Raw genomic sequence first — 144179 nt, 5'->3', positions numbered from 1 at the left:
ACACGTTTCCATTCCTTGCATTTTCATCCTGTCTCTTAAAATGCCAATCTTTCTGTTGAGGGATGTAATTTGAGGTAAGGTACTTGCTTTGTGTGCATAAAGCACTGGGTTTGATTCTCAGTAACACCAAAATAAAATACGACTTTAAAGTCTCCATTATGTTGTAGAGAAAACAGGTGTTTCTTGGTTTTGGCCATTGTTGGTAGTCTATCAAGATTCACTTCTTGAGGTAGAAACAATTTCCAAACATTGCAAGAATAATTCGAGTCTCATATACTCTTCTAGAACTGCCCACTGAACCACAGAGAAGTGTCATTTATATTTCCTGTCTGTGAAACTGGGTGGGCCCTTGTGGCTGCCTCCACAACTGAAATGTGAAGGGAGGGAAGTGGAGTTAGGCAGGGTACCCAGCACCCAGAATTTGGATTTGGAGCCAAGCCCTGGTCTACCCAGTTAGAAGTGCAGTGACTTTGAAGTCACCCTGCTAGAGTGACCATAGACCCTTCAGAGGTAGAGGGAGCAGCCTGAGGGGCACAAGGACCCACGCAGACCCCTCTTCAAGCTGACACCAGGGTTGGCAGAGATGAGTTGGCCCTGTCCTAAAGCTATACCAGTTTGTTGTGAGATTTAGGTCACCAACGCATTTTGCAGTTTGTAATGCTACTAAGTAAATAGGCTTTATTTTTCTTCCTAACCGAAACAATTTCAATTTTGTTCAAGCAGCCTCCATCCTCTGGTCACCTAGGTGTCTGTTTGTTTATTTTAAGTGGAATTCTGTCTGCTTTCCATTGTTTATTTCTGGATTCGATTCAGACTCAAGCATAGATGGAGATGTTTATTGTAGACATCATTCATTGTTGCTGGGGAATGAACCAGAACCTTACACATGTTAGGCAAGCATTCTGCTACCAAGCTATGGCCCCGGTCTTTGTTTTACATTTCATTTTTGAGACAGAGTCTCACTAAGTTTCCCAGACTAGGCTTGAACTCATGCACAGGCAGGTCTTGAACTTGATCCTCCTGGCTCAGCTTCTGGGTGGCCGGGATTATCATTCTGTTTTCTAGGCCCGGCTTTGTTCAGGACTGCTTAGTAAGTTCTTCTTTTCTCTTCTGGGAAATCAGCTGGAAGCCGCTTTCCACTCTGCTTTTGGCTTTGCCACATGAAGACGTTAAGGTCCCCATCTGTACCTATGATGTCGCCACCGAGAAATGATTCTTACACATGATGGACATGGGCCAGGAATATTACAGCAGCATGGCACTGACCACAGTAGGAACAAAGGTCTTGTCTACTTTGGGGTCCCCGGGGTCCTAGGATTCTTCTAGATCATTTGTGTCTCTAAGACAGAGCCTTTGTTCTCCAGTTCTTCAGTAGTGGTACCTGCCAGGTACCACTTCCTACAAGGAGGAAGGGACAAGAAAAAGATGAAGTAAATGCCCTGTTGTTTCTTGAGAAAAATTCTTCGAGGCTGCCCAGCACGTTTCTGCTCACATCTTGTGGCGCTTAGTGCAAGGGAGGCCGGGTAAAATAACTCTTGGTGGCCAAATGCTCAGGCTGCAGCAAGCTGTATGGTTGTGGCCCATCAGGAGACAGCAATGGCTCTGACACAGTGAGATGATGGATTTCTTTACCATTTAAAATCAGTTTATATTGGCTCTTCTGTCCACGTGTAGCCCAAGAGGTCCAGACTGAGTTCCCTCTGTATACCACCTCACCTAGAACGCCTCCTTCCACCAGCCTTTTGTCATAGGAGTTCAAGTTCTGGAGATCTGGAATTAGCTGGTGAACACCTGTGTCCATTTTCCCTCCTCGTTTTACCTCTTCAGAGTGCCCAGCTATGGCCAGGTCATGCATATCTTAGTCAGAAATGGAAACAACTTTTGTGTCAAATGACAGCCTCATTGCAGAACTGAAAACTTTACACCCCTGCTCCCTGCCTTTTCAGCTCATTTGTCTATTGTCTGGCACATATTACAAAGCCTGGTACATGGTAGGGACTTGATTTATAATTGCTGAATGAGCGAGTGACTGGATGAATTTGGATAGAGTGATGCAGGTGGCCTAGATAGCTATACTGAGGGATTCCATAATTTCATCTTGGCTGATCTGTGATCCATTATTGATGTCTGCTGGGTGTTCAGTATTGGAAATACAGGATTATTTGCTGTTCTGGTAATTGATGGAGAAAGCACCAGATGATACTTTTCATTAAATATCCATTCTTACCTGTTTTGCACATCCTGTAAAGATGTGTATTTCAGTCAATCACCATCACGTCCCATAAAATTACATTTTACACATTAAAAAAACTATGACAGTAATGTGTGTAGGTAAGGATCAATCAGCATTTGCCGAGTCTCCATTATGTCTCCCAAAACAGTGCACTTCTCTCTGTGAGCAACCCATTAAATGCCCAGATACGTTTTAATTTAAAAATTTTACATACATCTTCATGTACATTTAATTCAATTGCCACCTTTTAACTCAAACAAGAGAAACCTATCCAGTCTACTATATTTTGTTGGTGCTGCTTAAGTTAAGCAACGGCAAATAGCCGGGGGACGATTTCAACCAACAGAAAGCCTGTATGGCGAAGGGTCTTGTTGTTTCTGAGGAAAATAACTCTAAGTATAACTATCATCTAGGAGAAACGACAACAGCAGGAATGTCTGAGTAGTCATGGTGATAACGGGAAGCTAATGAGAGCCATGTGTGCAGCGGGATCCCCCGGTGGGAAAGGACATGGCTATTTTCGGTGGAATGTCTCATACAGAAGGGAAGGACTGGCCTCCACTAAGAACCTTTTAGATGCTACCATATGTAAGGAGGCAGGGTCACCAGGAGAGTGAACATGGGAGTGAACACGGTCCAAGTGCACTGAATACATGTATGAAAATGTCCTAGTGAAACCCATTGTTGTATACAACTAACACATGCTAATGAAACATTTGGAAATAGGAATTTAAGAAGAGCCAGTGCCAAATTACTTTCTTTTTGTGAGTCATGTTCCATTTTTTTTTCTGAATTCCTTAGGTCACCAGGATCCCAGCTTTATCTGCCAACTCTGTAAACTCCAGATGGCTAGCTTTTACTTCGTTTTTCACAAGTTGAGTGGAAAATGGAGCAAAAGCATCCGTTCGCTTCCGTCTCCCCCTGTCATACTGAACATCTTGGGCAAGCCCCTAAGCCTACGCTGTCCTCCTCATTCACCCTTCCTTCGTGGAATTTTGTCTGTATTTGTTTTTTAAGACAGGCTCTCACTATATAGCCCAGGCTGATCAGACCATCAAATCTCCCTGTAACACGAAATGCTAAACAGTCTTATTAATAAAAAATCCGAAGCCAAATATTGGGGTGCAAGCTGAAAGATCAGAAGCAGAGAGTAAGCCACTAGTTCTTACCCCTATGAAATCCTCAGTCTCTAGAGAGTGACTTCCTGTTTCCTCAGGCCTTATATACCTTTCTGCTTCTTGCCATCTTACTTCCCGGGATTAAAGGCATGTGTGCTTCCCAAGCAAGTGTTGGGATTGAGGTGGTGGGATTAAAGGTGTGTGCCACCATGCCTGGCTCTGTTTCTAGTGTGGCCTTGAACTCACAGAGATCCGGATGGATATCTGTCTCTCAAGTGATAGGATTAAGGGTGTGTGTGCCACCACTGTCTGGCTTCTATGTGTAATCTGACGGCTGGCTCTGTTCTCTGATCCCCAGATAAGTTTTATTGGGGTACACAATATATCACCACACCCCCCCTAACTTGACCTCCCAAGTTCTGGGATTATAGACATGCATCACACTTCCCCACTCTTATTTAATTTTATCCTTTAAATACTAAATCTTCTGTGTGCATGAATAAGTACATGATGCGTGTATGTATTTGTGAGTGTAGGCATGCACATGCCAGTGTGTGTGTTTGTGTATGTGTGTTTGTGAGTGTGTGTAAGGGCATGCACATGTCACAGTGTGTGTTTGTATATGTGTGTTTGTGAGTGTGTGTGAGCATGCACATGCCACAGTGTGTGTGTTTTATATGTGTGAGTGTGTGTGTGAGCATGCACATGCCACAATGTGTGTTGTGTATATGTGTTTGTGAGTGTGTATATGTGTGAGAGCATGCACATGCCACAGTATGTGTGTTGTGTTTGTGTGTTTGTGAGTGTGTTTATGTGTGAGGGCATGCACATGCCACAGTGTGTGTTGTGTTAGTGTTTGTGAGAGTATGCACATGCCACAGTGTGTGTTTTATATGTGTGAGTGTGTGTGTGAGCATGCACATGCCACAGTGTGTTGTGTATATGTGTGTTTGTGAGTGTGTGTATGTGTGAGAGCATGCACATGCCACAGTGTGTGTGTTGAGGTGAGAAGACAGTCTTGGCTATTGTCTGAGACAGGATCTTCTTGCTGCTTTGCACACCAGGCTGGCCGACCCTGTGCTCCTGGGATTCTCTTGTCTTCTGTGACTCCCGACTCATCACAGCACTGGGATTACAGGTACAGCTCTAGAGATTTGAACTCAGAGCCTCACACTGCTGTAGCAAATCCACTGGGCTGTCTCCCAGCCCCTTCTGTCCCATTCGTAAAGGAAAACACCATACAGGTTGCCTTCCTTTCATGTCCTAACGGGGCCCTAGGGGTTGTAGGAAAACTAGAAAGAGACCTTTGTTTGAATTCTTAAAGAGAGAACAGCTCAATTATTAATAGTAAAATAAAATGTAATTTGTGACCTCTCCATTTCCATTCCTTTTTTTCCTGTTGTATCTACCATTAGAAGCGCGTGCGTGCGTGCGTGCGTGCGTGCGTGTGTGTGTGTGTGTGTGTGTGTGTGTGTGTGTGTGTGTGTGGTGTATATGGGCACGGCATACATGCGGAGGTCAGAGGACAACATGCAGCTGTCTCCTCTCTCTCTCTCTCTACCATGTGGGCTCTGAGATCAAATTCAGCTTGTCAGTTTAGCTGATAAGCCATCTTGCTGGCCTGTAACTCTGGATTTGACTTTAAATGACACCAGCTTTCTCTCCCTCTATTCTATAATTCCTTCCCTGGAGGACTTAGAGTATAGTGCTCTGAACAGGGGTGGGGGTGGGAATATATCGCACAGGTACACTACTGCCGTCATTTATACCTTTATGGTTTTGTGGCCTATTTGTTACTGAGATTGAATGCCATGGGAGAGTTGGATGGCACTTAATCTCGGTGATCTTGATAAAGGGCAGATAGGCAGCAGGGAGGCCCTCTCATCGACCTGCTCCTTACTAGTGGTTTTCATCACCAGCCTCCTGTGACTGATCACCTTTCTGCCTGCAAACTCCCCGGGGAACTCAGGCTAGACTATGAGCAAATATACTTGACCCGACTCTTCAGAGTACCCCTTCTGAATAGCCTGGAAAATGTTCAAGACGATGACGCAGATGAAGGCAAGACTTAAAGGGATTGTGCTCTTGAGTTTGAAGCATGATTAAATGTGGAATCGAGTTTGCCCCGAAGGCCCCGTTGTTTCTTTCCACAGAATCTCTGGGCTCCTTGGCAATCATGCCTATGAGTCCTTTGGTGGCATCTCATTCGGTGCCGCCTGCGGGACTGTAGATTGTGGAGCACACACTAAAGACCAATTTCCTCTCTGTCTCTGTCTCTCAGTATAGTCTCAGAGCCAAGTGTAGCCCTAGAGTTGCTATGGTAGCTGAGGATGGCTTTGAAGTTCTGGTCCTCCTGCCTTTGCCTCCCAGGTGTTAGGATGACGGCAGGACATGAGCATCCTCTGTCTATGCAGTGCTGAAGACTGAGTGATGAAGGCTTTGACGTCTTCCTAAGCATCCAGTGCCGATTCTCAAAGTGTAATGCTCTTGGGATAAGGGTGAAGAGCAGAAGGATGGCCAAGAGACTGGGTTTTGGCAATAGAAGAGCTTCTACTTCCTGATGTATCTTTCTCTGAAGATATTTCATATATCAGCAGAACTTGTTTATGGCTTACATATTTCAGCAGAATTTGCTTATGGCTTGGACACTGGGGGGAAAAGGAAATCTTAAGGTTGCTGGGTTTTGTCCTGGGTCCTGCTTCTTCGTTCTTTGTGTATCATCAGAACCAATGGAGCACAGGTACTTTAATATCAGCAGCACAAGGCATGTCTAAAGTGGACTCCGGTGCCATGCACCAAAGCTCCCAGCAGAACAAATGCTGCTGCAGCATCTTGCAGCTGGAGTGAGAACAATGCAGTCAGATGTTCCTGATCTGCTGCATCCTGGTTTGTCTCTGGTGTGACCATGGTCCTTAACTCATGAAATCAGGAAACTATTCTCTCATTTTACTTTTAGGTAAGAAGGAAGCAGATTTCATCCTGGACCAACATCTTCTGCAGGTTTCCAGGCCAAAACTTCACACTGATTCCATGGCACAGGTAGAGAGGCCAGACTTGGGGGTGAGGACAAGAGTAACAGCCTTGACGCCAGCGTTCCTCTCCTGTCCTCATGCAAGGACCTGGGACTGTGGAAGCAAACCACTGTGGCTCCCCTAAATGGAGGCGATGACTCGGTGGCTTCTTCTATATCTCTGTCAACTGAGCATTTGTTTGAAAATGCTTATTATCATCAAAATAATAAAAAGATTTCTGTTTCCTTTGTCTTCTTTCTTCTGTGCTCACTCTCTTTTTTCTTTTCTCTCTATTTCTTTTCTTTCTTCTCTTAAGGTATTTGTTAATATCTACAAGGCAGGAAAAGTGATTTCTTCATTGTGTGTGAGGGGCCTGCACAAATGACCCCCTTGTATTTCCAGTGCTCTAACATAGTGTATCTACTTTGCTTCTTTTTTTTTCTGGTCACATCAAGGTTTATGGCTCCAACAAATTAGAAAATTGTCTTTTTAATTTTATTCACATCTTTTACTCTATTCACATTTGATAGGCAAGAAACATAATTTGAAAAGATGATGTACTGTATTAGGCATATGAAACTAAATAAATATAGCAAGTGGTGGTGTACCTGTAATCCCAGGATTTTGGGAGGCTGAGGCAGGAGGATTGTGAGCTCAAGGACAGCCTCAGCTACATAGTAAAGAAAAATATTAAAAATGAACTTAACCTCTCAAGGTGACCAGAAGTTCTGCTTGTGGAAGCAGGTGGCTTGCTTCATACATCCTGATGCCTCCAAATGCCTGGCCCTGTCTCTCACATGCCTAAGGAACAAACTTGACCACAGACACGAAAGTTACTAATACGAAGTTACCATAATTTTATTATGATCTACCAGAAGAAGAAATTATATTTACATGGTTACTGTAAACTTCTGGGGAGTCCCATCTGGACTTCCACACATTACTGGGGGCATTTGGATCTCCTCTCAGGGTCCTTTCTTAAAAATAAATTTTGAGATTGCCATGTAATTACATCATTTTCCCTTTCCCTTTCTTCCCACCACTGCTCCTTGTACTCTCTCTTTGCTCTCGTTCAAATTCATGGCCTAATTTTCTTGTTAATTGTTCTTACACACACACACACACACACACACACACACACACACACACACACACACACACACCTAGTTATATACATACAGCCTGCTCAGCCGGTCTAGTGTTATTTGTCTGTGTGTTTCCGAGGTTGACCATTTGATATTGGATAACCAGCCAGTTGGTGTGCTCTTATTATGCTTATTGGTGTCATGTTTGGTCAGGTGATGTTTAGGCAGCCATGTTGTTGACGCTTCACAGAGATAGCTTCTGACATTTCTAGGAGACACAATCTCACAGCAAACTCCCTGATCCTCTGGCTCTTAAAATATTTCTGCCTCGTCTTCCACGGTGACCCCTGAGCCTTAGGTGAGCGAGTTGTGTTCTAGATGTATCAGTTGGGATTAGGCTCCACGACTCTGCATTTTGGTCAGCTGTAGTTTTCTGTAATGGTCCCTGTCGCAAAGAGAAATTTCCTTGATGAGGGGTGAGGACCACTGTGGGTGTAAGGGCAAATATTTAGACTGATATTATGCTGTTTTAGTAAAGTGGTTGTAGGTTCTCCTCCAAGATCTGTGACTTCCCTAGTTCTGGGTAGTTTGCAAGGTTTCCAGTACCAGACACGATTTCCCTCTTGTCGAGTGGGTCTTAAGTCAAATCAGAGAGCTCTTGGTTGCCACTGAGGCATGTGCGCCACTGCTACACCCTTAGGGTAGTTGTGCTATCCTGGTCATTGTTGTGGTCCATGGACATCATAACAGTACTGAGGTTCATAGGTATCACAGCTGTGTAGGACTGTTGGTTGCTTCCCTCCTTTAGAAGCTTGTGTGGCACCTCCTGGTACCATGAAAGCTGGTGCTTTGGCAGGAGGATTTCAGGTCAGTTCTAGCTTGGGGGCCTCTAAACTGTTGTCTAAAATGCATGGTGTCTTCAGCAATAGGGACTTACAGTGATAGCCTGTACCGTTTTGGGAGTCTCTTGGACAACTCTGACCAACAACTCAAAAGAGGTGTTGAGGATTTTGTTAGATAGTCTGTGGCTCTTAGGTTATAAACACACACACACATACACACACACACACACACACACACACACACACACACATACACACAAACTCGGAAAAGTAGACAGACCTTAGCAGAATCATATGGCTATGGCTTTATAAGCAGCTAAACCATGGCTGTATTTTGTGGGGAGGAAAAGTACATTATCCCATTTAAGGGATAATTATCCCTCCCATCCCTTTGGCATGTCTTCTTAAGGTGAATCAGACTTCCTGAGCGGTGGTCTCTCCCTGGCAATGGACAGGTCTAGCTGGATTAGCGTTTATATTTTGGATAGTTCGACATCGACATGTTAGGTCTCTACCCAAGGCCAGAGGTATATTCCATTTTTTGGCCAGAAGGATATAGCTTTTTCTTGATGGTCCCCAATAGGACCCAGATCAAGGCTCCTTTAAGGCCATCCTCATCACTATTACCACCACCATCATTAATCAAAGGAACGAAAACAAAAATATTAATCACACCCCTTCCTACCTAAACAGAAATCTTAAGTCTCACACTAGGAATTACGTAACAGAATAACTAAACTATTGCACATGGTTTATGCTCTGTAAGTAATGAGAGGGTTGGGTTTTAGGTGAATAAATCTCTCTTGGATTAATTTAAGTTTACCTAGGCAGAGCATCAAAGTCAGGCAATATATTTATTCTGCTAAATTTTAAAACAAAAACCAAAAAGAATCCTCATAGTACTCGGCTCTAGCCATCTAACCACCAGCTTGGGCAATGTTTTTAGCTGCATTATCAAGCTTTAGAGTCCCCTGGTCATTATTAGTTTTTCTTCGTAGAATGCTCTGGAAATCTTTCTGGTGAGAATACTCACTGAGTGAGTCTCAGGCGTGTGGTCCTGCATCAGAAACACAGGAATGAACTGCAGGAAGAGCCTGGGAAGGCAAGGAGACCTCCGAGGGGCAAGGGCTTCGGGAGCTCGCCTTTCCTATTGGGCGAAGAAACAATGCCGGCCAACACCTGCCTCTCAGCACCTCCGTTATTTATGGATATTCATGCTTAGCCCTTCAGCAGCCCCCGAGAAGCTGCGGGAAAGCCACGAGAATCATTTGACACTCTGAAGCAATGAAAGGAATTATGGTTTCATAAGTGGAGCTGGTATCTGCGGCTTCGTTTGCACATTGGATTTTGCGCACATCCTCACCGAGCATGTGTTTCTTTGGTTAGGGTGGGTCACCTTTGGCCTCGGCCTTCACGCGTCACATTCTTCCACACAGAGTGACTACTACAGATATCAGGATTTTCTAACAGCTCCTGGCCGTCCAGCAGCTTTCAGCAGGTGCGTTTTGTATTTATATTTAGTCTCTTAGACACAGCAGCAGGCTTTTCGCACCATGAGGTGAATGAGGGTAGGATGGCCTGCTTGAAATCACTTTCTTGACCACATTCCCAGGGAGTTGCTTCCCAAGGAGAGGGATCAGGCAGCTTGGGGTAGCACTCTCTACCAAGAAATTAGTGTAGGTAAAAGCCAACTGATCTTAGCTGGTTCCTCGGCAGACTGGCATCCCAGTCAGAGGGAGAAGAGCTGAGACAGAGAGAGGAAGCTAGCTTCCTGAAGGCATGGGGCTCTTGTGGCAGACAGGAACAGAAACTCCCACAGGCCACCTCCTTGGAGACAGCCTTCTGCTTCAAGGAGGGTACAGTAAGGCTAATTTTGACTCAGGTTGAGTCCTCTGTCCCACTTTGTACAATGAGAGGAAGCACTCCCCACTTCAGCCTGCTTCCTGGTAGTCCCCCGAGAACCCTCCCTGCGTGAGTCTTCTTGTGTAGGCATTGGATGGGTGAGCTGTGTGCCAGGCCGGAGTGGTTTCGAGAGGGTTGCTCTGCTCTCTGACCTTACGCTGCCTGCTCTGTGAAACTGAACTTCTCTAAGAGTTCAGTGCTAAGGACAGGACAGGGTTCCTCCTAAATGGGATAGTACTACAGAAAGTGTAGTACAGAAATGGTAAGACCAAATCAAAACATCGTAGACTAGGGAGGTGATTCGGTAGGTAAGAGCACTTACTGTGCAGGCCTGCAGGCCGGGGTTCAGTTTCCCAGCACACACATGAAACGCAGGGAATGGTTCTGTTTGTCTGTAACCATAGTGATGGGGTGGGGCAGGGCAGGCGAGAGGCAGGGGGACCACTAAGGCTTGTGGGCTATCAGCCTAGCCAAAACCCAGCAAGACCTAGTTTCAGTGAGAGACCCCATCTCAAAGGAAGAAACCACAGAGTGATAGCTAGTACCTGATATGTTCCTCTGGCTTCCATGTACACACACTCAGGCATGCACACTTGTACACATATCTGTCCAAATAGTACACACATAATCTGCACACACAAACACACCCCTCCACCTGTGTTTGTAAGGTGGAAAATGATATGCAAACAAGATGAACAGAGTGGATGATCAGCCCCCATTTCTTTACTAGGTCTCTAAGAATTTTTTTTTTAATTGTTTTTTTGTTTTTCGAGACAGGGTTTCTCTGTGTTGTTTTGGTGCCTGTCCTGGATCTCACTCTATAGACCAGGCTGGCCTCGAACTCACAAAGTTCCACCTGGCTCTGCCTTCTAAGCGCTGGGATTAAAGGCATGTGGCACCCTCCCTCCCTTTTTAAAGCAATTATTCATTTCCTTTGGAATTTGTTGAGACTAAGATTCTTTCTGCATCCTCCTTGGCCTCCCTCAATCTCTTCGTAAAAACATTGTTATGGTTACATGCAATGGCTTTCTCTTCATGTTCATCCTTCAGGAAGAATGTGGACTCTGATACTTTCTATCTTTTTTTTATTAGGATTATAGATCTGGATTGCTTCAAAAATAAATAAAAACCACATACACTATATATGCAGTGTCAGATCAAACTATTTCCCAAAATGCATAAAAAGTCGATTAAGTTGTCTTTACTTCTGATAGCACCCCAGTCATCCAAGCTAACAGATGTGTGTTTTTCATGCTTCTCTTTGTGCTTACACAAGTATGGTTAACTGTTCATGCATAAACATGAGTCCTCTTTCTTGCCTTTTACAGGAAAAAATGAATGTAAATACAAGTAAATATTACTTTGCAATTGGCGTTTTGCTTTAAAATTACAGTCCATCCCTCAGGATAAAACACATATATTATTTTTAACAGGTACACACTACTTCACAGTATGGATATCCTGTGGCTTATTCAGTCATTTTCTTACCTGTATCCAAAGTTTTCAAAGTCTTTTTCCTCTTAACACAAATATTTTGAAGTACATTGCAGCCTTTATTTCTATGTGATGGACTTTCAAGGTCGTGATGTCATTGGACCAAGGCTGTGTGTATTTTAAAATGTATTATATATCCACATATGACTGCTAAAAAAGATGGCTGCCACTCTGTCTGCGCTCTCACGGGCAGTGTATGAAAGAGCCTCTCTCCCATGTTCCAGACACCATGGGTGAGATCAATATTGCTGACAGGTCTTAAATTTTATTTTCTTAATTAGTGGAACACACACACACACACACACACACACACACACACACACACACGTGGAGGTCAGAGGACAACCTCAGCTGTCAGTCCTTATCTACCTTTTTGAGGCAGCATCTTCTGTTTGACTGCTACATAAAATGTATATAATTTTGTATGTGGATGTGTACATATATGTACTTGTTCGTGTGTGCATGTGCATGAGTGGGTGCATGTGGATGTGTGTACATGTGGAGGTCAGAGATTGACTTTGGATGTCTTATTTACTCATTTTCCATCTTGTATTTTCATAGAGGGTCTCTCAATGAACCTGGTCATCAATTTGCCAGGGGGGATTCTGCTTGCCTCTGACTCCATTACAAGGGCACCCTGTCACACCCAGCTTTTACATGGGTGCTGAGGATTGAACCTAGGTTCTTATGGCAAACACTTTATCAACCAGGCCATGGCAGATGTCTGTCTCTATCCCTGTGTGTACATGTGTGTGTGCACGTACATGTAGTCAAGAGGACAGCCATGGGTACCAGGTCTCAGCTTCCCTCAGACAGTGTCTCTTGCTTCAGTGCCGTGTTCCACAGGCTGCCTGGCCCGTGGTAACCTCCTGGCAATCTTCCCATTGCTGCCTTCCATCTTGCTGCTACCACCCCCAGCCAGGTTTACACGGGTTCTGGGGATCTGAACTCAGGTCCCCATTCTTGGTCAGCAAGTCCTTTACCACCAGGCCACGTCCCCAGCCTCTATGGCGTATTTCTGTCATATTGATATGAGTTAATCTGACATTTGTAGTTCGCATGTGCTGTGGGCTGGATGTCTGTGTCCTTGTAAAATTCCTAGGTTGAAAGGTAACCCTGAAGCAACTGTATGCAGAGGTAGGAGGGCACAGGAGATGGCTGGTCAAAGCGCTGCACCTTCATGAATGAGATCTGCCCATTCTAAGAGGCTTTGGAGAGCTTATTCACCCACTCCCCAGACACCAAGTGTGGGACCTGGGCCTTTCCAGCCTCCTGAACCATGAGCACTGAAGGTCTGAGATTTCTAAATTGCTCCATCTAAGGCCTTTCTCTATAATAGCCCGAGTGGATGAAGGCAGGTGTTTCTCTTGGTCTACTGATTGTCTTCTGCTTTTATGATGGCATCTCTAACGCCTGGACTTTTGAAGTCGCCTACGTGCTTTTCTGAAACTTCACCGCTGCCAGGTGCTGCAGAGTACCCCCTTTCTTTCTCCTCCCTACATCACTCTCCTTCCGTCTCTCAACAGCTTGATGCCTAGTTCTTCTGTCCTGTGTTTTACCCACGCAGCTGCGAGCTGTGCCCCTGGCCTTTGGTTTTCCTCTCTTAAAGCTTAGAGCACTGGTCAGCTGACTGTCGTCGTCACTTGTGTCTGTTGCTCAGACTCTGGCATCGCCCTGCAGCTGGAGGAGCTCCGCTGTAGTCAGCCACTGGACTTGGGTTTTCTCCCTCACCTCTAGGACAACACAGGCAAAACAGTTCTTCACTTTCGCCCCTCCAGTCGGTTCTCCCCACCAATTTCTCTGACCTTCTCAAATGCGTAGCTGTCTCTCACCTGCCTTGGATGTCTTGTGTCGTCTCTACTCATAACACCAGCCACCCATCTGAGCCCTGTCAAGGCCCGACCTTGCCTCTTGATCCCCAATGCGTGGATCTGCCATCCACCTCCTTGTGAGGAATGGCTCCCATTTTTGAAACTGTAACCCCCTTTATTTTCATCTATTCTTAATATTTTAAAGCTAGGGTCCATGTATGAGAGAAACATTGACTATTTTTATCTCTGAGTCTGGCTTGTTTCATGTCCTACAATCGATGCGATTCCACTCTTCTTCATGAATGGATAAAACTCCACTGTGTCTCTCGACCCTTCTTATTTATTTATCCATTTATAGGCAGCTGGGCTATTGTGAAAGTTACCAGGATGAACATGGGTGTGCGGGTATCCCTATTGTTTCCTGAGGGCGTGTTTTAAAGATGGTTTTAACAGATAGGTCAGGCGGGAAAGTGAGGATCTCAGATGGTAGGTGTAGAGCTCTTAGTTCTGAGGACATCACAAGGAACAAGCAGATTCCACAAGGAGTAGAGACATGTGTTTTGTAAGCTAGGCTGGTTTTCCGAGCACTCTTCCTGGTTCCCACCTGATGGACGGAAAGACTTAATTCAAGTGTTGACTTTGTTACTTCTGTGAAGAGGGCAGAGCTGGTCATCCCTGGAAACAGCAGATCCTGTCCCTGGTGGTGACAGAAAGAACGCAGATGACTGAGCTCTGAGGGCAGGACCAGGGTTCGGGGAGGACCCGGGCGGGAGGCCATGTAGGGAGGTGATGGAAGAGGCAGGCTGTACAGACTTCCACAACTTGCCAGCTGAGTAACTTAGGACATCATTGGATATCTGCTTGTCCAGTTCGTCATCTGTAGAGGGCAGTGCGAATGACATCCATTTCGTATGGTTCTGGGGAAGTCCAATGAGTTGTGGGAAGCACAGTGGGTTGAAATGTAGCAGAGTGCTAGCATGTAGTAAACGTTAGCCAGCATCACGTCCGTGTGGCCTCTCCTCTATAACAGGATGCTGCTTTTGGAGGCTCCTCCTTTTACTTTGTTTAGGAGATAGCATCTTCTTATCGTCCTCACTCTAAAAACTATGCTAACCTCCCAGGCGTCTCCCTCACCTAGATTCTCGTAACCATGTGATGCCTCCTATCACCACAGGCTCTTCCTGTTTTCATCTCGACTCTGGATCCATTCTGCCTGTAGGTATCACATTTTAGCCCCCAGTTTGTTTCTCTCAGGCTGGTCCCCGTAGTGTCCTCGGAACTGCTTTGACTTCCTTGAGAACAGAAGAACAGGGCTGGGAAGAGGGTTCAGCGGTTCCGACTTGCTGAGTAAACCCATGACCTAAGTTAGGCTTCCCAGAACCCATACAGAAGTCCGACACAGTAAGGCATGGGTCTGCAGTCCCCACATTTCTATGGGAATATGGGAAATGGAGACAGGAGCATTCCTGGAATTCAGGGTGGTTAGCCTGGTGGTGAACAAGAGAAACTATGACTCAAAAACTGTGGAAGTCAAGGGCCAACACCCGAGGGAGTCTTCAGTTGTCTACACACACGTGGTGGCATGCTGCCTCTCCCCCTCACACAAGGACGTGAAGGGCCAGGGCTATAGCACAGTGGTAAGGTATTTGCCTAGTGTGTGTGAGGCTCTGGATTTCACCCCCAGTACAGTAAACAGGAAAGGAACCGGAGAAATGAAATGATTTAGAGCCAGGCATGGTGATGCGTACATCTAATTCCGGCATTCTGAAGTCGGAGTCTAGCTAGTTCCATGCTAATCTGGGGACCGTAATGAGACCCTGTTTTAAGACAAACAAGGAAGTGTATTCTGTAGCACGCCCTCCACTCCCAGTGGTCCCCTCATTTCCCGTCCTGTGCTTCCTCGGGTGCCATTACTGTTAGATCCAGATTAATGCAGACATTTCCAGAAAGCACTTTCTGACTTCCTGAGATTTCTGCAAGTGGGTCACCTCTACTAGATGTTTTACATGTGTTGAATTCAGCACAGTTGAAGCTGAGCTGCTGAATCGCTCATGTTCATCTTTGTACAGCTCCTCTTAATGAATGTCAGCAGCAGAGCATGGGGAACACATCCTGCCAGCGCCTGTACGAATTAAGCACACCCAATAAGAAATAATTGACCTCAACACATTTCTTTATCTCTAATACTTATCACTCACTGCATTTCTCAGCTCCGTATTTATGTATTAAATATGTCTTTATCCACCTCCTTTTTATGCTATTGGCTGTTGTTTTAACTGTAACTATGTTCTACTATGAATTATTCTCAACAATTGGAATATATTTTCTATTGCACATGTGTGACTGTCCTAATCTTCTCTGATATGTCCAGTGCTCCGCTGTGTAAAGCACAAGCCCTTCTTAGGATGACAAAACCCTCAGTTTCTGCCCCCTGCTGTTCCCACCACCTCCCATTGCTTGACTCAGCTTGGGTGTGACTGACATCCAGGCCTGTTCCTGTCTCAGAGCTGTGCTTGTTAAATTCCTTCTACCTGGAAGACCCTTCATCCAGGAGTCTAGCTGGAAGACACTTTTGAGATATTCCTCTGCAGGAAGCTAATGAAATCCCGAGGCAAGGAGTATTGTTGACATGGTTATTGCCCTGTCAAGAACCTGATGCCTCCGCCCTATTGGAGTGGAAAGGCCTTCCTGCCCCCCCAGAGTGAAGCTCAGAAGGATGGCCAGGCCTTTCTCAGGTCTGAGTGTGAATGTTAACAGAAAATGCTCACCATAGCCCCTCCCCGTGTTTATGGTCTGAAGATGGCTCCGCTAGAGACTGTCCCTACGATATTAGCTAAGTCTGCTTCCTTGTTCAGTCCTAAGCAATAACACTTCCTCCCTGTTCGATTGTATATGATAAATTCAGTGAGCTTCTAGGGTGCTTCAGTTCCTCCATTAGAGAGTATAGTCCACCCGACTCTAGCTTTTCTGTGTCTGTGTGTCTGTCCTTGCTGCATGCCCTCACAGTCCCAGTTATGTCCATTCCTGAAGCCAAGCAAGGACATGGAATATTGCAAATCTTTCTTTCTTTCTTTCTTTCTTTCTTTCTTTCTTTCTTTCTTTCTTTCTTTCTTTCTTTCTTTCTTTCTTTCTTTCTCTCTCTCTCTCTCTCTCTCTCTCTCTCTCTCTCTCTCCCTCTCTCTTTACAACAACAATAAAGAGTGTGTGTTGTGAATATGTGGAAATCAGAGGATCATTTTGCAGAGTGCATTTTCTCCTTTCACCATTTAGGTTCTGAAGCTCAAACTCAGGTTTGGCAGTGAGTGACTTTATTATCCCCTGAGGCATTTTGCTAGCCCATAAATGGCACCTTTTCTTTTCTTTTTTTTTTAATTTTTATTATTAAGAAATTTTCTATTCATTTTATATACCAATCACAGTTCTCCCCTCTTCTTTCCACCCCCCAGCCTCTCCCCACCTCCATCACCCCCCCCATTCCCACCTCGTCCAAGGCAAGGCAAGGAGAGTCAGCAGAGCCTGGTATATTCAGTTGAGGCAGGTCCAAGCCCCTCCTCCCTGCACCAAGGCTGTGCAAGGTGTCCCACCATAGGCAGTGGGCTCCAAAAAGCCAGCTCAGGCACCAGGGATGGATCCTGATCCTCCTGCTGTGGACCCCCAAATAGTTCAAGCTAAACAACTGTCTTGCGTATCCAGAGGGCCTAGTCCAGTCCCATGGGAGCTCCACAGCTATTGGTCCACAGTTCATGGGCTTCCACTAGTGTGGCTGGCTGTCTCTGTATGTTTCCCCATCATGATCTCAATGTCCCTTGCTCATAGAATCCCTCCTCTTTCTCATCGATTGGACTCCTGGAGCTCGGCCTGGCACCTGGCCATGGATCTCTGTATCTGCTTCTATCAGTCATTGGATGAAGGCTCTATGATGACAGTTAGGGTATTCAGCTATCTGACTGCCAGAGTAGGCCAGTTCAGGCACCCTCTCGACTATTGCCAGTAGTCTAAGGTGGGGTCATCCTTGTGGATTCCTGGGATCTTCCCTAGCACCCTGTTTCTCCCTATTCCCATGGGGTCTTCATTTATCATGGGATCTCTTTCCTTGTTCTCCCACTCTGTCTCTGTTCCAGCTCGAACCTCCCATTCCCGTATGTTCTCATTCCCCCATCCCTTGCCCTCTATTACCCCCCTCACCCCCAGTTTGCTCATGTAGGTCTCATCTATTTCTCCTTCACTGGGCGATCTATGTGTCCCTCTTAGAGTCCTCCTTGTTAGCTAGCCTCCCTGGAGCTGCGGGTTGTAATCTGGTTATCCTTTGCTTTACATCTAGTATCCACTCATGAGTGAGTACACACCATGTTTGTCTTTCTGAGTCTGGGTTGCCTCACTCAGGATGATGTTTTCTAGATCCATCCATTAAGTGGCACCTTTCCATTGTGCTTCTCGCTATCATTATATCCACACTGGAGACTCCGCTGTGTATTACTGCGCTCACATTAGAGACTCCAATATCTCCCTATCTGCCTGTCTGTCTGTCTATCTATCTAACTATTAATCAATCATCTATCACCTATCTATCTAAGAATGAATTTTGGTTAATCTTAACTGTCAGCTCAACAAGGCCGGGACTCACCTAAGAGGCGTGCCTCCAGATGGGTGTCTATGGGTGCTTTCAGGAAGGATTAGCTAAGGGAAGAGCATCCTTTCCCAGAGTGGGTGGTGCCCTCTGGTGGGATCCCAGATGCAGAGACGATTGGGGCTGGAGGGAGCGGTTCTGGTTCATGCGCCTGCCTTGCACCTCTCTGGGGAGGGGGCTTAGACCATCCTTGCTGCTGCCGTCACCATCCTTGGCTGACTCAGAATCAGCTCCTTCAGCCTTGCAGTACGGCCGAAGACCAGTGGTTTTCTGAGGAGCTTTTAGGTCTTTAACACCAGACCGGAAGTACCATTCAGCTTTGTGGTCTGAGCAAGCGGGGTCCTCAGACTCAACAGCCGTTGTGGGTAATGTTTGCAAGACGTTCTAGCAAATACCTTTTATTAGCACTGATCCCGGTTATGTTCCTCCAGAGAATGCTAATATCTATCTATCTTCTCATTATCTGCCCATCTGCTAGCTATTTTACTCATCTATCTTCAATGTAGTAAAACACAGCACAGCACATATGAGCGCGCGTGGATGAGCGCGCGCGCGCATGCGCGCACGCACACACACACACACACACACACACACACACACACACACACACGACAGTTAAAAACAAATGACTGTCCACAGGTCTGCCAGGCATTATGGCTTATTAATATCTCTGTCATTTAACATAATGGAAGTGGCTCATTAAAAGTAACTGAGAAGACTAATAAATCACAGCTCCCCTCCCCCGCCTTTCTGAGAGGAGACAGGGTGTTACCATGTGGCCCATGGTGGTCTGGAAGTCAAGATTCTGCTTCAATTTCCTAGTCTGGGATTGCAGGTGTATGCCACCAAGCTCAGCACCTCAGTACCCTTCATAGACACCCTTGTAACCCGTCCATGTTTGGGACTTGGTGACCAGGGACTATTCAGTGAACACTGCCACAGCAACAGTCTGTCTCACACCACTGTCCATATTTTAAAAATAATCCTGAGTTGGGCGGGGGTGGCACACACCTTTAATTCCAGCACTCGGGTGGCAGAGCCAGGCAGATCTCTGTGAGTTCGAGGCCAGCCTGGTCTGCACAGCGAGATCCAGAACTGGCACCAAAACTACACAGAGAAACCCTGTCTTGAAAAAAAAAAAAAAAACCAAAACCCAACTTCAGGTCCTCGGGAGAAGGACTCTGTGTTCTATGTCGCGTTCCTTGCAGTGTCTCGTGTGTGCTGTTTAGTGAATAGCTGTTGATTGAATAACCAGGAAGCAAAGTTGGATCATTTCCTTCCAATTTCTATGCCATTTTGCTTCCTGGAACAGTGTCTGGCCCCTCCCACACGATTTTTGTAGTAAGGGTGTCGTCACTGAGGCTCTGGGGCCCTCTTCTCTGGCCTGACCAGGGCTTTCAGCCCCGTCCCCGTGTCCTAGTGGTCTGTCTGGAATCGCATCCTTAGGTGTCTTGAATGACTCGCTCTGGAAGGCACCTGGTCATCGGATTTTGTCGAGAAATGGCTCTGTGCCAGGGTCTGCTCCCTCTGGCTCGCAGCGAGTGAGGACTGCTGCTCTGCCAGCCAGCCGTGAGCAACGCCGTCTTCCTGACTGGCAAGGAAAAAAAACGGTAATTGTCCCTCGTTTGTCTGAATAACCTAAGATGAGGCTAAACAAGGCTATTCAGCAGGAAGGAAGCCGCGGTTGGAAGTGCCCAAACAGCATTAATGCCGGAAAGGAACCGGAAGACTCCTCTGCACCCATTATGAGTACCTGTTGGGACCTCTAGGCGAGCGATGGAAATGACGAATGACCAGGAGGCAGAGATTTGTTCCATCAGAGAAGTCTAATTGCAGAACTCTGAACACGAGCGCATTCCGCTTTGGTGGATTTTAATCCCACTATAAGACTTATCATCTTTGAGGACTGTGTGTTTATTAGTGATGTGGAAGGAGTGAATAAAGCTTTGCTTATGAGGCCTCTATTTCCTAACAGCGTAGTCTCCGCGAAGATTCCCGTGCAGAACGATGCTTTGGGCAGAGGAGCCCTCATCAACCGTGGTCACACACTGCCCCCTGGTGGCTGAAAGGGAAGTGCCGGAGAAAGATGGACCAAATCTCTCCCCGTATCTGTTGTAACTTTCTCCTCTTCCCTCTGCACTGTTTTACACCATCCGATGTGCCACGTGACTACTCATCATTCTTCTGAGGCTCTATTCTATCGAATGGCTAAGGAAACTCAGTGAGTCCCTACTGTGTGTAGGGCATTGTGCCACCAAGTCAGAGGGAACTTTCAGAACATTTGTCAGAATTGCTCTCTCCATTTTCTAACAGGCTCTGACTCTCATCATTTGAGTGATTATGTATTTATTTATCGACGGTTTCCCCTCATAAACCCAGAGAGTGACGCCTGTGAAGATAAGGTCATTTCCATGTGGTTACTGCTCTCTGTTTAGTACCCATGCGAGCATTTGGCACTTAACGCCCCCGCAGGAAGGCTCATGGAGTGAGTTTGTGATCTGATTCAGTGTGGTAGCTGTGGATAGTGACACACCGGGGTCTTAGATAGAGAAGAGAGCTGCCGAGTCTGACCCGTTCAGGGGCTGGAGCTGTGTTCGACCAAGGTTCCCAAAGGAGGCCATCCGAAAAGCAGGAGGAAGTGGGGAAGTTAGTCCAGGTGGTTGAAGGGTCTTCGAGCCAGGAAAACAGAATGGGCACGGGTACGAGAAAGACCTGGTTATGGAGAGCTGTGACCTCTGTGTGGTCAGCCATGCTGGAGGGAGACGCCAAAGATGTCTCAGGTGGGAAGTGCCACTGGGAAGGAGAATACAGGTCTTTGGAAGGTCTAGGTGCCACCGTTTTACTATCTGTGTTAGGGAAGGAAGTAGGTACCTTTGCTTCTTAGAGTTCTGTTTTCAGAGGACCGCCTGCTAGCCTCAAAGCTAAAGGTACATGCACCTATGCACAGCATGCGGCATCTACACACACACACACTCACACACACACACACACACAAAAGCACAAGTCACAAAGACACGAAGAATGGGAATGAAATAAAGATGGTCACGGGCACAGCTGAGGGCATGAGGATGGACGGGAAGAGAATAGCTATCGCCCTGTGTTCCGAAAAACAGAGAGCAGAGAGCAAATGAGCGGCTTTCTCCGCTTGTGTGAGCACTGTGGCGAACAGTGCTGGATGCTTGCTGAGTGCTTCAGTGAACCATAGGGCTGGCTAGCTGCTGGGCTGAAATTGCTGCAGTCGAATTCTACAGTTTTCCTCGTCTGGGCTCTGTGCAAGTTGCATTCATTGCGTTCTGTCTGCACAGTTTATCCCTCAGTACCTCATGGCTTACGTCATCGAAAGACCCCTATTGAGCTGCTTAGATTTAGCCTGCAATTGGGATGGTTTAAGTACGAAGCAAGAGAAGAAAATCCTCTGAATTATCAACTATATTTTAAAATTTTTATTTATTATATTTTTTTTGTGATTTTTTAAAAAATGAAGTCTCATGTAGCCCGGGCTGGCTTTAAACTTGCTCAATAGCCGGGCGGTGGTGGTGCACGCCTTTAATCCCAGCACTCGGGAGGCAGAGCCAGGCGGATCTCTGTGAGTTCGAGGCCAGCCTGGGCTACCAAGTGAGTTCCAGGAAAGGCGCAAAGCTACACGGAGAAACCCTGTCTCAAAAAAAACAAAAAAACAAAAAAACAAAAAACAACAACAAAAAAAACTTGCTCAATAGCCTAGACTGGCTTGGAACTAATCACACTCCGCGACTGAAAGTCAAGTTGTTAAACCTTTCAGATTTCTTATTTGGTATTTATTGGCTTTAAAAAATATTTTTATACAATAGATTTTAATCATATTCCTTCTGCTCCCCCAGCTCCTCCCAGGTCTTCCCTATCTCTCTACCCACCGACTTCATTTTCTTTCTCTCTCTCAAAAAACAAAAACCCAAGAATCAATCAATCAAACAAACAAACAAACAAAAAACTAAAAAGACAAAAACTACAAAACTTAAAACCAAAACCAAACCAAACCAACACAAAAAGCATACAAAAAAAATGAATGGAGTCCATTTTCTGCTAACCAGCTACTCCTGAGCAAGGGGCCTGCTCTGGAATACGGTTGATATATGTGTCACTCCATTGGAGAAGACCGCTTTTCCTCTCCCAGCAGGCATCAGTTGCAAACAGCTTCTTGGTTAGAGGTGAGGCTTTGTGCCTATGTTCCCTTCTGTGCTGGGATTTGACTGACTTGACCTGGTGCGGGTCTTACGCATGCTGCTGCAGTCTCTGTGAGTTCATATGTACACCAACCCTGTTGAGTCTGGAAGACACGGTTTCCTTGGAGTCAGAGTCAACTCTGTGTAGTTGGTTTTTCCACTCTTTGCTTTGTGGGGACCCGCCACCCAGCTCCCAAATAAATACACAGAGACTTATTCTTATTTATGAAGGCCTGGCCTTAGCTTGGCTTATTTCTAGCCAGTTTTTCTTAACTTAAATTATCCCATCTACATTTTGCCTCTGGGCTTTTACCTTTCTCTCTTCCATATACCTTTCTTTCCTTTTTATTCCATGGCTGGCTGTGTAGCTGTGTGGCTGTGTGGCTGTGTGGCTGTGTGGCTGTGTGGCTGTGTGGCTGTGTGGCTGTGTGGCTGTGTGGCTGTGTGGCTGTGTGGCTGTGTGGCTGTGTGGCTGGCCCCTAGTGTTCTCTCTCCTTCTCCTTTTCTCACTCCTCTTTTTCATTCTTCTATTTTTTCTCTCTGCCTGCCAGCCCTGCCTATTTCTCTCTCCTGCCTTGCTATTGGCCGTTCAGCTCTTTATTAGACCAATCAGGTGTTTTAGAAAGACAAAGTAACACAGCTTCACAGAGTTAAACAAATGCAACATAAAAGAATGCAAAACATCTTTGCATCATTAAACAAATATTCCACCCCATAAACAAATGTAACACATCTTCAACTGATATTCAACAATACCCGTGGTTCTTAAAATCTTTCTGCCTCCTTGTCCTAATAGTCTCTGAGCCCTAAGGGGAGGGATTTGATAGAGACTACCATTTGAGACTGAGCACTCCAGTCTCTCACCGTGTACATTGCCCAGTTGTGTGTCTGTGCTGGTTTCACCTACTTCAAGAAGCTTCTCTGACAAGGGTTGAGTGATGACCCCATCTGTGGATGTATTATTATGTCATTAAGAGTGATTTTATTTCTATGTTTTAGAAGAATAATTGTAGTAGGTTTTCATCTAGGGCCCTGTGACCTATCGAGTCTAGGTTCTTGACCAGTTTAGCAGTGTCAGGTATGGGTTCCATCTGAAATAACATGTAAAAAATTAAATTATATGTATGTGTGTGTCTAAGTGTGGACCTATGCATGTGAGTGCAGTGTCTGTGGCAGCCAGGGAGAGCTTGATACTCTCTAGAACTGAAACTAGGTGGTTGTAAGCTGCCTGATGTGGGTTCTGGAAACCAAACAGATCTTCTGCAAGAGCAGTTCATACTCTTATTCACACACATACACACACACACACACACACACACACACACACACACACACACACACACACTTGAAAATTAAATGGACTTCCCATTTAGAGAAGAGTACTCTGCAGTCTTTCATTCTCTGGAGATTGTGTCTGGGTCTCTGTGTTAATTTCTGGTGGTTTGCCATCTACCCTAAGAAGGAGTTTCTCTGATGAGGGCTAAATGGTGCAGTAACTTGTGGATACAGAGTTAAGTCAGTAGGAGTAGGTTTATTATATTCATTAGCAGAATATAGTAGCGAGTTTCCCCTAGGGCTTGTATGGCCACGGGTTCTTTGTCTCAATTCTTTTGGAGTGGGCCTTAGATCCAATCAGAAAGTCGTTGGTTACTCTCATAACATTCACACCACTGTTGTTGTAGCGACATGTCTCGTTAGGTTGATCGTTATTGCAGCTCACAGCTGGGTCAGACTAATGGTTACTCTTCTCCTCCAGGAGAGTGCACAGCACCTTATATCACCACGAAAGCTAGCCAGCAGGGATGAAGCTTCCAGGTGAGTACCAGCTGGAATTCTGTCTTCTGTAACTTCAGCAGTAGGGTCTTTCCATCAAGTTCTGGAGAGTAACCGAGAACAGAGGCAGTAGCCTATAATGTTTTGGGTCTATGGCACCCCAATGACCAAAAAACTCCAAAGGAGGCAACCCATTCCTGGCACCTTTTATTTGATAGCTTATGGTGAGTAGGATGGGTAGTGTTCCTCTACTATCAGATAATTCTATTCTCTATTTATAGGGAGCTTCTGTGGTAGCAGGTTTCCATATGGCTTTCTCAAGGCTCAGAGGTCATCATGGCAGAGGGGCAAAAGAATCGTAAGAGCCAGAGGTGGTAGGTGGTTGTAACATCCCCTGACCACACAGCAGGGCAGTTGCACTTATGAATTGCAGCCGTTGTTACAGCACGTGTGATATCACTGCAAGCTCAAGCCCAACAAAATTCAAGCATGGAGGGGGAGGTCATCAGGAAGCCCATCCCCAGCTGAGGAGCCACGGCAACTGATAACTTTTAGGAGAGGGAGAGTATGTTTCTATAAGGGTGTGACCCCTGGTAGGTCAACCACACTCAGATAGGTGACTCTACACCCTGCAGTATATGGATGGCACAAAATTGGAATGTATGGGTAATAAACAGAGGAATATGGGGGCTGGGTGGGGAGTTAGGGGTGGGTTTAGAAGGGATGGGGGAAGAGTGGAGGGTGACTGTTATTGAAATCTATTGTATGAAATTCTCAAAGGATTAATTTTAAAAATGAAAAGGAATGAAATCTGAAAACAATAAGAAGGTTTATGTGTTGTCCTTTTCATTCATTCATTCATTCATTCATTCATTCATTCATTCATTCATTCCACCACTATTTATTAGGCTTCTGCCATGAACCTGGCATGTTGTTAGATGTTGTGACTGGTGAATCACAGAGCTTTCCAGAAACTCAAGGATGTGATGGTGCTCTACCGATCTACAAGACTGTAATTTGGGAATACAGACTCTCTCCAGGGGAAGGAAGAATGACGAAAATATTTTAAGTGAGGACAGGACACAAGCAGATTCCCACACTAGAATCCCACCTTACCTGGAGTGTGTGGAACGGATGGCCATGGGGAATTTCTTGGCAAGAGACTACCCTGTTCTTTGCAAGGTCTTCCCTGTTCTCCTGCATTTGGTGTTTGCTTCATTCCACAAAAGTGAACCCCCAGCCAAGCAAGCACAAGCTGGTTACATTTAGAGATCTCACCTGATGCTGTAGTAGACATTCTAAGTGTGTAGATCGGCTCACATGCTGTAGACTTTCCCCCTTCTCCTTCTGGGTTTTTGTTAATTCCCTTCGTGACTGTGTGCTATTTGCTTTGCATTACAAATGATGCTCCCTTCTTCTGTAACCATCAATTTCAAACCGAATGTGTGAACAGTTACGGTTTTCTAGGTAGGTAACCAAGACATTAAAAGCTGGGGAAATTCTTGAGGTGCTCTGTTTTTCCTCATTGTTTCCTTTATAGTGTATTGTTCATCTCCCAGGGACAATGAAAAAGCCTAGAAGCAAAATATTGTTGCTGAGTGAATGCTTGTTAATGAGTAGATGAATGGATCACACATGGAAAACTGCCCACAGCTGTTTGAATTTGTAACCAACTCTTATTGTTGCATTTTGCAACATGTTCCCTCGCCAGAGTAAATAGATGTGATTTACAGAGTAAATGTAGTATATTTAGGCTTCAAAATGATCAGTGGAAATAAATTTATTTATATTCTGTTCTAAAATTGATGATATATGGGTTCTCATTATAGGGTAGTCATGTTGTGTGTGTATGGAAGTGTGTAAATATAGTTTCTCATGCAGACACAAACTTAAAAATTAAATTTCTAATAAAGCTTACAAAAGAACCTTAGTAATGTTGTTATGACACAAAACAATCTTTCAGAAAGCTTTTTGAGATGAATTTAACATAAAGTTCATGAGAGAAAAGCATTCACCTCCATTCCTTCTAGATAAATATGAGAAAAGTAACTAATCCTTTACATTAAAGGAGCATGTATTGCTTACTAGAGATCAGGGTTAGTTGCTAGTACTTGGAGTCACTAGTTCATTTCTTTCTTTCTTTCTTTCTTTCTTTCTTTCTTTCTTTCTTTCTTTCTTTCTTTCCTTCCTTCCTTCCTTCCTTCCTTCCTTCCTTCCTTCCTTCCTTCCCTCCCTCCCTTCTCTTTCCTTTTTAGACAAGGTCTCACTCATCTCAGACTGTCCTTGAACTTGCTACGTAGCTAAGGATGGTCTTGAATTTCTCATCCTCTTTCCTCCACCTCCAAAGTGCTAGGACCACAGGCACATGCCTCCATCTCCTAAGCACTAGGACCACAGGCATGTGCCTCCACCTCCTAAGCACTAGGACCACAGGCATGTGTCTTTATCTCCTAAGTGCTAGGACCACAGGCTTGTGCCACCAGCCTGGCTAATGCAGCTCTTGGGATTGCACCTAGGACTCCGTGTGTGCTAGGTAAGCACACTACCAACTAAGCAATATTCTTAGCACCTCATTTAATTTTCATTACAATTTAATAAAGCGAGTATTGTTTCTACCCTGCAGTTTGTAACTGAGGAAATAGGCAAGAAAGGGCTAAATAATCTGTTTATTGCTACAGAACTGATAAGTGGCCTCAACTGGGTTTGAACCAAGCCCTTTGGCTCAGAATCCTTACTCTTGCCCAGTATACCCCACTGCTTTTCTAGAAGCCAGAAGCTGTCTCCAGAACACAGATCCTACAGTGGAAGACTAGGCCCAGATGACAGGCTTTGAGAATAACCTAATTGCCTGGTATTTGTCCAAAGAGCACAAGACAAACCTAAGATGATGACAAGCATTTTGACTGCGCAGTTAGACCAATGAAAACAAGAGGGGCCGGGAAGCGAGGCAGGTTTGGGAAGGAATGTTGGGAGTTGTGTATGTGATGTCTTACTTTGAGATTTTCGTTACAGAGAGATACTGAGCCACCACTGGACACAGGAGACTACAGATCAGGGGACAGATTGGGAGACAGATTTAGAACTGCTAGCATATGGACACCGCTTGAGTTGTAGGCTTGGCACAGTGCTCCGAGGGAGTGACAGTAGACAGAGGGAGGAAGACGCCTGAGGACTGAGTCCTGGGGGGGGGGGCTCCAACATGTGCACATCAGCTTGAAGAAAGGGATCCAAGAAAGGAGACAGCAACACTATGAGGAGAGGACGCCGGGAAAGTGGGGGTTAGAGAGAGGTAAGGGAGGAAAGATAACCAGGAGTGCATCGTCATTATCATCGTCATCATCATCATCATTGTCACCATCGTCATCATCATCATCATCGGTGAAGCCAAACCACAGGGCAGGAGGAATGAGTGTGGCGAATCCCGACTCTGCACCACGGGGGTCACTGGTGACCTGACCAGAACTGCACAGCTTTGTAGAATGGAGGTAAAAGCCTTACTGTAGGGGATGAGGAGAAAAGGGACCGGAAGAGATATCTGTCAGAGTGTGAGTGGAGACAGTGTTGCAAAGTGGAAGAAAAAAATAACATGGCGAACTTCCGGGAAGAAGAGAGTCCCTGGAGCAGCCTATCTGAGATGCTGAGGGGAGCCGGCTGCTGGAGAATGGAGGAAAAACCTGCTTTGCCTAGCCGGTCTGCCGCAGTCAGCCTGCAGTAGTGCATATGAGTGGAAGATGGTCAATGGGTGGTGTTGTGCTTTAGATATGGTTTAAAATGTCAAAGATGTCCCCTCAGGGTTCAAAATCTGGAAACTTGGTCCCCTATGACGTCGTATAAAGTGGCTAGAGTGGAAGAGGTGGAAGATGGTTAGGTCATGGGAGTACCACCCTTGGAAGGGGTTGGCAGCAAGCTCAGGGAGCAGGTCGGGATTCGTGGAATTGGATTGTATCCCCAGAGGGTGTGCTGTTATAAGCTGGGGCCAATCCATGTGCTTGATCCCCTCTGCACAGGGCCAGTTCCCTGGGTGCTTCTCTGCCATACTGTGATGCAGCCTGCAGGCCAACACCAAGTTGTTTAGATCCTCCAGCCACAATGTTCATGGGCCAAATAAACTCCTTGGGAAGTCACCCAGTCTTGAGTATTCTGTTACAGCAACACAAAATGGACTAAGATAGGAGTCTTAGAAACTCTTGCTTCATTTTTTTCAGTGAATAAAAGCGTCATCAGGTGATACTAATCCTTCAGCAACAATGGTGGCAGATGTGAGTACCAACAGGTTCCGGCAGCCCTGCCCCTACAGTCTAATGGATGCAGCCCTCATGGTGTCTCTGGTCTCTCTGTTGGACTGGTCCTTCTCACTGCCTGCAGCTTTACTCATCAGACATTCTGTTTTCCATGTTCCTGGCATCTCTTTGTTCCTCAGGTCTCCAAGGCGTCTTTCAGGGCTTCATGCATCACTGCCTTAGGGGGATGTTTATGGAATCTGACTCTGCTCCATGTTATTTGGCCTCTCGGGCTTTCCTTAGAAAGCTGATGTGGATGATGTCATGGGCTGCAGCTGGGTTGGCAGGTAGGTGGTCCAACATCTCATCTCTAACAGCTTCTGAGTGCCTGGGTGGCTGAACCTGGGAGAACACTTTTCCAGATGACTCCATGTGAGCAGAGCTCCCTCCTTCCCACAGGTGCTAATACTTGAAGGAAAGTCTTTCGATTGAGTTTACAATACTTCCTTCAGCACTTCCCAATATAGTGCTATCAGATAGACCAAAGCCTCAACATATGAGCCCGTAGAAGACTTTCCACATGCATAATAGCGATGAATATGCACAGTACATCTCCTGGAGATACCTGCAGACTGTGTGTAGAGGAAGCAGCGTCTACGGGAGAGAGAGGATTAGATGTTTAAAGGAAGACACCACACAGGGCTAGTACAAAATACTAGGGCTATGTCGCCAAACCCTGTGGCCAGCATGGATGCACACTTACCCATCCGAAGATGGCTTAGTTCAGCTAGATGCTGCTTTGTCAGGAGCAAGTGGGAACTCGAGTTTCAGAGAGCTCTTTAGCTGCTGCCTTGTGTAACATGATATGCAGACAGCCAGCTGCCCAGGAAGATGGGCTCAGTGGGGGCCAGCATTGGCTTGGTGGTGTAGATAGAAGTTCGGCATTACATTTCTTGCTAAGGAGTTGTGTACGGCTAGGTGGTAGAGATTTTTATTTTTCATAGAGACTTATTTTTCTTGTTATTTAGAATAGTCCTTTGTGGGATGGAGAGTTGGCTCAGTGGTTAAGAGCCTCTGTTCTTGCAGAGAACCCAGGTTTGATTCCAGCACCCACATGATGTCTTACAACTATTCATAACTCCAGTTCCAAGGGATCTGATGCCATCCTGTGACTTCTACAGGCGCCAAACATGGATGTGGTGCATAGACACGCATGCATGCAGAACAGTCACATGCATAAAGTAAAACAAAATAAATAAATCTAAAAAAAGTAGTAATTTGTATGATACAAAGCTTAACTTGGAGGTCAAGCAGTGTAAAAGCAAGCATACATTATCAGACTACAGAGGAATGAAAAAAGACAGAAACTCATGACTAATTATCTGTGGTCAAGCATTACCCAGAGTATTTTTCTCATTTGAATACATTAATTCATTTTCTTCCTTCGCTCAGCTATTCCATATGGAATGTCTGTATATACTGAACACTTGTTAAAAGGTAGGAACTCAGCAAAAAGCTAGAGACTGTGTATCACAGGAGATTAAATGAATAAAAACAGCTCAGCACAAGGGGCATCAAGATCATGATGGGGGAAAGTACAGAGACAACCAAACCAAACTAGTGGGAATTCATGAACTGTGGACCAATAGCTGTGGAGCCTCCATGGGACTGGACTAGGCCCTCTGCATAGGTGAGACAGTTGTGTAGCTTGATCTGCTGAAGGGGCACCTGGCAGTGGGATCAGGATCTGTCCCTGGTGCATGTGTGGGCTTTTTTGAGCCCAGTGCCTATGGTGGGACACCTTACACAGCCTTGGTGCAGGGGGAGGGGCTTGGACCTGCCTCAACTGAATGTACCAGGCTCTGCTGACTCCTCATGGGAGGCCTTGCCTTGGAGGAGGTAGGAATGGGAGGTCAGTTGAGGAGGAAGCTGGGGGGGGGAGGAGGAGGGAGGAGAGGGGTATCTGTGGTTGGTATGTAAAATGAATAGAAAATTTCTTAGTAATAATAAAAAAAGAAAAAAACAGCTCAGCAAACAAAAACAGTGTAAAGCATATTAATAAGTAACAGTTACCAAATGTTTCTTATGTACTGGGTCCTGCCCAAGCCCTTTCCCATCAGCTCACTTAATTGCTTTTGCAGTCTATCAATATTATATGAATCATCTCAACAGATATTTACTTTCTAGAATATTTTCTTTATAGGCTGTTGGTCAGCTGGGCTTAGCTCCAGGCTTTTGTTGGGTTCAAATCTGCTCCACATGTCTCTACTTTCTATTTGTTCCAGAAGCTTCCTCAGGACACACTGTCATGGTAGATCAAGCTACTGGACATTTACAGTTCTAGCCCAAACATCAGCTCCACCGTTCCTGCACTGGTCAGAGGATGAATGACGCATGGCTGTCAGTAAGATGGAGAAACACACTGTTCCTTCTTCAGTGGGAGGTGCTGCAAGCTCATGGATCCATGGAACAAGTCAAAAACTGAGTACAGTGACTCAAAGAGACAGAGTTGCTCTTCTGTCATCATTTAAAAAGGGAGAGAATGGGATTGGTACAGCTAGAACCTAAACCTGGAAGCTGGAGACACCTGATTGTCAAACTGTTTTTGCACAGGATGCTTTGGGGGCAGGTAGGGATGTGGGTTAAGAAGGGCTGTATAGGGAAGGTCGTGTTTGGGGTTAAGCCTGAGCACTGTTGGGTCTGATTTGAAGCCTAACTGTGGAAAACAACTGAGGTCATTAACACTTGTGAGAACAGTTTCATTGGGGGAGGTGAGAACAGAGGCAGATGGTGGTAGATTAAGAGTGAGTGGGAAGTGAAGGAATGGAGCCAGCTTCCAGAGCCTGGCTAAGATGAGCAGGAGAAATCTGGCAATAGGATTGAAATAGGGAGGGATGTCACCTTTTTTTTTTTCTTAAAAGTCATGAGTACTTTATATATTTTCTCATCTACTAGCTTGGGTCTAGCTTGGGTCTAGCTTGTTGTTTCCTGAGACTTTGAGGTGGGTCTTTAGGTTAGGAGCATTATTCTCCCCGGGTTTTAGGTGTGGGCTCTCATGGTTACACTTCCCTCTGAGAACAGCCTTGGCTGTGATTAATAGCTTGTTTCTTAGTTTTCACTGGCTTCTAGGAACTTTCTAATTTTCTCCCGGAGTTGGGTGGTGTCATCTCTTGCTGTTGATTTCTAGTTCTATTCCATTATTATCTGAAAGGGTATAAGAAGCAGTTTGATTTTTTTTTAATGTTTGTTGGACCTTCCTTCCATGCCCTACAATGAGATCTCTTTCAGAGAAAACTCTATTGGCTGCTAAGGATGTATATTCTGTTGCTGTTGGATGGAATATTCTGTGGATATCTATTTGTGTTGGTTTGAGGTAGGGTCTCATGTAGCCTAGAGTGGCCTCAAACATGTTGTATAGCCAGAGATGACCTTGAACTCCTCCTGTGCCCACTCTCTTGGTGCTGAGCTTATATAAAACTTAAATAAATGTGCATCACTATGGCAACTTGTAGATGTCTATCAAGTCCATTTGATGTGTGGTATAGTTTAACTCCGAGGTTCCTTTGTTGGTATTTTTGTCTGTATCGTCTCTTTATTCAGGATAGTAGGGTATGGGGAAACCTGCTGTCATTGTACCTGGACCAATCTTCCCTTTACATCCAGCCAGTAGTGTTTGTTTTATGAAACTGGGCACACCAATATTTGTTGTATAAATATTTGCTGTCTTATCTTTGTGGTGCACTGATCTCTTGATTGAGATGGAATGATTTTCTGTATCTCTTCCTACTAATTTTTTGCCTAGTTTTCCAGATGTAAGAGTGACCATTACTGCTTGTTTTCTGATTCACTTGATTGCTGTACAGTTTTCCATTTATAATCTCTGTGAGTGGTCTGCCGGTGAGATGTGTCTCTGCTGGCACATCCATGTTTCCTTAGTTATTTTTGACAATGAATTAATATTTTGTGTACACCACAAACTCCGCTCAGATGGAGTAACAACATGTTTTTTACTTTATTATTATTATTATTTTCGAGACAGGGTTTCTCTGTGTAGCTTTGCGCCTCTCCTGGAACTCACTTGGTAGCCCAGGCTGGCCTCGAACTCACAAAGATCTGCCTGCCTCTGCCTCCCGAGTGCTGGGATTAAAGGCGTGTGCCACCACCGCCCGGCTAATTACTTTATTATTATTATTGGTTTTTGGTATTTTGAGACAGGATTTCTCTGTGTAGCCTTGGCTGCCCTGAAACTAGCTCTGTAGATCAGGCTGGTTTTGAACTTGTAGAGATCTGTCTGCCTCTGACTCCTGAGTTCTGGGGTTAAAGGTATGGTTCACCACACTTGGCTACTTTCTTATTTTTTAAGTTTTATATGCACTGCCTATAATTGCAGTTTGAATGAAATCCTCCTATTTGAACACTGTTTCTGGAAATACAGTTCCATTTTTCAAGTGTTCAATTTTTTTGTTACTAAATTCTTGTGATAATTACTATGTAGAACGCTTCAATCCAACCAATACATATCCATGCTTTTTGCCTTGTGGTCAGAAGTTATAGATCAGGCAGGTGTCATCAACAGATGGATGAAGACAATGTGCTACCTACAAGGGACTTCTATTCAGCTCTTAGGAAGAAAAAAATGTTATTTGTACAAAAATGAGTGGAACTGTATTTCATCATGTGGAGTTCAATAAGCCATGTCCAGAAAGACAAATGTCCCCTTTTCTCTCATATGGAGACTACAGACTAGAAGGGAAACAAGACTTGAAAATGAAGAATTATTTGGGATGGGGAGTGGACCGGAAGAGAGTGAAGGAGGACACAAAAGTCAAAGTATACCTGTGTCATGGTGGTGCATGCCTTTAGTCCCAGCACTCGGGAGGCAGAGGCAGGTGGATCTCTGTGAGTTTGAGGCCAGCCTGGTCTACAGAGTGAGTTCCAGGACAGGCAGGGCCGCTACACAAAGAAACCCTATCTCAGAAAAAAAAAGTACACGATAGACTTACATGAGACTTACTTAATTAAACCCACCTTTTTTTTAAAATAACAAGTGTATGCTAAAGAAGGAAAGGAAATGAACAAAACACAAAAGCAAACCCAGAGTCCCCAGTGTTCAGTGGAGAGGTGCTCTTCTGATTGGTTGTGGTCTCCATCCCCTCCCTCAGATCCTCGTCTCTTGGTACAAATGGACTAAACTAGATAGTGAGGGGTGATAAAGAGTGAAGAGTTGGATAGGACGCCAAAGGAGGGAGAAGTGATCATTGTAAAGTGTGTGACATTGAATACACGTGGTCTGGCTTCACCTCTGTCACTGAGTTGATTATTTAAATGATATTTAGACAATGAGGTGAGCTTTATCATGAAGAAGCTTGAAAGACTTCTTGGAGGTTACTTACAAACTTAAACGGGCTCTTCCCTGGCGTGCACCACCACAGCCACCTGGCTTATCTGCTTGTATTCTGTTGGTGAAAAAGAGTCACAAATCACACCTTGCTCCAGTGCAGGACAAGTACAGTCTGAAGAGGACTGACCCCGGAGATATCCGTCCGCAGCAGTGATGGCAGCCCCGTGGAAAAAGATCAGTTGTCATTTGTGCTGGCAGCTGAAAAAGGCCGTGGTCTGCTCTGTGGGAAGCTTACTCTGGCCCTCCTGTGTTCTCTTCCTTTCCTCATCAGGCTCAACTTCAGAAGCTGAGTGAGCTCTGCACACAGCACCCACAGGTTCTCTCTCTCTCTCTCTCTCTCTCTCTCTCTCTCTCTCTCTCTCTCTCTCTCTCTCTCTCTCTCTCTCTCTCTCTCCCTCTCACTGGCAGAACAGGCAGCCATGGGGAACAATGGACTCGGGGCAGGAGCTCTGCTCTGGGAATGAGATAAGGACAGAATCAAAGAATGTTCTTTATTCCAGTGCTCACGGGGTCTGCCCAGTGGGGATGCCAGGATTTCTGTGGCGACTGGATGCTGCGAATCTCTTACCTTTAGAGATAAGCTGTGTACGTATCCTGTTCAATTTCACCCATTTCACCAGAGTGTAACATGTGGGGGATGGCCATTTGCCTTTTAAATTTACTTCTGGTCCAGAGAACTCTGTTAGTTACTTTTTCTCATTTCTGGGGCAGAACACCTGAACTAAGCAACTTAGGGATGGGTTTGTTTTGGTTCATGGCTCGAGGGTCCGGTCCTGATGGGGGAAAGGCGTGGAGGGAGGAGCGGGGGACAGCTGGTTGTGCTGCGCCTGCAGCCAGTCGGGAAGCAGGCTGATGACCGGTGCTCGGTTCGCTTTCTTTAGTCCCCATTTCCATTCAGTCTGGGAAGCCAAGCCCAGGCATGGATGTCGGTGATTCTAGACAAGTCCACTTGAAGATGAAGACTGCTGTCCGTCGGACTCATGGATAGACGGAGGTGGGAAGGGAGGGATGGGGCTGTGAGGTCTCAGCATCGGTCTTGATGCATGACTAAATGAGACTTGGTGCTTTTCTACGTGGAGGACAGACAGTGTGGACACTGGGGTAAAAACCATGAGCTGAACATTTGGTGACCAGCAGGTGGCGGTCATCGGTGCAGCTCACTAAGCATTCCTGTTTTTTTTTTCCTGTGATTAGGATGGGGGTGAACCTTCTTGTGTACTTGGTAGAAGGGGCCCCTACCGCTTGCTTTGGTGTGGTGCATGCTACTGTGGGGGGAAGCTTGGAATAGGCAGCGCCTGACAAGTCATGCTTGCAATTTCCCTTCTCCACAGTGACCAGCAAAGTCAGCTCCATTGGCCTTTGGCTCCAGAGTGAGAAAGGGCACAGACATAAGTCCACAGTGCAGCAGGAGTAGCAAATACAATATTGCAGTTTTAATTCATTATGATTATAAAACATATTTTAAGATCACAGCTGGACCTAGACTTTCACCATGACTTGAGCTGTAGTGAACATAATTCTATGCAGAGCATGGCATGGGTGTGGAGGTCTGAAAAACCACACCCTGTGTGTCAGAGTGCAAGGGGAGTGGCATTCCGGAGGAAAGAGGGTCACATGGGACACTTTAGTGTCATCCTGTGCATGTATGGGAGGGTAGTGAGGTGGCAAAAAGACCCGATCAATGTGCAGAGGTGGACGCAGACTGGAGCAGAGATGTGCCACGAGGTGGCAGGAGATGCCCAAGGGGACCCAATGGTGGCTGTAGTTATGGAATGAAGAGGAACGCAGGATAAGGTATGATGTGGAGGGCTATCTGATGCTACTTGCTGGGCACTTGGAGATGACGGTGGGCACAGGGAGGAATCCAAGGTAGCTCTGAGGTTTGCCAATGGTTGTTTCAGGCTCTGCATTTGCCTCAGCAGTTTTCAGCAAATGGCCTGATAAGAGGCCAGGAGTGGTTGTGCTGGTTGTTAAAGCCAAGGACTCCACGTCTCTCTCTTCAGGTCCTGTCCCTCAGTAGAAGAGTGGATGAACTGTTGGCACAGTTTCAACTTTGTTTTCCACGCTGACTAGTGGAGTGGGCTGGTGAGGAGTCCATAGGCAGATAATTAAGTTTGAGTCTGGAATGTTTCCCGAAGTTTCTTGTGTTAAAATCTTGGTCCCAACATAAATGGGCCCTAGTGGGATCTCTCTCTCTCTCTCTCTCTCTCTCTCTCTCTCTCTCTCTCTCTCTCTCTCTCCCTCCCTCCCTCCCTCCCTCCCTAGGTGAGCAATTCTGCTCTGTCTCTGGCAGCCATCATTATATGCTGCTTTTCGATGGGCCCCAGCATAAGGGAATCAACCAATCATGGGCTGAAACCTTCAAGATTTGTGAGCTAAACAAAACTTCCTTCTTGACTGATTGTCCTGGGTATTTGTGCAGTTCTGGTAGATATTTTGACAGAGCAGGCTTTTGAGGAAAGGACAGTATTTTTTGATACATGGTTGCTCCATAAATTTTTGGGTATAGAAGATGCAGGAGAGATGAGTGACTCATCAGATCAATGGGATCTTGGGAATTTTCACAGAACATTTCAGTGGCATTTACATAATTTAAACATAACACTCACCAGACCACAAGCGCGTTAAAAAATGTCTATGAGTGGATTCAGGCTATGAACTGGTACTTCTCTAAATGGCATCATTCCCACAAAGAGCTCTTAGTTCATTTGTGAAGGGACTGGAGAAGCCTCAGATGTTGTTAGCCTTCCTGAAACAATGTGTGTGTGTGAGATGCAAGCCATTGTCTTTGACCTCTCCTGTTTTCTTGCCATAACCTTGCCTAGGCACATCTTTCATTACCACGTAAGCAGCACTCCATTTCCTCCTGCTTGGATGTCTTTCCATCCCACCCCGACCTTTTGAACAGGGTTACATGAGTTTCCCTTCATCCCCTGGTCATCATGGAACGTCCCACCACTGAAACAGGTATCCTTTATGCATCAGCCGCTAGGCCTCCTCCACCCAGCTGGAGCAGTGTTCACAGTGAGGCTTGGGAGAGACAAGATGGAATGGCATCCCCGAGGGAACGTGGCAGCAGCAAACGGACGCTTTGGCTTCAAGGTACAGAGCTCAGGGAAAGGAATCCTCCAGCGGGGGTCAGCAACCTGGTTTTTGTTTCTCTTTACTTTCCAGTGCTGAAGATCAACCCCAGGGCCTCATGCATGCCAGGCAAGTGAACAACCGGCTATTACCAAACTCTCAAGACACTTTGAGAACGGCTGGTCTAAGTAACTTCACAGACACAATCTGTCTTCCCCAGAGAAATGAGGTTTGGGAAGTGTTTGCTGTAACTGTGAGTCATGGGAGGCAGGCATCGCACTGGAGGCCCAGCACTCACTTCTCTGTGGCCTGTATTATTATTATTTTTAACATTAGGCTAATTCCTGTTTAGGGAGGGACACACTCTAGCGTGAGTATGAGGGGGCATCCACTATCTAATACCCAGAGCCTCACGGGAATGAGCTGTTTCCCTTCAGCGTGCCAAGTGGACTAACACCACTACTTACTGTTTTGGGGTCCAATTCAGCTTTGGGTTTGTGTTCTTAGGGGCCAGTGAAAAACCTCTGAGGTCACATTTTCCTACTGACTTGTGTAAGTTAGTATGAAAACAGAGCCTGCCCTGTGTTAATCAGGAGTCCGATGTCTAAAAGCACGCAGATTGGGTTGAGAAATGCTCAAGTACTTAGCACTGGCTGCTCTCTCAGAGAACCGGGCTTTGCTTCTCAGCCTAGACAAGGTGGCTCACAGCCATCTGTACCTCCAGACCCAGATCCGACACCCTCTTCTGGCTTCCTTGGGTACTGCACACAAGTGGTGCCCAGACATACAGGCAAGCAACATACACACACACACACACACACACACACACACACACACACATAAATAAAATAAAATAAAAAGCGTGTGTATCTTTTTTTAAAAGACATGTTCTCACGGTGTAGGCTTGCACTCCTGGTACATGGGAGGCAGAAGCAGATAGTGAGTTTGAGGCCAGCCTGATCTACATAGAGAGTTCTAGTACGGCCAAGGCTACATCAGAGAACCTGTCTTGAAGAAAAGGTACACGTATCATTGATTACAGTGTTATACAGTCTTATTATCCCACAAATAATAAAGGACAGTAAAGATAAGACACAAGGTGACCTCAACCTTAAACTTAGCCAGTGTTCTTGTGGGTGACAGCCCCATTTACTTATTCATAAATCTGCATTGTTTCCATTATTTATGATTTCTGCTCAAACTGGATGCTGTTCGTCTGGTCCTGTAATATCCATCTGGGCCTCTGGCAGGACCCCGCTGTGTCCATGTGGCCAGCGTGCTCACTGGCAGGACACCGTTGGGCAGGGTGGCAGGGAAGTCACATTTTAACAGACGGCCCAGGCTGGGGGTGTCCTGTGGGCAGCAAGAGCGGACCTGAGGTGGTGCCAGGCACCTCGCAATGCCTGGAATGAGGCTCGATTCCTCAGCACGACTAGCCTGGACCGCCAGCTCCTCCTCCACTCTGCCTGTCGCTAAGGGGAACAGCTGAAGGCCTTTCCCACTGTGTCTGCCTGTCCAAGGGAGGGGAAAAGAAGTGGCCCGCTGTTTTGCAAGGGAAGTCAACCAGCAGGCCATGGGCTTCCTCCAAACTAATTACTGCCTGTTTGCTTGTGAGATGGCCCAGTTCAGCAGCCACCCTATTACAATCTGAACACCAGGGTCAGAACATCCAGGGCCAAGAGACCAGACCAAACGGTTATTAGTTCACAGAACTCCAATTCTTTATTCATCACAGCTTGCTCACAATGACATACAGGAAAATAGCACTAATGAAGAGTAAATATGCAGGCAGCAACCTTCGGGAGTTGGGAGTTGGGGGAGAAAGGACTTCAAAACTGCAGTAGGTACTTATGCTGGGTATCTGCTGATTCTTTTAGTTGGCACAAATGCCCTGCCTAGCCCCCCTAACTGCGTCAGCGTCACAGATGGAGTGATTTGGTTTTGTTTATAGGCAGGATTGCCCTACACTGGGGAGGAAAGACCAGCTTGAGTGAAAAGTCCACAGTGTTTGTGATTTTGTTTGTGTTTTTAACGCAACAACCAGCTCACAGTCTCCAAGTGGAAAAATATCCAGCAGCATCATGTGCTTGTACTACAGGCAAAAGCTTAAAATGAACATCATCACCCATGGCATCCACAAATAAGCCACCCGACACGCTAATTAATTCATTCCATCAAAATAACTGAAACAGGAGAAGTAAGCCCACTTCATGAAGAGCGATTTCAGGGCTCCTCGAACCCTTCCTTCAGCCTTGCCTTGGTGTTCAGCACTGGAGGAGGTTCAGCCTTTTGCTTCTGCCCTGACTGAGCTCAGGTCTGTCTTCCCACCCTTCCCTTTCTAAAACCCAGACACATTTGTAGCACACAGTGCACAAGAAGCAGAAGGAGTGCTATGCTCGGTGGTTTTCCTTAGCCTGGCGTTGGGGTTTCTAGGCAGGAAGCAGATTATGAGCAGACAAATGGAGGCTCACATGGAGAGACACACTACCTGGGATCTAGGTCATGGTCAAGCTCAGATTCTGAAGTCATCTAGGTCATTAGGCAATGGTGGGTTTCTAGCACCATAGACTGTCTACTGACCTCCTTTTTCTGTTGGAATGAAAAGGGCAGGGACTAGAATTCCACATGGGGAGCTTCGAAAAGAACAGACCTCGCAAATTCATGGGAGTGGAAAGACACAACATCAAAAGCCTGTTACAGGACATGTAAGATTATGAAATAACTTGCATAATGCAATACTTGTATTTTTTAACAAAAATGTAAATATTTACAAAATAAGATCCAAGGTACTTTTTTAAACATCAAGCAAAACATTCTGCAAAGAGACCGCATTGATTTTATTTTATTTTTGATTCTGTTTTTTGTTTTGTTTTTAATAATGAGTTCTTTTTAAACCATGTCATACATTTCCCATACTGATAGCTCATGATCCATTATAATATAGGCAGGGGGATTTACTATGGGAGGGACGTGCCATACCCGCCACTGCCTCAGCCAGACAGTTCAACCTGGAGCTCCTTGTTCCTGCGCACCTCCGCAGCATGCCTCTCCTAGAAAACATCAGAGGCAGAAGAGGTCAGTCCATGTGGTCCAGGGAAAGAGGAGGGCCACCCTAGCCTCTGCCGGACATGTTTGGTTAGAAATAACCCAGTGCGGTATCTGTCTAAAGAGGAATTTCTAATGGGATCATCTTCACTTCACAAGGAAAATGTGGGCCCAAGAAATGTCACAGTAGAGAAGATTACAAGTATCTTTATTATTCTAGATGACCCCTCCTCATGCGCTGCCCTCTCTTGCTGCTGATCAAACTCTGCAACCAAATGCCTTGTAAATGATAGGTAAGCCTTTACAGAGGAACTGTACCTGAACCCTGGACTTCTAATACTAACAACAACAACAACAGCAACAACACTGTTCTTTGTTTAAATTATGATCAAAAGGTCAAATGACTAATAAAGAAATCTGGAATATATTCACTGCTGTATAAATTCCGAGATTGGCAATAAAGTATAACATTGTTGGTTTCTCCATCCTTTTAATTCTTTAGTTCCCTTTTCAGGCTATTTTAAGGAGGTTGTGCTTGCCCACAGGCACATTGGGAAACCGAGGTCCAGAGAGGCGGCTTTGGTACCAAACCTAAAACCTTGTTTGTGATGGCCCTTCCAAACTCGAGCCGAGCCGTGTTTCCAGTGCTGCCCTGCACAAACTGGCATAGTCAGTCTGGGCCAATCATCTTTCCATGACACTTCGAATGTCCTTGCATCACCGCTGGTTAAGACCGTAATCATATGCCCTAAGGATGTCACAGCCATCTTTTCCTCATAAAGGCTTTTCATGAGAACAAAAACCAATGCAATTGCACTGTGCATATGAACACTTGCATAAATAAAATCTTCCCTTTTAAGGGGCAGTCACATTAACGAAGGCTTTTAAGGACCAGACTTAAAACCTTCTTTTAGGGTTCAAAAGAGACACTACAGTAAGTGAGGAAAAACCAAATGTCTGCTGGTGAAGGAATGAATCTGTTCACACCACACTTTGTTTTATGTCTCTTTATTCTTCTGCTGTTCTCCTAATTTTCTTGGCCTAATTGTCTATAATTTCTTAGCTCTAATTCTCTGTTCTCATCTTCCTGATTCTTCTCATCGAGCCTAATAATTCCTCCTTCACAGGAGGCTTGAAGCAATAGAAAAAGTTACAAGAGTTACCTCTCATCGGTCAAAAGCACATTCCTAGGGTAAGCGATAAGGAGCGGAGCCACTTACCATGGTAACACATTTTCAAGGTTTCAGGACTAAGAGGGAGGGCCATAGTGCCCAAATGAGACAGACTTTGAGACATGGATCTATTGTCAGCAAACTTGGCAAGTGAAGAATTGGCAGGCTTTCCTTAGGCTGCTTTGTGTTAGTAATCTTGGTAGACACTTGTGACTCTGACCTTGTGCATAACTGTAAAGTTTTAAACTTACTGTCTATTTCCAAAGGCCTTTAGTCTAGTTTGAACTTGCTCTGAGGTAAGTATGAGCTAAATGTGTGCAGTTTGTGTTAGATTCAAGTGAGACTGTTATTGTTGTTAGTCTGAGTAAAAGGAACAAATCAGGCTTTAAACGTCTATAGTCCACGTGGGACAATAGATCTGGCTGTGAAGCATCTCCTAATACACTTTCTATATATCAAAACTGTACAGCTGCTGAGCGGTGGTGGTGCAAGCCTTTAATCCCAACACTCGGGAGACAGAGCCAGGCAGATCTCTGTGAGTTCGAGGCCGGCTTGGTCTATAGAGTGAGATCCAGGACAGGCACCAAAACTGCACAGAGAAACCCTGTCTTGAAACCCCTCCCCCCAAAAAATTGTACAGCTAATGAAAAGTCATCTTCCTGACCATCCATGGATATATGTATGCCCATGAAAATACATGGTAATGGGGAGAAAGCATAGCTGTTATTGCAGAGGAAATTACAGATGAAAGCAACAGTATTCAGTGTTAACGGCCTGCAAGCCTTGCTTGAATAGGGTACCCCATCTGAGAAACATTCCTCTGGTGGGTTGACATCTCAATTATCTATTGCTACAAGCTGTATTTGCTACAATAGCTCATGACAATGGCTCCTGACATCACATGGTTCCAAGCAGGAGAATTCATTTCCTTGGCTGGGTTGGGCTATAAGGTCTTGATGGTGTCTTTTATAGCAGGCCACATTGCATGAGGTTGGTGGATATTTATTTGCACAAGGAACCCTACTATGAAAAGCACTAGCCTTGGGCTGGGAAGTGAACTTTCTAAGGAGGGAACTGATGAAGAAAAGGTGGATCTAGAGTTTTTTTAGTTTGTGCTTCTACACTGGATGACCATAGGCACGTAGTTTTGCCTAACGGTATGAAATGGCGGTTGAATTGAACTTTGAAATGCTAATTATTAGTAATATTATTTATTTTCCATTTAGAAAATTTTAAAATTGCCTTTCTCCTTATATAGTTTCTGGGATTCATTCACAATCATCTTATTACTAAACCCTATTAATGCTAAGTGTCTGTGCTTACAGGGTTCTGGATTCATTCACAATCATCTTATTATTAAAGCCTATTAACGCTAAGTGTCTGTGCTTACAGGGTTCTGGACTCATTCACAATCATCTTATTATTAAAGCCTATTAACGCTAAGTGTCTGTGCTTACAGGGTTCTGGACTCATTCACAATCATCTTATTATTAAAGCCTATTAATGCTAAGTGTCTGTGCTTACAGGGCTCTTTACACTACAACACTGAGCATGTGTTTGTCACCTAACGTGACAACTGCATCCATATAGATTTGGCTTAGTTTGATTTCCTTAATCTTCAAAATATTGTAGTAGAGATTCTGTTAGTCGCATTTTACAGAGAGGAAACCAAGGCACAGGAAGGCTAAATTTCCAAGTTGATATAACTAGCAGGTGGTTAGCTTCATCATTAGTTATATATGAACGTGACATGTTCTTTTTCCCTTCAAGTTTAGGCTGTAGGTGGGGGGAAAAAGTGTCACATACCCTGTACTTCCTCAAAAGTTAAAAATTGGTGGAAGCAGAAAGTTGACTCTAGGGAAAGATTTTCAAAGTAACGTGATTTAATTGGTTTAAATGAGCCCTTCATATACATTGAAAAGTCACAAAGAGAATGAAAAAAGGCACATGCAGAGAAATGAAATTGTTTGGAAATGTGGGGAAATCAGTGCAGATGCAGTGGATTCTATTTTTGCTCAGTTATTATGAGGCAAAGCTGTAGCACTGTCTTTTTCTCATGAAGATAGTGCCAGCTGGACTCCCGTGAAAACTCAGAAGATGCCGAGACCTTTCTTGTGCTGGAAGACAACAGAGCTTCCAGTGTGAAAAGCACTTCACAAGAGTAAACGCTAGAGTTAGCTTTATTAGTTGGCTTTGGATTTTACTTCTTACCCAAATTAGTAAAGCAACGGGTTTGCTGGAGGCAATCAAAGACTTAATTTGAGTTTGAGATAGCTTTAAAAGGAAATTTAGATAACTCTTCTGAGTTTCTAAGAAAATATTTTCAGGAATTTTAGTTGGCCTGCTATTTGGGAACTTTATACCAAATTATGAGATGCATACTCCTGTTGTGTTGATGTGATTTTAAATGAAAATGTTGGAGAAGCCAGTGTAGGCCTGCACAGGCAGTGAGTGATGTCATCAGCCTGTGGTCCTGATTGACAATCAGAAAACTCCAGCTAGGAGCTCCTAAGGCAGCTGTGAGGCTCTGTCTATCCATGAAGTTCACTAAGGATGCTGTTTGTGGAGTTCACTAAGGATGCTGTCTATGGAGTTCACTAAGGATGCTGTCTATGGACTTCACTAAGAATGCTATCTATGGAGTTCACTCAGGATGCTGTCTATGGACTTCACTATGGGTGTTGTCTATGGAGTTCACTATGGATATTGTCTATGGAGTTCACTAAGGACTTTCTTCTTTAGTAATATCTACTTTGTTATGCATTTCATATTACTTTGCTAGGTGTACTTAGAGGTCCTGGACAGGCTAGGCCCAAGCACATCTCAATTTACAAAATATTTTCTCTGCAATTCCCCCTCCCCCAACTCTGCTTCAAGGCAAGTGTAGTAGTATTTTGGCACTGTAAACATTACTTTTAAATGAAGACATGTATGAAAGGTGGCTTTAAGAAAACTTCTGGTCCTCTGAAAAATATGACTTAGAGATTTCTTATTGGAAGTCAAGAAATGTGAAGTCAGTTTCTTTCCCTTCCTTTATTTCTTAATGCTTCTTTAATGTCTGTAAGTATCAAATATAATAAGAACTTGAACTAGATGATCTCAGATAATAATTATATGAAATTCCATTATCTAAGCTTATTTAAATGCAAGATGATGTCAGCATAATCAGGTTCCTTTCTTTTTATTAATGGTTATGAGTCTGTGGCATAAAAGATAGATTAGAATTAAGCTGGGAGATCTTGTAAAAGTCCTGTTGTCATATATCAAGATGCTGGTGGTCATGGGATCAAGGGTAGTCATGGAGATCACTTCTAATGCTTCTGTTGAGACTGTTTGTCAATGTCTATGATGCAGTAGTCAATGACTAATAAAGACTAACAACTTCAGCTGAGAACATAGTTTGGTCTGGGAAAGGCTTGCACTCATTCCCACACTCTTGGCCAAAAGTAGTAGACTTTCTAAGGAACAGGTTCTTTAGATGTGGAATGAAATAACAATATTTCTTGGTAGCATTGCTGTTTGGATTAAATGTGATCATACATGTGAAAGTTCCTTTGCTTATATTGAGTAATCAATAATGGCTGGTCACAATCCCTTTCCCCTTCATCAGTTTTTCATCAGACATGTTCAGTAGTTAATTGGTCATGCCAGTGGTACTTGTGAATCAGAACAACAAGAAAATGAATGTAAGTCAGATGAGAAGAATGTAAGGGAACAATACATGTGACGATAAGGATTGAGATCTACACTTATATATCATCAAAGTCACCTCACGGGAAAAATAATCACAAATCTTATTCTTTTAAGAAAAAAAATTATTTTAAGCTATGGCATGTTATATACTGCTGTTGTCACTAAAATCATGGCTACAAATGCATCAAATGTCGCTGGTTGGATAATTAGATGTAAAATTGCTAACTGTGCAGAGATCGCGTCTCTTCCTTGTGGAGTTCTACACTTGTAGTTGGTGAGGGTAAATCTGGTTGTGTGAACCCTGCGGGGAACTCCTCTGAGTTTTCTTTTGTTGTAATAAGGCAGGCTGGCAGTGGGGTGGGTGGAAGGTTCCTCGGGTGGCTCGGGGGTGCAGTAGAGCAGGGAGGGGCCCATCAGACTAGGAAGAAAGCATCTCTTTAATTATTTCTGCTGGGCAAGAGAGGGTGTTTTCTTTAGTATGGGGATGTTGGTGTGTATTGATTTCTACTGACAATAGATAATGGGCAATTCTCTCTCATTATTTATTTATTTATTTATTTATTAATTTATTATTTTTTAAGACAAGGTCTCACTTATTATGTAGCCCAGTCTGACTTCAAATCCATGGTCCTCCTGCTCGGTCTCCTGAGTGCTGGGATTATAAGTGAGGTCTACTGTGTCTGGCTAGTGAGCATCTTTTCCTACCACTTCCCCTTCCAGGCTTCTGAGCACACAACAGAGACCCTGTAAATGCTTGCTGAGTGATTAACTCATTAATATGTAATTCCTGAAGTAATCGCCTTTCCAGATGTCAAGTTTCATAAGGGCTTCTGTTACAGGGGTGGCATGTACTCTCAGCATTACACAACTATCACTTTTTTGACTCCATTTAACCAAAAGGCTATATATAGATCGTAGCAAATTTGCTTTGCCCTATTTTAGGAAAGAAGTAGTTTTAATGTTCACAGACATGGACACAACAGAAGATGACTCTTTTTACACCACATCTCTAATTCGTTCAAAATATAGCACATAGAAGGAAATTTGGTACTTCCTAGGAGGTCTCCCCATTTCACTGAGGAGATAAAAGATGTTGGCTGTCAGTGGCCAAAGGTTCTATATGATTTGAAAAATATCCATTTAGCTATGGAATGCCAAAGAAAACCTGGTTCTATCAATAACATTTCCTGCCCCATATGATATGAGCTAGAGTAGAATCCTGTCAGCTGAAATTTGAATTGGAATAGGTTGTAGAGTAGTTCTCAAATCTGGGTATATGCTGGAACGGTACAGAAACTGGTGTGGTGGTTTGAATAAAAATGGCCCTATAGGCTCATGAGTCTGAATACTTTGTCTCTAGTTGGTGGAACTATTTGGGAAGGATTAGGAGGTGTGGCCTTGTTGGAGGAGGTGTGTCACTGGGGGTGGACTGTGAGTTTTCAAGAGCCCATGCTATTCTCCTATGTCACACTGTCTGCCTCATGATCATGGATCCAGATGTAGGCTCAAGATACTGTTTCAGTGCCATATCTGCCTGCCCACTGCCATGCTCCTCAATGGGATGCTCATGGAGTCATGGACTCTAACCATTTGGAACATGAGTCCAAAACTGACTTTCTTTTGCCAGTTGTCTTGGTTCATGGTGTTTCATCGTGATGACAGAAAAATAACTGAGATGGCTAGGTATCTCCTGGGGTGCTGTAGCTTGATCCCATGAATTAAAAACCCTTCACAGGCTGAATATTTTCAGGGGAATATCAGTTAGAAATGTATGCATGCATGTATGTATGTAAGGGGGCAAGGTCCAACTATGAGAAAAAGGTGCAAAGGATGGGTAAAGATAAAAATACAGAGAGCCAGGTGGTGGTGGTGGCGCACACCTTTTATCCCAGCACTCGGGAGGCAGAGACAGGTGGATCTCTGTGAGTTTGAGGTCAGCCTGGTCTACAGAATGAGTCCCAGGACAGCCAGAGTGGTTACACAGAGAAACCCTGTCTCAAAAACCCAAAAACCCAGCCTACCCCAAATAAACAAAAAAATCCCAAACAACCCCCAAACAAAAAACAAACAAATAATAACAACAAAACCACACAGAAAAAACTATTTGTTTGTTAAAAGCAACACTTCTAGAAATGCTAGTTGAAGTATGTAAATTTTATGAACTAGTTTACAAATAAAATCAAGAGGGATAAGCTGAAGGTTTGCATGCATGTTAATTCAAAACCAATAGTGCTCCTGGATTGGGAGCGATGCAGACTTCGACGTGCACACTGAAGGTGAGGTTGAGTTAGAGAGTGAGACCAGCATATTGCATCCCTGGTAACTACACTGGAATATTTTTAGGGCCTAGGATGTGAAGAGAAGGCTGGTACATTGTTCCAGACTGAATGCATGGCCCTCTGTTCTCTGTGGTACCACTGCTGGTAGGGTAAGCAGGGAGATCCTCTGAAGAGAAGGGTAAATTGAGGAAAACGTGGCTGGGTCAAGATTAGGAAAACAGAGACAACAAAGGGAACTTTGCTGTCCTGGATCTCAGGAAGCACATGCTTAGGTGCCACCACATGTGACCTGTGGTGAGCCAAAGTCCAACTTGAGACATTGGGAGAGGCATGGGAGAGAGAGGGTGCTGTTTGAGGGACATGGACTCAATTGCTTATAAATGTGAAAAAGCTGATCTAAAGTTGACCCTCCTGGCTTCCGCCCAGATCCCTAGGACTCGTCCACACATCTTCCAGAGCCCCAGTGTCATACTTCTGTGCTGGAGCCTGCACTCTTTCCCGGGCAGCACTCTCAAAAATCCATGAAGAGCACGTCTGACTAAAACGACCTCTGGGAAATAATACTTTTAAAAGACTTTAGCTGTGTACAGTAGCACATGTCTGCAATTTGAGCTCCGAGTCTGAGGCAGGAGGATTATGAGTTTGAGTGTAAACACTCAACGCTTAGAGGACAATGACAGTGTCTCTCTGAAGTTGCAGGGCCTGACCTAATGTAGTTGTGAGAACGGGCTGGAGGGTGGGAATTACAGATGCATCTCAGGGTTGCTATTTTTCAAGCTTAATTCAGTTTCTGGAAATGGACAAAGCAAAACTGTTCATAGCTCCATTGTGTATTTTTTCAAAGGCAAACTTTTGGGAGATGGAGTGTGTGTGTGTGTGTGTGTGTGTGTGTGTGTGTGGTGTGTGTGTTTATGTTTGCACATGGGCAGGGGGATATGGAAAAAGGCCTGAGGACACTAGAACATGATGAAATAGTCCCTCTGCTGTGCTCCATGCTCCAAATTTCCTTACAGATTTTCTTACATGGAGAGAATGGGCTTATGACAAATATTTATGTTGTATTAAATATATATTATTTTAATGAAATATTATTTGTTAATTTTATATTAACATTAAATATTATGGCATTAATATAATAAGGCTAAATATTAAATATATGCAACTTGGCATTTTTCCAAGACACTGGTTTGTATAGAAGTCACACACATTTGAAGCCAGCCTTCCTGAGTCCACTGTCTGGTGGAACATTTTGACAAGGGCTCCAGTGAGGATGTAGAATTCCTTTCTCCACCCAAGGGTCAGGCCACAGTCAAACTACATGATGAGAGCAGCCTGAGGCTGACTGTCCTGCCTTGTTCACAGCACACGGCATGCTCCAGGTGTGCTGCACAGGTGTCCCCCCCCAGCTGTGCTGCACAGGCATGTTTCCCCCCCACCACCACCACACTCAGCATTCTGGTGCCCTTACCTTTTCCTGCAGACGTTCAATGATAGCAGCTAGATTAGCCTCACGGTTTTCCTTAATTTGTTCCATTTTCAGGATCAGCTTCTCCTCCGCCATCTTGCTGAAGTTGTTGTTCTCTTCCAAAGCCTTCTGGAGGACTTCTCGCTCGTGCTCCCTCTTCTCTGCCAATTGTTTCAGCACCTGAGCCTCCTGAGACTGGGGAGGAAACACGTCCATTTATAGTTAGCTGAGTGTTGGCTGGCGCTGCAGCCGTGAGCATCGCTGTCCAGCCTGTCCTTGTCTGTAGACTCCAGCACTTTCTACAATGTGTTGGCGTGGAATGTGGCTCCCTGAGTTTTCAGCTGTCAAGGTTTTGGACAGAGTGTCTTAGAAATAGCACTAACTCTCATTGAGGACTTTCTTTCCCTTCCTTCCTTCCTTCCTTCCTTCCTTCCTTCCTTCCTTCCTTCCTTCCTTCCTTCCTTCCTTCTTTCTTTCTTTCTTTCTTTTTTTTTATAAGAGGCTGCTAATTAGCATTTCTGCGACAGGAAGTGCTACAAGGCGCCACTGGACCACAACATTCCGTGGGAACCTGAAGAAACTGGGAAAGGCCTGGGCCTGGATTTCCTTTTCCTTCTGCCCCTTTCTCTACCCCCCCCCCACTGTTTTCTGATCAACCATAGGGTGGGCCCTACAGGAGCCTTTCAACTTTGGTCAGTCAAATTCACTTTCTCTTTCTACTTCACACCATTCCTTCCCCTCCCACCAGCTATTAATAAATTCTCTCGGGTGCTGGAGATATGACTCAGTGGCAAAGGACACCTTGTGCTTTTGAAGAAGACCAGGGTTCAATACCTAGAACCCACATAGCAGCAAGCAGCTGTCTTCAACTCCAGTTCTAGGGAATCCAATGCTCTCTTTTGGCTCCTTGGACACTAAGCAAGTACATGGTACATAGACATATATGTGGACAAAACATGCGTACACATAAAATACTCCATAGAGACTTGGAACCATTCATATAAATTTAGTGTTTAGTGTCCTTTGGGCCCAAACCAGAAGAAAGCCCTGGTTCTGGTGTCACTCTTCATCTGGACACCCAGAGGAGTTGCTGGGACCTTCAGGAGCGGGAGCAGAGCTATTGGAGTTAGCTGGGTCTTGTTCGTGTTCTCTCTCCTTAGCATCAGCAGGATCTATGGCTCTCTGCAGATGTACCCACTGGAGGCTTGATGATGACAGAGAACCCAGTATCTACCTGCTGAGATCTATTTCCAAGGTTCTTTAGTGAGGCCGAGGAATTTATGCTTTTGATTAACAATCCCAGTGATTCCATTGCTGGTAGGCCACAGTCTACCGTTTGTAAGACACACTGGCCATCTTCCCATTTCAGCCTCTGAGTGCCAGGATTAAAGGAATGAGCCTCCATACCTTACAGTATTAAGTTGTGTGTGTGTGTGTGTGTGTGTGTGTGTGTGTGTGTGTGTGTGTGCCTGCAATCATGTGTGCAAGTGTCCTCTCCTATGCAGGCTTACTTGGAGGTCAGAGTTTGGTATTAGGAGGTAATCCTCAATGATTTCTTCATTTTTAGCCATTCACTTATTTTTGAGATGTGGTCTCTTGCTGAAGCCGGAGCCTGCCATTTTGTAGACTAGCTGACCACTGAGCTCAGGATCCAGCCACCTGTCTCTGACCCCAGAGTACTGGGGCTCTAGACAAGTGCCTGTATGTAAGCATGGATGCTGGGTAGCTGAACTCAAGTCCTTCAGCTTGTGAAATAAGCATTTTACCCACGGACCAATCTTCCCAGCCCTGGCACTTGCTGTTTAGACAAATCCTTCACTAGATCATAGCTTAGGGGCTCGGTTTCCTAGTGGCTGTACCCAGCAGGACTGGATAAGAGGTTGATTGTAACTAGCAAGGGGCAGGTCTTTTGCTCCACCCCTTGGCATTGTTATAAATAGACCTTTGGAATAAAGTTCTGGGCCTGTGAATAAGGATCCAGGCCCACCTAAGTCTATCCTGTTTTTTCTCTCTTTCTCTCCCTCTCTATTTCTAACTAAGTCTCTTATCCTTCATTCCTCAAGAGTTCCTGGGGTAAATAAGTGTGGGGGCTGGTCCCCCACAGGAGCTCTCCATAATTCTACCAGTGCTGAAAGTCAGACTTAGGACTCTGTTATTGCAGTGTGCTATCAGCTCTTTCTGCCTATAACATCCCTGGCTTTATTCCTTGGAGAAATCAACCCTGAATATGGCTCAGTCTTGCAGTTGAACCATCAAGGAAGAAGATGGGCTTTGGTTCCAGTATTTGAGCAAATAAGCAGCAACTTCAGAAAATTATATAAAGACGTGACCTAAAATGAGGGAGAAGCTGAACAACGGCAACATAGGATCTAAAAAAGTGGAAACATGTTCCTACCTGTGTGTGGGAGTCAAGTTCTCACTGTATGCTCAAACAGATGTTCCTACTCTGTGCTGTGTTTGGGCAGACTAGCAGGAAGTCTGGTAGGCTGTGTGGGTTTAGAGAGAGGTGGAGATATGGACCCTGGCAAATGTTGTTGCATATGAGTGTTTGAAGACAAGTAATGGCCTTGGAGGATCATGGCTGAGAGAGTGTTTCTGACACAGAAGCTCTCTGAGCACTGAAATGGAGAACTGGGTGAGATGGCGGGCAGCTGGCACAAGGCAGCAGTAAGATACGGCAAATACAGAGCCGAGTCATTCAAATGTGCCATCCGGGGAGACGGGAGAACCCTGTCTACCTCACTGTTTGGGAAACTGAGGCAGATTGCTGGTGAGCACCTTTTGTGCACGCCGTCACATAGAACTCAGGATCACTGGAATAATGATGCGAGAGGTACATGATGCACAGTAATGAAACAGAGAGAAGAGTTATTGTCCATTTAGGAACACTTGAACATTTTGCAAAGAGGTTAATTAGCATCTCTTATACTACTGAGTCTAAGAGTTTAATTACTACACAAATGAACTGGATGATAAATCTGAGTTAACTGGTCTATAAAACTCACTTTACACACACAGAAGAGATTTAAGACTGCACTGTAGATGCCACTGGTTTCCCATTTACTTATGAAGCACACATACTCCTGCTACTCAGTCTTCTCGTCCCCTTTCATCATTTGTAGGATATATTACTTGACACCCAGGCCATTCATCAAACATCAAATGCTTTAGTTCAAAAGTACCTTTCCACTAGCAGGCCGAACGCTGCCCTCTAAGCATCGGACTTTCTGCTAATACTGAAAGAACATTGTTGTCATGGCTAAGGGCAAAAAAACAAACAAACAAACAAACAAACAAACAAACAAAACCAAAACACGTGCTCAAAGATGACAGTTGAGTGTAGTTGTGTGAAACAAAGAGCACAGTGTTCACCTCACCCTGAAAAGCCAGAAGTACAGAGAGGAACTTAAAGCGATGAAAACCTGGAGTTTCATAATGAGCTCTTCTCGTTCTGAAGATGGGGTTGCTGGGGACCCCGCACAGGAAAAAGTCTGTGTGTTCTTGCTTGTCAAGAAGACCACATACGAAGATTTTAAGACAGTGAGGCATGCTGGCGTCCTGAATACTGAGCTGTGACTATATGAAAACTACTCCCTTTAGGAAATGCCATTTACCAACTTAAGAGGCCAGCTGCAGATTACAATTCCCAAAAGAATACAAACTTGCCTGGTTGGTCCGAATAGACTGATTAGGAGGAACTCCAATGTGAATGAAGTGTTGGAGTATTGCAGAGCTAGGTCGTAATTACAAGTTGTTATCCTCCTTTGTGTCTGACCTAATGTCCTTGAAAGTAGCACTTGGAACCCTTTGAAACGCACTGGCCTAAACAGACCATGAGGTTTCACCAACCCCAAAGCCTCAGACAGGAGTGAGACCTACAGCAGAGGTTTCTCCGCTGTGCTCTGACCGGCCTGCTGCATCTTTTCCCTGTGTATTTGAAAAGTGTCTTGATTTATAATTCCATTTGTTTTGCTCCTATAAATTTTAATGAAACTGCTACCATGTTGTGACTTGGTGTTTGGGGAAACCGGAAACTGTGTTCCTGGGCCATAGTCATTCCTAGCTGACTCAAGAATAAACTCTCTATTACCCTTTATCTAAAGTGAGAGTTATGTTTTGTGTGGCTACAGCACATCGTTGGAGGAGATGGTCACATGTCCTGGAGTTATTGCAGAGTTCGAGGCTCCTCCCCATAAAGACCGAGAGCTGGCGCTGAGGGTTGGCAACCGCGTAAACCGCACCTGGTTCTGACCTCACGGACGTCGTGGTCTGGTAATTTTGTAAGTGAGAAAGAGGGACCTATTCTAAAACTTTAGGGCTACAAATGAAGAAGTTGAGGCTACCTGGTTTGGCTACTAATGGTTCCTTTCACACCAGTTCATTTAGAGCAAGGAACTCACTTCTCTTTCAGAGGTTTGTAGGTCATTAGAATTCACTTTGCAGTAATGTTATTACACGAATTAACTCTTACTGGACAGATTTAAGTTGGGAGCCTTTTAATTTAATCTATTTTAGTGTACAGTTTTATTATGATCATAAGTATCATCACATTTTCATCTTTTTTTCATAGTATTAATGTTTTTCAAGCCAGTTTTAGTTGGCCTGATCTACTTACATATCTATTATTTATCACCTGGATTATATTATGTATTATGGTAAAGACTATTTTATATTTAAAATATTTATGAAATGTACTATGTGGCAGCAGTACTAACCAGGACCACTTTCCTTTGTAAAATCATTTGCTGGACCATAATCTTTGCAAAGGCAGAACTTGGTGCCCTTTATCCAGGACTAGGCGACCGACCCCTCATGGTACTCCTTATATGTGTGCAGAGTAACTTCCTCCTCCTCCTCCTCCTCACATTACTGAGTGACAGGGGACCTGTTATAAATCCTTTCCACAGAGGAGAGTGCTGGTTAGTTTGAGCCACCTGGGAAGAAGGACTCTCAGTCGAGGAGTTACCTCCATCAGATTGGCTGTGGCATGTCTGTGGGGACATTTTCTTGATGAATACCTCCATCAGATTGGCTGTGGACATGTCTGTGTGGCATTTTCTTGATGAATGATTGATGCGGGAGGGTCAGCTCCCAGTGGGTGACACCACCCCTGGGCAGGTGGGCTGGGTTGTATAAGAAAGCAAACTGAGCAAGCCTTTAGGCAGATTCCCTGTGGTCTCTGCTCCAGCTGCTTGAGTTCCTGGCCTGAATTCTCTCAGTGATGGACTGTGACCTGGAAGTGTAAGTCAAATGGCCCCTTCCTCCCTAGACTGCTTTTGGTCATGGCTTTATCACACCAGAGAAAACAAACTGGGATGATGGGTAAGAGGATAGAGTTTAGATGACTTGCCCAAGGGCAGCAATTATTGGGTGGAAAGATAGATTCAACTGCAGATATTCTGGTAACCACATGTTCTTGGGATGATTGGAAAGACACCTTTAAACACTGTAGACACTGAAGATAATCAGACCATAAGTCACCTGCACTGGGACACGTGGGAAAGAGAAATCTCTAACAATGATACTGGAACAGCAGAGTGTGTCGGATCACCCACTTGGGATGTATGGAAGCCTAGATCTGCTGCCTCTTGCTATGTGAATGTTGAATGATTGGGCACAGTGCCTGGATGGCCAAAATGTTAGCATCCATCGCCAAAAGTGGTCAGTTGCAATCTGAAGCCTTTAATTTAAAAAGAAAATGGACACTGATTGCCAGAGGTACTTCAATAACGGAGAAAAAGCAAGAAAAATTGCATTCTTTTTAGAGTAAGCTTTTCTATCAGCCAAGTCATGGAGCATTAGTTCTGGCTGGAAGGAGCTTGTGCGGCTCCATCCAAGCTTGTCACCATATGGTCAGGGCTGTGACTGTGCGCAAGTGGCCTAGGGACTTGGGGAAACTGCCAGGGTGTTTAATACACAGTACATCTGGTCCCCTGTGGAGACCCTTGGGTAGCAGCGTTCCAGCCCTGACTTTAGAGAACCCCATCTGCACAACTCGGGCCCCAGGCCCACAGAGGGCTCCTGGAGTCTCGGGACAGGCCTTAAACATCCTAATACGTGGTTTTGTGTTTAGAACGTCCTAATAACAATCACTTCTCATTCCTCTGCCCATGTCTACTCCTGTACTTACTTGGAGCTAGGATTATGTCAATTTAGTGAGAAAATGCTTACTATCTTAAGATAACTGGGGATAGTGATTGGCGGTAACAACTGACTGTTTATAACAACAGAAAAGTTCTATTAATACACATGTAAATGCCATGTGATTGTTGGGAAGAATTTTTAAAATTTGCCATCCATGGGAAAGGAAATAGGCCCAGGATAACGTGACTATGTCTGAATTCTGTTTCTCAGTTTTTAGCAGCATTTTAATATTCATTTAAGCTTTTAATATTTATTTATTTGTTTTGCAAGACAGTGTTTATCTGTGTAGCCCTGGCTGTCCTGGAACTCACTCTGTAGACCAGGCTGGCCTTGGACTCAGAGATCCACCTACCTTGGCCTCCCAAGTGCTGGAATTAAAGGAGTGTGCTACTATTACCTGGCTAGTTTTTATTATCCACATCTAGAGGCATATGTTTTATGCAAAAAATTTCATATCTCTTTATGGCTTACACAGTGGGGTCTCACCTGGTGTTCCCTCCCAACTTGCCTGTCCACTAGTCTGAACAACTGCCTTCGAAACATGTTCTTTGTGCTTGCCTCTGTGTGTCCTTAGTTATAAAACTGTTTTTTGTTTGTTTTCTAGTCTATAACCTGAGAAGTTACAAGGATTAGACAGTATGTGAACAGAGAACTACTGGAAGCCAGGAAGAAAATGTGGGGCCCTGGGTTCTAGATGTTCCTGTGCTGGCCTTGATAACACAGTGGAGACATCCAAGCATGGGGCGCTCTCCACTTTCTAAGTTTCTATGCCAAGGTAAATTCTAGAGAATTTTAAAATGTCAAATATGGGTCATTATTTGGTATCATTTGGAAAAGCAGATGTTAAGTTTTCCCACTGCTTATAGAAGTTGTTAGATCTACTAGTGTGTGGGGCTGTTCACTGGAGTGGCTACGGGCCACAAATGACTAGTATGATTGGATCTCACTGCAGGGGTAAACCACACTCTCGACTTAAAATAGTATGACAAGAAGAAATGTCTCACTAGTATTTCTCCATGGATCACCCATTGATATGTTTTGAGTATGACTAATTTAAAATATTAACAAAATTAATACATGTCTCTGTTTTTTATCTGACCACTAAGAATTTTAAGTGTGTATGTGATTTACTGCATTTCTAATTGGTAACACAGTTTTATGTAGCAGCATGCACACACAGCTCTTTACTTTCTATTTATATAAAAACAACCACATAGAATGTCAGCAGGCAAAAGAACTACACATTCCATTGCACATGAGCTAAATAATTGTCCGTGTTTTTACAGTAACACTATAGGTTTGCAGACAACTATGGATACCTGCGGGTTTGTGTCTCTAAGCTCCACCCGCATCCTTTCCTGGTGAGGTCTTCGTTTTCTTTTGCCTCACCTCCAGATTTTGCCTAGCCATCTCTCCAGGGCAGTGGTGGGTGAATGGCCTAAGTTTGAGCGTCAGTATCACACTCCTGGATCTCCTCAGCCATGGTGAAACCCCGGCTGCAACCTGGTTGCAAGAAAGAGAAGTCCTGTTTCTGCCTGGGTTGCTGTGTTGTTGGAAAGTGACTGGGGACTGAGGGTAACCCAACTTCCCTGGCAGTGCAGCCAAGTAGAAAACACAAGAAGAAATGGCGGCCTGAAAACAGAGTTCGGATGATAACTCAGCATCATCTCAATTCAGGGATCCTTATTTCTGCAGTCACTCCTGGACTTTCCAGTCTCACACCCACTGTCTCCTTCAGCTAGCGCAGTTGGATTTGGGCTCTTTGTGTGGCCTCACCTGGATACACTGCGATGTATGCATTTGCTGAGGACTCTTTAGAGAGAATTAGCAGTTTTTCACATGAGTGCTAATTAAATCAGTACAATCCAACAGAAAACCAAAATCAATGGATGAATGTTTAAGTTGGTACTTTTTCTTAATTAGCTGCACTTCCTCCTAATTAAAAGTCTCCTACTAGAACATAATCCACATGGTGATTTCTTCACTGAAAAAATTCCAAATTGCACAAGAAATGTAATAGTATACACCATTTAAAAAAAATTTCAATTTTATTTTTTCCTAAACATCAAAATTCTGGCTGAGTCCATTTGTCAATGTTCATTAGCTACATGGTCAATTTCTAGTTTGATTTAATTGTTTAAATAACTGTTAATAGTTTGCTGTTGTCAAGATGTAGGAGTTTTACCAGAACCATTAATTAGTTACTTCAGGGAGTTTTATAAGTTTTATAAATTAACGCCCAGTTAATTTTTATTATCTCTGTGTTCTTTTTCCTTCAGCCATTTTCTGTGAATTAAGAACAGTGGCTGCAAATGCCATAGTGTACAAACCCATGAAACTGAACTTTGCTTTCTGAATTTTAATTCTGGACCAGTCACTTATTTTATATTCTGAGCTCTGTGCCAACTTTGGATATGTATATGTGTGTGTGTTCCATGTATATGTCTTCCTGTACCGTGCTGTGTCCATTATACAGAAGATGTCTCTGCTGAGTGAGAACTTAAATTGTTCCAACTACAACAGGCACTACAGAGCTTTAGACAAGACAGCTAGTTACACCTACAAGTCACAGCAAAAGAGGTTGCAAAAAGTTCAGTCTTGTGCATTCATTTGGGTAAGGAGCTCAGTTTCTGCATTTAAAATATAAATTTATAACAATATTAATAGTTTATAGTATTTAATATATTGGCAGATTTTTTGTAGACAACACAAAAAGTATTAAAATGCAGAGTTTCATTTATATAATAAAACGGTGTATGCAGGATACTCTTAGTGACCACAGGAGTCTAAAATACACCCTGACAAAGCAGATGGGAAATACAGTACAAGGATGAGTTTTGTGAAAGAAGACTTGATGGGAAGAAATGCCTCCATTGGGACAGATGTGTTCAGCCAGACTTTCTCAGTGCATAGATTTGCTAGGCTGTCTTAATGCCCTCAGATCATTCAAAATATTTATTTTTAATTATACATGTGTGTGGTGGGGTGAAGGTGGTATGTGCAATCGAGTGTAGAGGCCTGTGGAAGCCAGAGACAATAGATTGCCCTGGATCTGGAGTTGCAAGGTACCATGAGTCCGTGGAATGGAACTGGGGTCTTCTATAAGAGTAGTAAGTACTCTTAACTACTCAGCCATCTCTCCAGCCCTTGCCCTCAAATCTTAATGCTCACAGTTTTCTTAGTATCTTACTGTAGAAAATTAAAGGTGTTGGGGTAGTGCAGGTTCATTCAGGTATCATCGTCTCTGGGAATTTCTGCTTGCAGTCTCTCTCTGTGTGTATGTACATGTGTGGAAGTGGAGGGGAAGAAGGAAAAAAGGAGAGACCTTAGAAACTTCTGTGAGTTCAAGGCCAGCCTGGTCTACAGAGCAAGTTCCAGGACAGCCAAGGCTACACTGAGAAACCCTGTCTCTGGAAAACAAAACAAACAAACAAAACAAAACAAAAACTCATGGAGAAAGTTACCTTTCTTCTTTCCTCGGCAGCCTCCAGCTTTTTCTGGATCTCCTCCAGGGACAGGTCTTTCTTCTTTGGAGAAGCTAAGGTTCGTGGAGCTTCTGAGATGGGGGATGGTGGCTTTAAGATCAGCTCAAAAGCCTGGCCGGAGGCACGTTTGTTGATTTGCTTCACCTCCATGTCTATGGAAGGGACATTGGAGAACGGTAAGTAGGCAGTTGAATTAAGTGACTTCTTTAATGACTTGAGTCCAGCACTTGCACTTATTCTGGGAAATGGAAACCAAGTGCTGCACAAAAGATGATCAGCTCTGTCTTGTTTTCAACATACATGAATTCCCACAGCTCAACTGTTAGATGTTTTTGTTGACAAATTTAGTACATTCTGTCATTTGCAACAACAACATGGACAAACCTAGAGTGCATTGTATAAGAGAAAGCTAGGCACAGCATGACAAGATTGCCTGTCCTCCAAAGTACAGAATGTAATGTGCCTGCCAAAGCTGATGGATACTGGGGAGATGTTGGTTAAATAGTACGAAATTTCAGCTAGACAATTAAAATATGTTCATGAGTGTCCTAGTGTGCTTTCTGTCACTGTGACAAAACACCATGACCCAAAACAACTTTGGAGGAAAGGGTATATTTGGCTTACAATTCCACATCACCATCTGTCCCTGAGGAAAGCTAGGGCAGGGACTTAAGCAGAAACTTGGAGGCTGCAGCTGAAGCAGAGACCATAGAGGGACACTGCTCACCAGCTTCCTTTCTATGGATTGCCCAGCTTGTTTTTTCATACAATCCAAGACCATGGTCACACTACCTACCCATAGCTGGCTGGACCCTCCTACATCAATCAAGAAAATTCCACATAGACATGTGCACATGACAATGTGATGGAGTCAATCTCCAATTGAGCTTCCCTCTTCCTAGGTGACTCCGGATTGTGTCAAGCTGACAAAAACCTCAACCAGTACAATGTGATCTACAGTGATAATAGTGACGTATTGTGTTATTTTTACATTTAAAAATTATTAGTGTATGTTCATTGTACAGAATTATGTGTGTGATTATGACTTTATCAAATTTTCTCATCATGCACTTTGTTTATATTTGTCCCCCTATGGCCCTCTCTTGTCTTTCTCTGTCTCCCTCTGGTTGGTCTCCTTCTTCCCAAATATCCCTGATGGGAATGTCTTTCTGTATGCTGTGAATGTGTTGCTCTGATTTGGTTGATAAATGAAACACTGATTGGCCAGTAGCCAGGCAGGAAGTATAACATAGGCGGGGTAAGCACAGAGGAGAATTCTGGGAAGAGGAAGACTGAGTCAGGAGTCTCCAGCTAGACACAGAGGAAGCAAGATGACAAGGCAGAACTGAGAAAAGGTACCAAGCCATGTGGCTAAACATAAATAAGAATCGTGGGTTAATTTAAATGTAAGAGCTAGTCAATAGTTAGCCTGAGCTAATGGCCGAGCAGTTTTAATTAATATAAGCCTCTGTGTGTTTACTTGGGTCCAAGCTGCCTCAGGGCCATGGGAGCCAGGCAGGACCAGGAAAACTTCAGCAACACATCCCTCTTCCTACTTTCACACCATATATGTATATACATGCAGACATATGAAAGAAAATGAGATATGTGCGTTTCTGAATATGATTTTTTTGCTAATAAAATGATCCCCAGTTCCATCTATTCTTGCAAATGACAATTTTATTTTATTTTTATGATGGAATAAAACTCCATTTTGTCAGAGTCTAAGCATTTTTAAGCTACTCTCTCTGATTGGGTTCTTGCCAGAAATACATGATAACAAATGAGATAAGCATATGTTAACTAACTTGGTTTAGCCTTTATGCAGTGCATATTGTATTTGAAAAAATGGGCACTGTAGGGCTGGAGAGGTGGCTCAGTGGTTAATAGCACTGGCTGCTCTTTCAGAGGTCCTGAGTTCAATTCCTAGCAACTACATGTTGGCTTAGAACCATCTACAATGGGATCTGATGCCCTCTTCGTACAGACCTACACGAAGACAGAGTACTCATATACATAAATAAATAAATCCTTTAAAAATGAGCACTGTAAACACATACAGTTTTAATTGTTAATTAAACAAAAGAGAACAGAAAATTGCCAGCCACGCTTATCATTGCCATGTGTACTAACAACAAGTAGATTACCAGACTTTCAAGGTTTTTTTTTTTTTTGGTTTTTTGAGACAAAGTTTCTCTGTGTAGCTTTGTGACTTTCCTGGATCTCGCTCTGTAGACCAAGCTGGCCTCAAACTCACAGAGATCTGCCTGCTTCTGCCTCCCGAGTGCTGGGATTAAAGGCGTGCGCCACCACTGCCCGACCAGACTTTCAAGTTTTAATCATAATATGATTGATAGGCTTATTATCAGACTTTTATATATTAATCCTATACTATCATTTATAATCTAAAATAATTTATAACATAAAACAGCAATAGGTAGTATCTTCTAGGACATTTATAACTTCATAGCTCCCAATGTAGAAAAATCTACTAATTTCTTTAAGACTTCCTCTGTTGGTTTTCAGTTTTAGATGAGTACTTTTATTGAGTCCCACACTACCACCCTTTAGTCTCAGTACACTGATCTTTGTTTGCAACCAGAAACTTCTTGGGATTAGGCCAATGCTATGTGTCACTAATATTTCAAATGTAGGTGTCTCTTGAAGACCCCCAGGGGATTCCCAAACACTCAATGGATGAATCTCTTACTGTAATACATGACAGAGTACTTTCATTTGAGCTCAAGAAAGAGCAGTTTGCATGATCTCTACCTTGCTCAGGTAATTACTGTCAAGGCGAAAGATAAGGCCAAGTAATCACTTTGGAAATATGAAAGTTGCTACTGAGTTTTTTTTGAAATGGTGCATCATGAGTGATGTGGAGTTGTCTCTTCAACTTCAAACAGCTCACACAGCTTTGCTTTCCTGCCTCTTACTCCCAAAGCAGTAGAAACCATCCCAGCCCTTGTGTTCCAACAAATTGGAGCTCTTCTTGTACCTTTTAAGACTCGTCTACAGAGCTCCGAATTCCAGGAAGGCAAGGACCATGATGAATTCATCACTGGATCTCAGTGACAGCACAGATTTTACAGTCTCTTAAGAAGCACAACTGGATTCCTACTAACAGCAACATCTGACAGATAGTACTGACCTATGTAGTTGATTTGTTGACTCAGTGGACTTACAGGTACTGGGCATGCTGCATGCGTTCTAGTGGAAGTTTTGGTTGGAGATGGATTGGTTACGTGCACACAGAGATAGCTGCTTCTAGAAACTTAGTTAGCCCTTCTAATGTGTGTGTCATCTGAACAGCACCAGAAGAAGAATGGATCTGAGTTCTCAAATAGACTTTCAGGCACTTAAGACTGGAAGCCTGCCCTTTACCTTCTTTATAATGATCTTTACATATGCGGAAAGGCAGAATAACTGTGGGCCTCTCAGACATCAAAATGCCTCAGGTAGATCTGGTACAGATAGCTGCCCTATTTTGATTACACTGACCGGATTAGGTGAGGTTGATACTAATAGTGTTGATAAGGACAGAACAGTTCCTGGGTACCTCTTAGGCATTAAGGTAAGATATGTAATACCCTCTGCCCAACATTCCTAGGAGGAGAGAGTAAATGATGTTCCAAGAGTCTAAGCATCCTCTTGCCTGGGGCCACACACACATTGGAAGATCCAGAGATGAAACCAAACTATCCTAATCACCATGAATTGGCACAAAGCAAACTTAAGAGGTTGCACTTCAATAAGTCAATTGGCAGCCTGGCACAATGGTGCACGCCTTTAATCCTGGCACTTGAGAGTCAAAGGCAAGGGGATCTCTTGACTTTGAGGCCAGCCTTTTCTGTACAGCAAGTCCCAGGATAGCCAGATCTATATAGAGAGACCCTTTCTCAAATAGTGAAACAGCAACAACAAAAAAGTCACAAACAAAACAAACACACAAACAGAAAATGAAGTCATCAGTCACGCCAACTGTAGAGTGTCATTTAGCTTTCTTCAACAGGGTCTTACGTTCTCTAGGTTAACTTTGAACTTGCAATCTTCTGGCTTCCATCTTCTGAGTGCTGGAATTTTAATGCCATTACGGTGGCATGAAGTTATTTTCTACTTAATCCCTCTTTGCTTGTGACTTTAGTTATAAGTCAATTTTATGTATGAGTTTGATCATCATTATTAGCTTGTTCTCATTTACTCATAAAAATTACTCACAAAATAGTGATGATGGTAGATTTTCTACTTCTTGAATGATCTATGTAGAAAATGGTTTGTTACAAATTAAGATCTAATGTAATTGTAGTTTAGTGCGTTTCATTATTTGAAAGGACGCCTTGTGGATTGTGACTTGCTGATGAGAATGCTGATGAGGATGTTGATAACAACAAGCCAGCCATGCTTCTTAAGAGACATTAATGTGCTGTTATTAGCACCGACTTCAAAGTGTTGCGAGCAATAAGCAATCAATGAGACCTAATGGCCAGACACAACAAATCAACACCGAGATCTATAAAATGCTCATCTAATTATGTTAGGAGCTCCAAGAGAGAAGTACATATATTCCGACTCCAGCCAATTAATTATGCAGCTAGAGGTGTCTCTGCTGCAGGCTGCTCACCATCGTAAGTGTAGATGTTGATGTTGCGAGGTTCCGGGTAGAAGCATGAGCAGATCAGTGACAGCATGGACAGCTCCTTCATTTTCTCCTTGTAGGCTGAAAGAGAAAATTCAAGGTTAGAATGCTCCATTTTCTGAATTTCCTCTCAATGCCTCTCTAAATTTGAACAATAATTGCAGCCTTCTGCAAGAGGCAGGCTGCTTGGCTTGCTTTCCCAATGAATGAGGGATGTAAACAACTCTGATGCATATATTCATCCCTATAGAGGATGAGGAGTGCATATTATAGTAGGTTAGATAAAAAGTGAAAGTGACTTAGATTTAAAAAAAAAAAAAGAGGATCTGAGATCCAGCAGAAAGGCAGACAGTGAAAACAGTGAAAAAGGAAAGAGACGAAATTAGCAGAGATAGGCGCATTCTAATTAACGTATGTGTGAGTCTTCTTCACACCAGTTAAGATTCTCAGGGGTTCGGCCTGCATCACCACTACTCATTTGGGGATAGTCATAGAACTCAGCAGGAGAGTTGTTAAGCAGCTGTGCCCTCCAGGGAACTCTGTTGCTGTTTTCTCTTAATCCCCAAATGCATTTTCTTATCTCACCTTCCATGCGCTGAGATCTGATCAGGATCTCCCTCCCACCGCAACACAGTCTGGGTACCAGCCTCACAGAGAAGCTGTGGATTAGACGGTGCTGGTCTCCCTCCTCCCTCCCCCTCCTCCTCTTCACTGCATGTCCTCCTTTCTTCTCTAATACTCCTGCCCTGGTAGACCTGGTGAGCAGCATCTCATGGCTACCACCAGGACAAGTGTCTCCAGACGGCAGAATTGGAACAAGAGGATGGGACACTGTCACTTTTGGTGGTTATTTAATTAGTGATATTAATTAAAGAAAATGGCAGAAAAACGAGTGTATTATACTGTATAAGTAGCTTGTGATAAGGAAATGGATGTCTATGGCCTCGCAAAGAAATCTGACATGTAACATCTGTGTGCTGGTGGGATCTTTTAATCATCACCGGGGACTTTTAATCATCTAAAGGACAGTGTCTAGACCTAAAGGGGAAGAAGGAATTTCTGAAAGATGAATTTAGACATTATTGGCAGATACATCTTCTGTTGATGAGCAGGAAGCAGATCCGACAGATGTTTTACCATGTCTAACGCACAGACTGTGACCACATGTAACTGAGGAGAGGTATGAATGTAACCTAGCACATAATAGTAAATGTACCTAAAACCACATCAGATTTCTCTTTTTCTGTAACTCAACTGTGTGATCCCCAAGCCTGACTCCTGCAGATGACATGTCACAGTCAAGAATGATAACTAAGAAGTTTCTAAGAGATTTTTAAGTCTACAGTCCACCTATTCAACTACTCATTTTGTAAGTGAGGACACCAAGTCTCACAGAGGCCTAAGCCACATATGACTGATAAGATGGAGTCTCTGGATCAAAGGCAGTAGAACAATCTCTATCAGGGCTGCCAAGGAGTCATCCAGGCCTACATCTAGAATACGTCCAGGGACCACAGGGATGTGTGTCTGAGACTAAGATCCCACCACATGCAAGGATCAACACAGTCAGTTTCATACAGTTCCACTTAGCATGTCCAGATGACCTGCTGAAGGAAGGAATCTCTGCTAGCTTACTTCCTAAAAATGAAAACACAGTTTATTCTGTGCCACAGACATTTTGACAATGCCCATTATGAGATACTTTATTACTTTTTTTTTAGTTTTAGAAGGTTGAACCACACACCTTTGTCTTGTTTCTTTTTGATTAGTCACTTACACCTATCTAAGGTTTTCACATAGATATTCAGTGTGTATCTACCAGAGGATAGCATATTTGACATTCCATAAACTGACTGAAAACAGTATAGCCAGGCTTTGTATGCTAGGAATGTTACCTTTTTTTTTTTTTTTTGGTAAGTGAATACAATATGGTACTCAAAACATTTTATAAAATGAAGTATACAGTTAGTCCTCCACATCTTTGGGTTCTGTACCTATGAATTCAACTGACCTTATATTGAATATATTTGAAATAAAATCTATTTCTGAATGGCTTCTGAAATGGCATGCACTAACCATGAAATCAACCTTAGACTAGTACCATTCAAAGCTTCTTTGTGTGGAATATATATACAGATGTTTCTCTTACTCCTTAAACATACAGTATAATGGCCATTTACATAATGTCTACATTGTATTGGGTAATCAATAGATGGCTTAAGATATAGGAGAGGACATGCATGAGTTCTAGACAAATACTATATCCTTTTAAATAAGGGACTTGAACATCTGCAAATTTTGTATTCCCAGTGGGCCCTGGAAGTAATTTCCATGTACACTGAAGGATGACTGTATATGCACATTATAGATTCAAATTTTACTAAGTAGTCTAAACACAAAACTAGAAACTAACCCATAAAGAAGTATCAAGTTGAAGCTACAAACGAACATACATTTATACTAATTGCTCTTCATGTTTGTCATTAGTAATTTGGTATTGAACTTCAATAGTTCTCAGTAAGATCTCCCAGCTAGTGAGGAGAAGGGTGCACAGACTGCCTGTGGCTGACACACTGGGAGCCCTGTGTATAATGAACAATAATCTACACTAATAATGGAATGATTTTTACCCTCTGTCCCCAAGGCCAGAGGAGAACTTTAACTCTTAACTTGGTGATATTTAGACGCGAGGCCTTTGAGGATCAGACAGAGGATCAGACAGTAAAGTCCAGGTCTTCATGAATGGCTCTTGTAAGGGCCGGAGAGGTGGAGTCATCTCTTTCTGTTGTGAAAACTCAGAAAAGAAACATTGTCTGCACCTTGGAGTAGAACCCATGCTGCTGGTCAGCTCACAGACCTCTAGTCCCCAGAACTTTATTAAATCATATCTATTGTGTTGGCCAGAGCTAAAACCCTGACTGAAAGAAATATTGATTCTGTTATGTCCTTGGCGATCTGGGGAACAGGAGCTGACCCTCTGTGGGTGATTTCTTTAACAGCATCCTTACTCTTCAGTACATTAATATTTTAAAAACAAAGTCTCACTATGTAGCTTTGAACAGCCTGGAATGCACTGTGTAGAGTAGGCTGGCCTTGAACTCATAGGTCACCAGCCTCTGCCTCTGGGATTCAATGGCCAGTTTCAGTACTAATTTTATCAGTGGCTCTGGCTGGCCAGTGAGAGTCACTGTGTAGATTTTCACTTATGTGGGTTCCCTGAATCCCAGGGAACTCCACAGAACAAGTTGCAGCCACAAGGTGAGTTCTGGCTGTCTCCTTGTGGTAAATATACACCTGATGTTCAAGGGCCCCCTTTCACAGTGCCTCAGCCAGAACTTTCTACCAGGTAGCACTGCCCCCTGAATTCTATTTGCTCACTCAAATTCTTCCCAAAGGTGGTCCTAATTCAGATCCCCTCTCCTAAGTACCCCTTCTCTTACGATGTTTCTCATTATTCTCAGTGGTCTTATAATATCCCACTTACATACTGTCTAGGGTCTTTTGAGACTGTTTTTTAAATATATAATTCTTGTTAGTTGAACTATACATCCTTTGAAGGTACACACTGTCTTACTCATCGACAAAACGATTTAGAGAACAGTTCTGGAGAGATCAGAAAGGGGTTGCTCAATAAATTATAGCTGTCTTGGTCTGTGACTTTAAATCAATTCCCATTAACAAGTACTTAGGTTCGCCATCTATGGGCAGATGTTTCTGTGAAGCAGTCTAAAAGTACCCAAACATAGGAGAACACTGCTGTTTGAGTCAGGGAGGCAGGGCGTGGATATAAAGCAGACCAAGACAGATGGAAATGGGAAAGATCACCCGGATGCAGATGTGATGTAGAAAAGCTTTGAAGAGCCTGCAGCCTGCTGAAGTGAAGTGAGGGATAAAGAAGGACTTTGTAGTCAGGATTTCCAAACTAGCCGATGAAAATATGGGCCACTCAGTTAAGGTTTAAACAAGACATTGCCCAGGATGGACTAAACATCACCTGGCTTTTTTTTTTTTCCCTGAAATTCCACTTTGAGCGTGTGTGTTAATCACCGAGGCAATGTTCCAGCCCTTTTGAAAGATTTTGAGAAGTGTATGAGGTGACAACATGTCTGTTGGCCACAAGTCCTGGTTTGTCTCCACAGTTCCAGTTTATGTCCCCTGGTAATGGTCCCTTTCAGTGCTAAAAGCCTCTGGGTTAGATTTCAGTATCAGTTTAGAAGTAGAAAGCCACTAAACACATTGAAAGAAGTTATCCCCTCCCTTCCCTCCCTCCCTCCCTCCCCCCCTCCCTCCCTCCCTCCCTCCCTCCCTCCCTCCCTCCCTCTTCCCGTTTCTTTATGTATTTGTTTTGTGTGAATGCCAGTGTGTGCACTGTGGTGGGCCTGTGTATGTCAGAAGACCACCTCTATCCATGGTTGGTCCTCATCCTTCACTTTGTTTGAGACAGGATTTCCTGTTCATTTTTTCACTAACTATGCCAGGCTCGCTGGCCTCCGAATTTCTGGGGAAGCTCTGGTGTCAATCTCCTGTCTCCCCGCAGGAGAACTGGGATTATAGATCCATGCTAGTGCCACGGTGTCTGGATTTTACAGGGGTTATGGGGATTTGAACTTAGGTCCTTGCGCTTGCACAGCAAACACTTTTACCTACTAAGCCGTCTCTCCCGGTCCCCTCCTCCACCCCCGCTTTTTAAGAAAGACTTCTTTATTGCTCTTGTGCAGGAGACACACGAGGAAATAACGGAAGTTCAGGAGGTGATGTGGTGTGGCGAAGCTTAGGAAATGTGCAGTACAGAGGGAACAAAGAAGGACCCCACAACTTCATGAAAACATTGCTAGGAAATAACTGAGTTTGGGACAAAGATCTACAATCTACAATCTTCAGAAGGAAGGGCACATAGGGATCAAGGGAGACTTTCCACGCAAAATGTAACTAAGCTAAAGCTCACAACTGAATGGGTTTGCTTGGAGAGAAATTGTGTGTGGGTTGATGTACTGAAATATAAATAATTCAAATGATTTTTAAAGCAACAACAAGGACTCCCCAGCAAATACAAAGTTCTATGAGAAGCATGCTTATGATTTCGCTATTGGGATTGCATCCATTAAATTGACAATAACATTTTCTTTTCTTGAATTTTGGAGTCAATGTAGGTAAATACTTTTACCATACCTCAAGGCCAGGTAGAATTGAACACATCTTTGCAGAATGAGGGAGTTAATAGGTAATTCCATATATCCCTTTTCAGCGGTGAGTTGGTGGATTTAGCTATTGACTATTAATGTTTACAAATAAGTTCATTTGTCTAGTGAATTCATTTAAAGTTCAGCCCACACAAAGTATAATAATTATATAGTAATAGTCTCTTAGCCTAATGATGCATGAACGCTAATTGTACTTTTTCCATTCTTCCAAATGGCCACAATGAACCATGAGTAATGGTAACAGTTGCTCTTTGTTGAGCACAAACAATGAACTGAGGCATCGAAGACACTTTCCTGTTTAACCATTTTGGCAATGCCAAAAAAGGTCCGGTAAACAGTCCAGTTTATCGGTGAAGAGAGGTTCAGAGATGCGGGATAAGCTGTGAGTTCTGATGGATTCTAAAGGGCGATGCTTAGTTTTCATATTGGTCTGTCTGACTCTTTCCCGTCTTAAATGTTGCTTGGTGTTGTTCATCTCCCTCTCAATTGTTTTCCAGTTCTCTCTTTCTCCCCCTCCCTCCCTCCCTCCCTCCCTCCCTCCCTCCCTCCCTCCCTCCCTCAGTCTCTCCCTCCCTCCCTCCCTCCCTCCCTCCCTCCCCCACTTCCTTTGGTGCTGGTATTGAATCAGAGCCTTGTGTGTGCTAGGCAAGTGCTTCACGGTGAGTTTCACACCCAGTCTCACTTTTCCAGCAGTTTGCTCAGGTGATTGGCTCTCATTTCCACTGTCTACCTGTTTCCAATGAGAAACTAATGAATAAAAGGCACAAACCTTTTCTCATGGGCATTTCCTCCCTTACTCCCCACACATAAGCCACTGATTACCCAGCTAGAAACACAGCCGGCCTCTGTACCCACGGAGGACTGGTTTGGGGATCCTTTGCAGACACCAGAATCTGTGGATTCTCAAGCCCTTTAAAGAAGGGGTGGAGTATTTGCCAACTACCTCCCGGATGATTTCTAAAATGTATTTTACTTTTGAGATCATAATATCATCACAACATTTCTCTCTTCCCTGCAAACCCTCCCCCGATACCCATTCGTGCTCTTTTTCAATTCATGCCCTCTTTTTCACTAACTGTTATTGCACGCACATATGTATATACAGCCTGTATAATGTTATATGTCTGTGCATTTTTGTATGGTTTAAACCATCTCTCAATTATTTGCATATCTAATAATTTAACAATTGTGATATGGTAGTAAATATTTGTTATGTGCTATGGCCCAGAGAATAATGATATGAAGTATTAGTGTACATGTGTTTAATACAGAGACCTGTTTTTGAATGTTTTTAATTTGTAATTGACTCTATTGAAGCCAAGTCAGAGGGATCACTGGATATTTTTACAGAAAGACAATGCAGCACTTTTTGAAGTATGGCTTGTCTATGGGTAATAAATATTGGTATAGAAATAGCTGGAAACGCCAGTAACAATTTCACAAAAGAATACATGGATTTAGTAATCAGCTACAATTTTGTTTTAGATTAAAGCACCATGGAGGTTATTTTACTTTAGAAAACACAACATGAGCATATAAAGATTTCTCCCATCCATCTAAACCTATATACCACAAACTCCAGGCTTTACTCATGCTTTCAAATACATCTTAACTGGGTATGTGTCTTACTTTAAGTGGAAAATAATATACATAATTCATGATGTTATACTCCACTATTTTTTTAAAGACCCAAACAATTAGAAGTAAATGGCTTAAAAATTTTCAATTTTCCACTTCATTTGGCTTATGTGGGAGTAGCCATTAATGTGACATTTAATTCATATCATTTTGTTGTTATGTAATTTGGAATTGGCAGCATTATAGAAATTCCTTTTAGATATTCATCCTGCAAAATTTTATCTGAGTCCTTACTTTTGGCTAATATTCAATGAGAAAAAGGAATAATGTGCTTAGATTTCCTGCTAACATATGAAAGATGGTATAGAAAGTTCTGGGAATGTCATGTGTTAACATGCTACTTTCATAGGCAATATCTCCTTTAAAAACATTTCTTCTTAAAGCATGGTGCATATATAGTTAAGATGTATTTGAAAGCCTGAGTTGAGAGCTCAGAGTTTGTGATAAATGTCTAGAAGAATGAGAGAAATACTTCTTTGTGTGGGCTTACCGGGTGCTTGTCTGTGTCCGGGCATACTGGCATTTCATCTCCTCCCTGTCATTTTATTGGTCTTGTGTGGTAAATTATTTTGCAATGATTTCAATCACTGCCCCACCAGATATATGAATATCCAGCATTTTATTTTTAATGATGGCTTGCCTTGTAAGAATTCAGTTCACAAAACCATAATACCTAGGGGTCATTTAATAAGAGCTCTAAGCATAACTTAGTAAGAACCTTTTCCTCTTCCTCTATCACATTATAGACAGAGAGGAAAGCACGATCTCCCTATTTTTAAGGGTGTTGAAGTGAGATCCAGAAAGGAAACTGAGCTTTAGGGAGAGCCAGAGATCAGAACCCAGAAGTCCCCAATCTCTACTCTTTGTTCTTGATGGCAGTAAGGGCACAGTTACTCAGCAGACTCCATGGCTGGCCCTGGCTCCAGGCTGGCTGAAGAGACAAGGGTCAGCCTGCACACTTCCTGGTTCTTTCCTTGTGCTTGTTCTGGGGGTGTCATGTCAGTCTAGAAGCAAGGGTCTCTTGGAAGTCCTAAACAGTCCATTTGGATTCAACCCGAATTTGGATTCCAGCTTCTTTAGGAAGCTCTCCGGGGACAAAGGACAAAACGAGATGCTACAGAATGTACAATCAAGGACTCTTGCACCGTGTTTTATAGCAATTGGATGTCCTGGTTTCTTTCTAATAGAAAGAACACAAATTCTTTGACTGAGACTTACTAATTTATATAAGTAGTTGACAAAACACTGCTTTTTAAAAGAATGATAATGTCACCTCCATGCAAAGAGTCTTTAGGTACTCTACTAGGGACCCAGGTTCCCCTTACAGTCTCTACAGCTTGTTCCAAATATTTACTTTATTTATTTACTTTTTTCCCTTTGAGGTGGGGTCTCACTTTGTAGGTCAGGCTGGCCTGAAATTCACTATGTAGATCAGGTTGGTCTCAGAGATCCTCCTGCCTCGGCCTCCAGAGTGCTGGGATTAAAGGTGAGCAGTGCCATGTTTGACTCAAGAGGACAGATAATGAGAAAAACACTGCCCTCTGCTGGCTGTTTCTGAAAAGACTCGAGACTCAGCTCTAACTGTTACAAGCAGCCACACTCCTGTTTCCGACAGCCTATTTCTTCCCCTTACTCAGGTCTTCTCATAGGTAGAAATCAGCCACCTGCTAGCAGTTTTCTTCGACTATTTTAAAATTCTTACATTTTGCACATTTCAGCTCCTGCTGCTTATTTTAACTAGATTGGGTCCAGGCTGTGTTCAGCAGTTTGTGCTGTGGTCCCCTAAGTCAAGGTTGAATTATTTACTGTTCACTCAGATGTACCATTTCATTAAAGAATATGTGTTATCTGCTTATTTATTTTTAAGATGGAGTCTCATGTATCCTCAGGCATTCCTTGAACTCACTTTGCAGGCAAGGATGATCTTGAGCCTCTGCTCCTCTTGCTCCTGTCTTTCAAATGCCAGGATTATGGGCATGCGCCCCCATGTCTAGTTTATGTGGTATTGGGGCTCCGATCCAAAGCTTAGTTCAGGCTAAGCAAGGACGGTACCAACTGAGCTACACACCCAGGCCTTTATTTAAGAAGATTTAGAAGCTCCCTGCGTTGGGATGGGGCTTGAGAGGGCATCTACTCTGTAAGCCTGAGGACGCTAGCTAGTTCAGATCCCCAGTTTACACCTGTAACTCTAACACTCAGGGGTGTGTGTGTGTGCCGGGGTGGGAGGGTGGGGCAAAGACAGCTGGATCCCTGAAGGCCATTCAGCCAGGCAGACGAGCCCAGCTGACGAGCTTCAGACTCACTGAGAAACTCTGTCTCAGACACTGACCCTTGGTCTACACAAGCATGTCTGCCCATGTGCATACATACATACCTACATGCACAGGAGCACTAACTATTCTAACAGGTACATATACCACACTATCCCATGCATGCACAGAAACAGACTAGTATGAATTTGCTTAAGATACTTCTGACAGACAGCATTAACTTAAATTGGGAGCATTAAAATAGTTTTATCGATGAATATGTAACTGAAGATGTAACCCTGAAAAAGAAAAACAAATAATCCCCAAATTTAAAGGCCAATTTTTAACATCTTAGAAAAACATTGATATGAGGTAATGTTTCTAGATATTTCTGCTGGGATGATGTAATGTTAATTAGTTTAGTGTAAAATTAGATTCGGCTCACATTCATTGTACCCATCTCTACCCCCAGGAATTATGGTCTCCAAAGCCAGAGAGGTTTTGAAAGACCTCATATTTTGACCAGCAAGGCCTTGCAGTTCTCTTTGCAGATTAAAGTTCTCTTGTCTCTTTTAAGAGAGTCAAAGCAGTGTAACCCATCACTGGGAATTAAAAAAGCGCCTCAAGCTCTTAAATTTCAATTCACTGGATTCTTGGCACCAGCAATAGTGACAAGGGAAAGAAAGAAACGGCCTGAGCTGAATCAGTTCTTACCCACAGGGCAACAGAAGCAGTAAACGCTATCACTTGGGAACCTCACAGTTCTCTTGGCTCATTACAGCTCCTGCAGGGGTTCATGAAAACTTTGTACATGGGGGGGAGAGTTGGCCCTTAAACCTCCCCCAATGAAAGACCTTAAGATCCATGGAGGCTAAGCCACACTGTGACTTAAAGAAATCTTAGAAGCACTTTATTCTGCTTGTGTGCCAAGATTTTATCACCAAGCCTAATTGTGAGCACTGAAGGATTCCTTCCACCTTAATCCTTAGATGCTGCTAGGAAGTAGTGACTGGGCTTGGATAAAGAGAGATGCGAATCCATGTAGAACACTGGGAAGATACACAGTCAAATGAAGGAGGGCTATACAGCTGCTTGCATGGCAAGCTCTAGCAGTTGCATTCCGATTTATTTCCTGTTAGTTTGAACATTTCCTGAAAGTGCAATGCGTATTTCTAGAAGTGCTTGCACGTAAGTCTCTACTTGAACTGGTATGAAGTATCAATACATTTGAATGGCTTCATGTCACTGTTTCAGTTCTGAGTATATCTTTAAAAAAATCTATGCCTTGAGATAGGCTTTCACAAAGATACCAAGGGAAAGACAGAGAAAAGTGTATCTGCTAAAGATAGACTAGCATTTATGTATTTTTTTCCTTGGTAAAAATTCACTTTGTGATTTATTTCCTCAGGATTGGGCATGCAATATGCAGATTTTATAGGTGTTTGTATTTGAAATCCCTATTTGGGAAGGAAAATCTATGCTATAGACAGGTGTGGTGGTAAATCTCTTTGATCCTGATACTCTGTGAGTTTGAGGCCAGCCTGGTCTACACAGAGATTCCAGACCAGTCAGGGCAACATCGTGAGATCTGTCTCAACATCAAAAAAGATCCATGCCATGTATACTAGTGTTATTATCAACTGTAAATTAAAAATATTTTAATTTGGTATTATTGCCAGATAATACTTGTGATGTTTCCACCAAATAGAATTCTTGTCTGGGTAGTGGTATTTTAATTGTAGTTACAGCAGTTTTGTTTACTTGTGATTAATAAAAAGTAACTATTTCAGGTATAAGCCACAGAAACTTTCTGTGGGAACCTCATTTTGCCTGTTTCTCCAAACATAAGAGAAACACTATGGTCTCTGTTGACACAGAACTTACTCAACAGTGTCCTAGCAGCCGGATCTCCAAGTCATACTCATTACAGTTTATGCTAGTCAGTCATTGAAGAAGTGTGCGTTAAGTGTTTACACATGTATGCTATATTTATGTAAACAAAGTGCAACAGTCAGGGAAGATTTTTCTGAATGAAAGCAGGTCCTATGAGTCTGGCAATCACAGTGATGTCTACACTTCATGACTATTCTGTGTTCAAAGAGTACACAATGATTGCACATATGAACAAATCAAGCAGGAAATACGAATGCTGTCAAGCTTATAACTATCTTGTTCTACAAATGACTTCAGGAATTTTATGATAAAGTATTATATACTTGGCAAAAGTAAATGTTCTCAGCACACTCAAAGGTAAGCGTGGTCAGGGAGTTATGTTAGATTTTTTTCCTTTTCCCAGTGTACATATATGTTAAAATATCCCATTGAATCACATATATACACATACATTTTATGTGTTAATTCTGTCTTAATGAAGTTGAGAAAAAAATACAATTGAAATTTAAAGACAGGGCCAGTTTGGCCAGCAGCTAGATTTTGTTCGCTGGCACTATGACAAATGTAGGGTTTCTATTCTTCCGATGCCAACTCTCACCATCACGCCTTCGGTTGTAAATGATGCTCATGACACAGAGAAGATAGCGCTGCTGAGGACTGGACTTGGTTTACTTCAAGTGATCAGCTGATTATTCTTGAAACAAGGCAGGAAAACTGAAAAGACTTAGGAACAACCGTGCTTTTCTGCAGGTGGCTTCCTAAGTGCAGTTTACCTGAGAGGTAACAGTAAGGAGCCCGGTGAGGTCAGGTTCTTTTTGTTTGACTTATTTTGGTTATTGCATTTTCATTTTTTCCCCTTTTTAACAACTGGTTGACTCAGGTTGGTAAGTATTCGCTCTAAAGAGTTATTTTAAACACTTTATATAGAGAAGCACAGATTATTGACAAGTCCGGACTTGGTTTCATGCAGTTAAAATCACCAGTCATAACAGTCTGGACTTGACGCAACAAAGAAAATTACCTAATGATTATCTCATACTATAGATAAAGAAATCAGACCCCACAGCATTTGCGGCTCACCCTGGGCTCCTCCCTCACTTTGGGTGTGGTGGTTAGTGTGTTGTGTGGAGGGTGTAGTAGCAGGAACAGGGTGGGAAACAAATGGGAGAGAGATGTGATGGCTACAGAAAGGTAGACCTCTAAAAGAAATCCGTGATTTGACATCTGACTCTCCTGTTTTTAAATCTGCTCGTGTGTTTTTGGTGTTGAATAATAAAAATGATTTCCTTTCTTAGTGGCACACCTTTGTAGACAATAATGTCCTCCAGAGAACTTGGGGAAAACTTTCAAAGGATTCACGTGCTGCAGTCTTTCCTGAAAAGTGAATGTCATTTCTGACAACGATGAAGACTAGCGCCTTCGTGGACGTGGTGCTCAGTGCTGCTTCTGGCCATCGCAATGTCCATGCACGTTTGCTATTTCCACAGTCTCCACTTACAAAGCTTTCATGAAAAAGGCATTCCTTTTTAGTTTTATACCTGTATGGAATGTGTTCCCACTCTTTCAAGTGAAATTATGCTGCTCATATAGGTCTGGATTGATTTTTTTTTGTTACAGATAGGAAGATAAACTGTGAGATGCTATGTGTATTAAATGAGCTTTAAGAAATTTTCAGACTTCAAATTCCTTATCTCCCCCCCCCCTTTTTTTTGTTCTTGGGACCAAGCTCTACATCTATAGCCTCGAATGTCTGCATACCTTGGACATATCACGCACCTTTCTGTATCCTGTGGCTGTCATATGTAGGTGGTTTTTAAATACTCAATGGATTTTAAGATGAGGTAACTTTCCCATTACATACACCTTGTTTTCTGAAGTAAAGACATCCTTACGTTAGACAAATTATTTTATGACATCTCATATTAAAGAAATAACAAGTATAACCTTCATATTTCTGTCTTATAATGTTTCTTTTTTTTTTGATCTTTATGTTTCATAATAGCTGTGTGTGTGTGATAGTGTGAGTATTATCTAATTCAACAAATGCTTCAGGAAGCAAGCTAGGCCTCTGATTGCAAATCGTTCAATCCTCAGAGCAAATTCCACTTTTCCCCATGCTCCATGAAAGGTCTATTTTTGGCTTCATATCTTCTTCCTCACAGGCAGAAAGTGATACATAAAATATAAGCCTTTTGCATGCCATCTGGATTCCTCTCTGAGAGTCGTTCTTACACTGTGACGATTCCATGCTGGCATAATTGGATGGCAAGATTAGGATGGCCTATGGATTTTACTTTCTTTGTGGCAGCAAATACTACGTTCATTGGTTATAAACACAATAAAAATAGAATTAAGCATTTGATCTGCATAGATAAATATGAATTGGAATTTGGCATGGTAATGTGCTATTATAAAAATGCCACCAGTTGGTGATGCGTGAAGCCAAAGACACAATGTTTGTTCTTCTTTAGGTTCTATTCACTCTGGATTTATTTATGCTATTTTTTTCACAAAAGCAGGGTTTTCATTGGCATACAGCTCACATTTTTGAAATTCAGCCAAATTATAATAGGTTGAGTGGGCAGAAGGTCTACCAAGTAGGATGTGGTGAGCATTTGTAAATGTCATGTAGCTCCCAAAGCTAAGCATGTATGTATTTCCCTAAAACCAGAATCACACTTCAAGGTTCCTACTGCAAAGGCTTTGGGGGTGCCTTTGGCTTTTCAAGGAAACAGCCCCTTTCCTGGCTTGCTCCCCGCCAAGTTGGCTCTGTTTTCCTCTATTGCTTCATTTACTACCCATTTATTCTCAACCATGCATTTTTCGAGAGTGAGGGAGGACGTCTCTCCTAATGTCTTCTGCATCCCCTGGCATGTATGCATGTTCTGTGTTAACGGATGTTCCACACATGCTCGTCCTTTAGCTGCTGAGCAGGGAGGGGCTGTCACTCATGGGCAAACAACAACTGTGGAGTTTGCCAGTCGACTCTGTCTTAGAGACTGAGTTTGGCTGGAGGTAGGAGCATGATGGAGCTCACGTCTTCCCTTGAAATTTACTTGCTTTGCATCATGCCGCAGGATGCAGTTTCTGGAATCTTTGGTGTGGCCTCCTCTTAAAGAAGACAACTGATGGTCCCAGGGGAGAAAGGAGACATTGCTTCTGTGTTTATTTGTATGTGCTGTTGCCTCCACCCTCAACTAGAGGTGAGTAAACAGGCCCCTAGAGTAACGGGGAAACTAAGGGTTGGAATTCAAGCCTTGTGTTCCAGTTCTGGGTCTAAGCAATCTTAGACAGCATAATATACCTTCTGAACATGAGTTTGTTCATCTTAGATAGCATACCTTCTGGACATGAGTTTGTCTACAAATAGGGATAGGATATTATTGTAGTGCCTGAGGTGGTGTGTTGAGAAAGTGAAGTGTTGACATATTACTAATGAAGATTAATCATCGCCAAGTTGATCCTTGGTTTTTGACCCTTTAAAGGGATATAGCTAAATGTGATGGCTGGTTTTATGCCAACCTGACACAAGAGGGAGTCATGTGGAAAGAGGGAACTTCAACTGAGAAAATGTCTCCACCAGATTGGCCTGTAGGCTTGCCTGTGGGAGCATCTTCTTGATTAATGATTGACGTGGGTAGGCCCATTTCACTGGGGGTGGTACCACCCCTGGGTGGGTGGTGCCACAGGGTATAAGAACGCAGGCTGAGCAAGCCCTGAGGAGCCAGCCAGTGGCACTCTTTCACTGCCTTGCATCAGCTCCTGCTTCCCAGGTTCCTTCCCTGACTTCCGTCCTGATGGCTTGTGATGTTGAACTGTAAGCTAAACAAAGCCTTTCCTCTCCACATTGCTTTCATTATGATGCTTTACCACAGCAATAGAAAAAAGATACTAGGTGTGTGGAACTTTGATTCTTATCATTCCGATTCTTTAAAAAATATCCTTTCACTACTTTATTATATACGTGTGTGTGTGTGTGTGTGTGTGTGTGTGTGTGTGTGTGTGTGTGTGTACTTTGATCATATCCTCCCCCATTATTGTCTTACTGAACTACTCAATGAGCTACTTATCAATGAGACCCCCTCTCATTTTCATCACTCTTTTTGTTTGTTTGTGGCTCACCACATGTTTCCATTACTCACTTCACCCCCAAACCATCAACCACAACCAGAACCCCTATTCTGTTCAAGAAGACTGGAGGTTGAGGTTAACTAAATGAGCTCTGGATCAAGGTAATTTATCTCCAGTTCACAATTTCTCCTCTTTTCTCACCTGTGAAAATGTGGATGATGATCCCTGTCATGTTCTTGGTACAGTCACAGTAACAGTCACAGTGTTAGTCACAGTCAGTGTAAGTTAGCCCAAAGCTGTCCTTCAAGGAACGTACCTGCTACAGTAAAGACAAGGTAAGAGATGGTGTCTGGCTCCAGACGAGACCCAGGGACAGCAGAGAAGAAGAGAAAGAAGTGTCTCATGTTGACACACACACACACACACACACACACACACACACACACACACACTCACTCACAAAGGCATTTCGTGGTGCAGAGCAAGCAAGGCAGAGGGAAGCTGTTGGCTGGTGAAAAATAAATGATAGGAAATATGAAAAGAAAAAAAATTGCCTATAATGAAACTATATGGCTAACTGGCAAGTTTGTCATGAGACAATCTTGAGGAGTTAACAGGAAGGAAAGTTCAAGGAACGCTGGTTTGAGATCAACGTGGAAAGCGGCCGCAGTTTGTTCAGGGACAGCCTACAGCAACGGTGAGAAATCTTTTTTGATTTCTTAGCTAATTATCCTCAGGTAGAGTCTTCTTGGTTATAAAATTTACCAAAAGGGATAAATGTGTAACGATCTAGATAGAACAGCTTCATATCTATGGACTTCCTCAGGAGCAATGCTCCAATTTGATCTAGTTAAATGGGTAGCTTTGAAATTCTTTGCAGCCATGAGAGGCAGATACAAAAGCCTAGTGCTCCTTCTCAAGTGGCATGCATGCATGCAAGTATCAGACTCTGTGTGTGTGTGCATGCAAGTATGAGACAGTGTGTGTGTGTGTGTATTAGTGAGTGTGTGCATGAGTGAGTACTGTGCATGCATGCAAGTATGAGACTGCGTGTGTGTGTGTGTGTGTGTGTGTGTGTGTGTGTGCATGCAAGTATGAGACAGTGTGTTGTATGAGTGAGCGTATGCATGCATGCAAATATGAGAGGGTGTGTGTGTATGGGGGAGTGTATGCATGCATGCAAGTATGAGTGTGTGTGTGTGTGCATGCAAGTATGAGAGTGTGTGCATGAATGTGTGCATGCACCCAAGTATGAGAGTGTGTGTGCATGCACACAAGTATGAGAGTGTGTGTGCATGAGTGAGTATGTGCATACATGTAAGTATGAGAATGTGTGTGTGTGTGCATGCATGCAAGTATGAGTGTGTGTGTGTGTGTCTGAGTGAGTATGTGCATACATACATGTGCATGTGTGTGTGTCTCTGTGTGTCAATTTGTCTTTGGTAATCTGTAATACAGCTTATAAACATCACACACTGCAATTGTGTATGCTTCTTATTTTTATATCTCATTTTCAGAAAACTTTCAGCAAATGTAATCCAGTTTTTTTCAGAGCTGCTTAATCCCTCAATGTCAGTCCTCAACTCAAAAAAAAAAAAAATTCATCTGAAATACTGATTTTCATCTATTTGTTTAACTACTAAACTTCAAAACTCAGGGCTGGTAGAAAAAAATACTCCCCTCTCTGCCTGTTTGCCATGTGAAGAACTTCAGACTCCCCTGGAGGATTTTGAAGTGAGGAGAGTGGCTACATTTTCTCAAAGCAAAGCACATCTCTTACAATGTGGTATGACCTTGTGAGGCTTTAAATAATATTGGTGCTTCCACTCGAGACTCCTCCTTTTCATTCTTCCATGTTTATGAGAACATGGAAGTACACCATCTGAATTCTATAGCCTACGAAGTTGACAAAATATTGAGGGTTTTATAAGTAGATTAGTGTAGGCCATATCTAATCAGAAACATACTTGTAAATATGAGCACTGATTTTTCTCAAGGTATCTATAGTTACATCATAAATATAACCCCTTGTTTATATACCATGTGTTTTTATTAATTGCTCTTTTGAATAGCAAGGATGTTGGAAATTGAAGTGGGAGAGCAGAGCAAACAGCAAGGAGATTGGAGGGTGGGGAGACTGAGCAGAAGGCAAGAGAGCTGGGGTCTGGGGAAACAGATGGGTCAATAGCATTTTAGGAAGGGTGTGTGTATGTGTGTGTGTGTGTGTGTGTGTGTGTGTGTGTGTGTGTGTGTGTGTGTATGTGTGCCCGTGTGCATGTGAGCTCAAGCTTGTGTATTGAAATTGTCCATTTCCTTACTCTTCAAGAGGCCTAAGTGTAGACTTGTATGTCTGGAGTCATTTTTAATTTCTATTGACTTAACTGATATCCTATGTTGATGAACCTTCCAGGATAGGCAAGAAGACTCAATTTTACTGATGTTACCTACATTGGTAAAGTACGATGAGGTATTAATGTCAGGGAAACGTGACAGAAATAAATATAAGAAAATCCACTCTGACTTTCATTACCTTCCTTGCTTATGGGATTTTGACCCGGATGAAATGGATTAACTATTAAATTCTGGCCTTGCTCAGAATGGATTTGTCTTGGAGATTTACTACATGGGCAGCTGTGTAGGACATCAGCCTTCCTTCTGCTACCAAGAATTATTGAGTAGTGACCGTTTCTACAGTTGCAAGTACTTTCCAATGGTTGCCATTATGTGTAGAAATTAACATTAGAATCAAGATGTTTAATCTTAAAATTATTTTTCCTTAGTGTTTTCATGATTGGCTCAGGGAACCAGAGAAGGTGATCAATTTTTTTTAAATTGTCAAATGCTTAGTATTCAGTTGCTTGCCTAGTTCTCTCAGGGAGCAGCACATAATTAGGCATTATTTCCCTATTTTGTAACGATGAGAACTGTATTAATACTGTAGAATCCATGAGCAGTTTGCTCAGGGCTTCTCGGGCTGTGAGCAGAGCAGGGTCAAAGCCACAACCATCTAACCCATGCATCTTCGCACTTCTGCAGCTCTCTCCCTCCCACCCGGAACAGGCAGGTCCAGCCCCAGCGTTTTTTGGGGAACTGAGGTGCTGCCTTTTCATTTGCATGGGGCTTGGCATCTGGGGTGTTCCACATTCTCTCATTTCAGGGAGCTTCGTCTTTCTAATGCATCTCTCCAAAGCAGCTTTTGGCACTCTTGGGCTTTGGGCCTGGGCGTTTTCTCTGATTAGGATTTGTCTGTCTCAATGAGGCTGACTCGGAGGTGGAGGGTCAAGATGAGCTTGCGGGGGTAACTGGAGGTGAAGGCTAAGCAATTTGAGTTCTCCCTGTCTCTCATCAGCCCTTTCGTGTTTTCTGTGTCTGTCTCTTGGGGCACCTGTGCTGGGCCCAAGGGTTCTCTCAGATGGGTGATTGCTGTCTTGGGACACTACCCATCATCTTCCACTGAAGAAGCTTAGGCTGGGAAAGCTGAGCAGGGACACTGGTGGAATTCTGGGTGACTTCATTGCTACTTCTCAGGAAGAAGGCTCAAGGCTGCTCAACAGGGTTCTGATATCCAGCCCCTCAAAGTAGAACATGCTGCTGTTGCCTGAGGGATTCAATCATCATTTCAATTTGCTTTTCGTTATTTTGAATGCATCTTTCAAAAGCAAATGATTTCAGATTCAGACTGTGCTTCTCGTTCTCTTCTTTACTCATTCTAAATATACGCTCATTGGTATTTACATAGGATACCCTGGCCCTGCAAATCAGTGTGTGGTGGTGCACACATGTAATCCCAGCAGTTGGAAAGTAGATGCGGCAAGAACAGATACATTTGAGGTTAGTCTGGGCTATCGAGTGAGGACACACACACAGATAGAGAGGTAGAGAGAGAGACAGAAAGACACACACACACACACACACACACACACACACACACACACACTCATAGCTATTATATCTAATGATAAAAGAACACAAGCACTTGCATTTATACAGTTACCTGACAAACACTAATCACTTTCACATTTACTTCCTGGATCCCAACAATCACTTTCTGATACAGACAAGGCAGCTAGCATTGTTATTTGACTAGTGCTTAATTAGAGGCACAGAGGAAATCACCATGGCCCCGGTGTAGTGAGAACGAAGAAGCCAGCTCAGCTGCATCGAAGAAGGGCTGTTCTTTTGAGTTGTGATGCAGAGATAGAGGAAGGAGCCCTCCTGCTGCAGGACCACTGGGCTCCCCACTGGTAACTACGATGTTGTGTGTTTTACTCTGGTGTGGGTCTAGACCAGCGCATTAGCACCACCTAGAAACTAGATAGGAAAATTCATGGGGCCAGCTTCAGACCCTCTTCCCAAGGGGCTGCTGATGCTCAGGAAGCCCTGACACACGTTTTAACCAAAGGGTTCCAAGTGAAAGTGGCTTGGAGCATCTTGATGATCTCAGTCCTTCCTAACTGGTGTTACTATTATGCACTGACTTGTCAGAGAGTCTGGGTGGTATAGCAGAACTGTTAAAATGGAGAAGCCTTCTGTGCAGTTATATACTCTTGCTGCTATTGCCTTTCCATTTTGTTAGTATGCATAAGATCTTGTTATTTTCAAAATAGTAAATTACCCAAGGGGGAGGAGCAGACTAATTTATATTCTTAGAACACATGGCACAGGCTTCTGAACAGAGCCAGCACTCACATTTTAAAAGTACTTTTTATTTTTTTAATTTAAGGGCTATTAAATGTCATTCTTTTGTGACATTAGCTGTCAATGATTTTGGGCTGCAGACAACTATACCTAGCATGTAGTTTTCCTCTTTATGTGTGCTTGACTTTAGGACAAAGGAGAAAGTCCCAACTGTAATTAGTTTTCTATTCACATCTAATCTATATCGAAATGGATCTATATCTACCTTGGTCACCCATGTTTTCTGGTCTTACTCTACACTTGACTGAGTACATTCTTCTAAGTTTAAATTTACTGATCCTTAATAGAGTGACTTGTATGCTATGTCCAAAGCACAGGGATTACATGAAAATTTTAAAAAATTTAAAAAAGGATGGATGGAACAAGTTAATATTTTCCCATATAGACAGATCATGCTATCTAATTAAAAATATTTATTTTATGTGTGCAGGTGTTTTGTATGCATGTCTGTCTGTATACCACCTGTGTGTCTAGTGCCTGCAGAGGCCTCTGGGGCATTGGATCCCCTGGGACTGGCATTACTGATGGTTGTAAGCTACCATGTAGGTTCTGGGAATGGAACCTGGGTTCTCTGAAAGTGTAACCCAGGCTCTCAACTGCTGAACCATCGATTAAAAAACAAACAAAACCCAAACAATCTCCAATCTTCTGTGCTTGTCTGCTCCTTTCTTAAAACAGTAAGAGGAAGAATTTGCTCTGGCTGAAGCAGAATGAAAAGATAACTTTTCAAGAGACAGGAATGGGTCTTGCCATAGATTTGAATTGATTATGGTAATTTTTATTGGTTATTAGGAGGATGTCAGCTGGTACCTTGCTATGAAGCCACAAGCACCTTGCTACGGAGCTACAAAATGGCTGTAGATATTTGTGTTGGAAGTAAAAGAGAATGCTGCAGTAGTAAATTTTTCATGTTAGACCGTGTCCTGAGGCGGGGATTCTGGGAGGCTGCCATCAGTCTAACTTCACAGTTCCCTCAGTTCCCTTGGGTGTCTGGTACTTCCTGACACCAGAGGTGGGGTTTCCTGGCCTCAGTTTTCTAAGTCAATATATATTATCAGTTGTTTTTCCCTCAGGGAAGTTAGGTTTCTTCTAAACTGGAAGACCATTAGGTTTACTGTGAGCAATTTTATTCAATAGGAATTAAACTTTATGGCTGATGTACATAGAAATATAAAATCTTCTAAAAAGAGTGAAAAGATTACTAATCACAATTTAATGTATACTTTAAAATAACTCTTATAAAATGTTTTTGGGGATAAGATTTAAAAATATTTCATCTAATTATCTTTATCTTGACATAGGATGTTTAATAGACTCATAGGCTCACAGTGTTGATAATTTGTTGTTTCTTGAACAACAGAGAACACAGCATAGACTCCAAAGCTCTAAGTATAATTTTTGCAGTGTTATTGCAATGCCTCTTGAAGGCATTGCAGTATGACCTAGCAAAAATGAAAGTCAGGGGTAGACAATGTCCTGCACTATTGAAACAACTCATTCTTAAGGTGTTATTTGAGAACCATAATTATCTATTTCTTGTCAAAAGCCAAATGTTGGCACTTACAATTTTCCTAAGGCCAACAACACTGTAAATGTATAAATTCTTAAGGATTTTGTTCTGCTTTATAGCATGATGCGGGGCTTTTCCCGGGCACAAGTCCTCGATGTGCTGTTTCCAGGTGACTAGCACAGTGAGTGCCAGGATGCATTAATTAACCTTTACATCGACATAAAAGAGTTTTGTGAGAACAAATGTACACAAAGTGTTATCTTCAATCATGACTAATAAAAATGGGTTATTATAAACACAAGTTATACTACTGCAAATGTCTCCTTGACAAATGGCAAGGCCTGATTCTTTCATTAAAGATAATTAAAAAATTGTACAAGGGAGTCAGAGCCTCCCACAGATCTCTCCTGCCCACCTGCTTTTGAACTAGTAAGATAATCTTGAAATAATATATAGTTTTATTAAATGTAGATGCCTAGGTTGTATTTCTTTTAGATCTAACTTTCCTTCACAAAACTAGAGATTGAAATTGGATACCTGGCATCTATGGAAGGGATGAAAGATGCAGTTTGTCTGTACCAGAAAAATGATTCTGAAAGCAACAGTACAGCAAAATTGTTCATTACAGGACTGAACTCTTGCTCAAGGTCTTCAGCTTAAATTTTTGTCATCTCCAAATGTTATTTCTAAAACTGCTAAAATTAACCATTTAGTATCCATAACCTCTGTAATGCTGTCTTAGCATTCCTTTCTTAAAAACAAAAACAAAACACAAAACAACTCTCCTAAAAACCAATGTATTAACAGCTGCAACCATCTAAAGCAGCAGTTCTCAACTTGTGGGTCTCGACCCCTTTGGGGTCACATATCAGATATCCTGCATATCAGATATTTGCATTACCATTCATACAGTAGTAAAATTACAGTTATGAAGTAGCAATGGAGTTTTTTTTTTGTTTTTGTTTTTTATGGTCACCACAGAATGAAGAAATGTGTTAAAGGGTCACAGCATTAGGAAGATTGAGAACCAGTAATCTAAAGTTCTCCAGCTTCCAGAGACCTGGAAAGACCTGAGCTGAGCTGTTGAAAACAACAACAAACCAAAGGTTAACCTTACTCCAGTTTTGGACTGTCACTGCATTCTGCCATCTGTGCTAATTTTTATTTGGGATGATGATTTGTTTGTTTGTTTGTTTTGTTTTGAGACAGGTTTCCCTGTGTTGCTTTGGAGCCTGTCCTGGAACTCCCTCTGTAGACCAGGCTGGCCTTGAACTCATAGAGATGGGTCGATATTTTTAATTGTCTATTGGAGGCATTTTGTGTTTAGTATCTTTTTTTTTTTTTCAGGCCAGAATTTCCAGAAATGTAGTAATACCTTTGTGGCCACCCACTTCATGGGTGAACTGACATGATATTCTTGATGATATTCCTTGAAGACCTATTTTCCTTTCCAGGCCACCTTTCTTTAGAAGGGCAATACTGAATAATGGAGACCCTTTATGGACTTAAGAAAGCAGAAGAAAAATTATTCACCTATTTACATTTAATTAGAGTCCTACAGAATAGCCCAGGCTGGCCTTGAACCCAAAACCCTCCTTCTTCAACTTCCTGAGTGATGGGATTTATAGGCATGTGATACCATACTAAGCCTAATCTGTTTTCCAACATAAGGGCATTATAACCCAGCAAATTCCTTATAATTTAGTGAGTTCTTAATACTTCTTTTCATGCAGTATCCAGGAGGAAATACTCTGTTGGAATAACCTGAATAAGAAATAACTATGCATAAATACTAACTTCAGTATGGTTTAAGCCTGTTTTACTTTACTTCCCATATGGACTATGTATGCTGAGTTAACTGTCTAGTAAATTATGCATTATCCTATATCTAAAAGGTTCTGGGTTGAATTTATGTTTTGCATATTTTTTGTGAATAGCAGTGATCTTGTATGATTTATTACCCCCTTTTCACTATGCCACAAGCTATTTTCTTTTCTGAGACACATGCGCGCATAGAGCCAAACTCTTATTTCTCCCACAGTTTCTCTTGAAGGTCTTCTGTTGTGTCCTTTAATATAAATGTATTTGAAACAATCTAATTAAGAAAGAGTGATAGCACAGAATACATAATCCTCAGAGGAATTAAATCCCTACGCATATGAGGTTGGAAGTGAAATACTCTGTAATCCATTGCCACAGATTTAAAAGTCTTACGACAAAACATAGCACAGCTTTGTATTCTAACAGTGCTGACTTGGTGGTCAGAACTGGCATCATTCAGCAGTTGTCAGAACTGAAGACTCGCCTCCAGCCCGTCCTACCCCATCAGGTTCTAAACCGCAATGAAAACTCCACTAAAATTTGAGAAACACCGTAATATGATACTATTAAATACTTTAGAAGTAGACTATAGTTATATAAACTGTATAAAAAAGAACTTTCCTTCTATTGAACATTGAAACAATTTACTTTGATAACCATCAAAATTAGTTTATACTTATCTGTTTCTTCTTCCTTAAAATGGGTATCAATTATTTACTAGACCAATAAAACTATTCTAAGGTTTTAAGACTAATTTTTTGTCATCTTTTAAGAATCATCAACTATATATATATAATATATGTATATATTATATATATATACTTATAAACATATATAAACCATGATTGTTGAAAATGCACAGAAACTAGATGGAAATCCTATTGGTTTAAAAAGGTATTCTTTAAGAACATGGGAAAGCAGTTGTGGTCAGCCTGGGTGTGCCTCCTCAGGATCATGTTCTTCTGCCTGCTTTACTACTTCCTCTAAGGTGAGGCCTCAGGCACTAGAACTGTCCTCAGCATGGGGCATATTTAAATAAATGAATAAATAAACATCATCTTAATTTATGCCTTTACTTACAAATTAAAACATCTGTTGCTAAATAATTTTGCTATTACTACTGACATTTTCTACCATTTATACACCATACAACCCCAGAAGTAACATAAATGATATAATAATTATGCTGTAATGAAACTGGAAAGAAAGATCATAAGGGACTAATTATCCAGGGCTCTGCCAACTTGTAGATTACACTCATCTTACTGTAGAGATGTACATGCCCTTCTCATTCACTAGGGTAAGCCATGGCATTACTTTATTTAATCAACAATTGAATGACTCCAATAAAAAAAAAGATTTTATTTGAAGCCAGGTTTAAATTATTCTTAGAGAAACTGATTGCCCTCTAGTGGGGTGAAAAGTTAGTGCAGACTCTGTGGTCTCCGATTGAGAGAACCAGGAAGCAAATAGCTTTGGCCTGGAAGCATTTATATTACTAACTATTGAGTGTTTTCTTGTGGACCAGCACATTTTACATATTGTTACAGATTGCATGGTAACAATAATGTGTGTTTTCCCACAAACAAAAGAAAGCTGGTGGGAGCTGGGGGTTAACTATTGGTGTGGGGCTGGCCACACCCAGTTCTGGGTTTGTGCTGTTAGCTGCCACATGCTCTGAGACCAGTTTTATCTAGCCTTATGCAAGCAACTAGCTACAGGAAAGACACAAATATACAATTCATCTTAGTTAAGGGAATAAAAAACATCAATGGATAGAATAACAGCAATTTTCCTAAAGATGTATTTGTCAGTGAAAAGGCATTCAATATGGACTCACCTTCCATTTCATATTTAGTTATTTGGGTTTTATGTAAAAATCTTGCTTGATAGATATCATTAAATAATCACAGAACTAAGTAACTATTTTGATCCCAAATTACAAAGGGAAACTACGTTATCATATGAACCATCTTTATGACATCCCGGGAGGAGGACATGTCCTGAGTCTACACAAAATGGAACTTCTTGCAGCATTTTTTTGTCAGTGACAAGCAGAAATTTGATGAAAGTCATTTCGTGCCAAATGACCTAATGCTTATTTTTCTAAATCACTATTTAATCCACAATCAATTAAAAATTTTAAACCAAAACTAATGATAACTCTTTTAAACACAAAGACGTGAAATCCTGCTAAAAATTTCAAGGACTAAGGAAAAAGCATGTCTCCCTCCTCTTGTCATAGAAAATTTACCCCAGATCTGTCTGTAAGTCACTGAAAACCATTAGGAATTCTGACGAGACAGAGGTCTGGATTTAAAATCTTTTCTAAACTAGAAAAGCATCCAGTCTTATCGATCATTTGAAAACAGGCTTTCCTTCATAGATCTTTAACAGGCACAGGCAAACACCCCCAGATCCCCTGATACACACCACCCTGCCTGCGACCGACAAGGTGCTTCGCTGGGCACAGGCATGCTGGCTGCCGCCCCTCAGAGCATGACTTAGATACATGTCATCAATTGACAAACCTCCGTTTATTTCCTTCAGGTTTTTTTCTTCTTCTGAGATCCTGGTAAAATCTTCAGCTTTTTATTTCTAGTTATTTATGCATCAATTTATACTGCAGCTCCATTTGGGAAGACAGTAGGCGATACAGTATGTACGCAGCACAAACACGCTGAATGCACTAATTGTTTAATGAATCAGGAGAAAAGCACGTGCCTTGCAGATTAATTGATTACTCTGTACAGTTGGGATATTAAAAAAAAAAAAAACCAAAAAACCAAAACCCCAAACCCAAATGGCACTTTTCTCACTGTCGAGGTAGTGTGTCTTTTCCCGTTCACAAGTGCAGCCTAATTATGGCAGAAAGACCTTGGCACCTGTCATCCGTGGGGTGGGAGTTTCATTGGTTGGCAGTTACCATTTCACGATCCTTGTTTCTGAGTAGAATTGAGACTGAATCAAAAAGCACTTTGAAGAGCAGACTTAGGGGAAAACAATGAAATTTGTGTGCTAAATCTATATTTAAATATTTATAGATATACCCTCTTGTGGAGGGGTATAATCTCAGTTATATAGTTTTTGCCCATTGAAACCACAAACAATTCTCTGTGGAGAATTTTTCAGCAATCTTTGGCACACAGACTATCATTAGCAAGTACCAGCACATACGTCCCAGCCTCACGAACATACATAACAGCGACAGGAAGCCAAAGTGTGTTTGCTTTATAGAAACTTAAATGAATAACAGGAGACAAAATCATCTTTAGGTTGGGGGTGGGGAGGGAGCGGAGGCTGGTGAAAATGATCAAAAAGAATTAGTGGCAAGGGATTAATCAGCATCAAAAGGGACCAGCATCCTTTTTGAACAAGTGGGACTAAGGGGAGAGTGAGTCTTGGAATAATAACCAGGATGACTTGGAATCACAGTTCTGGTGACGAGGAGTAACTAGCCAGTCGTCTGCAGCTGAAACCGCTCGGTGGGAGTACAATGCACGAAGATCACCCTCACCCTCATCAGAACCCCTCTGGACACCCCGATTGACTGTATACTGTGGCAAGCGGGAGTAGCTCAGGACACTGCGCAGAACCCTCTCCTGGGATGCTCCTGCGGGGGCGAGCGCCCAGTTCCGAAAGGCGAGCGCTGCAGGGCTGGCGACGGTCCACGCGCGCGATCGCCACGTGCGCGCTCGCCAGGCTCGCTGCTCCGGGTCTAGCAGCGAGGGGTGCGGCCGAGCCACGCCCCACTGAAGGACCCTCAGTGGGGGTCTCTTTCCTGGAACACAGTGGGCCGTGGGCTCGGCCTGGGGAAAAGGTCCTTGGACTCTGTGGGCTGTGCGTGGGCGAGGACACCTTCCCGAACCACAGAGGAGGGGTCACCTCTGTGGTCCAGGGCCTGGCAGGGCGCGGCCGTGTCTTTGTGTGGCCGGGCGGGGCTCGCCTTTCTGCACAGCCATCCATCCGCTGGGAGGGGCTTGGCGCTGCGGCCGCGAGCTAGGGCAGGTGTCTGCACACCCTGAGGGGTTCGGGGCTGTTCTGGAAAGCGGGGCTAGAAAGACCGGTGCCCGGACTGCAGACTGTTCAGCAGCCCCACCCAAGTTCGTGGCCAGACAGCCTGGAACCTGAGTCTCCGGGGCTCGGCGGACAGGGTGGGGCAGGGCAGGGTGGAGCCAGTCCACATCCTTTTCCCTGCTCTGTATCCACAACCGGGCCTGGGGGGAGGGGGACTTCCAGTCGCTTCCCGGGTGCAGGCCCCTCCCAGTCTATCCACCCTTGGGCCACAGAGGCACAAGACCTATTCGGAACCAAGGCCCTGGATCTGAAATCTCCTGCGATTTTACATAGCCCAAAAGATCTACTAGTAATTGGCTCTGTCCGACCCACAAAATGGAAATTGCACGTGGCCAATCTTAAAGACCTTGACCTCTTTTGCTTTATATCATGCTCACACATTTTTATCTGTATTATTTTCTGTATACTCTTCTAGATTCCCCAAGCTTTCACTCCCCGAAAGGATCTAAGGAGTTTGGAGTAACCTTTTTTTCTTCTTTCCCTTTTCTTTTTGCTATTATGTCTAAATATCCTATTTAATGTGGTTCTGAAAAATATGTTAACCCACCCTCCTCTAGCCCTATGGGAGAACAATGAGGCCAGGGTGGGGCAGCCGAGGTTAGCGGTCAGGTCTCTGGCATAAGCAGGCTGCTAGCGAGTGCGCGGGGCGTGGCGGGGCCCCTCTGTCCCCGCAGGGCTGGGTTCTCCGGTGTCGCGCTGCGCTCCCCACCCGGCCCCCTTTCCATTGAGGGCGCCGAGCTAGGTTCGGGTGGGGACCGCTTGACTCCACACAGGGTGGGGCGGTCCGCACAGTGTGCCCAGCGCTGCAGGTGCCCCCCCTCTCCCCCCCGGGGACCTTAGCTCCACACACAAAGAAACCCCACCCGGGCGCCTTGGGAGCCCGGTCCCTCTACCCCTCCCCGCCCCGCACGCTTCTCCGCCCCTGCAGCTGCCCACGCGCCCTCCACGCCCTCCTCCTTCTTCCCCTCCCTCTCCCTAAAACAAAGGAGCTAAGGTCCTACCCCACCCCTCCGGCCGCCTTACCTCCCCGCACCGCGCCCCAAGACTAGCGGTTTTTCCAACTGAGACAATACCATTAAATGTGTCCACTCCCCTCCCCCGTTCCCACCCATCTCTCAAACCGCCCGGATGGGACCGCTTTGACTTTGCATTTTCTCTTTTCTACCAGCCTCACCCCCTTTCCGTTCTATTTTCTTTTTAAACTACAGAACGAATATAAGGCGTTACAAACCACTTTCTGAAATGTCCCTTCATCCCACCGAAGGCAGAGAGTTAAGGTAGCCCCCTCCCCTCCCATGGCGTTTTAATTTTAAATATGGAAGTAGAATAAAATTCTTAACCCATCGGAGGGCAACTTATCTGCTTCTATGTTTTAAAAATAAATAATTTGCTTTAGCTTTTCCAAGACCCCCTTCTTGCCCTCTCATCTCCTCCCAGAGCTGTCTTCGACCTTCCCAGCTCTCGTGTATCATGAATGTCTTTTCCTTTATAAAATTCCTGTTAATGTCTTCAGAGCCCCAGAGAGAAGGGCTCCAGATTGAGCTTGGGAAAAGAGAAGCGCGATTCTTACCCATTGCTGTTTTAGCCATTGTAGGTATGTGCACGCGTGGAGCGGTGGCGAAGGCGAAGGAGAAGGGTCCAGCTGTAGCCGCGGAGAGAGCGAGAGAGGAGTCTGAGTAAGGCACTGAGTCTGCAGAGTGGGACCGTGCTAGAGAAAGAGCAAGAGGCAGGAGCCCATGAATAATTATCACGCAGAAGCTCAAGCAGATTGGCTCCCAGGGTCCCCTGACATGACTCCCGCAGAGTCAGAATCTTCAAGCATTAAATATTGATCGTCCAATGGTGCTGGAGTACAAAGTACCAGAATGCAGTTTGAAATGGAAATCAGCCCTTGCCTGGAAGCTCCCCCCATTTTGGAGCCCGATAGTACAGTCCAAGTGGAGTGGCCTTAGCCGGGAAGCCTCCTAGGAGCTGAGAACTGGGCTGTGCCTACCTGTACCCAGGAGGCTATACTTCCTTCAAACATGTGTCATTGCAGATTGACAAAGGGAAGGAAAAGACTCAGGGGCTCGAGAAGTCATCCCAGTATGCTGAGTGTCGGAAAAATCTGTTTAAAGACTGAGTTGTTATCTGGCCCTGTTTTCTCTTTCACCTTTGGCCCTGTCCTTGGTGAATGCTGGCCTCCCTAATAGGTGATGGACTTCCCAAACCAGCCCATGTCTGGCTGTGGTGGCAGCTCAGAAATGACCAGGGACACTGTTCTTTTCTTCTAGTGTACTTAGACTCCGGAGTCCATGAACTCATGGGAGTCTCATAGGAAGGGGGAGGCCTGGCCTTTTCTCTCTTCAGCACAGAGGAGGGAATCTTTGACAACTGGGGCACAGAGATGTGTCCCACCTAAGGACACGATGCAAGAGAGTAAGAGAACCTGGACTAGGCATGATTTTCCTGCATTCACAGCTCAGATTAAGCATTATGGCATGCAAGGGCCTGTGAAACCAGTTACAAACAAGACATCCATTTATTCACTTAAACAATACTTTTAGTGAAGGTCCATTCTTAATTCAGATATTTATTGAGCATGTTCGCAACACTGAAGCAGCAGGGATATGTTTTGAACTTGTGCGTATGAAATTTTTTTTCATCCACATGACTGAATTCTATTGTACCTAAATCTATGGGGGAATTGTGGCTTAGGTATTTAAAACTAGCAAGGAATAGCTAATTCCATCTCAGATGAAAAAACGGAACACTGTTGCATTCATGAACATGTATGAAATATTGTCTAATTTTAAAAGTATTTGAAAATTAAGATTTCTCCCATTAGTAAGCTTTTTGGTAGCTATTAAGTTACATTTTAAAATTCTTTTCAGCATAGTGCACAGTATGACGTTTAAATGCGGGGGTGGGGGGAGGGCGGAGAAGCAGAGCACTCTCCTTGGTGCTGAAATAACCCTGCAGTTCCTGTAGTTCCTATGGACTTGTACTGGCATTTTAACACTCTGGATGACTTGCTGTATAATAGGAAGCTACTGGAATGGGAGCGTTTCTGACCTGCTGAATCACTGGAAAAATAAAAAATAAAGTGGAGATCAATAAAGTTATTTCTTGAGCAGCAAGATCAGAAATTATTGTTCCTGTCATTGAACAGGCCTACGACGATGATACAGCGAGAGTACAGTATGGAAATTGGCAGGGTCTGGAAATAAATTACCATTTTCTCCCTCTCAAAATCCATTTCCCAGTATAAATGTGAGAACATCTTCCTTCTCACTAGGGTCGTTAGCAGCCATAGGATGAGGGATCTTCAGCATGCCTGTGTGACTAATATCCTTTCCACCACACCCTTCTTTCCAGGCTGTGCCATCCCTATACATTCTTCAACTTCCTTGGAGGACAGGGCCTTCAGTCATGACATAATGTCTTTAACAGCTACAATTGGCAGTTCAATGAGATCTATCGCGGTTGTGAGCACAAAACAAAACACTTGCTCCACTGTCCTCATTTTTCACTCTCTGGTGAGAAGGAAGTCAGTGTATACAGGGGCAAATAGTGAACGAGTGGCTTAAAAGTGTTTTCTCTTGGCTTTTGGGTGCTAGCCACCTCACCACAGCTCTGTAGGATTTTTCCAATAATGTCAAGTAGAGAGGGGATAGGTTGATATAAATTACTGCAAAACAGAAAGATAATGAGTTGTTGTCCACTGGAAGAGAGTTTGAAATGAATTAAAAGATATGGGTCTGTATTAATTAATGCCCTTTATGTTCTTTTCACATTGCAATGTGCTGCCATGCTTCTTGTTCTGGGAAATTACGGTAAACTAGGAACAGGGAAATTATTTTCCATTCAGTACTTTGTCCGTTTACTCCCTTTGTCTGCTCGTTCATCTATCCCACAGCTACCTGTTTAATGACGTTTTAGGCTTTTTATATTATGAACTCAGCTAAGCTTCGCCTTATTGTCTAAAAACTATAAAATGAAGAAAAACACAGACCTCCCCCTGCAGTAAAATGCTATTAACTTTGGAAGATGACGCTCATCTTTTGAATTAGCTGGGGCACAATTGCTTGCAAATAATGGAAAGAAAAACATAACCAAACAACCACACATTGCCTCTGAAAATGAAGCGGAATTTCTTGGCTCATGTAACAATAAAAACAGAGTACATTCTAGTCATCTTTTCCTGAAGCAAATGCTTTTGATGGCGACTGGAAATCTGTCAGATTAAAGAACAGGCACCCCAAAAGTTCACTCTAGAATAAGGATAGTAGCACAGGGATGTTTGGATAACTGACCAGTCACCATATACAATAAGTGTCTTGCATCATAGTAGACACACAATAAATTGTGGGTTCTGTGACAGTGTTCATGGCTTCTAACATACTCAAACATTTTAAGAGTAAGGGCTGAGTGACAAATAGCTTTATTAGTTTCCTAATACCACTTGGATTCATGTTTCACATGATAGATAAATAAATGCTTACAATCAGAATGATAATAAACAACAGCACATTGTTAACATGATTAAAAAAGACTGAGCTCTATGAAACCATATCAGTGCTTACAGGCACTTTTGCTGAGTCCATGTTGAAAGCATATATTAGACCGTTCAACATTGTTTATTTATATCTTGTTCATTCCTCAAAGGACAGAAGCGGATAGGGTTCATACTAGCAGGAGAAAAATGGCAATTTTTGTTTCCTTCGATGGGAACAGTTGAAGTTGTGGAAGTCAAAGTTGTATTAATGGCCCTTTTTATTTCTCTAGTTCAGCCTCTTGTACTTGTCTTTGAGGAGAGGCCTGAGGGGTTGGTTTCTTTCCAAACTGGAGAATGACAGTTGCTTTAGGTACTGATGTCATCTAATATAGTCATATGATTTTGTTATTAATAAATGAAATGTCTTGGAAATAATCCTACAGTAATTATTAAAAGTGACTAAGATATGAAAGGCAACAATGCTACACTTGAGTTGTTTGGATCTGACTTCATCTGACTACAAAGAAAAACTGGAAGAAAAGAGTTGCAGATGTTTTTTAGGTGTTTAGAAATTTAGGATGTTTTGTAGTTACAAAATCACATGTGAAAAATTAGCTAATTGGTTAGTAGTTTTATTTTTGACATGTTTATATCCACATAGATTAGTCAGAAATAAAAGTATATCTTTTAGTAGAAATGTACAATATGCCTTATTTGACAAGAAAGTCAATCCACAGAGAGAGATCTGGCGTTCTTTGCTAACAATGCAATCTGTGTTGTTTAGCAATATGTTGGCATTTTTCCTCATTATTAACTTTTTGGGAATTTAATACAATATATTTTGATTATATTCACCCCTGCACCAACTCCTCTCAGATATAGCCCTTTCCTATCTACCCAACTTTGTGTCCCCTTTTTTTGTTTTAACCCATTGAGTTCAACTGTGCTGCCCATAAACTCCTGGGAATAGGGCCATCCACTGGATCTTGGTTGACCTACCAGGAACCACATACCTAAAGAGAAATAATACTTCTCCAAGAAGCTGTCAGTTGCCAAAAGCTCCTCCTCTAAGGGTGGAACATTGTGCCTACCTCCTCTCTCCATGCTGATACTCTGTCTCGATTGAGCTTTTGTATGTTTTCTGTCGGCTGTCCCTTGTCCTGTGAGTTCCTATATGCCACTTCACTGCTGTGTCCAGAAATCATAAGTAGTTGTCATCTATTTCTGGCTTAGTCTTTCCATGTTTGTCTTACCACTGCTTTGAAATGAGGAATAAACAGTATTTTATTATTTTCCTCAAAAATTAATTATCTACAACTGAAGAACATTTAGTTAATTCTTATGTCCTTTTCTGTACCTAAGGTTTTCTTTATGCCTCTGTAGGGGTTGTGCATATTAGTAATTAAAATATTTTGCCCCAGAAGCAAAGAGACTTACTGAAATTAGTAAATCCTATTGATGGTTTTGTAATTGAACTTCTGGAGATGAACTCGCTCTAGTAATAAGAGACTGGTATGAACTTAATAAACTTAATCTTTTCATTAAACTGGAGATGTTGAAAAATTATTTGCTATCTTGGCAGCCATTACTGAAACATTTTCCCTCTCTTTTTGAGGTGCTTTGCAGCTTAAAATCCAGGGAGAATATTAGTTGGACACTATTGAAGCTAAGAGGTTGGTTTCCCTAGGGTTTCCATCCAGCTTCTTAGTTTATAAAGCCTTGAGTGAGCACACAAGTGTGATGGTCCTAAAAGTGCCTAGAAAAGCAATATAAAAATATGACTTACTCTACTTCTTACACAAGCTCTTTTCTTTAAAATAGGAGCCTGACAATGAATATTTAACTAGCATTAGTTATTAGTTGCCTAAAAATTCTTCTATGTCCTCGTAGGTGGGGAAGGAGGAGGGTTTGGAGAGGAAAAGGACCCCAACCCTAACTCTGAAAGAGTTACATAGCACTGGCTTCCAGAGAGCTCTTTCTGTGAGTCCTTTATTAACTAGCTCTCTGACCCTCCGCCCTTCCCCCACTCTTTCCTAGTGCATTATCACATAGAACTAAATGAACAGACATAATATGGTATTTTAAAAAGCTACTTGACAAAAATTCAACTCAATAATAACACCATCTTGAATGAAGCTGAAGAATATAGAATCTCATTCCAGTTTTCTTTGTCTTTTCACATCCTGAAGAACCCCCCCCCCTTTGGCCGGTGTGTGTGTGCTGGTTGTTTCTCAATTATAGGCTGAGAAACAACTCCTAACATTTTTAGGATTATGTTCAGCAAAACCAGAGCCACTTACAACTCTTTCCCACTTATTATAGTGACAAATGAATTGCCATCTTATGAGATATTGTTGAATTTTTGAATAGAATGCACAAGAAAAGTCCTCTTCTGAAAGAGCATCCAAGAACTATGAACTCTCAAATATTTATATCAAAGTATAAAAGCATCAAACTTAAACTTTTGTCATGGTCTGCTTGAACTAATCTCTGGAAGAAGGGCAAGTAAGGAATGTGTGTCATGAAGTTAAAAAGTCGCCAAGGTCTCCTTGCCCTCATTGCTTTATTTTGTCTTTGAGGCATTCTTTAAAAGAAAATCTAAGACATTATTTAAATTAACTCTTGATATGTATTCTTCATAAAATATCCACATTTCTGATACAAATTATAATTATTGGTACCATCTAACACCAAGTCCCATTATCTCAACAGTGCTAGGAACAATGTAGGAACCCTGTTTGAAACAGGACCACATACCACCCACTCGCTACAAGGCTCAAATCAGGTTATTCTGTAACACAGCTCCCTTCGTTTTTTCCAGATTCCTATCAGCTGTTTATTATGGAAAGTAGGTTAATTGTTTTACCGAAACTTCTAACATTTTGGATGTGACTGCTTGCATCCAGTGTTGTGGTCATTTAATTTGTTCTAATGCTTTCTGCAAGTGGGAGCCAGCCACTGAGGTTTTAGATTCAAGATCATCTTATAAAAGAATGACTCAGGTGTATTTAGCTTAATTAAAAGCAGGGCTGCTCTTGAGTCACAAGTGCCAAAGGTCAGCTGTGGGATAAAGGACAGGGGTTACAATGCAGAACTCACTGCAGACATAGGAATGACTGAAGTATATTTTTGACAATGGGCAAGCTGATTTAATTAAAACTCAGGGGGGTGTTTTCTGCGAAGGGGGAGTCTACTGCAAAATACTGTGACTGAAAGCAACACAAAGCAATGATTCATTCCAAGATGTGGTTAGTGTTCAATTCTCTGTGAAACTTCTGCTGAACACTTTACTTTTCTCAACTGAAGACTACCATTTCTGTATTATGATCATTTGGGTCCTCCTTGGGTCAAAGTCGACTAGTTGATGTCTTCATATTTTTGCAGTGGCACTATAATGAGCTGAAATTTACATACATTCCCAATTCATGTGCTAAAGCCCTATGATGACAGAATTAGGTGATGGTATTAGAGAGTTATTAGGTCATGAGAGTGGATCCTTGTAAATGGGATCATAGAAGAGACCCAAGAGAGTGCCTTTGCTCTTCTGTGTGTGATGACATGGATAGAAATCTGTACCTTAGTCTTTAACCACCTAGTTTTCAGAACTCTTGGAAACAAATTTTAAGTGTTTACAAGCCTCCAGTTTATGGTATATTATATGACAACGAGACCACAATGTGGTCAGCAGGGCATAATGACAGTGCACTAATTTTCAGTATCTTCACTATTCAGTAGAAAAATAAGTATATGGACCATCATAGACATTAAGAAATATCTGAGGACTGGAGAGATGGCCCAGCAGTTAAGAGCCATTCAATTCCCAGCATCCACATGGCAGTTCACAAGTGTCTGTAACTCCAGTTCCACAGGATCTGAACCCTCACACAGAATACACTCATGCAAAATACCAATAAAAAGAAACATCTGAGCTACCTCTGATGGTGCCAGCCTATATAGCCTCAGCTACTTGGGAGGATTTCCAAGTTCTAGAGCTGACTAAGCTAGATAGCAAGACCATCCTGGATAACTTAGTGATAATGTTTTCAATATAAAAAATAAAACAAATGGGGTGGTGGTGGCACACGCCTTTAGTCCCAGTACTTGGGAGGCAGATCTCTGTGGGTTTGAGGCCAACTTGGTCACAGATTGAGTTCCAGGACAGCCAGAGCTATACAGAGAAATCCTGTCTTGAAAAGCAAACTAACAAACAAAACAAGCACTATGGATATTCAATGGTTGAGCCCTTACTTAGTATGAGGCCCTAAATTCAATCACCAGTATAGCGCGCGCGCGCGCGCACACACACACACACACACACACACACACACACACACACACACACACACACACTTTGGATTACCAGTTTGCATCTAGTTTTCAATTGACCTAGAACTAGGAGCGTGGAGAGCAGTCTGGCCAACCTTGAATAACTGTATGACTTTTTCCTTCCTAATTAATGATTCCACTTTCCTTGAAGTTCTTTTTCTTTTGGTTTTTTGAGATAGGGTTTCTTTGTGTAGCCTTGGCTGGTCCTAGAACTAGCTCTGTAGACTAGGCTTGCCTAGAACTCATAGAGATCCACCTGCTTCTGCCTTCTGAGTGCTGGGATTAGAGTCGTGTGTCACCATGGTATAGCTTTCCTTGAAGTTTTTATACAGGTGTTAGTTGCTGCATGGATTTAGTAGTGGTTTGTCTATAAACAGTCTGAGGCAGTTTTATTTTAGGACTATTCTAACCAATACATTTATGTTGATTAGGCTTCTAAAACCTTAGTCTGTCTTATTTGTCTTCAGACACATTCTACTACAAGTTGTGGACCGTATATTTCAGTCTGAGGAGGAAACTCTAGTAGATATATGGTGTTTTGAGCCTTTCTGATAAATCACCATGCAATCTTCCCTCAGATACAAGAAACAGAAGGATTTGTTCTCAATCCTTGCAATGGCAGAGTGATCTTGACAAAGTAGAGGTCACACTTTGATGGCAGTAGCCTGGAAAGACCATCCCATTATGCAGGAAAAGTGATCCCTTGGGTGTGTGTTGAGAGAACATAAAGATAATCACCAGTTGATGTCAGTTGCTGACTGAATGCCTTTTGGTCTAATTCCAAAGAGCAGGCAGCTAGGTCAGCTTCAGCAGACCAGGTGATAGTTCTGAACTGACAGATGGGGAAATAGTGACCATAACTCGCAGTATTAGTCACCCTTCTCTTTCTGTATCTTGACATTCTGTGGTGAATTTGAGGCTCCTAATCAATAAATGATATTAGTAATTCTGGCTTGAGGCTAGAATTCAGCTGAAGTATATGAGTTAGATGTGCTGAGGCAATTACTTTTTGGAAGGGCATGGGCTGCACAAGAAACACGCAATTGACGTTGGCTGCTGTAGCAATTATCTATTTATTTCTGTCAACTTCTTGTTTCTATAGGTCTTTAAGTGAGTTTAGGATTAGAGTTCCAGTGCTGATGCGTATTCACCCAGTAAGAATCTTAATGTGTTTGTATTGAGAAGGGTAAGCCCACAGGTGGTATTCTCTGGAGTTTGAGAGCTAGCAGCATTAGTGGTTAGAAACACTTTTTTTTTTTTTTTTTTTTTTTGTGTTCAATCTAGTTTTAAGGCTGTGTCCCAGTGGTGTCTCTTGGTGCATAACCACTTGGTGAATATCATAGGGGTGTGTTCACAGGCATCTCTTTAGGAAATGCAGCATACATTTGTTTTGTGTGACTTCATATCTAACCACAGGTCTTGTAAACACTCAGATAGATGAAAATATAAGAGGTAAAACTGGCCAGCAAAGGAGTGTAAACTTTTGAAGGGTTTATAATGTATTTTACATTATCAATAATGTCAAGATAAGGGGCATTAAATCCTTTTGTAAATAAGATTATTCTGGTTTTAAGTAACAATTTATAACTCGTAAACACATTGATTTGATTTTATATCTTTAAAGAAAATCTTTAATATTTTTAAATAATTTCTTGTTTGTATAGCACAGTGATGAAAATTCCAAAGTTTTTTTTGCATATATATTAAGGTTAAGAAAATGAGTTAATGTAGTCTCATTGTTTGGGTCCAGGCTTCTGTGGGATAATAGAGATACATATGTGGAATTGGAGAACCTAGAGAAGAATCTTGTCATGTTAGTAGAGTTAGAGGTACATGAATACACAGTATCATAGACATTTACACGTATACATTTCTGTGATTTAAGATACTCCAAAGCCTATTTTTTTTTATTAAGAATTGTTTTTTGTTCTTTTAAAATTTTGTGTATGCATGTGTGTTTGTAAAGGGTATGTTTATGTTATTACAGTTGCCTGAGGCTAGAGAGGCTGTCAGATCTCCTGGAGCTGGAGTTACAGGTGGTTGTGATCCACCTGATATGAGTGTTGGGAACTGAACTCTGGTCCTATGCAAGAGCAGTATGCATGTTTAACTGCTGAGCCATCTCTTTCATCCCTGAAAATCTATATTTCCTAAGAAATATCGAAACTCAGTCTATGCACTGAGTGAACCTAGGAGCGATTATACCCTTGTCTAATGAACACAGAGAACATCTAGATTCTGTTTTGAAATAACCCAATATTGTTATACTCTATAAAGAACTGGGATAAAATAAATATTTGAAGAGGAGAGATGATAGGTCACATTTCCTAACTGCACAGGAGAAAGTATTCCCATACCTGTAACTGGGGGTTGTATTTGGTGACTCTGGGAAGAGGCTTCTGGGAAGAGTATTACTCCCTGTGTAGAGTAACCACAATTAAACTCTTTTATGTGAAAGTATTGTCTAATTATTATAATGTAATATATTAACACACATATGTATATATATATATAATATATATTATATCAACTTTATAATAGTAGGCTTCCATGTTGCTTTTTCAAGCATCCACCATGTTAGTTACCCCTTCTTTCTGTCCATTCCTCTCCTCTCCTTGGAGGAGCCTTGTAGAAGACACCAAACACCACTGTCTATTGGGACCAAGATGCTCTAAAGACAGTGAATCAGTGATGTGATATTCTTATGCAACATATGTAACAAATGGTGACCAAACATTAAAAATGTATATTATGAGGGAGAGTCCATGTAATAATGAGCATAAAACAAAGAAAGGTAAGAAATAATTTTAGATGAAGAGGAATTAAATGGTATGATAAGTAATTGCAGTGAGTGATCATGGATTAGTTTCTGGATCAAGAAAACAAATCTATATAAAGATTGCTTTGGGACACCTGGTGAAATTGTAACACAACTTGTACATTATAATATATCAAATCATGTAGGATTTTCTTTTTTTTTTTTTAAGATTTATTTATTTATTATGTATACAGGGTTCTGTCTACAGGCATCCCTGTAGGCCAGAAGAGGGCACCAGATCTCATTACAGATGGTAGTGAGCTACCATGTGGTTGCTGGGAATTGAACTCAGGACCTTTGGAAGAACAGCCAGTGCTCTTAACCTCTGAGCCATCTCTCCAGCCCCATGTAGTATTTTCTATATTTGATGCCTGTACTATTATTTATGTAGGACAGTGTTCTCATTCTTAGAGGTGGCAAGCATAAAAGTCCTTAGAAGTAAAGTGACATCATGTAGGTAATCAACTGTCAAATGGTACAGCATTGGTTATGAAAATTTTATTATTTACATGAAATATGAATATAATTATTCAAGAGCAAGAAAGGAGAGAGCTATGAAGAATATATACAAAATACTAAAGTCAGTGAGTGTAGGCAAAGGTATACAGTTCATCAAAACATTCATGTACTATATTAAATATATATGTATATTTAAAAATTTAGGGGGGGGGAGAATAGGGGAACCCGTGGATGATATGTAGAACTGAATGGTATTGTAAAATAAAATAAAAAAAATTTAGGATTTTTAAAACAAAGTGTGAAAAGGGTATAATTCAAAATTTTACCTTTTTAGAACTTTGAGGCTAATGGCCAATGAAAGTTGTCTTTCATATATTTTAAAGAAAGAACCTATGACCTGTAAAGCATGTTATCTATAAGAGGGAATTCAGAGCACACAGCAACTCTCTCCAAAGGTAGAATATTATGCTTCCAGCAAGAGAAACCTTTATTTTGACCAGAAGAGTCAAGAAATATTACTAAAATATGTTTTAAGTTTTTTTGTGGGATTGTGAATCTTGTCTTTGTGGTTCCCTCATATTTATGATAATTACAGAAAAAGCAAGGGTTGTTCACTTGTTAAGTCTTTTACAGGAGGCTTCTCAGAGAAAATATGTGCATATAGAATATACATATATATTACATAATGTCACATGCTTTACACATTCTATGCTTGAATTTGAACTTGTGGCCCTGTACATGTAAGGCAAGTGTTTTACTATTGAGGTACATCCTTTTCCCAGTATTTTTTGAGACATTTTGACAAACCTGCCTTTATTACTATGAGTATTTCATGTAGTGCTGAATATTTATTTGGGTATCCCTGAGTGAGTGAATGACTTGGGAATACCAAAATCTATTCTTATACAACTAGCAACAATGATATATTTTCTCTTTCTTAAAAGAACAGATGGTTATATTTGATAAAGTTCTTCTAGATACATGGAATCAGAGGGGAAACTGCCATTTAACACCATGAGTAACAAAATCAATAGTGAATTGTATTAGTTAAGCTTCTCTAGATAAACAGAATGAGTGTTTTACAAATAAACACATGTGTAAGGTTGATTTATTTTGTTATCTTAAGAAATCGACTTGCATGGTTATATAGGCTGAGAAGATTCTAACACCAACAGTTCAGAGACCCAAGAAACAAGACAGCTCCTGGTTTAGGGTCTAGTCCAAGTGCAAAGGTACAAGATTGAGGTTGAAGCTGGAAGACCTTCTGGCAGAGACAGACCAGCATTTCATTCTGTTCAGGCCTTAAGTGATTAGATGATACTGGCTATGATACCCTGCTCTCATTTTATAGATTCAGATGCTAATCTCATTCAGAAATACCTAGACACATTCAGAATAATGCTTATGTGGTGGTTTGAATGAGAATGGCCCCCACAGGCTTATACATTTCAATACTTGGTCCCCTATTGTTGGAACAGTTTGGGAAGGATTAGGAGGTGTGTCCTTGTTGGAGGAGGTGTGTCACTGGGAGCGGGCATTGAGGTATCAATTGCTCATGCCACTCCCTGTTAGCTCTCTGTTTGTCTTGTGGATCAGATGTGAGCCCTTAGCTACTGCTCCAGTGCATGGCTGCCTGCCTGCTGCCATGCTTCCTGCTATGATCGTCATGACCTTGCCCTCTGAACTGTAAGGAAGGCCCCAATTAACTGCTTTCTTTAGTAAGTTGCCTTGGTCATGGTGTTTCTTCAGGGCAATAGAAAAGTATCTAAGACAACTGTCAAACATCAGACACCTTGGGGCTATGTCAAGTTGACATATACACTTAAGCATCAGAAAGGTGTTTTGTGTAACATAGTCTATGAACAGAATGACTTTTTTCTTTCTTTGCTTTTTTTTTCCTCAGCAAGGTGAACTTTAGTTTCTAACAAAGATTTCTTTTGTACATTGAGCTCAGGCAGGCAAGCCATTTCTTTTTCTTTCTTTCTTTCTTTCTTTCTTTCTTTCTTTCTTTCTTTCTTTCTTTCTTTCTTTCTTTCTTTCTTTCTTCCTTCCTTCCTTCCTTCCCTCCTCCTTCTTCTTCCTCTTCCTCCTCCTCTCCCTCCTCCTCCTCCTCCTCCTCCTCCTCCTCCTCCTCCTCCTCCTCCTCCTCCTCTTCTTCTTCTTCTTCTTCTTCTTCTTCTTCTTCTTCTTCTTCTTCTTCTTCTTCTTTTGAGACAGGGTTTCTCTGTGTAGCTTTGGAGTTTTTCCTGGAACTCACTTTGTAGACCAGGCTGGACTTGAACTCATAGAGATTCACCTGGCTCTGCCTCCTGAGTGCTGGGATTAAAGGCATGCGCCACCAACTCCTGGCTCATTTCTTTCTTCTTAATTCTTCATAATTGATTGTAGTGTTTTAGAAATTTAGACAACTCTTTGATTCTATGCCATACCTGTAGAACAGGATGCTGAATTTCCCTTCTGGATGGAAGGATCTAGTGTCTGGTTATCAGTACTTCTAAAAATTATCTCCTGTTGTTTTGTCCAAAGTGGATTCCACCCCCATCCCAACTCTTGAATCCTAGATCTGTAGCCTGACTGTTTCTGAGTGAAATACCAGCTTTTTATTCCTATAACGGGTCCCAATTCTAAATGGTCAGCCTAGCTTCGGAGTTCCCCACGTGTGGTCTCAGGTCCTGTTTTACAATGTAGCACAGTTCAGTAGCGTGCCCTGCCAGTCTTGCCTCATTTTCCTCCCCTTCTAGAGACATTGGACCTCATTGTACACCTCAACAAATGTCTTTCACAAAGCTCTCTACCTTAGGTATTGCTGCATGGGGGGGCCTAACATCAAAGCTGTTGTGATGAACCCTCAAGTCATGCCAACTTGAGTTTTTCATAAGATAACTTACAAAAATAGGCATATGGCACACAAATTACGTTGCTTAAAGATGTGAATTATTAACCAATGATATGTTGAGGTTTCAAGAAAACATTGGGCAAATAGGATAAGTCAGCTACTAAATAGTTATAGAGTTTCTCTTTAGGAGGAAAAAATCCACAGGAGCTAGATTAAAGTTGGAAAAGTGTTGACTATCAGCAGCAGAAAAATTTAGAAGTGGGGATAAAGTTGCTTAATTAGTGTTTGACATTGCTTAGGAGTTATGAGGCTTCTTCTAGATTAAGGAGTCCGTGCAGAGAGTGAGGTGAGGACACAGTGGAGGCTCCATCCATTTCAGCCGCTGCCACTAGCACCTGTAAACACAGTAGAGAGCTGTACGGTTATGAGATACTCCAGGCAGAATAGACTTGAGGAAGGGCACCATGTAGGATAGCCTTCACTGTGACCTGTCATAAGGGAGACTTTCTGTAGTTGGAGAGTTCAGGAGTCCTTGTAATGCCTGTTTAAGAAAGGAAATAGTCTCTGATACTAGAGGATTACTAAGTTAGTTTGCTTTTGTGATGAGTGAATAAAATCAACATATGAAGACTTACCATGTTTTAATCATTTCTAGCAACTATCCTTTATAAGGTTAAAGAGTAAATTGAGTGGTCCATTTAAGAGGCACCAAAGATTGTGGGAATAAGAAAGGACATCATCTAAGATGAAATAATGCAAATACAAAAAGAAGATTGCTAGTTCTCATTCACATATATAATCTTAAAGTAAGAAAGTAACAAAGAAAGAAAAAAGGAAAGAAAGAAAGAAAGAAAGAAAGAAAGAAAGAAAGAAAGAAAGAAAGAAAGAAAGAGAAATCAAGTATCTAGAGACAGGGATGAAAACATTAGCTATCAGAGTCAGAATGGTAGCAGGGATTCCCTAATTTTAGCTTTTACTATAAGTTCCAAAACACCAAAATGGGTGTGGTGGAGATGCCTAGAGGACCTAAGAACCATAATTAATGACTGTGTGTTATATTCAGGATTTTCTTTTGTTCTTTGAGTCAAGGTCATGCTGTGTAGCCCAATCTGGACTGGGACTCACTATGTAGCCCAGGCAGCCCACAATTCTTAATCCTACTGCCATAGTCTTCCATGCATTGGGATTCCATGTGTGTGTCACCATGTCTGGTTTATATTTAGGATTTGTGTTAAATGAGTAGTTTCAGCTTCTTTTTATCACATATGGGGAAAATTTGCAGCTTTATGAAATAATGGAGACGTTAATTTGCTTTATGTTAGTAACTATTTTACTATACATGTATCTTATAACATCATGTCATATATCTTAATTTATTTTAAAAGAATTTTATTCTTATTTTATGGCCTATTGTGAAGTCCAGAAAGCCATTATCAAAAGGATTTTATGGGAAACTGCTCATTATGTCAGCATAGAGGCATACATTTTGGTACTTAAATCTAAGAAATTTTATTGCTTAAAATGAATGTAATACCAAGTATATATAGACATTAGCAACCACGACCTTTTCAGAAGCAGAGATTTTGCAAGAAAAATGATCTGTTACACACTCTTTTGCTGATGAGTACTTGGGTTTTCTCCTTGGCTATGCAAGGAGTCTGCGGATGCAAGTATCTCTTTGACATGCTGACTCCACTGCCAGGATATAAGCTCAGAAGATGACTGTACTGTAAGGGCATTCCAAACATTTTGAGGCACTTACTGTTTCCCATAATGGCTGCACCATCAATATCACACATTTTGCTAACACTTGTTCACTTTCCTTCAGGGTGGTTGGGCACCATACAGCCGGCTAGAGGTTCAGAACGAGCAAAAAGTAGAGGCCCAGTGTTAGTTTTCTTTCCTGTTGCTGTGATAAAATACCCCGACAAGAGCGACTGAAAGGAGAAAAGGTTTATTTGGCTCACAGTTCTCGTCTTCAGTCTATCGTTGTGGAAAGTCCAGGTAGCAGGAACTTTGAAGCAGTTGGTCACGTTCCATCCATAGTCAGGAGCAGAGAGCCATGCATTAGCACACACAGCGGCCTTTCTCCACTTTTGTACAGCTCAGAATCCCCTTCTAGGGAAGTGGTCTTCTCACTTCAATGAACGAAATTAAGTATTTATTTTGTGTGTGTGTGTGTGTGTGTGTGTGTGTGTGTGTGTGTGTGTGTGTGTGTGAAGGTGCCCACAGAAGACAGAAGAGGGTAGCAGAATCTCTGAATTTGGAGTTACAGGTGACGGTGAGCTCCCTGACGAGGGTGCTAAGAACAAATCTGGGTCCACTGCAAGGGCAGTACTTGCAGTCTCAACCAGTGAGCCACCTCCAGAGCCAAATTAACAAAATTAAGAAAACCTCCCACAGACATACCCACTGACTAACCTAATCGAGACCATTACTCATTGAGATTCTTCCCCAGGTGACTCTGGATTGTGTCAAGTTGACAACTGACACTAACCATCAGAGTTGGGACACTTTCCTCTTCTATTCTTAGACACCAGAACTCCAGCATTGCATGAAATCCTAAAGGTCTTTTAATAACAAATCCGGAGCCAGATATTGGGGTAAATGCTGAAAGATCAGAGACAAAGGAATAAGCCAGAGTTGCTTCTCACCTCGCCAATTCCACGAATCCTCTGACTGAATGTCTCTGAGTCCTCAACCGAAAGGGGTCCAATCGAACAGGCTTCCAGCTGAAAAGAGCTTCAGCTGAAAAGGCCTCCAGCTGAAAAGGCTTTATTTCCTGTCTCCTCATGTCTTATATATCTTTCTCCATCCAGCCATATTACTTCCTTCCTAGTGCTGGGATTAATGCCGTGTGTGCTTCCCAAATACTGGTAGCAGAGGCATGAGATCTCAAGTGCTGGGATTAAAGGCCTGTGATTCCCAAGTACTGGGATTAAAGGCATGTGCCACCACTGCCTGGCATGTATGTTTAATCTAGTGGCTTGTTCTGTTCTCTGATCTTCAGGCAAATTTTATTAGGGTACACAGTGTATCACCACATTCCAGCTTCAAACTTCAGATGTTGGGGCTTACAAAGTAGACTGACTACTAGGCTCTCAGTTTTCACTCTTAGACTAGGAGGTGTGTCATGCACTTCTTTGTTTCTGTAGTCTTTAAGTTGGGACAAACATTCTTTGGCCTCCTTGTTTCTCCAGCTTTCAAATGATCTACTGTGGGGCTTCCTGAGTTCTATAATCACAATAATTAATAATTTTTTTACATTAATTTTTAAAACAATCAACTACAATATTTCTATTATCTATGTATCATCTATCTACTTTCTACCTGCCAACCTATCATGTATCTATCTATCTATCTATCTATCTATCTATCTATCTATCTATCATCCATCATCATTTCCTCTTGGTTCTATTTCTCTTGACAAGCCTGATTAATACAGTAGCTTTGTAGGTAATAAGAGATGTCCCCTGGTATCTGTAGAGGATCTTCCATAGATACCAAAATATGTGGTTGTCTAAGCATCTTATGTAAGGTAATATAGTATTTAAATATAACCTAAAGATAGTACCCTATGTATTTCAAATTACAGATTCTCAAATTGTGTGTCATGATCCTATATACTGTCAAATAATTGAACATGGGGTTCATGAAAAATATGGCAGCAGTGAATCTTTATGAATGTGCAATAGCCAAAAAATTAATTCAAAATCAAACACATAATGAATCCAAGGTATTTATGCAGGCTAGTTTTATGTCAACTTGACATGAGCTAGAGTCCTTTGGAAAGAAGAAATCTCAGTTGAGAAAATGGCCCCATCAGGCTGGCCTGTGGCCAAGTCTGTGGTACATTTCCTTAATTAGTGGTTGATGTGGGAGAACAGCTCAGTGTGGGTGTGTCACCCCTCGGTAGTTGGTCTTAGTGTATGTAGGAAACCAGGCTGAGAAAACCTGGAGGAACAACCCAGTAAACAGTGTTCCTCCATGGCTCTTGCTTTAGTTCCTGACTCCATCTTCCTACCTTGAGTTCCTGCCTTGACTTCCCTCAGTGATAAAATGTGACCTGAATGTTGGAAGCTGAAATAAATCCTTTCCTCCCCAAGTAGCTTTTGGTTATGATATTTTATCATGACACTAAAAACCCAGTGACAGACATTGGTGCTAGGAGTAGGGTATTGCTGTGACAGACCTGACCATGGTTTTGGGAGGACTGTGGAAGAACTTTGGAAGTTTGAGGTGAAAAAGCCATTGAGTGCTCAAAGGTTAGTGAGCTATTGTGGAAGCTTAGAAGCTGCTGGTGGAGGCCTAGCTTGTGAAGTTTCAGAGGGAAGTAAAGACTCTCATAGGGACATATGAGAGATATTTTGAATTAAGAATCTGTGGTTCTGGTCAACTGTGATTAACAAGAGACTAGAGCCACTAACGTGAAATCTTTGCTTTTCTGGGACAATTGGCACTAGACTGCTGGGGTTGAATAATCAGATGTGATTAAGAAGAGACCAGAATCATTAAGGCAGAATCTTCTGGGAAGTGTTTCCTTGGCATTAGCACCCAGAAAGCCGTATTTCTGGCAATGCTCATCTGTCATCCACTTTGTGAGCACTGCCCCATGGGTGCTGTCCAGTGGGGATACACCAGTGAATGTGCCTGAAATGTCTCAGCTCAGACTTGACTACTGTATGCTGTGATCTGCAGTGTTTTTGCTGTACATTCAATTTTTCTGCTCTCATAGCAATATAATGGTTTAATTACAGAAAACAGCAGTATTTTCCTCTTGTCTTCCCTCAGCATGTAATTATCAAATTGGTAAATTTTGGACTGTGTTAGAATGGTAGACTTTAAAAATGCTGTTTGAATTACTTATGTGAGTTTTATGAAAAATTGTTAAATGAAATTTGTCTTGTGTCAGAATAATAACTAAGAAACCATTGCAACTTATAAAAGAAAGCATTTAAGAGACACTGTGACCACGGCAACTCATAAAAGAAAGCATTTAATGGGGCTTGCTTACAGTTTCAGAGGTTAGTCCATGATCATCATGGTGGGGAGCACAGCGGCAGGTAAGCAGACATGGTGCTGGGAAGTAGCTGAGAGCTCACATCTGATCCACAAGTACTTGGGCTCTTGAAACCTCAGAGTTCACCCCCAGTGACACATCTCATCTAACAAGGCCACACCTCCCTATCCTTCCTAAACAGTCTACCAACTGCAGACCAAACAGTCCAATATATGAGCCTATGGGGACCGTCCTTATTCACCACCACCACCCAGATACACACACACTCACACACACACACACTCACTCTCAACTTGATTGGATATAAGATCAACTAAGAGACATGCTGCTCATGGGTCTGTGAGGGCATCTCTAAGATTAACTTGCAGGGTGGTGAGGACTTTCCTTCAGAGTGGGCAGCACTTTCTGGTGTGGCCCAGATATGAAGAGAAAAAAGCAAAGCTTCCTGTTTACTGCTGGCGGTTGTCGGTGATTGTGAATGGATCTGCTTTGCGGCTGCTATTGCTGTCGTCCTCTGTGACGTGAAGAAACAAATTTCTTCGGTTTCCAGTGTTGATGAAGAGCAGTAGCTCTCCAGGAACCCTCCAGGAATTTGACTCAAGATTGGAACCGGTGCGGTATCCAGTCTTGTTGACTGAGCTCCGCTGGTCCCTCAGCCTCTCTAGTGTACAGCCAGCCATTGTGGGGGCTGCTTATTCCACAAATGCTCAATCTGATCTAACAAATTCCCCTTGTAACATATATTAATTTTGTTGGATTTATTCCTTTAAGGAACCATGGTTAATACATGTATAAAAGACAAATTTTATATAGTCTGTTCCATATACAGAATACATATATAAACTCATGCATACATGCATCAATACATGACATGAAAGCAGAGAGAGAGAGAGAGAGAGAGAGAGAGAGAGAGAGAGAGAGAGAGAGAGAGAGACAGACTCTGGAGAATGACAGAGAACCAGTGTTGTGTGTGTGAGGTCAAGATCAGGTGATAGAGACTGAATATGGGGAAAAGCCAATGTTATATATGTGTGAAATGCCATTATTTTAAATGAGAATGCCAGTGAGTTTTGTATACATGCTGATTTCTGATAACGTTACTAAATTCATGCAATAGTTTTAATTATTTCACTAGAGATTTTAAGGTCTTTAATAAACAAGATTATGACATATGCAAAAAATGATAACTTGACTTCTTCCTTCTTGGACACCTGTTATTTCCTTTTCTCATTTAGTTTCTCTGGCTATGATGCCCTGTACTATGTAGAACTGAAGTCGTGATTGTAGTCATATTTATTTTAATCCAGATCTCAAATGAAAATCTGAAAGCTTCTCACCATTGGATATGGTGTTTGTTATCTGTGGGCTTGCCATGCATGGCCTTTGTTGTGTTGAGGATGAGTTCTTCTAGACCCAATTGCCAAGAGTCAATTATGAAGAATGTTGAATTTCAAAATGCCTTTTCTGCCTTGTTTGAAATGTTCATATGATTTACAATTTGCTCTGTAGTGTGTAACACTTATTGATTAGTATGTGTTAAGTGTTCTGGCTAATTTTTTGGTCAACTTGACACAAGCTAGAGTCATTTGGGAAGTGAGAAACTCTATTGAGAAAATGGCCCCAACAGATTGGCCTATGGGGGCATTTTCTTGATTAATGGTTGAGGTGAGCAGGCCTAGGTCACTAGGGCTGGTGCCACCCTGGGCAGATGGCACTGGATGGTATGAAAAAGCAGAATGAGTAAGCCATGAGAAGCAAGCCAACAAGCCACACTACTCCATTGTTTCTTCTTCAGTTCCTGCCTCCAGGCTTCTTCCCTGACTTCCTTCAGTGATGGAGTGTGACCTGAGAGTTGTAGGCTAAAGTTAAACCTGTGCCTTCACAAGCTGCTTTTGGAAAACTGATGCCAGGAGTAAGGAATTGCCATGACAGGCTTGATCATGTTTTTGGGAGGATTGTGGAAGGACTTTGGTACTTTTGGCTAGAAAAGCCATTTAGTGTTCAGAGCTCAATAAGCTATTGTGGGAGCTTAGAAGATAATACCGCTAGCAGAACAGATGATGTAGTATTGATTTGTGAAGTTTCAGAGATAAGTTTGGAGGCCTATGTAGCTCTACTGTTCTTGGTCAATGTTTTGGATTAAGAATCTGTGGTTCAGGTCAGCTGGGCCTGAAGAATTATCTTGTAACAGGAGACCAGAACCACTAAAGTTAAACTTATTTTGCTAGGACAACTGATGCTGATTATCTGTACTGAGAAATTAGTGGTGATTAAGAAGAGAATAGCATCATAGAGGCAAAATCTTCTGGAAATATTTCCTCAGGGTCAGCAAATGGAAGCTATGGTCCAGAGGGGGCCAAGGCTGATGGCCTTGATGAACTTGGTAATGTGTAAGAGTTTCCCAGGAGTTGCTGGTTTTGAAGGCATGGAGGGATCATTAAGAGATGCTGAGGCTTTGTGCCATGAGAAGCCTGGAGAGGCCACTGAAGAAGGTGCAATCTGAGCTCCAGTAGAAACCCCAGGATTGAAGGGGTCGTGGAGTAAGGCCGAAGCTTAGCACCATGTGGCAGGGTCAGAGTCCTGGAAGAGAGCCCAGGAAAGGCTGTTGGTGAAGGTGAAGATCAGTTGCAGAGGAGACTCCAGCATTTTGGAGATGCCAATACCGTGGGAGGACCACCTCGGACAGCAGCTATGGAGTGGAGCCAGCCTGAGCCTAGGAGACAAGCTGTGTGTACTTTGGATGGCAGAGTGGGACCTGAGAATTGTAAGCTGAAATAACCCCTTTTCCTTTCCAAGTTGCTTTTGGTCATGATTTTTGTTTATTTATGGTGAATAACTTTTATTTGCTTTAAAATTTGGTTTTCTAGTATTTGACAAGTGATATTTTTATCCATGGTCATTGAAGGTATTGGTTAGTCATTTTCTTGTTGCCATGATGAAATATCCTGACAAAAGCAAGTTAAGGGGTAAAAGGCTTATTTGGCTCACAGTTTCAGATGAACTCGGTCCATGATCGGCAGCAGGGAAAACATGGTGGGAAGAGCAAGAAGCTGGTCATGGTCATCTGCATCCAGACCCATCCCTACTGATTCACTTTCTCTAGCAAGGCTCTGCCTCCTAAAGGTTCCACAACCTTCCCAAACAGTGGCACCAATATCTTTATTTGTTATTTTGTTTGAAGATTTCAGTATGAAAAGTAACTTCGCAATGAATACTATCATATGCAAAATGTTTCAAAATTTGTCACTTTCTGAAAGATTCATAAATGTGGGATTCAAAGGAAAAGCACACAGCTGATTTTTATAGCTATTCATCAGTACGTGTGTTTCTGTGTAGACCTTTATATGCACTCCTGTATTTTGTTCCACTAATAAAATAATATATTTTCAGTGATTTTTTGGGCAGCATTTACAGATGAAAAGTAATATCTTAATATAATTTTAATTTTTAATATAATTTGATCATTTTCTTATATCCTTCATCTCTTTTCTATACCTTGTTATTCATATATATATATATATATATAAACATTTTATATATATATTTATTTTGTCTCAAAATTAGGGCATCTTTGTATCATAGGGTATATTATCCCTTTATCTACCATATAAATTATAAATGTCATTTTATGATCTTTTTCCTACACAAATTTTTAAGTTTTTACTTTATTTCAGTCAAATTTTCTTTCTTCTATTGCCTTGGAATTTTAAGTGACGACTATCTAGCCTATTGCATGATATAAGGAAATTCATGATTTTTATTTTTCTATGGGACAATTTAATTTTTTTATTCTTTGCCACATGTATTAGTTACTTACCTTATTACTGTGACAAAGTATCCTGCAGAAGTGACTTAGGGAAGGGCTGCTTTGGCTCACAGGTGAGAGCCTATTCCTCCCACACTGCCAGGAAGTCATGGCAGCTGGAGCTTGAGAAGATGTGTCTACAGGCAGGAGGAGGCAGTGAGAGACAAAAGCTGAGTACCTGGAATGGTGCTGCCTATATTTAGGGCAGGTCTTTGTACTTCAAATTATTAACCCAACCTAGAAACTTTCACAGACATGCCCCGAGGTTTGTGGCCTCGGTGAGCAGAGTCTATCAAGTTGACAGCCAGCACTAATCATTACTCTGTAGTACTTTATTTTGGTCTGTCTCCACATTGAAGTGGGGATTTAGGAACCAAACCTTTAATAGGCTGTGAGGGGGTGGCAGGATGGCTTAGTGGGTGCTTCTCAAGCGAGCCTGGTGACCTAAGTTCAGTCTCTGGAACTGAGATGAAGATAGAGGGCGAGAACAGACTCTCCAAAGTTGTTCCCTGATCTCCATACCTGCCATGCTCTGTCACCTCCTTCACATACAGCAACAAAATAACAACAACAACATTAACAACAACAAAATTTAAAAATAGGTTGTGAATTCCATATTTTATTAAGCTATGGTTAATTATAGGATATTAGATTTTTACTTTTCAAATTTTTATATTTCCTTCTTTCTTCCCTCCCTCCCTCTCTCCCTCCATCCTTCCTTCCCTCCCTCCCTTCCTTCCTTCTTTCCTTCCCTCCTTTTTTCTCTCCTATTCTTCCATCACCTCCTCTTTTAATTCATTTTGGTTATTTGAGACAGGGTCTTTCTACATAGGTCAGGCTGATCTTGAAGGCTTGATCCTCTATTCAAGGTAGACAGCACTATCTTGAAGACACTATAAGAGCTGTGCATGGTCACACAAACCTGTAATCTCAGCACTGAAGACCTCTCGGCCAGAGGCTCAGTAAGATCAAAGCTGATCTGGGGTTATCTGTCAAGTTTGGGGCCAGCCTAGTTACATTGAAAAGGCTTGACTTAAAGCAAAACCCAAAAGACAATATCTAAATGTGCTTTGCCAGTGTTAGAACAATGATTTATCTCAAATTTTGCCAAAATACATATTGATAGCTATATGAATGTCACAAGGTATGTTTCATTGAACATTTATACTATATCCATTTTTTTCAAGGCCTCTTTTTCTTTAAATGTTGCTACATATCTTCCTAATATATAAATATAACCTCTTCACTCTATATAATGCTATTTGCGTGTATATGTTCTTAGGGCTAACCATTCGGTATTGGACAACCAATTAGTGTGCTCCTCCCTGGGGAAGACTATTTCTCCTGTTCTCAGCACTCCTTAGGTGCCTGTTCTTTGTGTAGGGTTGAGGCCTCTTAAGCCTCCCCCTTCCATATTAACATGTCTATTAGTGTCTTCCTTGTTTAGGTCATGGTTAGGCAGCCATGTTGGTGAGAGCTCATGGGTGTAGCTTCTCTGACATTTCTAGGAGACATGCATAATCTCAAGGTAAATTTCCTGTTCCTTCATCTTTTAGATCTTTGATTTGTTAGTGTGAAAGACTTAATGTTTTCTTTTTATGCCTTTCTAACACCATTTGACAGGATCCCTGTTTTTCTCACTGATTTACAACTCTATCTTTGTTACATGAAATGATGCACTTTTAAGGTTCTGATATCAGGGGTAGATAACAGGTTAGTATTTGACAGAAACAAAATGCCTTCACTTTAAAATAATACCAACTCAAACTCCCTCTCAAATTTAGCTACAGATATTTCATGCTGGGTCTTATGGAAATGCAAACACAGTAGATTAAAAACAGAAGTGCAATTTCCAAGGCAATGCCATGTGTAATACTTCCAAGATGCTTTTGGCATAGATCCTATTGAGGAGCTTGTAGTTAAAAGAAATAAATGTACAAAGAAGAGTTCATTTCTATATAGGTTTCAATATAAAGGCTGCTGTTAATCTATGCTCAGAATGCGGGGAGATATATTTGTGGTGTACATTCTTCTAAAAAGGAAAAAAAAAACCAAAAAACAAACAAACTCAAGAGTGCAAAGGAAGAGAGTTCTATTTATTGAGTTCTATTTATTATTTTCCTTGATTATTATGTTATTTGTCTTAATTCTTATTTTCTTTTTTTTTTTTTTTTTTTTTTTTTTTTTTTTTTTTTTTTTTTTTTTTTTTGGTTTTTTGAGACAGGGTTTCTCTGTGTAGCTTTGCGCCTTTCCTGGGACTCACTTGGTAGCCCAGGCTGGCCTCGAACTCACAGAGATCCGCCTGGCTCTGCCTCCCGAGTGCTGGGATTAAAGGCGTGCGCCACCACCGCCCGGCATTAATTCTTATTTTCAAAGTATACCTAACTGGTCATACATCAATGGCTGAGGAAAGGAAGAATAATACTCAAACATGGAGGGAGAAAAGACATGTGCAGAGGAGACAATGTTAATTGGGACTTTGCGTTCTGTGGAAGGAGGTGAGTATTTCACGTTTTATATTTAAGGCCAAAGCACATTTTGGCATCCTAAAAACGTCTAATTCTTCATGTATGTAGTATCTGAAAGTGTAACCGTTTAATGGAGGTTCCTCCTTTTGATGGAACTGTCATCCCCAGGGTAGATAACATCAGAGGGGCTTGGAATGGTTTTTAACCAAGTGGCCAGACGCACCTGCTTTGTGCCTGAGGCTTTAATATTAATGGACTCACCAAGACTCATTTTGCAGTGTTCAGAATCGTAGCTTCAGTTTTCCACAAGCAGGTTAATTAGACTTCAATTTTTCTTCTTCCTTTCTTGGAATTTGAGTGATTGGAAGAACTTTCCCTCATCTGTCAGGGACTGGGGAAACTAACTGGAAAATGGATTCCTGGGACAAAGACATATGAGCCTGTTTCCTCACTGCCGAGGCTTTACAGGAAGTGCCTCGGGTGAACGTGCTTGCCTCCAAAACAGACCTCAGTCCCAGACTGGCACTGTATGCTGGAATGCTACCCTGGGGAGCAAGGGGATAGAGAGCCCTGTTAAGAGATGTCTTAGCTAACAGCCTTTGTGAATAATAGCCTGCCATTTCTCAATCAATGTCATCCCCAACTCCTGCAAGGAAATTATTTGTGGGGAGTGGCTATCTGACAATTCATACATCATTTTGATATGCAATTGCCCCCTGGATTTGGTCAGAGGGATTTAGGGTTTTAATTAAAAACAGGTACAGCTGTGTCTTTCGAGTTGGCTGGATGGTCACATGACCTTGCAGGGCTAGGTTATATTTTCATTTATAGAATCACTGTATTTACTTTCTTAAAATTATGTAAAAAGAAATATTTGAACACACATCACAGGACATGATAAAAGTAAGAATCAAAGATGGGAAGAAGAATAAAATCGAGTACCGAATTAGCAAGCTTTGTCTTTTCTCACTTTCCAATGGACTCCTGTCTGGAGAGGATGCAGCGGCTTGTTTTTCCTTCAGGGTATCTGTGTCAATTAATTCCTTTAGATTCTTGGCTAGCAGGGTAGGTGAGTACAACCATTTGTATCAATACTGTTACTTACGTGTTAGTGGTGGAACGTACACCGTTGTTTTGTTTAACCGTCATGTGAGTCTTATGAGATGGTCCTATTGTCTTCACTTTGTAACTGTGAAATTTTAGGCCCAAGAGTGTTAATGGTTTGTACAAATGAACAGAACCAGCTATATTTGGGCTCAGGCTGATGTGATTCCAAAGTTCATGTTCTCAGTGATTGACTTATTCACTTATGTGGAAACCTAAAAATGTGTTAGGACTCAAAATTGTATTTTAGACAGAAAATGTACTTAAAAGTTTGATGTGGTATCTTGGAGAATAATGACAAGTTTATGAGCAGCGGTTTGAGATCTGCACATCTATTATAGCAGATGGATATTAAGGATGTATGGTTTTCCTATGTGTCTATGGAATGAATGAACTAAGCAAGTGGTTCTCGACCTTCCTAATGCTGTGACCCTTTAAAACACTTCCTCATGTTGTGGTGTCCCCAACCATAAAATTATTTTGTTGCTACTTCATAGCTGCAATTTCGCTACTGTTATGAATTATAATGTAAATATCTGATATGTGACCCAAGGGGTCGTGACCCACAGGTTGAGAACCATTGGACTAAACCTTTGCTAAAGAAATTAGTATTTACATAATAGATAGAGAAATCTAGGAGTTTATGAGCTAACAGACGAGAGTCCCATGTTGTAAGTTGCTTTTCAGAAATTTATTATATAATCTCCTATGGGAGTAATGTTTCATGTAATGTTTACATACTAAGGCCAGCCCATAAAAATCCATTATTTTGAACTGGTAAGAGCAGATACTAGGGGCTAGAGAGATGGCTCAGCAGTTAGAGCACTGGCTGCATTTTTGATACCCAGCTTCCCCAGCTCCTCCATGGCAGAAAACAAAGTTGTACCTCTAGTGCCAGGGGCTATGACTCCTGCTTTGTCTCTGCAGGCACTGTATGCATATAGATCACAGGTACATGCAGATAAAACATCCATGCACACAAAATAAAAAGAAATAAAGATTTAATTAAAAAATGTATAGAAACTACATTTGAACTGAGACAAAAATCCAGAAGGAAAAAAAAATCCCTTATTTTATGTTTGGTTATAACAAGAATATTTTATACAATAAATAAATGAAAAAATATATGAAAGAAATGGAAAAATAATACCAACCATTACAAAGATGAAATTATTATTTAAATGTTTTCCTTTGAATGTGCATTCAGAATTCAGACTTTTCTCTTTGGTCCTTCCCCAGACCCGGTCATTTCTCACAGGTTGGATTAGGTCTCTGGCAGGCTTGGGATCATGGTTAAAGTGAAGGACAGACAAGGGGTTCTTGGCAGGAGGACTGTGGAGAGGCACAGGCATTGGTGATGAAGACAAGAAAAGTGTTAGTGTGAAGGGAATGAAGGGAGAAGTGGAGAGAAATGGTTTCTATGTTGACGTAGAAGGAAATCTTGCACCTGGCTAAGGTGGCCTTCAGCATCTCATAATCATGTGTAAATCTGGATGCATGTGCACACACGTGTAATGGGTCTAACAATTACATGTAAATCAGGATGCATGTGTGTGCAATGGGAGAAAGATTGAATTTTTTTCACAAATGGAGATTATCATACTAGGTGAAGTAAGCCAGTCTCACAAAGACAAATGACACATCTTTTCTCTCATTTGTGGCTCCTAGACTTTCTGTACATAGATAAAATTGTGTAAGTGTGTAAGACATGGAAATCGAAGTGAAACTGTCTAGAGACAAAGGGCCTAGTGGAAGGCAGAGGGGAGAAAAGGGGAATATGCTCAAGGTAAAATAGATACCTGTATGAAAGTTAAAATAATAAAAATAAAAAGGAACAGAGGCCAGAGAGATGGCTCTGTGTAAAAGAGCACTGGCTGCCAAAACTGTAAATGGAAAAAAGAAAGCATCTTCAACAAATGGTGCTGGCATAACTGGATATCAACATGTAGAAGATTGCAAATAGATCCATATCTATCTACATGCACAAAACTCAAGTTGAAGTGGATCAAAGACCTCAAGAGAAAGTAGGACATAGCCTTGAACACATGGGCACAGGAGACCACTTCCTAAATATAACACCACTAGCATAGACACTGAGATTAACCATTAATAAATGGGACCTCCTGAAACTGAGAAGCTTTTGTAAGGCAAAGGACACAGTAAATAAGACAAAATGACAGCCCACAGAATGGGAAAAGATCTTTACCAAGCTCACATCTGATAGAGGGCTGATCTCCAAAATATATAAAGAATTCAAGAAACTAAACATCAAAATACTGAACAACCCAATTAAAAATGGGCTACAGATCTAAACAGAGAATTCTCAACAGAAGACTCTCAAATGGCTGAAAGACATTTAAGGAATTGCTCAACATTCTTAGTCATCAGAGAAAAGCAAATCAAAATGACTCTGAGATACCATCTTAACACCTGTCAGAATGGCTAAGATCAAAAACATTGAAGACAGCTTATGTTGGAGAGAATGTGGAGCAAGGGGAACACTCCTCCACTGTTGGTGGGAGTGCAAACTTGTATAGCCACTTTGGAAATCAGTATGGTAGTTTCTCAGAAAACTGGAAATCAATCTACCTCAAGACCCAGCTATACCACTCTTGTGCATATATCCAAGGAATGTTCAATCATACCACAAGAGCATATGCTCAACTATATTCATAGCAACATTATTTGTAATATCCAGAACCTAGAAACAACCTAGATGTCCCTCAACTGAAGAATGGATAAATAAAATGTGGTACATATACACAATGGAGTATTACTCAGCAGTGAAGAACAATGACATCATGAAATTTGCAGGCAAATGCATGGAACTAGAAAATATCATCCTGAGTGAGGTAAACCAGACTCAGAAGGACAAACATGGTATGCACTTACTCATAAGTGGATACTAAATGTAAAGCAAAAGATAACCAGATTACAACCCACAGCTCTAGAGAAACTAGCTAACAAAGAAGACCCAAAGATGGAATGGACCACTCTGGGAAGGAGAAATAGATGAGATCTCCATGAGTAAACTAGGGATGAGGAGTGGGCAATGGAGGGTAGAGGATGGGGGATGAGAACATAAGAGAATGTGATGGCCAAGCTGGAACAGAGATAGAGTGGGAGAGCAATGAAAGAGATACCATGATAGAGAGAGACATCATGAGGATAGGGAGAAACTGGGTGCTAGGGAAGTTCCCAGGAATCCACAAGGATGACTCCAGCTTAGACTACTAAGTGGAGAAGGTGCCTGAACTGGCTTACCCCAGTAATCAGATCAGTGAATACCCTAACTGTCATCATAGAGCCTTTCTCCAGTAACTGATGGAAGCAGATGCAGAGATCCACAGACAAACAACCAAGTTGAGCTTCAGGAGTCCAGCCGAAGAGAGAGAAGAGGGATTCTATGAGCAAGGGGCATCAAGGTCATGATGGGGAAACCTACAGAGACAACCAAACCAAACTAGTGGGAACTCATGAATTTTAGATCAACAGCTGTGGAGCCTGCATGGAACTGGACTAGGCCCTCTGCATATGAGACAGTTGTATAGCATGATCTGCTTAAGGGCCCCCCTGGCAATAGGATCAGAATCCATCCCTGGTGCATGAACAGGCCTTTTGGAGCCCACTTGTATAATGGGATACCTCACACAGCCTTGAGGCAGGAGGAGGGACTTGGACCTGCCTCTACTAAATATACCTCCCCATGGGAGGCCTTACCTTCTTGTAAGAGGGAATGGGAGTGGATTGGGACAGGGAGGGTGGAGGGGCAGGAGGAGGGAAGAGGGGATCTTTGGCATGTAAAATGAATAAAACATTTTTCTTAATAAAAAAAAGAGAGCACTGGATGCTATGCAGAGGCCAGCTCAGTTCCCATTACCCCTATGGTGGCTCATAATTGTTTTAACTCTAGTCCAAGGGGATCTGACATATTCTTTTGTTCTCTGTGGATGCCAGGCATGCATGTGGTGCACATATATACATGCATACAAAACACTCATGCCCGTAAAATAAAAATTAAATAAATCTTAGATAAAAAAGGAACAAAGAAAAAAGTTAATGATCATATAAGTGGACCATTAAGGGCAACTAAAGTAAAACACATTGAAAATGTTTGAATATCTCCTTCCATGAAGAAAAGGTTTTTCAAAAAATGATTTGTTTTTACATGAGTGTTTTGCCTGCCTCTATGTCTGTGCACCACATGGGCATTGCCCAAGGAGGCCAGAAGAGGGCATCATATCCCCGGGGGCTGGAGTTCAGGCAACAGTTGTGAGCTGCCCCCTGGGTACTGGGAATCAAGTCTGGGTCCTTTGGCAGAGCAGCAAGCACTTTTAATCACTGAGCCCTCTCTCCAGTCCAGCTTGTTTTTAACATGTGAGCCACCCTTTCCACCAATGAACAGTTCTTAAGGCATAGCTATCATGGGCTAGATTTTCCAGCGCCTAGCAGGACTTCTATGATTTATAGCAATATAGAACATTTCAAGACTCAAAACCACACAGGAGTTAAGTTCTACCTTTCTAGATGATTTCTAGATATGAGTGAGCAGCAAGGGGCCTGGGGGATTTCCCCCATCAGTAATGGGGTGACTCCTTTTTGAAGGAAAAAGAGTGTCAAAAGATACACTGTTGGCTTAAACTAGCTTTATCGTTAAATAATTTAAATAAAATGCTAAATAAATAAAAGGTTGTGGAAATGGTTTGTGAGGACCAACCTGAGTTTGTATCCCCAGAACCCACTTCAAGCCAGACACAGTAGAGTACTTCAAGCCAGATGCAGTAGAGTACATCTGTAATCCCAGACATCCCATGAGGTGGGGTGTACATCTGTCACCCAAGAACTCCCATGAAGTAAGTGGAGCGTACATCTGTCATCCCCGAACTCCCATGAGGTGGGGTCAGAGAGTTCCTATGTTCTTATGGACCAGCCAGCCTGGCACATGCAGTGGTAAACAGGAGACCCTATCTCTCCCCATTAAAACAAATAAGATTGGTACAAATAAGTGATTTTTCTTTAAAATTGTAGACAGTGGAAACCATCCTCAAAATTTTATAGCCAGGGAACACATGTGCTGTCAGAGCCTACATCCAAGCCCTTCATTAGAAGCAGTCCTCAGGGGGCAGGAAATTTATCTACACTAGACTAACAGGATCAGTCAGGCAGGCAATTGCTTTTAATATAAAATCAAGAAGTATGGCTTTTAATCTGCTTTTGAGTTACATATTTTTCATAATAAGCTTCACATAAGAAAATGATGACTTGGGAAGTACACGGTGGCAGAGGACCATGTGGCAGAGCTTGGAGAATCGCAGTTCTTTTTGAGTTGTCAGTATGGAGACTAAAAATGGGCCTACTTGGGAGAAATGGGGGTATTTAATACTTTGCTCAGTCATATAGAATTTTTAGAAGACTCTACTTGATGAACATCTGTATTACTGTTTGTGGTCACATTAATAGTAATATCCAGTGATAAATAGCCGATGTTTGTAGTCTAGTCTAGATTTCTTTCTTTTGACCAACAGCTGCATCATTTCTTCACAGATTTTTTTATTTTAACTTTTATTGATTCTTTGTGGATTTCATGTCGTGCATCCTGATCCCATTCATCTCCACTTCCCCTCAAAACAAAACAAAGTATAAATATAAACTAAAATCAACCAGCCAATCAACCAACCAACCAACCAACCAACCAGCCAACCAACCAACCAACCAACCAAATAAAAAGTCTGGTTATGGCTGTAATGTGGCCCAGTGAGTCCTACTGTATACCTTTTAGTCCATATTACTTTAGATGTAAATGTTCATTCCAATGAGTCATTGGTCTGGTTCAAGGCCTTTGGCTTCTGCTACACTAGCTACCCCCTTAGCTGAGGAGTTATTAGCCGCTGATTGGTGGAGAGGGATACTTACCAGCTACCACCTTAGCAATGGGTGGAGGAGAGGGTGTTCACCAGCAGTTGATGGATGGAAGAGGAGGCACTCACCAGGCACCATCTTAGCTGAGGCGATATTGGTAGCTGATTGTTGGAGGAGGGGGTACTCACCAGCCACCACCTTAGCTGAGGAGTTATTGGCAATTGATGACTTCTTGGGGAGGGAGAATCAGTTTTCTTTAGGGATGTGACTCCTGGCAGGTGGACCATGCTCCAGCAGTGGTTGTCTCCACCCACACCTATTACTTTTTTTGGACAACACAAATTAGACTTGGTGGGTTATTAAAAGAGAAAAAGTGGACACAGGCTTGGAAGGAAGATGGTGCGTGTAGGTGTAGGTGAGTCTGAGAGAAGGTAGAAGGAGTGGGGAAGCGAATGACCAGAAATACATCGTATGCATGTAGGACACTTTCAAAGAGTCCATTAATAAACTATTATATTCAATAAGGAAAACTTGATAGTGAGAGGAACTCTTCAATCTTCTCCACCCATCACAGTACAGTTTTGTTTAGACTGTAGCACTATTCACAGGAAAACAAACGTCTTTCAACAGGAGCTCAGGCCTAACTTCCTAACTGCAGAAGCGTACCTGAGGGCTAAGAGTGCAATCACTCTTACCCAGACTACTGTGGGAGCAGCTCTGATTTAAAGCTTCCCTCGTGGGTTCTGCCAAAGTAAATGAAGCAGAACATGGGTTATTGAGTTTCTTATAGGTTTTCTCAGTATTCTCTTTCCTTTGGAATATATTTCTATTTTAATCAGCAATCACTTAACTGTCAGCAAGAAACATGAAGCTTACTTAAGTGAAAACAGCCTCTGTGAAAGGATGCAATGGTCTAATAAAAGTGAAGAGCGACCTCAGGAGGGCTGGCTGGAGATGTGGAACGTCACTTTGTTCCACTGTGGTTCTTTTCTGACTCCCTGTTCCTGGGCTGATGTGGTGCCTCTGGGCATTCTTCATCTCTCCTTGGTCTTTGTCTGTATCTATTTCTCTCCTTCTGAGTTTTTCTCTCTCAACAGTTTGACTTATGCACTTAGAAAAAGGCCTTCCCAGACTCCCAGTTGCCCAATGTTTCACATTAACAGAGACAGTGTAACATTCTCCTAATAAGTTCCTAGGAGTGAAAGTCCAATCAGATTAATTTGGCTCAAGTTTCCATTCCTGGCTCAACCACCTGAGACCAAAGACAGAGAATGATGGGGGCAAAAATTCATTACTGAAGTGGACTGTGGGACCACTTTTCATCAAATAAAAACAGCAACAAGCACATACTCGACATTACTGTAATCTGCATGCAGCTCCGTGTATGGCTCACATAGTTAGCAGGCAGTGAAGGCCTATGTCTCAAAAAGTGTTTTTAGCAGTTGAGCATTCTCAGGAGCTGAACAGCCATCTTGGAGTGTATTACCTTCTGTTAGATGATATCTTAATATAACTTATTTGTGACATGTTTAAATAAAGTATTTTGTATGGATTAGTATATATTGGATAACCAGTGATTTTATCTTTACTCTCCCCAATTCAAGATTTGTCTTAGTATTCTTAATCATTTTTATAACATTTTTCCTCCTTGTCAAATTTCTATGGTAAGAATAAGGACATTAGGATGAGCCAAAAGAGAACATGGATTTTAGCTGTCTGGTGTTGGCCTGAAACCCTGATCAAGTCTTACTTAACCTTTGGGTTTTGTTTCTCCAAATTTAAGATGTAGAAATATATATGCTATGCACAGAATTAAAAGTAATATTTAAAGCAATACCTTGGGAGGCTGAGGTCAGAGGATTACAAGTTCAAGGCTTACTTGGGCTACAAAGTGAATTCAAGTTCAATGTGGACAACCCAGTGGGGATATATTTCAAAATAAAAAGTGGGAAAAGAAGGGTGGGGGTATATCTCAGCTATAGAGGGCTTTCCTAGTCTGTGCAGCACCAGGGCTCTCCATCCCCAAAGTAGTATTTTTAAAGGATTCACTATGAAGTATGATGCAGAGTTAATTTTCTTTTTTTTGTTTAATTCTTTTCTTTTTATTCTTCTCTCATACAATGCATCCTAACTGCAGCCTCCCAGTCCTCCCAGTCCCTGCCCTCTCTGCCCCAACTCTCCTCTCCCTGAGATCCACTGCTTTTTCATTTCCCTTCAGAAAGGAGCAGGTCTCGCAGGGATATCAACTGAACAAGGCATAACAAGATGCAATAAGTCTAGGCACAAACCCTTATTATCAAGGCTGGATGAGGCAACCCAGTACAAGAAAGAAAGATCCAAAGAGGAGGCAACAGTTAGGGATACCCCTCCCCCTTCCACTGTTAGGAGTCCCACAAAAACCCCAAGCTACACAACCACAACACATGCAGGCTCCATGATTGCTACTTCAGTCTCTGTGAGTTGCTATAAGCCCTGCTTAATTGATTCCATGGGCTGTGTTTTCCTGGTGTCCTGGACACCTCTGGCTCCTACAATCTTTTTTTGCTTTCTTTCCCAAGGTTTCCTGAGCTCTGCCTAATGTTTGCAAGATGTGCTGGGACAATGGTGGCTCAGAGCTTGTGTGAGTGGTCAACCAATGACTGATCCAACTTGAGGCCCATGACACCACAGGGAGCCCATGCCTGACACTGCCTGTATGTCCAGGAACTGGAAACTGGATAGCCCAGAGACCTAGGGTAGAACTAAGAATGAATTGAGAAAAAATTCAATGAAATGATTCTTAATGGTATTCTGCTATACTCATAGATCAGTTGTCATCAGAGAGGCTTCCTCCAGCAGCTGATGGGAGCAGATAGAGACCCATAGCATAGTTAATTTTGATAAAACACATATATTTCTCATGACACTCACATGATTCTTGGCTTATGGAGTTATATTCCAATAAATTCCTTGTAAATTGAAAATATTCTAAATTGTAAAATTCATTTATTACAACTAATCTATTGGTCATCACAGCTTATCATCACAGAACAGTGCTTTAAAGTTTTTCCCTTTGGGAAAATATTGAATCTCTGCAGACAAGATTACAACCTCCAGGTATCCACATAGCTTTACTGAAGGAAACGGACCCCTGATGGCCTTCTAAAAAACTAAAGAGAAGATGTTTCCTTCTGTGGCAGCAAAGGGGATGAATCATAGAATTAGAAGAAAATGAATCTGGCTCTTTGAAGAAATTGACTCCCTGATGAAAATGAATCAGAAAACCAAGCAGGTCATAAAGCCCCAGGCAATCTAGGGTAGTGCAGAATGAGGCAATACCTTTGTTAGGATGGCTTTACTGTTTGAAACAAGTTTACTACCTACTAAAAGATTGGGAGTCCAGCCTCCAGGAAAGGTGTCAATTATGCATAAGTAGAATTACTGGGTGAGTGAACTTTTTGAATTTGAATTCACACTTAGAAACAAAATCTGTTTTCAGTAGAGAGGGATGCTGTCATTTTGACATTTGGTTTGATTCCTGAATCCATGGGCATGCTCTCTCAACACATCTTCACATAGGTGCTGCGCCATTTTGAAGACAAGGGGAGTTCCTGATCAGGCTCTTCCTTTTGCTTTACTTCTCCAGTTCCTCAGCTGTAGCCACTGGACTAGACAACATAGACATCATGCACCTTAGCCTCTGGAAGCCATTTCTGTTTTAGTAGGCTCCAGGGGATATTAATTAAAGACATATCTCTGAAGACCAATTACACCTTGACCCTCCTGGTTGTCAGCACCTGATTTGTTTCCAGTATCCAGCTCATACCTTCTTCCCACAAGCAGATCACTGCCTTGTTCCAGTAGTGGGATCTCGGCTATATTATCATCTCCATTGTTCCGGGTTTCTTCTGGTTCTGCATCCTTGTCTTGTCTCATCTCACCACTCCCAGGGACTGGAGTGCTGACCCAGAATCACAGTGACCACGACCACATACTTACTGACTACCAGGCTCCTGGGGGCTGTGTTCCTTGGTGCTATGAGGATTCACTGTAAGATCCTTAAGTGGAGTCTTTCTTTGCTGTTCAGTATTGTGTTTCCAGGATCCTGGATAGGGTCTGGTGTATGCTCGGGGGTTAATAAGTTTTTTTTTCTTTGTTGTTAATAACTGTTCTTGTCATTTGTGCTGCCTTTAAACCATCTTACCTGGTTTTGGTCATCAGATGTCTGACGGTCTCTCTGCTGATTGATTCCCAATACTGACATGCATAATTCAGTTCGAGTACCACGCTAGTGCTAATTATTATTCATAGGACTACTTAGCACTTTTCATCATCTAAATGTCTTCCAATTTTAGTTAATTAATCAACCACAGATTTGTGTGGAGGCGACTACAAAGTCTGATGTGATGATAAATCATCGCCAGGTATCATGATCGTTTTTAATAGGAGGGAGACAAATGTGAAGAGGATTCCAGATGAACTGCTCTGGAGCCACCACAGTTCCTCCCATGGTTTAGGGAAACCTGGCTTCACTCTTGAATCCACCAATTATTGCCTGAGTGTCTTGGGCAGTTTTGCTTACTGACAGCATCTTATTTTCCTTGTTTATACAAAGGTAACACATCAGAAAACTCTGAGGACTGTCTTGGTCAGTGTTCTGTTGCTGTGAAGGGACACCACGACTGAGGCGGCTCTTATAAAAGAGAGCACTTAACTGGGACTTGCTTATAGTTTCAGAGGTTTAGTCCACTATCAGCGTGGTGGGAAACATGATGGATGCAAGAAGGTGCTGGAGGAGATGCTGAGTCTTCTACATCTGGATCTGCAGACAGCATGAAGAGAGAGACTCCGGGGCTTGGAATGGGATTTCTCAAATAAGGCTACATCAATTCCAACAAAGCCACACCTCCTAATCTCTTCCAAGTAGTGCCACTCCCTGATGACTAAGCATTCAAACATGTGAGTCTATGGGGGCCATTCTTATTCAAAGCACCCCAAGGACTAAACAAAATATCACCAAATATTGACTGTGGAATACAGTAAGGGCTCAGCAGATAATAACTATATAGCTTCTTAAGCCAAAGTTCACATAAAAATGTAAAATACATTAGAATTTTAAAGTATGGTAATTAACTTTTTGGTGCAGAGTGGGAAAGTTCTGCAGCTAGAGGACTTGCGGCTGCCATAATTATTAGAATATGAACCCGGACATGCCACTTAGCATGACCAGGGTGGACAACTTCCCAGAGACATGACTCTTACGGCCTGCAATTGAAATAGAATCCCCTTGAGTTTCACTTTTTTCCCCATATCATTTTAATTTTTTTAGATGTAAAAGACATGTTAAGAATCACTTTTAGGGTTATGAGTATTAGTGAAGGTAGTTAATAAAAATTCCAATGCCTAGTATGTGGTAGGTATTTAATAAGTGGTCACTATGCTTGGAAAATGAAATATATATGTATATGTATGCGTATATATAAATAAATCCATATCTATACATTGCAATATACATGTATAGGTGTGGATTTATTTTTTATCACTTTTATTGCAAGTATGTACTGTATTTTGAGCATATTCTTCCACTCACCATATTTACCTTCTGAAACTCCCCCCACCCTTTCTGCCCCTTTCCCTCCTGTTCATCCCCTTTGGTTCCTATAGACGATGCTACCTCTACTTCCATTTAGTATATACATACATGGTCTTATGTGATCATATAAAATCCAGGAACCACAAATGAGAGACAATATCAGTCTTTCTGAGAGTGGGTTAATTTGCTTAATTGTCTCTAGTTGCATTCATTTCCCCACAAATGACACAACTTCATTCTTGCGGCTGACAAAAGCTCCATTGTATATATGAAGCATCTTTTCCTCACCAGTTTTTCTGTTCTTGGACACTTAGGTTGGTACCGTGGCCTAGCTATTGTGAATAGTGCTGTCATCAACACTGACGTGCAAACATCTCTGTGATATGTTGAGTTGGAATTTTTCAGGTAAATATCCAGGAGTGATAGAGGTGGATCATAAGGCACACCTGCTTTCAGTTTTCTGAGAACTCTCTACCATGATTCCCACAGAGGTTGGACTAGTTTACATTCCTACCAACAACAAATAAAAGTCCCTTTCATTCATATCTATGGAAGTGTTTTAAGCTACTTGCTTTATGACTGACGTTCTAACTGGAGTTTACATTTTGATTCTTTAATAGCTGGTGTGGGGGGTGTTAAACACTTTCAGCCTCTCAGGTGGCCATTTTCATTTCTTCTTTTGTGAACTGTCTGTTCATTTCATTAGCCTAATTAATGCTTCTTTCCTTGGTGGCCAGTTTTTTCTTAGTTCTTCTATGTTGTAGCCTGACGCATAGCTCCCCACCAATCAATCATTTCTCTTCCCGTACAGAAGCCTTTTAGCTTTAAGAGGTCTCATTTGTAGATTGTTGGTCTTATATTCCAAGTGACTTGGGTTCTATTCAGAAATTACTTTCTTAAACCTATATCTTCAAGGGTTTTCTATGAATTTTTTCCCCCGAGAGTTTGAAAGCTTTAGGGCTAATGTTAAGTAAGGTCTTTCATCCATTTGGAGTTGATTTTTGTGCAGGGTGAGAGGTCATGATCTAGTTTCATTGTTCTACATGTGGATCTTCAATTTTCTTTGTAGAGTTCGATCTAAGGTCAGTCTTAGCTAATGAATGTTAACATATTTTGTCCTTTATTTGAAATGAAACTATCATGGTTAGATCTAAAAAAAAACCTTAAAAATTATTTTTACTTTATAACAACCACAAAATATTGCTGAGGTAAAGGAACCTTTCTCCTGTGTTAATTTTTTTCTCTTTTGAGCATTTAGAGGTTTCTCATGAGCCGCTCCCCTTTTGGGTGAATGATCAACTCTCTCTCTCTTTTAGGATTTACTTAGCATCACTATTTAAGGTTTTTTCATGTAATGTATTTTGCTCATATTCTTTCACTTCCTTCATCTCCTCCCAGATCCATCTCACTTCCCTGATCACCCAACTTCATGTTCTCTCTCTTTCCAAAAAAAAAAAAAAAAAATCACAAACCAAACTTTTAAAACAAACAAACAAACAAACAAACACCCTAAATAAGACAAAAAATACCAGGCACCCCCCAAGGTAATTCCCTGAAGAGTTGTGCCACTGTACAAGTCCCTCCCTTCATATGCAAGCAGAATCTCTAATTTGCACCCAGATAGTCATAGGTGGCAGGGACATGAGGTAGGGGAAGTACTTCAGTGGTTACACAGTTCTGTAAGACGCTGTCTTGGTGGATGGGAAGGCCATCCTTTTGGTGGTCTCAGAGAACTGAGCTGCCTTGTTATAATACAGCTTGTGAGGAGGCTATGCGCAAAGGGCGGTGAACAGTCTCTAGGAGCTGAGAGCAACCCCATGTTGACATTCAGTGGTGAAATAGACATACCACGGCAAGAAACAGCTCCGCCAACATTGGTATGGGCTTTGATGACCATTAGAAGCTACACTTAGGAGTGCAGCCTGGAACCTAGATTTTAGCATCATAATGCCCTGAATCGAGGACTCAGCTGGTTTTAGCCTGGATGCATGCCCCATAGAAAGTGACAGAAAATTAATAGGCATTGTTTTAATCTTCTAAATTGTGGTACTTTGCTGTACCACAAAGTAAGAGAAAACTGATATGTACTTCATTCATTGGACATACTACACAAGTCACCTATTGCCCTCATAATGTGTGATAATATTGCTTAATTATTATAACACTTTCATTTCAATGTGTAGCATATCATCTTGTTATTTACTGTGGCTTGTCCATTTATTGTATCAGGTGTAATGATCCCAGTTTTTTTTTTTTTAATTGCATTTGGGACAAAGTCTTGCTGTGTTCCCAAAGCTGGCCTCAAGTTTGCAACCCTTTGCCCCAGCCTCTCAAGTCCTGGAGTTGTAGCCTACCCCATAATGTCCAGTGGATCCTAGGTAATTTATAAACAGGGACTCTCAAGTCCTGGAGTTGTAGCCTACCTACCCCATAATGTCCAGTGGATCCTAGGTAATTTATGAACAGAGCCTCTCAAGTCCTGGAGTTGTAGCCTACCCCATAATGTCCAGTGGATCCTAGGTAATTTATAAACAGAGCCTCTCAAGTCCTGGAGTTGTAGCCTACCTACCCCATAATGTCCAGTGGATCCTAGGTAATTTATAAACAGAGCCTCTCAAGTCCTGGAGTTGTAGCCTACCCCATAATGTCCAGTGGATCCTAGGTAATTTATGAACAGAGCCTCTCAAGTCCTGGAGTTGTAGCCCTAACCCATACTGTCCAGTGGATCCTAGGTAATTTATAAACAGCTAGGCAAAGACTAAGATTGGTTAAATATCACATATTTACAGAGTGACCCCAGGCCAGACAACTACTTGGCAAGATGACACATTTCAGTGGTCAGTCCTCCAACTCAGACAGCAGGACACCAAATCCTGGTAGTTTCAAAGAATCCTTTCCCACCAGCCCACAAGGAAAGACCATATGCCACTGTGTCTGCTCTAGGAAATGAGGGTGAATGACTAGTAGGTTTTGAGGTAAAGAAAATGGAGGAAGAAAATAAGCTTCACAAAATAAGCACACAGTTTTTACTTACTACACAAATGAACTTGTCATTGTCACGAAATTCTTGTTAGAGGGAAGGTACCTAATATTTGATTTTATGTATGAGAGAATAGAAAAGAATTCTTAGATTTTCCTCAAATTGGTATCTTATCCCATTAAAAATAAATGCACAGATATTGCCTTCACACATTTTTCCAAGTTTGAAATGAGAAAAAATTTTATTTCTGCTGTTTAGCATTTTAATATTCAAGTTTTTTTTAAATGTCTGAATCATTTTCAAAGTGTTTTTTGTTTTGAATGTTATGGTCTCGATAAATTAATCTAAGTCATTATCACCAAAAGGAAAGCTTTCCCCACAGAATTAAAAATAAACCAGGAACCATCAATCATATAAGCTAAATCTTCAAGAGCCGTTCACTTTTATTTTTATTGCATCTGCAAATCTCTCTCTGCTGTCATTACAGATCTCTGCGTCTGTAGTAGGTACTTTTTGTCACATCACTAAAAACTCTGACAGATGAGCTGGTGCCTACTGAGAGCCTTCTATGTTCCAGCATTTTCAGTAAAGGAAGGTACTCTGCCTGATACCAAAGGAGAACTGTAAACACCAACCGCATCATGAATCCCTCTATCTACAATGGTGTCTTGCCTGCAAGGTACTCTAGGGTAATAGTGGCACAAAGGTTGGGGGAGTAACGATCCGATATCTGATCGGACTGAAGGCCCACTCCATGAGATGGAACCCATACTAGATACTGCTTGGGTGACCAAGAACCTGAGACTAGAGAGCCCAGGGACCTAAGGTAAAACCAAATACCACTGTTCTACTAATGGAATATAACAATAAAATAACTCCTAATCATACTCTAGTATACTCATAGATCAGTGCCTTGCTCAGGCATCATCAGAGAGGCTCCTCCTGCAGCAGATGAGAACAAACAGAGAGACCCACATCCTGATAACATGCAGAGTGAGAGACCTTTGAAGACTCAATACTAAACAGGATGTCCCTATCAAATCCTTCTCCTCAGGGCCCGGGGAGAGCTGTGGAAGAGGTCACAAGAAAGAATGTAAGAGCCAGAGGGGATGGAGGACACCAAAAGAACAAGGCCTTCTAAACAACAGAACCACTGCACTGTGCTTGAACTCATGGAGACTGCACGGGTCTGTACCTGATGAGGTCCTAGAACTGAAGGAGAAGTGGACACATGCCCTACCCCTTACCCAGAAACATGTCCAGCTGATAACTGCTTGCAAATAAAAATCGTCTCCGAGGGAGTCTCAGTGGGGAGGAAACTACTCTTACCGGCAGGCTACATGACCAGCAGGAAACGGACTCACAGAATCTTTGGAGGGTCCTTGTCTCATAATTTCATGTCAGAGCTTTTACTTTTCTCCTCCTTCTCCTTTTGTATTTTTTGTTTTATTATTTATTTTTGCTTACAGATATTTTGCAGATACATTATAGCTTTTCGTGCTTTTGTGGGATTCCTGAGTGTGAGAAGGAATGGGGTTCTACATCTGCGTCTGTGCTTCTCTTGGGTTCTCTTCTTCCCATTTGTTTGTTTTGTCCTATACCAGTGCTGAAGACAGTGACTACTGGACCCGAAAAGATTGTGAAGTAAGTGATGAGAAGAGTGCCTTTTGTTTTATCTTATATTTTATTATTATCCCTTAGAAGCCTGTTTGTTTTCTTTTTTTTTCATTTTTCTTTTTTTCCTTTTATTTTATTTTACAATACCATTCAGTTCTACATATCAGCCATGGATTCCCTTGTTCTTCCCCCTCCTGCCCCTCCCCTTACCCCCAGCCCACCCCCTATTCCCACCTCCTCCAGGGCAAAGCCTCCCCCAGGACTGAGATCGACCTGGTAGACTCAGTCCAGGCAGGTCCAGTCCCCTCCTCCCAGATTGAGGCAAGTGTCCCTGCATAAGTCCCAGGTTTCAAACAGCTAACTCATGCAATGAGCACAGGACCCGGTACCACTGCCTGGATGCCCCCCAAACAGATCAAGCCAATCAACTGTCTCACCTATTCAGAGGGCCTGATCCAGTTGGGGGCCCCTCAGCCTTTGGTTCATAGTTCAAGTGTTTCCATTCGTTTGGCTATTTGTCCCTGTGCTTTATCTAACCTTGGCTTCAACAATTCTCGCTCATATAAATCCTCCTCTTTCTCGCTAATTAGACTCTCAGCGCTCCACCTGGGGCCTAGCCGTGGATTTCTGCATCCAGATCCCTCAGTCGTTGGATGGGGTTTCTAGCATGACTATTAGGGTGTTTGGCCATTCCATCACCAGAGTAGGTCAGTTCTGGCTGTCTCTCAACCATTGCCAGCAGTCTATTGTGGGGGTGTCTTTGTGGATTTCTGTGGGCCTCTCTAGCACCTTGCTTCTTCCAATTTTCAAGTGGTCTTCATTTACCATGGTCTCCTATTCCTTGTTCTCCCTCTCTGTTCTTGATCCAGCTGGGATCTCCTGCTCCCACAGGCTCTCTTTCCCTCGATCCTCGCCCTTCATTATTCCCACTCATGTCCAGGTTGTTCATGTAGATCTCATCCATTTCTCCATCACTGGGCAATCCCCGTGTCTTTCTTGGGGTCCTGTTTTCCAGGTAGCCTCCTTGGTGATGTGAGTAGCAGTCCAGTCATCCTTGTTCCACATCTAGTATCCTCCTATGAGTGAGTACATACCATATTTGTCTTTCTGAGTCTGGGTTACCTCACTCAGGATGATTTTTTTCTAGATCCATCCATTTGCCTGCAAACCTCATGAAGTCATTGTTTTTCTCTGCTGAGCCTGTTTGTTTTCTAATGGGACACAGAAAGTGGGTGGGTCTGGATGGGAGGGGAGGTGAGAAGGAGCTAGAAGGAGTACAGGGAGGGGAACTATAATCATATATATCCATATTATATAAAATATATTTTCAATAATAATAATAATAATAATAATAATAATAATAATGATAATAAAAATAAAAGAACCTTTGGTAAAAACAAAACTGACAGAGACAGCCTAAGAGGAAATTCTTGTGGTGGTTCACAGCTTCAAAGAGATTTAGTCTACCATGTCAGGCCAGGCATGGGAGGCACAGGGGTCATGACTTTGTGTCTGGAGTCATGGCTCACAGCTGCTGATAGGAAGGTGAGAGAGAGAGAGAGAGAGAGAGAGAGAGAGAGAGAGAGAGAGAGAGAGAGAGAGAGAGAGAGAGAGAGAGAGGGAGGGAGGGAGGGAGAAGGGGAGGGGGAGGGGGAGGGAGAGAGCTATGCTGGAGTTCGGACTGGGCTGTCCCTTCAAGGTGTGCCCCTCTTGACCCATTTTCCTCAGTCTACCTACAAGGGTTCTGTAGCTTCCCAGAGTGATGCCACAAGCTGGGACCAAGCGCTCAAAACATAAGCCTGTGAGAACTGTTTGGGCTCCAACCACAATAGCTTTCAAATAAGGAAGGTAGAAGTAACCCGATTCCAAATGAAAAAGGATAGAGAAGAGCGGCCCCCACCACATCAAGTATTCCTACACAAGGGCGCCATCCTAAGGCGCATTCTAGCACATTCTAGTCTACACTGCTGCTGCTCACCCTTCCATTTAAGCATGCGAAGAACTTCAGTTGATATCCCTGCGAGGCCTGCTCTTTTCTGAAGGGAAATGGAGGAGGAGTGGATCTCGGGGAAGAGGTGGGGGGGGCCTAGGAGGAGAGGAGGGAGGGGAAACTGAGGTAGGGATGTAACATATGAGCTACTACTACTACTACTACTACTACTACTACTACTAATGAATATAAAGAACTTATTGGGAATTTGAAGTAATTTTAATTTCTAGCCATTTTTAAGGGGTTCCCAAAGATATTCTTCCTGTGTAGGCTTCTTTATGTTAACATCCACCTTCCTCAGTCCCCTCAAAGGCTTCCCTGCTAGGCAGAAAGTCCCAGATGTTTTTTACTTCTTAGATGCTGCGTTACTCTGAGGTGTCCTCTTTCAAAGCCAATATTTCCTATGTTCTGTGTTTCCCTAGGGTTTTATTAGGTAACTGGCTGGAAATTCAATTGATTCAGTTTTTTGTTGTTTTAAAAGAAATCAAAGGCTTATGTTTTCCCTAGAATGTGTAGTATTGTCTTGTTATAAGATACCATTTTTGAGTTTACCAAATATTAGCACATCAGTAATCTAGAAAGTGGATGTTTCTTTACCTTTGTTTGAGGAAAGGATGGGGATGACAGAGGTTGATTGAGTAATTGGAAGATAATCTTGGGCTTGGATGCTGGACCTTTTCTTTCTATCATTTTCCTGGCTATGGGTGGTTTATTTCCAGCCAAAGGAGACACCAATGTAATTCCAGGTACTTTATTGGTCCTGTGGAAGGCTATCAGTTTGCATACTTTCTAGTCCACCTTAACTGTTTTTTTTCTTAACATTGTACATAACAATCATCTGTGATATTAAACAAAATCCAACAGAGGCTGGTACCCATCGCAGACCAAATCAACTAATGCTTCCTGTAGACAAGGAAAAAATGTGCTTATAAAAAAAGTCTATAGCCAATTATGACTCTCATCTCTGATTAAAAACTCTCAAGAATGGATTTTTGAGCTTATTTTAGGGATTAGGACTAAGTGAGAATCTTGCTGTAACTTTTCCCATGGGGGATTCAGTGTCAGTTACTGAAGGGCAACCGCCTTTGATCTGTTAAAGCAGACAGTGAGATGTGAGCCCAGCACATAGGTTGCTTCCCAGAACTCTGCCATCAACAGATATGGATCAAGGAACAGCAGGGAAGTTTCTGTAAAACTGTATGGAAGTTAATTATTTACTCAGGTGTCAAGTACTCAGCTAACTTACAAGAGTGAGGATTTGTGACAGGTTCAGTGGTGGTGTGGGTTGTGGTTAAATTAAACTGGTGATTAGCACACTGATACTTTTATTTTCTCTTTATCTACTCAGTCAGACATTTCTCTTTTTTCCTCTTTAAATGGATGGAGGCTATTTTCTTGGAGGCAGCAGTATACTAGTATACCTGCTGTTGTATAACAAATCATATAAACGTTATTGGCAAAACAGAGATTTATTTGCTTATGGTTTTGAGAGTCAGCGATCTGGGCTGAGCCAAGCTTGCAAGTTTTGAAAGTCTTTCCTGGGTCATTCAATTGAGTACACTCATCCAGTGGCTAAAATAGGGCTGAATTACTGAAAACAGCTTCTTGTGAGGTGGTTAGTGGGATGTCAAGCTGAGATACTCTGTGCTACTTTAAATGGCCTACACTATGGAAGAGGGTCAGTCACACTGTCCCATTTGGAGTCAATGACAAGGCAAATAATTTTCAAAATCTTTTTTTATTGCTTGCTTGTTTTTATGATTTGAATATGGAATATATCTTGTAGATTCATAGTTTTGAATATTGGATCCTCAGTGGGTAGTGCAGTTTTGGGAGGTCATGTCACCTTTAGGAGATGGGGACTTATTGGAGGAAGCTAGCCATTAGAGGATGTTCCTTGAAGTTTATAGCTTCACCCACTTCCTGTCCAGTCTCTGCTTCTAGGTCCAGTTAAATAGCCAAGCTTAAGTTCAAAGAATAGAGAAAGCCTGTGTCTTTTTGACAGGAAGAAAGCAAAGGGCTTTGTGTGTAGTGATGGATGAAATCATTGAAATCCCTGCAAGGGACCTATTTTAAAAAGTAAACATTCATGTTTGGCATTGACACAGAGAAATAGAAAGACATATTCCAACAATCAAAAGGACAGATTATTGAAATAATGGAGTAGAAGATTCCAAATGGAATGGAATGAAGCAGTTATTCTAAGAATTGAGCAAATTTAGATTTAAGCAAACATTTTCTTAGTATAGTGCATTGCTATATTCAAATCTTACTTTTTTCCAAATAAGTTTTACCCATTGTGAAGATTATGTCATTGAAATACTTAAGATTTGAGGTATACCAGGCCACACATTATATTAGTTTTCACAAAATGAAAGTTTGCATTAATGGCCAAACATAACTTCTACCTTAGAATATTTTATCAAGTTATGAAATATTATATAAAAGCAGGAGTGAGTTTCTTAATTGAACTAGGAACATGTCACTAGTTCAGTGCTCTGACGGGAAATGAGTAGCATCTCCTCTTGCAAACTTCACTCAAGTAATGAGGCACATTAATTCTGAGCAGAGATTCAGTTATTGCTCTGAACTTAATCTGATCTTTTAATTCTTCTCTGCCTATAAAATATTCATAGACTAGGGTTTGATGTATCCCACGTTTCTAGTAAGGACACATCTCTCTTCTAATTTGAAGTGTTTTTAAGAACAAAACAGGCAGGGAAAATGCTTGATCTTGTTCTAATGCACGAAGAATGCAAGACCCAAGAGCTATTAAAGTCAGCTATTACCTTATGCAAAATTTCATGGAAGTGTCTGCCTAAGGCTATAGGACAGTCTACTTTTTCACAAAGCAAAACACTGCAAGCTGCTCTCATCCCTTCTATTTCTTGCTTTGGATTGGCTGTGACTTGAGTATTTTCCCCAAAGTTTCGCATGCTGGAAGCTTAGCCCCATTGTAATGAATGGTAGTGAACCTTTAAGAGAAGTGGCCCATGGAAGGTGATGAGGTCATGTGGCATTAGCTTTGAAGGATGTTAATGTCGTTCTAATAGATTGGGTTTGGTCCTAACAAAATGGGTTGTAAAACATGCAGCCAGCCTGCATGCTCAGCCTTCTGTAGGTGCCTCTTTTCCTGTTTCCCATCTCTGTCTCTGCTGTATTGTGAAGCAGAGAAGGATGTCTTGCCAGTTGTTGGCATTATGCTCTCTGGACTGTTAAGTCACCAGAACCATGGGGAAAATAAGCCTCTTTTCTTTATAGATTACCAAGAATTAAATATTTTGTTTAAAAAGCCCCCAGCAGATTGAAGCTTTTTCCAAACTCTCACATCATCTGTATTTGTTTCTCTGGCTTGATCTCTCTTCTGTTTTCTCCAGACCTCAAAACTCATTCCAGTTTACTCTATCTGTGACTTCTGTCCATAGGATACTTAGATTTTCCCATTAACTGACTTCTTCCAAGTTTTTATGTAACAGTTAACTCACTGCTAGAAACTTCACTCATCTTCAGACTTTGACTCTTTCTGTAGACATGCGACATTATTGAATAACTCATACATATACTTATATTTTATAAAAATGCCTAAATTATATATATGCCTTTTTGTATTTCATGAGAACTTAGAGAACATCAACATCTAGACACCATTTGCATTTTAGTTATTTCCTGCTGTTACACAGCACCCTTGTGGCCATGAATTTTCTTCTCTTCTCCCACTAAATCATTAGCAAGCTGAGTATCTATGCTAAGCATGACATGCTGACTCTAAGTTCCTTTCTCACACATTTCTGGAGACCTTCACTGCTATTCCCAAGTAGCACCCATTCTCACCTTCATATTCTGAATTTTGCCATTAACAGTCTAACTCCAATTTGTGGACTGCAACTTCCTTTTAGCTGACATTCACTCGAGAGTTTTCCCTCCCTGATAAACCTTGTTCTTGATGCATTTACAAATCTTCCCTTGTTGACTTTGGTTTATAGTATAGAGGAGCAAGAGGAACAAAGTTCAAAGATCCGTCTTCCACTATCATATGGTAGCTGAATGAGTATTACTTCTTCCTTTCAGACTCAGCTTTCTTTTTAAAAAATGTGCTGTAAATAAAAAATGATAAATTGCTTCAAAAGGAAGAAAATTCTTAGAAGACAGGGTTAGAGTCTTGTGTTCATCACTGCTCATAGTGTTAATGAAATTGCATTTTGCCACTATGAGAAAAAAATAGTTTTAAACACACTATCATAGTGAGTAGCCATCATGCATGCATAGAGGTAAAATGTTGACCAGTTTGCCAACACTGGGAAGGTCCCAGAGGATCTGACCAGGCAGACTTAGCTCAGGGTCTACTGTACAAACTGGACTAGTTAACAAGTTACTGTCAGGAGAATAGTTGGGCATAGGGTTTCTTTACCTTGTTGCCTGTGTATCTTTTCTCAGGGCAGGCTCTTCCCTCAGTACCTGTTTACCTGTGTTTGTGTCTGGGCCACAGAATATTGATGAAGAAATCTATTGACTGGTGAGAAGATTTCCACCATATGTTGACAATACTTAGTTTCAACCAGGCTTGTACCCTACTGGGTAATCCCATCTCTATCCCCTTTTTGTATATTTGTTCCTTTGTTTTTTTTCCTTCTGTGTTCATTTTCATGTGTGTGTGTGTGTGTGTGTGTGTGTGTGTGTGTGTGTGTATGGGTGTGTGTGTGTGTGTGTGTGTGTGTGTGTGTGTGTGTGTGTTTGTGCCATATGCATTCGTGTGCATGTGGAAGCCAGAAGACAGTCTTGTTTGTCATTCCTTAGGAGTTATCTACCTTTTCCATTAACCTGGTCTTTGTTGACCTGGAACTCACTGAGTAGACTAGGCTGGTTGGCCAGTGAGCACCAAGAATCAGCTTATCTCTGTCTCTGTAGCACTGAGATTGAGATTGCAAGTGCATGACACAAAGTCTGACATTTTGGGTTAAAATCCAGAGAGGATTCATTATCATCATCGTCATCCTCACCACCATTATTTTGTAGTTTGTAGATCTTTTCCAAATAGCTAACATTTGAATTGAGTGAATAGCCACTAGACACTAAATCAGAGACTAAAATGCATGTACCAGTACTCTGGAGGCACAAAGCCTGTGTGCCTAACAGGTTTGTTAAGCAAGCCTTGCCCTAATGTTCTGTATATGCATCTGTCAATCATCTGCTTTACTAGACAAATAAAGCAGGACTCTGAGAGATAAAACATCCTGGCCAAAGTTTTATGGATTGTGAGAATGGACAAGACTTGAATCATGATCTCTTCTCTTTCAAGCAACTTTCCATCCCACGTCACTTGTGTAATATGTAGGACTGTAATCAGCTATGACTTGTTGGCTAAAAACAACACTGGTCTAGACATGCTCGGCATTCTTATGTGGGTTCTGGGGTCAAACTCAGGTCCTCCTACTTATGAGGCAAGTACTAATCAACAGCTGTTTCCCAGCCACTTGATGGCTTAAATGCGGCTTTTAAAAATTGTTTGGTAATTTTTACACGCATATAATGCACTTGGAACAAACCCATTTCCAGTTCTCTCCACCAGGATGCTCCCTGTCCTTCCCGCTATGTTTCCTGCCCAACTTCATGTACTGTTTCTTTTTAAACCCACCGAGTCCACTTAGTGCCACCTGTATACATATGGCTGTAGGACAGTTCACTAGAGTATGGGTAGCCTCTCAGGGATCCCATGCCTGAAGAAAACTGACTCTCTCTCCCCAAGCAGCCATCAATTGACAATCATCTTTCAACTAGGGGTAGGACTTCATGAGCCACTTTCACAACCATGCTATGATTCCATCTAGTTTGATCTTATTCAGGCCTTCTACACAAAGTCACAACACTATGAGTTCTCGTGTGTAGAAAATACTGTTTTGCTATAGAAGTCCTCTACCTCCATCTTTTATAGTCTTTATGTGTTATCCCCTGTCATGATCCCTGAGCTCTGCTGGGAGGGGTGTGGGGTGGTAGTCACATTTACAGTGGAACATTTAATATCTCTTGTTCTCCGAATGTTGGCCAGTTGTGGGACTCTGTATTAATTGTCATCTACTGCAAAAAGAAGCCTCTCTGATGAGGGTTGAGAGATGCATTAATCTAAGGGTATGAAGATAAGAACTTAGGAGGCTGTTTATGAATATGTCCATTTAGCAGATTAATAATATTAGGTTCTTACCTAGGACTTGGTTATAATGAACCATGGGTGTTTGGCCCAGTTAACAGTGCCAGGCATGAGTTCTGTTTTGTGGAGTGGGGTTTAAATCCAATCCTAATGTAGTTGATTACTCCTATAACATTTTTGCTACTATTGCTCCAGGGAACTTAACTTGGCAGGCCAGTTGTTATTGTAGCTTGCAGGGTTCACTGATGGCTACAACTGTTGACTACTTTTCTCATCCAGTAGTGTGCATAGAACTTTTTACACTACAAAAACTAGTTAGTAGAGATGCAAGTTTTAGGTTAAGTATCAGGTTTCTTTTCTTGTATCCTTTGACCAATGTGTTTGGTGTCTTCAGGATTAAAGTCTTTTTTTTTGGGGGGGGGGTTCTCGAGACAGGGTTTCTCTGAATAGTTTTGGTGTCTGTCTTGGATCTTGCTCTGTAAACCAGGCTGGCCTCGAACTCACAAAGATCTGCCTGCCTCTGCCTCCCAAGTGCTGGGATTAAAGGCATGTGCCACCACTGCTTGACCAGGATTAAAGTCTTTTTTTTTTTTTTTTTTTTGATTTTTCGAGACAGGGTTTCTCTGTGTAGCTTTGCGCCTTTCCTGGAACTCACTTGGTAGCCCAGGCTGGCCTCGAACTCACAGAGATCGCCTGGCTCTGCCTCCCGAGTGCTGGGATTAAAGGCGTGCGCCACCACCGCCCGGCAGGATTAAAGTTTTATGGCCAAGTTTGGAAGGGTAACTGTAGAGACCCACAGAGGCTTCCTAATAAGAACTTACTCAGTGTCCGAGACTCTGACCCTGCTTTACCAAATGGCAGGGCTGCATAAGGGGATGATTTGACCACAGGCGTGGTTACCAGATCTATTTTTGGCTGTGTGGTATACTTTGATCTAGGAAGGGTGAGGTCTTTTGCCCCACCCCTTGGCATTGTTATAAAAAGCCCATTTAAAGAGGCAGAAGGGGCTGTTGGGTATTGATCCAGGTCCTCCTGAAGCTGTTCTCTGTTTCTTTCTCCTCTTTGATATCTTTCTATCTAAAAGTTTCTGATCCCTCTTTTCTCCTCATAGGAACCCTTTTAAAAGATGGGACCTGGCCTCCCACAGGTAACCCTGAGCAATGGCAACAGCTTTGGCAACAGGGGGTGGGGGGCAAGTGGTTATCATGGGACTCCATTGATGAGCAATTCAGAAAGTGTCACCCATATGGGGCATACCTGGTAACCCTACCTATACATCAAAGAAATTAAAATGAAGACTTCTTTGAGATTTCATCTTATCCAAGTCAGGATGGTTGTGATAAAGAATAAAATGAATGAACAAAGTAGAAATGCCAACAAATGGTGACATGAGTGTGGGGAAATGGAGCACTTACTCTTGATGGGAATGCAAATTGGTGCAGCCACTGTGGAAGTCAGAATAGATATTCCTCCCAAAGCTAGAAACAGAGCTAAGACATGTATAGCTATATTACTCCGGAGTACTTCCCCCAAGTTCTCTGTATCCCACTACAGAGAAACTTGCTCATGCATATTCACTGTTACTCTATTTACAATACTCAGGGAATGGAAACAGTCTAGATGTCCATCAGCTATTGAATGGATAATGGAAATGTGACACGCAAACACAATGGAATATTATTCAGTTGTAAATAAAAATAAAGTTATAAAATTTGTAAGTAAATGGCTGGATCTGGAAATAATCATTCTGAGTGAGATAATCCAGATCCAGAAAGACAATGCCACATGTTCTCTGACAGATGAATACAAATCTTTAGGTAAAGTGTGTTTAATTGGGGTACCCATAGAAGTAAAAATCAAGTAAGGGCCTATGGGGGGATTTCAAGGAAGGGAGATAGAATACAGGTGGTATGAAGGGAGAAAGAAGAATAATGTAAGAAAAAAGCTTAAATGGGGTGGAGAGTTGGAGGGCAAAGTAGAGTAGGGACTATGGGAAGGGAAAATTAACATTAAAGACCTTTGGAAAAGCCATATAGAAACACGCTACAATTAAAGCTTCCTAAATTATATACTTATATAATGAGTTTAAATTTCTGTATAATGTGGGAGCAATGTCTCCCCCTGACAACATAGGCTATCAAAATAAATGAGGCTTTTTATTTTATTTGAAATCTTCCTAAGTATTTAATAATTCCAATACCATTATATGTTGGATACATTGGCATTGAAGATGAGGGATTCTATATTCTGAGTGATTGCTGCAATTACTAACAATATACTTGGAAAAACACATATTTGTTAATTTATTAAAAATGTGCACTGTTTCCCTGTTACAAATCTATCAAAGAGCCAGTAGGTAACAAACCCAAATTTTGTATCAAGGCTTTATTTTTAAGAATATAATATTTTTATTAATTCTTTGAGAGTTTCACATATGTATACAAAGTACTTCTACCTTATGCATTCCCACTACTATTGCCCTTAACTTAGATTTTTATAACAGATTTGATCAAGTAGAAGAAAGAATTATAGAACTTAAAGACAGGTCACTTGAAGTTACCACTCAGAGGAATAACACAGTACCCCCTCCTTCCCCCAAATAAAAAATCCCCCCAAAAGCGAATAAATCAAAAGATTGGAGGAAAGAAATGAAACAAGAAAGACAAGAACATTAATGTAAGTCTGAGCCACTTACAGGACACATCAACGTGAGTATTGTGGACTAGACAGGCAGAAAATGGAAAAAGCCATAGTGTTCCACGTTTCCTACATCTGGAGGTGGAATGGACCTGCTGCAGAGTGGGTGGGGGAGGATGACAATGATGACAA

General features: G+C 42.1%; 1 protein-coding gene across 1 annotated transcript; it reads right to left on the bottom strand.

Annotated features, from left to right (window-relative positions):
- Window positions 1–38496: 38496 nt before the first annotated feature.
- Window positions 38497–91686, bottom strand: Stmn2 (stathmin 2). Its single transcript, XM_028890419.2, has 5 exons — window positions 91448–91686; window positions 62705–62800; window positions 58063–58235; window positions 48458–48649; window positions 38497–39850 (listed from the first exon to the last, which is right to left on the bottom strand). Exons 1-5 carry the CDS (start codon window positions 91464–91466, stop codon window positions 39791–39793), a joined length of 540 nt encoding a protein of 179 aa, XP_028746252.1. The 5' UTR covers window positions 91467–91686; the 3' UTR covers window positions 38497–39790.
- Window positions 91687–144179: the final 52493 nt, after the last annotated feature.

This window comes from Peromyscus leucopus, chromosome 2, assembly GCF_004664715.2.
Source record: "Peromyscus leucopus breed LL Stock chromosome 2, UCI_PerLeu_2.1, whole genome shotgun sequence".
Taxonomy (NCBI): domain Eukaryota; kingdom Metazoa; phylum Chordata; class Mammalia; order Rodentia; family Cricetidae; genus Peromyscus; species Peromyscus leucopus.
Note: the sequence above shows the minus strand (reverse complement) of the source record. Positions and strands in the feature narration are given on the sequence as shown.

What these genes read in the sequence shown, in the direction of transcription:
- Stmn2 (XM_028890419.2), bottom strand. An exon ending in CAACATCTACACTTACGATG is followed by an intron (nt 58,236 to 62,704) that starts GTGAGCAGCCTG and finishes TCCCTTCCATAG; the next exon opens with ACATGGAGGTGAAGCAAATC. An exon ending in CTGCCGAGGAAAGAAGAAAG is followed by an intron (nt 48,650 to 58,062) that starts GTAACTTTCTCC and finishes TTTCCTCCCCAG; the next exon opens with TCTCAGGAGGCTCAGGTGCT.